The sequence below is a fragment of the Ambystoma mexicanum genome, chromosome 10 (genome assembly GCF_040938575.1).
Source record: "Ambystoma mexicanum isolate Mex_15411 chromosome 10, UKY_AmexF1_1, whole genome shotgun sequence".
Taxonomy (NCBI): Eukaryota; Metazoa; Chordata; class Amphibia; order Caudata; family Ambystomatidae; genus Ambystoma; species Ambystoma mexicanum.
Genome location: NC_090932.1, coordinates 123,581,794 through 123,725,972, shown reverse-complemented (window position 1 = coordinate 123,725,972; position 144,179 = coordinate 123,581,794).

Here is a 144,179-nt window from a genome sequence, read left to right as displayed (position 1 = left end):
ACCCTTAAATGCGGCAGTAATAGTGCTACCACCGCATTTAATGGTTACTGCCAAACTCGTGATGAGGCCATTTGTATTTGTCTTCTGGCATCTCAGCACTTCACATGATGTGTTTCCTGCCACAGTGTGCACCATGAGTCTACGCACCAACACCACCTCTTCACACCTCCTTCCAATGGTTCTTCCAGACCCTTGACAAATGGATGGCTTGCTTGATGGCCCAGCTATACCACGCTACTATATCGTCCATTTCCAAGTGATCTATGGAACTTGCCTTGGTAAAATACCATAACTCTCGAAATACTCTTCCATTTCAATTGGGCCCCAATTCATTTACTTAGGTTCTTTATTTTTTTTGTTTTACTTGTATTTAATCACTTTGATTTTTACAAGGTCCGAAAGTAAAGCAAAATGAACTCCGAAAGATGGAGAAGGATAACACGAAGATTCTTTTCAGTGTACTGTTTTTAGATGACTTCTAACTTCTCCATCGCGTGTTTCAAAATCTTGGCTGCAGTTATGGTCCATGTAGTCTTATCTCCTGACATCAAACGGACCCACCTTAATTTTTCTTTGCCCATTATTTGGTCCCCGAGCAGCGGCGTCAAGTAGACTTCTCACACATGACTGGATTCCGAGCACGACATCAGCAAATGTCTTATGGATTCCAATTGGGCTTGATAGTTGCACAATCTGCAGTTGTTGGTGGTTGACAATGATCTTATTGCCAAAACTTCGTTTGTGTGTAGTAAATTGAGGCTAGCTCGCATGAAAGTGCTTGTAAGTGATTTATCTGGAAACTTAGTACATTACGCTTGGGGTTCCTTCATTTTTTTTTTTGAGTCCTTTGAATATGTTTCAACAATTTATTTGCTGCTACGGATTAGTTAGTCCGTATCCAGTACCATTCTACCATTTTTTTTTACTCTTTGAGGGTTGGAGATTAAATCCTCCTGGCTGCATGCAATTTGTTCTAGTTGTTGCTTCTTTGGTTCTAATTCCTTGTGCCAAATTTGCCCCAGCCCATTAAGGTAAATGGGTGATTACAACAAAGCAATAGTATAGTTATTCTGCAGAACCAAATATGTCAAATCCAACTTGTTCCCACAGTTAGTCTCCTTCTCTCTTCGCGGTCATGAAAGATGTATTCATATTTAATAACAAATGTTTTCAGGCTTAAATCAGCCATACCATTTTCATAAAATGTGGTTGACACACCGATATACTTCTCATCAAACACATTCATTACCTCATATCAAAACAAATTATAAGCTCATTTCACCTTAGCAATTATTACATTTCCTCTTGTTTCTCCAAAGGTTAGAAAATCATATGTAGTTACATCAGCATTGAGTTAATAATCATTTCTAAATGTCATTCAAAAAGTTGTACTATTGAGTCCATGCTACATTTGCTTCACCTTTATACAAAGATTTCATCTTTTTCTCTAGTGAGTTAGAACTCATTTCTCTAATTGTTTTCCCTAACCACCTTCCTTAAATATATTTAAGGAGGAGGCAAACGTAAAAAAGATGGCTTGTGTTCAACTCTCAAGTTACAGATTCAGCAAAGACAGCCTTTCCTCTCTAAACCCTTCCTTGCGTCCTGGGTTTCTAGCAGAGGGAGACGCATCAATCAACATTTCAAATAGAACATTCTACGTTTTTGACAATCTATTTCAAAACTATAGTGTTGGGGTATTCCACTGGCATAATGTAATAAAGATTTCTATGGCTTCTTACACAGCACAATTCTAAATTAAACATCTCCACTAGCCCATACAAAGGTTTTTTTTTATCAATTTTCATATGGTTTACCACAATTTCGAATTCCCCATTGTTCCCCGGGTATAGCTTCAATGTTACATCATTAAACATGTTCCCCAGCAGTTTTTCTCTCGTCTATATGTTACCGTCCAACTATTTATATAATCGATGTGTTGATGTTCCCACACCAGCATACTTCAAGGCTAACCAAAATGTATCTACTCTGACTCCAATTTTCAAAGTTACCATGATTGCCCTCAACTCCAATCTAACACTTTTGAAACTTGGCAATGTTCTCAAGTTGATTTTCCTATTTTTTGTTCTCAAAGGGGGAATTTCTGACCATTGAATTCATTGGGCCCCTGACCTCATTGTATATTTTCCTTGAAAATGTTACTTTCCTCACATATTTTCAGTGCATTGTACACAAGTAAGATGGAGATCACTAACAATACTTGGAATAACCCCAAAGGACTCAAGATAATAGAATGTATTCACTGATAACAGTATATATTTTACATTTATAGCATGCACATTTTTTCCCAACATTGTTCCAAAACATTCCAAGCTCGAGGCCCTCTTTAATGCCCTCTTTAATGTCGTGTTATAACTGGGTTTGTGGCACTTTCAAGCATTCATTAATTACGTGGACATCCTTATCAGATTGCAGTGCATTTCCCATTCTTGCATTATTGACATCCAATCCGCTGCCATAGAACAATCATAACTGCAAAATTAAAGTTTCTCCCTCACCCACTGGCTTGAAAGAATGTCTCATATCCAGTGTTGCATGGCATGGTGCCACATTGCAAGTACTTAAGCAGCACATTCATCCACTTCGCCTTCCCGACATTCTTTCTCTACAAGATACCTACGAAAATCCCTCATTCCCCCCCCCCCCTTCCATACTGTGATCTGTAGGATTATTTAGCGTGTTTTTGGAGTGAGCGCCACTGCATGGGATCAATGTATAGCGTGTTTTTGGAGTGCAGCGCAACTACATGGGATCAATATATAGCGTGTTTTTGGAGTGCAGCACCACTGCATGGGATCAATGTATTGCTATAATGCGGTACAGCAAGCCATGTGTTGCCGGTGTAACATATGGATATGTAAATGAATACAGGCTACTCAGTCAAAAACACATCATTTTTTTTCACATTTAAAAACGCACCATTTTATTTCTCACCTGATATGCCTCTGTTGCAGGAGACACATTAGAGGATTAATGAACTAATATAATTAACAGTACTAACATGATTATATCTTATTAATATCATAATGTGTTCTCCAAGTGCATGGAGTGTTAAACGGATGTTCAGAATATTTTTTTTTTCCTTTCTCTTTCTCTGTGCTTTTCATGGTCCTTGCTAAGAAAACAAAACTTGAATAAGCAGGAAATTAGTGGATACAGTTTCTTACTGAAAAGTGAGCTATTGTTTGAAGAAGGAGGGTATGACATGATAGATTTTTATTGGATGCACGTCACATTAGGGGCTGTAACAGAGGTCTCTTGGTGCATCTCGGGGAGGAAGAAAGGCAGTGGACATTTTGCACAGCTTCGGCGAGGACTTGGCGGGAGTCGCTGTGGGGCTGCCTGATAGAGGGGCGTTGTTCCAGTGTACTGCTGACCTTCACAGGCTGGAGATTCCAGTCAATTGGCACCGGCTTGAGGATCAAAGAGTGCAGATTGGAACTGCATGTCCTCGCTGGGTGCTCTAAAAGGAAGCCCCGAGCCATTTAAAGAAAGCAACCTGTCCAGAGAGTTCGCATGCTGAACTGCTACAATTTTGCTGGTAATTATCTTACACAAAGCGAGAATGCGGTGTGTGAATGAAATCTATTTCAGTCAGGCAGCGTAGCGATAGCTGCATTCTAATGTTGCCATTCATAAATTCAAGTCAACTGATGCACTGTTCTTTTTTATTGTTGCAAAGAATCTAATGAAATGCCATGTATTTTGCAATTGCTTCTCTTATGTTTATTCTAGAAAAGACTGCCTCGCAAAACTGGTAATGTATGATTTTTTAAATGAAACTGATGTAAATCACAATCCGTGTAAAGGCTTTTATTTGCTTCTGTTTTTCTCTGGTGCAGTTAGCCCATATCACCTGATAAAAGGGGAGGTTATTAGGTAATATATGCCAAGCATCCCATGTGGAAAAAGTTATGTTATGAGTAGTTATAAATAGCTGTGTGCGTGGTTCAACTCAGTGTATATGTGTGTGTGACTTCTGAGTGGAACACAATCTGATTGTCTGCTGGACGTACATGAGTCAGCAGAGAGAGAGGCCTCTGGAAATAGTTTCACTAATGTAAATAAATTAGTGATTATACCATATGTTATTGTGAATACTTTATGGAAGCATAGCTCACTGGTGTAGATAAATCAGTGATAACAGCCATACGTGGCACTTCATATGAAAATGTGGTGTTCTTGAATAATGTAGAAGCCTGAGGCCTCTAGAGATCACAAGAACAGTCTAAACAAAAGAAAGGGGTTTTGTATGTTGGGGCCACAAATAAAACAAAGAAATTATGCTCATCACTATACCACAACAAAATGCATACCAACTAAATGCATCTGTGTTCTGAAATAATGCATAGCCACGATACAACTATAATACCAAACCCAATCTGAATGCAAGGAGTGATTATTGCTAAATTACTTTTATTTTTGGTGGTAAGAAAATACCGCTACGCCCCAAATCTACACAAAATACCTTACATATTTATGGTGCGTTGCAGGCCGGGAAAGTGATCATAGAGCACCTACTGGGCATGGCAAGTGTGTCTCACACCGCCATCTGTACATTAAAGGGAACCCATTTCATAATAGCAGTGTGTCACTAAAAACAAATTTCAGAATGTCTCAAAGGGAAACCACATTCTCAGACCTAGTGCAATATTTAGAGGCAAAGTTATTCACACATGGGACGTGGTCATCAAACAATACCTCAGAAGTGCATGACCACATTCAGGGTGAGGTGCAGAAAGAAAAACTAGACAATATTTTTGCAGAAGACAGCATAATTCAGGTCTGCTTTCTAAGGTTATTAAATGCAGCCGATAAAAATGCAGAGAAAGACTGTTTGATACGGCTATGCGCCAAAATCTGGTTTATTTTAAATAAGTCCCTGCATATGCAAGAAAATGACTCCCAGCTAATTAATAGGTTAAAGACTGAATTAGATGGGGCAAGTAAAATGGAGGAAATGTTAAGAGCAGAATTGGATGTATGTCAAAAAAGACATGCAGTTAAAATGCAGAGATTTTGTTGTACAATTGTCCAAAAGCAAGAAACAATTTGAGGACAGTGAACAAGAATTGGTACACTTAAAAGCATTGGTGGACCACATTAGACAAAATAAAGATGAGGTTGTGTCAGAGATGCAGATTTTACAAAAAGAACATTATGAGAAAGAAAGTGACCTCCAAAATGCGGAACAAGAAATGGTTAAAATGCTTCAAGAAAGAGAGAAGAGGAATAAAGAATTGAATGAGTGCCAAATGCAAATGTGCGACATGCAGGAGGTAATTAATAAAATGAGTGATGAAAACAACTATTTGCAAAACGAAGCAAACAGGCTCCTTAAAAAGTGTAAGGACTTAGAACAGCAAATGTGCATTCCCATGTCCCAGGAGAGGCGGCAGGGTACGACATTCAATGGAGTTGAGGTGGATTCTATTTATACCCAAAGGGCTAGTGCCCCAGTGACTGGGCAGGTGAAGTTGGTTGCAGCGCCCTTGGGGGATTTGATACTCCCATTGGGGGCCTCCACCAATCCCATACACCTGGAACCAGGGTTGAGTCACCAAGTAGTGCAATTCCATGCATTGCAACAAGTAGCCCCATAATGATAATGAAATCCATTAAAGCCCTGATCAAACCATTTAGAAAAGGAGGGGAATGCTGCATTGAGGATCACTTCATGACATTTTTAAAGCACTCCAGATACCTAAGGAACAGTACAGGCAATATTTTCATTTAACTTTAGATGCCCCGACGGGCAGTATTATAAGAGGATTGAATGAACAGCAGAATATGACATGGGCAGAGTTCGAAAAAGAGATTAGGCGTAATTTTTCTCCTTTCCAGTCATTGCAGGAGGCAAAGAAAGTCGCTTACACAATCACTGATGGTCCTAATACATCCCCTCGCCAGTTTTTACAAGACTTAAAAAGAGCATTTTCTCGCTTTGATGTATCTTTTGACCCCAATTCCAATGAGTTTAAAACTGCCTACTTCTATGGGCTGCAGAAAGACATCATATCCCAATTGGTCCGTGAATTTGACCGTGACAATTCCCTGGAATGGATTGTACACCAAAGCACAAAACTATATGAGGTACTCTATTGTCAGGGTAGAGAAAGTGATACAATGAGAAATACTAGACCTAAATCTAAAGAACCCTCAGCAACAGTGATGGAAATCAGGTCAGCCAAAATGTCCCTTGAGTCTGCTCAAAGTATAAGTAAAAATAATTTGGCACCTGAACAGAGGGGTAATCAACAAAGGTCATCACACACTGCACCAATGTTCCAATCACATGATCCTAGTAATAGGGAGAGCTACATCAGCCCCAGGTACTTAGGAGATAGGCCCCGGGCAGGCTATCGACCTGATATGTCAGGTATGAACAATAACCAGAGACAAAATCAGGATCAAAGAAATGATCGTCCCTATCAGACATTGGGGACACAAAGCAGATTTGATCCCAATACCATGATATATGGTAATCAGGATAGACCCCGATATGTGGATCGATTTGCTGATAATGGGAATCAACATAGAGGCCAGTACCCATCACATGAGAGACAGGACATGAGACAGAATATGAACTACACGTCACGTCAGTACAATGATTCCCCACCAGGGGACTACAACCGAAGGATGGGTGCACCCCGCTCCCCTCCGCAAATGAATCAAGAGTTCAGGAACCATCCCAATATAAATCATTCTCCTGAGAGGTATCAGAATAGATCCAATCAGGGGGAAAACAGCCAATATCGATCTAGGCCTCAGAGAGAGGATTCTAGAGAGATGGAAAGATTCCAGTGCCTCGAGGCCCAAGTGAAAATGTTGGCTGAGCAAATAGGAAAGCTCTGTACAACACAAAAAACAGTCATCAAAGGAGGGGGCAGAAGGCCATAGCAATGATCGGGGGGCTTCTGAAAAGTGACTAAGTACTTATGATACCTGCAGCGCCAAAAAGACAGTTTGCGCTGATGTAATTTTGCATAATGACTCTGAGATGCCTAATGATTTAAAAGTGAAAATACCAGTACATGAACATGTAACAGAAAATGCAAATAGACAATGACAAATTGCCAAGTGATGTTGTTACACATGTTCAGTTGGAGGGTTGTAGTGTGACCTCTGATGATACCTGGATGGATGGGCGAACGGTGGCCACACTCCAAAAAACCTCTGAACATGGGGAAATGAATAAAGTCTCTCACACAGGAATGAGCAAAAAGGAGGGAAAAATGTCTTTCCATTTACCGATGTGCTTAGCCAAAAGTGAAAAAGGCCTGAGAAAGGTGAGCCCTGAAATCAGTAAGAATTTGCATTTCCTATGTGTGTTAGAGGAAGTTGAAGACAGGTATTATGCTCCCATCATTGTGGAAGAAAAATGCCATACATTTGCAATAATTGACACTGGTGCACAGGCCACAATTATGTCCAAAGAATTAGTAAAGAGTATCAATGAAGGGAGATCCCCGCAGAATCAGATCACAGTAAAGGAGAATCAAGGTCCAGTGCATAAGTTTAACGGGGAGGAGGTGCCTATTATAGGCGCCACCGAGGTTGACATAAAGATAGGTAAACACAGAATGAAACAGGAGGTATTGGTCACATCCATTTGTGAAATTCCATTTCTGATGGGAACAGATTGCCTGAAAAGATTATCTCCGCTCATAGGTGGGGTGAATGCAGTACTGTGGTCCTTAACCAAAAAACCATTGAGACCTAAGAAACTAAAATCACAAAACAGCAATATAAATGAATGTCACACCGTTGCAAAAACAAATGATGCAGTGGAGGTGTATCTCCAGAATAGTTGCATACCTAGCGTCACTGTTATATTAATGTGTCAAGACAAGATGCAGAGTGAAAATAAAAAATTACCTGTACAAATATACTTAGAACCAAGGAAAGAATGGCAAACTGACATAGATGAGCACACCTTACGTTTTTATTTAAAAGAGAAGACATGCAAACAGAATACTGCTCCTAGAGCAGGTTCAGAAAAACACATTACCACTCTTGCTGAAATACACATGGAAGATGAACAACCATGGGTTCATGTTGGGATAAATGACTATTCCAAAACAATAAAAGCCACGTTAGCGCTTGAACAGGAAAGGAGCTTCATTAATGAGAAATTGTTGCAAAAAATAATGGAAAGGGAGGAGATCCCGAAATTTAGGATTAAAAACCAGTATGTCTCTGGTTTGGATGGTCCAGACTTTGAAAACCGAATTGCAGGTAGATGCATGCTGAAAATTAGCATTGGACAAAAAACAATTTACCATAATGTTTGGATAGTGTGTGGAACACAAAATTACTTTTACATGGGCAATGACATCATGCAGAGAATGTGTATGGTGCTAGATTTCCTAAATCAAAAGATATGGTCACGCATAGGTGTCCGGCACCTGAATTTGAAGACAAAAGAAGGGCTTATAATGGTGCACAGCTGGTCCCTTATGCAATTGAATTACAAATGAGGAAAGATACTATTATCCCTGCATTCTCAAAGCAGTTTGCAATAACACTGAAATGCAAAAATGGACAGCAGATGAAAGATTCTGATGCATTTGTGTGTCTGAATGAATCCATAAAACAGCAAGGCCTGGATTATGAATACATTCCATTGGTAGATGTGGGTGAAGGGTCTGTAAAAATTATGGTGAATAATAAAGGTTGTCAGAATATTCATTTAGAGGAAAACTCCCCAGTAGGAATGGCCATACAAAAATCACATTACACAGCAGATCTAAATAACATGGTGATTGGAAATAACCCTGAAATGTATGTAGAGGCCAAGGGTGAGTTGCCAGAATACCTGGACTCGCAGCCCAAAGGAATGTTTAAAATTAATTCTGTGTACCCTTATGATTCAAGCGAGACAGTGTACTGTCATCAAGAGGATTACATAACATTTAACTTAAATGAAAATGAAACAGAAAATCAGCCCACTGAAGTGAAAGCTGATATGCTAAAACATTTAAAAGTGGCAGCTTTACAGAGAGACACAGCCACACAATTAGAGGAAAGCGCTGAGATTCCCATGCCAGAACATTTTCCAGAATTCTCCAAAATGGTAGAGGAGCAGATTTTATTAGCGGATGCATGTGACAATGAGGATAGAAATGAATTGAGGAAGATATTTATGGAGTTTAAAGATGCATTTGCAAAAGATGCTTATGATTGTGGGCTAACTAATTTACATGTGGCCACACTTCCGGAAGGGTGTAGCAGAATCCCAGTATTTGTACGCCAGTATAGACTACCGCTGGCATGTTTAGAATCATTGGCAGAGATTATTAAAAATTTGGAGTCGCGGGGAATCATCAGGCCCATTCATAGCACATCCAATACACCTATTTTAGATGTGTGAAAACCAAACGGTCAATGGCGACTGTGTGCAGATTTGAGAGAGTTAAATAAAAGAGTGCCAGTATCCAGATGGCCACTGCCATTCATTGATCAAGGATTAGCTAAGGTACATGGTTCAAAAGTGTTCACCACATTAGATCTCACCTCTGGATATTGGTGTGTGCCATTGGCAGAGGAGATAGAGAATTTATTTTCCTTTTCATTTGATAAGACTCAATACGCATGGGTTAGAACTCCATTCGGGTACGTCAATAGTGGGAGTGAATTTGGCATATTTTTGAGGAAGGCTATGCCTGATGCAGCAGAAAGAGGAACCATAATTTATGTGGATGATGTCCTGATAAAAAATGATAGCTTGAAAAGCCATTTTGATGAAATAAGACATGTTCTTGGCCAATTGCAGAAAGCAGGCGCCAAAGTATCTTTACAAAAAGCACAATGGGGCAAGAAAAAGGTGAATTTTCTAGGCCATGAAGTGACTGAACATGGACTAAATCCACAAAAGAAGAAAATAGAGGCCATACAGAAACTAAAAGATCCTAAAAATGGGAAAGGGGTGAAAAGTTTATTAGGAATGACAGGCTATAACAGAAAGTTCACTGTAAATTATGCTGAAATCACTCAACCATTGACTAAACTGCTTAAACTGAATACACCCTGGAAATGGGAAAAAGAGCAGTCTGAGGCAGTGGCTAAATTAAAGGAATGTCTTGTAAAGGCAATATTGTTTAGCATATCCTATAAAGGACAGAGATTTCTTTATAGAAATAGGTTTCTCTGAACATTGTATGTCAGCAGTGTTATCACAAAAACATGATTTGAATCACAAAACCATTGCCTATGCAAGTAAGGCGTTTTCCCAAGTTGAAATGAAATTCAATGAATGTTAAAAGGCCCTATTAACCACTGTGTGGGCGCTACAACATTTCCGCCCCATTGTTCAGGGAGAAAAGGTGATTATTGAGACAAATCATCAACCTTTGCAGTTTTTAGAGAGTAAAAGAATTAGGTCAGGTAATCTAGCACAATCCAGAATCACTTCATGGACACTGGTATTACAAGGCTTTCCTGTAGAAGTGAGATATAGCCAAAATAAAAAAAGCCCAATTGCTCAAGGTTTATCAGATTTACATGACTGTGCAGCTGAACCAGTATCACATGAAATAGAAGTGGAACCTAATTTGCAGGAATTTGAACAATCACGACACAAAGCTTTTGATGAAAAAACATGCAAGGACTTGCCAACTGTATATGTTGATGGTTGTGCCTTTCACATTGAAAATGACAGTGATAAACAATTAGTGTCAGGAATAGGAAATGTCTGGTTGAAGTGTGAAGGTATCCCGAGTATAGGGATGAGAATTGGTGCTAGGAGCAGTCAGGTAGCGGAATTGGCAGACATTTAAAAAGCAATTGCTACTGCAGTTGATAATAAATTCAGTGAAATTGTCCTGGTGACTGATTCTGATTACGCACGAAATAGCTTTGTGGAATATTTACCTGGCTGGATAGCGAGAGGCATGATTACATACAACAAAAAGCCACTTAAACATGGAAAAATGATACAAGCCATAGACAAATTGGTGTCAGAAAATGATTTAACAATATACTGGAGGAAAATTCATGGGCATTTAAAAACTCCAGGAGAGGATAAGGAAGGAACATTTACTGGGTGAAATACAAATTGATGGAGTAACACGTTCTAAAGCACCAAAGGAGACAGATCAACCAGTGATACAGTGGAGTTATGATACACCAGACCAAGATCTGACTGAGGCACAAAAGAATGATCGAATTTTGGGAATCTATTATAATCATTTGATAGATCCTGAACAAAACCCTTTAACAGAAAATGATTGTAGAGGAAAAGAAGAGTTGAGGGTGCTATTAAAGAATAAAAAACGAATAAGACTACAAGATGGACTAATGATTAGAGAGTCCATAACAAGACAGATACAGTGGGTGGTACCCCTTTCATTCAGAGGGTTAATGCTACATCATGCACATGATGCAATAACTGCAGGCCACAGAGGCTCACAGAAAACAATGGAAATAATAAAAGATTATGCTTATTGGCCACATATGTCCCAAGATGTAGAATTATATACTAGAGGATGTCTAGTATGCGCCCAATTTAAACCTGCTTCACCAATGCATAGAGCTCCATTAATGAAAAGAGGCCTAACTCTTCCATGGTCAGATTTGCAAATAGACTATGTAGGGCCTGTAAAGAGGTCGAGCAGGGGGAACCGTTATATTTTAAGTGTCGTGTGTTTGATGTCGAAGTGGATTGAGTGTATTCCTGCACCAGATTGTAGTGCGCAAACAGCAGCCACATTGCTGGTGAACCATGTGTTTTCAAGGTTTGGGTTGCCACAAAGAATAGAATCAGACAGAGGAAGTCATTTTACACATGCTCTAATGAGTAAGGTATGGCAAATACTGGGTGTGAAGAGAAAGCTACATATCGCATATCAGGTTGCTTCTTCAGGTGGAATTGAACGCAGCAATAGGTCTGTTGTGGACATTTTAAAGAAATGTGTGGCAGAAGCAGGTTCCAGCTGGGATTTACGCTTACCTTTGGTTCTGATGGCAATCAGATCAACTCCTGCCAAAGCAACAGGTATTAGCCCTCATGAAGTTTTAACAGGTAGGAAAATGGTGTTACCACAACACCTGCTGTACAGGACACATGAGCAAACACTTGTGAGCGCATCCACAGTTCATGAATACATTGATGAACTGAGGAAGCATTTACAACATGCATTTGCTTTTGTACAGAAAATTTTAGAAAGAGCTGCTGACAGTGCAAAGTCATATTATGATAAAAAGACGTCAGTAAAGGAATATTGTGTGGGCAATCAGGTGTATAAATTTATTTTGGAAAAGGTGAACAGAAAAATTCCAAATTTCTAGCAGCCTGGCAGGGGCCATTTTTCGAATTATAGATAAGGTCTCTCCTGTGGTCTATAGAATTTTGAAGACTGAAGGTGAAACAGCAACAGAACAGTTTGTTCATGTGAATCAAACTAAACCATGTCACCTTAGACATGAGATTAAACAACTTGAGCATGTAGAAACAGATAAAGTCCCTTGGACATAAAAAAGTAGAGTAAATGGGTCTGGTCAGAAGGTAGTGGCAGAGAAGTTAAATAAAGATGGTTGATTATAATAATGGCACATAAACACTGTAATATATGTTAATATATATATTTAAAAAAATGGAAGCTGAAATTTATGGAGTTGGAGTGCAAAATGAAAATGTTTAAAAACCTTGAATGCTGTTTTATGTATGTTTGTTTTTTCTTTAACCTGTGCTTAATTTCAGAAGGCGAGAGAAAAGGGGCAAAATGTTTTACAAAGAACGTTTTATTTTTGGCAAAAGGGTGAAGTTAGTATTGTGCTATATACTTAATTTGTTTCTTTTCTATTTGATTTAGAATATTAACATATTTGTAATTGGAGGACACGGGACCAGAGGACACGGGAGACGATGGAGTCTTGGAGTCCCCTGGAAGAAGATCAAATGATGCCTGCCTCCGGGTGGAGGTGAAGATAAAATGACCGGAATGCCAAAGAAAAGATGACTTCTATGGAAAAAGGATCTAAGAGTGCCAAGATGGAAGAGCACCCGAATGAACCAAATGATGTGACATCGCCGGTCGTGACATATCAGAGGCAGACAATTGTCCCGGAGTATGGAGTTCCACGTATTTATTATTTTAATTAATTATTTTAATCTGTTATTTTAATTATTTATTTTAACTATTTGTTTTATTTTATTGTTTTGTGATTAACTTCAAGTATAAAATTAAAACACTGGACTATGGACACTTCCATTGGGAAGAAAAATGTAAAATATGTTATAAGAACTGATGGACTCAAAGATGAATTTTGATATTATGATGATTGAACAGTGACTTTTCAGTTTCATTTCTTCACATATTGTGGAAATCGATATAATATTGTGACCCCAATCGCATTGTTTAAATGTATGTTGGCCTACGCCAAGCTGTCTAAAGAACACTATGTACATAGGTTCCGCGGCAAGGTCTTGACCTTAATGTATTGTGTAAGCCGCCATCTTGGATCTAGCCGCCATTTTAGGTATTCTTGCAGTGTGGAAGTCACCCCGAATCACAAAATGGAGGCCGAATGACATTGCGAGTAAGACTTCGGCCATGGTGACCTCCGCACACGTGAATGAATAATATGTCCGCAGGCTACTTGTTAGGGTCATGAACTAAGACCCTGTCCTCTGTTTAACCTAGGTGTAAATATGTAACTGTATCAGCGGAACCGATCTAATATATGGAGATTGCATGTTCGACCTGGCTACGAACCCTAGCCATGGTTCCAGAAATGGTTAACTTGTGAGAGGGCTGGCCAATACAGTACTAAATGTATAAAAACCCAAGCATCCCGATGATCGGTCTCTCCCACTTTCAGTGCGAACCTAACGTTGAAGGTTCGTGTGTTAGTCAGAGGGCCGAATAGCTATTCGCATGTCAATTGACTTTGATAACTTGGTAACTTTGTAACTTTGAAATAAAGCGCTTTATATGGTCCTTTGTAACCTGTGTTGGTGTGTTTCCATTTGGGCTTCCCGGCCTCATGTCAATTTCTCTGTTTCCACAGTTGGCGCCCGAATAGGGACCCTCAAGATTGATGCCGGATCATTGAAGGTTGACGCAGACTATCGAATCGGGATCGGACGGTGTGATTCTGCGGGCCCGACCGATCGAGACGCGATACCTCGGCAGAGCTGCACGATCCGATCCTTGGGCGATAGTCGTGCGGTCTGACACGGCATCTTGACGAGGGTCCAAATCCGAGGCGGGCAGATTTGCCGAAACCACTTAACGCAGGTAAAATTTGTTAGTTGAAGTCCTTTGAAAACCGTACGGTCCTCCTTAGGTTTGGTCAGGTGTAGTCGTGACCCGGCTCTTAATTTAACCCTGACAATTTGAATTTGGCGTATTGTATCTGCAGACACAATTATTGGACCAGGTAACACCAATTCTTTGAGAAATGCCTGGGAAATTGTCTAGCTGTTTTAGGGCTCTATTCCGCAGCGATCGACAATCTTTGGAATTTAGCCGTCCGGCACCACAGGAGGGGTCGCCGGCGTGTACTATGTACTGTAAGTATGGCATTGGTAGTATTGTATTTAATGACATTTGGCACAGACAGACCAGAAATGCCTCCGAATTTCAGTGGCCAATCAATGGTAGTTTTGAGATCCCCCGTATTGAATACTTAGAGTCGATCATGCTTAAAAAGAAGGCTAGGCCAGCAGCCTTTGATGTGTTACAAAATTGGAAAAAGGAAGCATTACAGCAGCTTAAAAGTAGGGATAAACATGCACGACGTCATAAAACGAATGCCGAAAAGGCATTGTTATATGACAAGGAAAAACGATTAGATGAAACCCAGAAAATGGACAGAGCTTTTTCGCTCGGAGTCCAGAAAATTTACCCTTCTAAAGATTTCCATGTTTCCGAGGAGTTTATTGAGAAAATATTAAACGAACGGAGGCCTGATTCTTCAGCGCCACCTCCGTATGCTCCTGTTGTGGGCGCTCTTCCCATTCCTGCTATTGCTCCTATCGTTATTCCTACTCCTCTTACACAGCCTACTACCCCTAGTTCCTTAGTTGTCGCTCCTCCGTCTATTTCGTCTGTTACATTACCTCTTTCCCCTGCACCCATGTTAGGTTCACCTACACTTTCGATTTCGGGGAGTCCTGTGTTTATTAAATCAGATCCTGGTGCAGGGTCAAGGATAGTGACTCGTAGTACTGTTCCTGCGGGCAGGAAACAGGAACTATTTGCTTGGGCTAAACATTACATGGAAAAAGGTGATCAAACTGATGTATTTTCAACATTATCTAATTTGCATGATTTTCCCGAGAAAAACGTTTTTATTGAAGGACTGGGGATTCATTTAGGTGTAATGTGGGGTAGATTGCAGACTTCGGATCTCCCACAAGGGGTGAGAGATCTAAACGCTTTGGCACTCTCAAGAGATACCGAACAGAAAGTATATGGACATGTTGATAGATTGTTTGAGTTTAGACAGGATTTTGAAAGATTACAAAATGAGGATGATAAGGACGATAGGATATATATGCAGAAACGGTTCCTTTCGTGCCGAAAATCAGCACCCGAGGAAGTACGGATCTGTACTAGAGATGCGGTTCGATGGATCTCGGATTCATCAATACCGCCGGACGAGGTATACGATACATATAGTCAATATACGGTAGAAATGCAAAGGAAGGTAATTCAAGTGATGGTACAGCACTTGCAGGAAGAATGTATAAGAAAGAAGGTTGGTTGCCCCACAGAGTTATTAGGTATTTGTAAAAGAGCTTTTTCGCCTGACACTTCCACAGCTGCTTTAGCGCTTGATTTGGCCTTATTACTCAGTAAGCGGTCGGAGGTCCCTATATCTCAGTTGCCTATGAGAGAGGTCCCTCCGACCCTTGTCCCAAAAGTAGAAATCCCCGCCAACGCGGCGACTGGTGCTCCCGCGGTGGATATCCCAGCACACTATGTATCACAGTTTGTTCACGTCCCGTTCTCTCGACAGGAAGTGAACACGATCAGACAATCAGTCCCTGATATTAGGAAGAACCCGACAGGGTTTTATAAAGAAATAGAATCCGTTTTGCAGTCTTCCGTGTTCACCTTAAGTGACATGGATTTATTGTTTCCAGTGCTTTTACCTGTTGATGTATGGAAGCAGGTACGGACAGTAGATGATGTGCCGGGGTTAGGGGATACATGGGTAAATCTAACTAGAATAGATGGGGAACGACCAGCTGGTGAGAAACCACCCCAGGTAATACTCACTTTACCTGATAGAATAGTTGCCAAATTGAAAACTATAATTCCAGAAAAAAGGATTATTTGGGACAAGCTTACGGCCTGTGTCCAAGGAAAAACTGAAGGTACCACTGAATTCTTTAATAGGTTTGAACAGGTGTTCTCCGACTTCAGTGGACAGGATTTGGGTACAGAGTCAGGGAAGAGGTTGTTTGTGGACAAATTTGTGCGTGGATTGTTGCCCGACATCCAGTCACAAATTATGTCCTCAGAAAGCGCTTGGCAGGCAAAATCTCAGTCAGAAGTTTTGCATATGGCTCAGTATTATGAGAATCGGGTTAATAACGAAAAAGAGAAAATCGAAAAAAGAAGGGGTGACCTAAAGACTAAGGTATTGTTGCAGCAAATTGTCAGGCACCCCAGAGGAGGTACGACACAAACTAGAGGTCAGTACATTCCAAGAGGAAATACTCCTCTAAATTCTATAAATATTAATCAGTGTGCTTATTGCCTCCAGGAAGGTCACTGGCGAGCACAGTGCCCTGCCCTCCGTCAGAGGTCAGGAGGCACATTCGGAGGTATGAGTAGGCGACCACGGGGCCGCCCTGGAGCAGGGGGTCCTGATAGGGGTCAGCTTCTACGAGATCCCCAGCAACCTTTTTCACAGGAAAATCAGACTTCGAGTATGGACTCAAGAAATATATTTGATCACCCTTCCGCCGTCTACCTTTCTGAGGAACTTCCCTTTGATGAAGTTCTGCCTTACTAGGATTGCCCGAAGCAGCGTTTGGAACCTTTACCTATTCCCGTTATTCAGAAGGGCCCCTATGTTGAATTATTGGTGGGGAATAGGAAACATCAGTTTTTGATCGACACTGGAGCGCAGAAGTGCTCCATTGACCATTCTCGGGTTCCAAACATTCCCCTGTCAGGGCAAACAAACGTTTCTATAGGGTTCTCTGGTATACCAACTGTTTGTCCGGTCTCTGTGCCGGTATCCGTTTCTTTGGGCCCTTTTACAGACCAGTGCCCTTTTCTTCTTACTTCAAACTGTGGAGAAAACTTGCTGGGGTTGGATTTGTTGAAGAAATTGAATGCAGTGATCCATTGTACCCGTGACGGAATAAGATTGACAGTTTCACCACAGCAACCTTTTAACTCCCAGTATTTGACCCGACCTCTACCTTCCGAGTTCGGCATTGTCCCGGAATGTTTGTGGGCAATAGACGACAATGATGTCGGAATATTGCACGTTGAGCCCGTTAAGATAGTATTGAAACATGGGGTTAAACTGCCGCGCATTCCGCAATATAAAATTTCAGTTGAGGGCGAGCGCGCTTTGAAATGCATTGTCTCCGATTTTGTACATCGTGGAGTGATCGAAGAGATTACAGGTAGCTTATGTAATAGTCCGATCTTACCGGTATATAAGAAAGGCGACAATGCAATTCCGTACCGGTTTATAATAGATCTTCGTGCTATTAACCGGGTAGTGGCCCCACAATTTCCAATCGTGCCGGATGTAACTACAATCTTAACAATGATCCCTGCTACGGCTACGCACTTCAGTGTCGTAGATTTGAAAAACGCCTTCTTTAGTATTCCGATACACAAGGAGAGCAGGTATTTGTTTGCGTTCACCTTGGGGGGACGCTCATTTACATTCACAAGGGCACCTCAAGGGTACACTGAAAGTCCTAGTATCTATAGTAGAGCCTTAAAAGAGCAGCTCGACACCCTTGAACTGCCACCTACTTGCACGCTGCTTCAATATGTAGACGATTTGCTTTTAGCTGCAGACTCTGAGAAAGCTTGTAAAGAAGGCACTATATTGTTGCTTGTTCATTTAGTTGAACATGGTCACAAAGCTTCACTTAAGAAATTTCAATATTGTTGCCAGGAGGTTGCCTATATATTGACACCTGAACGAATAAAACACATTTCTGGCATGTCTGTCCCAAAAACACAGAAGGAAGTCAGAGCCCTGATAGGGATGGCGTCCTACTGTAGACTGTGGATCCCGAACTTTGCCCTAGTGGTAAAACCGATGTTGGCTTTGACGAGGAAGGGCATTTCTTTGCCACTGCCATGGGAATCGGAACATCAACGATCATTTGAGCTTCTCAAAGCCGCGCTGTGTTCAGCACCGGTTCTGGGTACACCAAATTACGATAAGGCCTTTGTGTTGTTTGTGCATGAATGTAATGGATGTGCTTTGTCTGTGTTAACGCAGGAACATGGAGGGAAGAATAGGCCGTGCGGCTATTATTCCTCCGCCCTCGATCCTGTCGCATGCGCTTTGCCGCGATGTCTGCGCGCTGTTGCTGCTGCTGCTGCGTCTGTAAAACAGAGTGAGGGGATGGTCCTAGGCCACGATTTGATTTTGATGGTACCTCACTCTGTTGATATTCTATTGAATAAAACTCAAACACAACACCTTACTTCTGCCCGGTTGACCAGGTATGAATTAGTTCTATTTGCTCCTCATATCCAAATTAAAAGGTGTTGTGTTCTCAATCCGGCTGAACTTTTGCCTCTCCCGCAAACTTCTGCTTGCGGCGATGATGGATCACATGACTGCCTGTACGCCACTGAACAAGAAACAAAGGGCAGAATAGACCTCTCAGATACTCCTTTGGAGAATGCGGAAGGGGAGCTGTTTTGTGATGGCTCCTGCTTTAAACTTCCGAATGGCACATCTACAGCTGCTTATGCAGTTACTACTTTGAACAAGATCGTAGAAACTAAAAGGATTCCGCATAACTCTGCGCAGGCCGCAGAGATTATAGCGTTGACTCGTGCTTGTGAGCTCTCCCAAGGGCATAGAGTTAATATTTATACGGATAGTCAGTACGCCTTTGGGGTGGCTCACAACTTCGGAAAATTGTGGTCGGAAAGAGGGTTTCTGACCTCACATGGGACCAAGATTCAGCATGGTCCCTTAATAGTACAGTTACTTTCAGCACTCTCACTCCCTAAACAACTAGCGATTATGAAATGTGCAGCTCATCGTAAGGTCATAGATGATGTGGGCAAAGGAAATGCTTTTGCAGACTCGATAGCTAGACAAACAGCTACAGACCTTAGCACAGACATGTATACCGCAAGGGAAGTGAGAGATGGTTGTATAATAGATGAAGGCATCGGGTCTGTGCGAGATATACAGACTGATGCCTCTGTTGAAGAATCTAGGAAATGGGCTGAAGGCATGGGGAAATTGGATGACGAAGGGTGTTGGGTGGACGCATCTGACGGGAAATGGTTGCTTCCTGATTCTTATGTATTAGCAATGGTCACAATGGCACACGGTCCAACACATGTGTGTGCCCAGCAAATTGCGAAGATATTACAGCAGGTTTGGGTGAATGATAAAATTTTGGAAACTGCAAAAAGACATGTTAGTAATTGTATGATTTGCCTACAACACAATGTGGGTAAAGGGACAGTGACTCCAAGGGGAAGTTTCGGGCCCCCCTCTGTCCCCTTTGAAACCATTCACCTTGATTTCATTGAAATGGAACGTTGTAATAACTTGAAATATGTTCTTGTTATCATTTGTGCTTTTAGCAAGTGGGTCGAGGCTTTCCCTGCCAAAGATGCTACCGCCATGACCACCGCAAAGATTTTGGTGAAAGAATATTTTCCTCGATTTGGGCTCCCGAGGATAATCTGGTCGGATAACGACCCACATTTCATCACAGCTGTAATATTGCAAATATGTGTTGCCTTAGGGATTGAGAAACGTTTTCATTCAGCTAGGCACCCTCAAAGTGCGGGGTTGGTAGAAAGACACAACGGTATTTTGAAAAACAAACTTGCGAAAACATGTGCTGAGACTAAATTGAAATGGCCAGATGCTTTACCTATTGTATTGTTAACTATGCGCACCACACCCCAGACTAGAACTGGGCTTTCTCCATTTGAGGTAGTTATGGGAAGGCCTGCTAATATTTGGGGCCTCCCTAAACCTAAAGCCCTGAGGGATGTGGAGAATGTATTGCTTGTAGATTATTGTAATCAATTGACTAAAAATCTGTATTTTATCTACCACCAGGTGAATGCCGCCTTACCTGTACGGTTTACGGGCCCAGGACACGATATATTGCCTGGCAGCTGGATCCTGGTAAAGGCCTACGAAAGGTCTTCCTGTCTCGCGCCTCGCTGGCGGGGACCCTACCAGGTTTTATTGGTCACCAGGACGGCAGTGCGGGTGGCAGGAAAGAAGAACTGGATACATGCAACGCACATCAAGAAGATCCCTCACCCGACGCCACACGTTACAGAAGAAACAGAACCCCTTGCTGATGCTACACTCTCTGATCTCGGAGTAGCAAGCAGCGTTGTGAGTGCGTCGGAGAAGTTCTCTGAGCCTGAGGAGCTCGGGGAGCCGTCCATTTTGTCTCTGCACTCCCTTGATCAATCACTTCCGGAAACTCTTGTTTCAAGTTCTGCGACTTCCGTCGCCACCGACGTGACGCTCCCCTCAGGGAGCGACGATACTTTGCTTTTGGATTCGGAAAACTTGGGTACCATCAGGTACAACCTTCGACCACGAAAATAAAATCGCTGCACGAGTATCGTGCATCTGGAAGAAAAAAAGGAGTGATTGGAATACTATTGTCTTTCCCTTTTTTTTGGAACAAGGAAAAAGGGGGGGTTCTGTTGGCTAGGGTTGGGAAGGACTAAGAAGTCGCGCGGCCGAAGTGCCGCCAGCAACGAACATTGGGGCCGTCGATCGGGATAACCATGATGCCTGCCGCCTTCACCGCTGCTCCTCGTATTGAACTATTAGATAAGGAGGTGACCAGTTCGAACAATGGACAATGTGCCTGGGCCCTGAAAACGTACTGTTGTGTTCTTGTTTTGATTACTGTTAGTTTTGCAACTGCTGCCGTGGGACTTTGGTACTTTGAAGAGATTTATCCTTTGAAGCCTCTGTTACCGACCGAAATTGTACCAACTGTTTTGACTCCCTCTGTACACCTTCACACTCTGTCCCCTAGGGACTCTCGGCATAGACAGAAATATCATAATAACACTCTGATGATAGTGATGAATGCTACGCATGCTATTTTTAATAAGAGTAATTGTTGGATTTGCACGCATTTGCCACAACATGGGAACAAGGGACTGGGATGGTATATACATCCCTTACCTCTAACGACTTCCTGCTATGCCTCTCTTAGAGCACTCTTCTTTGGCCAATGGAATGATAGCATCTCAGGGAACTTCGATGGCACTAATTTGAATGAATTTGAGAGACGTGAATTGACTCCCCTGGGATGCTCGCTTTTTTCGCAAATAGGAGTAGACCTAATATCGCTTCTATTAGGCCGTCTGATAAACTTTCCTTTCCTTTCCAAAATCTAGTTTCTTTCAAGATGGCTCCGATAGGCAATAAGGATGCCATGCCTCCTTCTTATTCTGTAAATCACAATCCTGATTCTGTCCCTTTCTGTGTACAAAGAAATGGCACTAGGCCAATGGGAGATTTTGAGCCTTGTATACATATTGTAAATTTGACTGGGGAAAATAGGCCTTTGTATGTAGGGGGACCCGTTTATTTTGTTTGTGGTAGTTTAGCTTTTCCCTGGTTGCCCAAGGATTGGCAGGGGACTTGTTATTTAGGGATATTGTTACCAGGTGTATTTATAGCCAGTACCTTAGAGGTATCCAAGGCTCGCCCGCGACGAGATAGTGATGGAGATACCCCCGGACAAGTGTTCGGGGATATAGCCAAATCAGTAGTCCCCTTTTGGGGACAAATAGCAAATTCAGAAAACATTAGGGGATTAGCGAGGGTATTGGAGAAAACGATCAACCGGACCACGGACATACTTTACAATATGACCTTAGAGCAAAAGGCGATAAGATTGGTAGCACTGCAAAATCGAATGGCATTAGATGTCATTTTAGCCGAACGAGGTGGAGTATGTAAATTAGTGGGGTCCGCTTGTTGCGTTTTCGCACCAGATTCTTCACCAACAATATTTAAAGCAATTCAGAATTTACACACTCTTAGTTCTGAAGTCCATATCCCTGTAGGAGACTGGAGCCTTAGTACTTGGTTTTGGGATTCTCTGCGATCTTGGGGGTGGAAGGTGCTTTCTGTCATTTTAGGTATTTTAGGGACTCTGTTATTTCTTTGCTGTTGTTTTCAATGCCTCCCAAGTATATGCGGAATGATGGGGGGATGTTGTGCCCAGGTAATGAGCGCAATAGGGCGAAAGATATACACTCCGAAGACAGCATCTAAAGAGTTCATGTTGCAAGAAGTTCTTACGAACGACCTTATGGCTATTGATATTTCAGACAATGATGCGGAACCTATGGATGATAATGCCTTCAGGTATTTTCAAGAGTATTAGAAAACTATGTTTTAGCACTTGGCATAGGCCAAAAGGAGGGTCTGTGGAAATCGATATAATATTGTGACCCCAATCGCATTGTTTAAATGTATGTTGGCCTACGCCAAGCTGTCTAAAGAACACTATGTACATAGGTTCCGCGGCAAGGTCTTGACCTTAATGTATTGTGTAAGCCGCCATCTTGGATCTAGCCGCCATTTTAGGTATTCTTGCAGTGTGGAAGTCACCCCGAATCACAAAATGGAGGCCGAATGACATTGCGAGTAAGACTTCGGCCATGGTGACCTCCGCACACGTGAATGAATAATATGTCCGCAGGCTACTTGTTAGGGTCATGAACTAAGACCCTGTCCTCTGTTTAACCTAGGTGTAAATATGTAACTGTATCAGCGGAACCGATCTAATATATGGAGATTGCATGTTCGACCTGGCTACGAACCCTAGCCATGGTTCCAGAAATGGTTAACTTGTGAGAGGGCTGGCCAATACAGTACTAAATGTATAAAAACCCAAGCATCCCGATGATCGGTCTCTCCCACTTTCAGTGCGAACCTAACGTTGAAGGTTCGTGTGTTAGTCAGAGGGCCGAATAGCTATTCGCATGTCAATTGACTTTGATAACTTGGTAACTTTGTAACTTTGAAATAAAGCGCTTTATATGGTCCTTTGTAACCTGTGTTGGTGTGTTTCCATTTGGGCTTCCCGGCCTCATGTCAATTTCTCTGTTTCCACAATATGAGTATTGATTTTGGTTGGATTGCTACATGTTAAAAGAAGAAAAGGGGCAAGTTGGATTTCTTCCAATTGTGGCTTGGACCATGGCCAAAATTCTCAGAAAAAGGAGGGGATATGTAGGATTATTTAGCGTGTTTTTGGAGTGCAGCGCCACTGCATGGGATCAATTTATAGCGTGTTTTTGGAGTGCAGCGCCACTACATGGGATCAATATATAGCGTGTTTTTGGAGTGCAGCACCACTGCATGGGATCAATGTATTGCTATAATGCGGTACAGCAAGCCATGTGTTGCTGGTGTAACATATGGATATGTAGATGAAGACAGGCTACTCAGTCAAAAACACATCATTTCTTTTCACATTTAAAAACGCACCATTTTTTTTCTCACCTGAAATGCCTCTGTTGCAGGAGACACATTAGAGGATTAATGAACTAATATAATTAACAGTACTAACATGATTATAACTTATTAATATCATAATGTGTTCTCCAAGTGCAAAATGAGGCAGGCTGAAACTCATTTTAAACGGACATTCAGAATTTTTTTTTTTCCTTTCTCTTTCTCTGTGCTTTTTCACGGTCCTTGCTAAGGAAACAAAACTCGAATAAGCAGGAAATTAGTGGATACAGTTTCTTACTGAAAAGTGAGCTATTGTTTGAAGAAGGAGGGTATGACATGATAGATTTTTATTGGATGCACGTCACATTAGGGGCTGTAACAGAGGTCTTTTGGTGCATCTCGGGGAGGAAAAAAGGCAGTGGACATTTTGCACAGCTCCGGCGAGGACTTGGCGGGAGTCGCTGTGGGGCTGCCTCATTGAGGGGCGTCGTTCCAGTGTACTGCTGACCTTCACAGGCTGGAGATTCCAGTCAATTGGCTCCGGCTTGAGGAGCAAAGAGTGCAGATTGGAACTGCATGTCCTCGCCGGGTGTTCTAAAAGGAAGCCCCGAGCCATTTAAAGAAAGCGACCTGTCCAGAGAGTTTGCGTGCTGAACTGCTACAATTTTGCTCGTAATCATCTTACACAAAGTGAGAATGCGGTGTGTGAATGAAATCTATTTCAGCCATGCAGCGTAGCGATAGCTGCATTCTAATGTTGCCATTCAGAAATGCAAGTCAACTGATGCACTGTTCTTTTTTATTGTTGCAAAGAATCTAATGAAATGCCATGTATTTTGCAATTGCTTCTCTTATGTTTATTCTAGAAAAGACTGCCTCGCAAAACTGGTAATGTATGATTTTTGAAATGAAACTGATGTAAATCGCAATCCATGTAAAGGCTTCTATTTGCTTCTGTTTTTCTCTGGTGCAATTAACCCATATCACCTGATAAAAGGGGAGGTTATTAGGTAATATATGCCAAGCATCACATGTGGAAAAGTTATGTTATGAGTAGTTATAAATAGCTGTGTGCGTGGTTCCACTCAGTGTATATGTGTGTGTGACTTCTGAGTGGAACACAATCTTGATAGTCTGCTGGACGTACATGAGTCAGCAGAGAGAGAGGCCTCTGGAAATAGTTTCACTAATGTAAATAAATTAGTGATTATACCACATGTTATTGTGAATACTTTATGGAAGCATAGCTCACTGGTGTAGATAAATCAGTGATAACAGCCATAAGTGGCACTCCACATGAAAATGTGGTGTTCTTGAATACTGTGGAAGCCTGAGGCCTCTAGAAATCACAAGAACAGTCTAAACAAAAGAAAGGGATTTTGTATGTTGGGGCCACAAATAAAACAAAGAAATTATGCTCATCACTATACCACAACAAAATGCATACCAACTAAATGTATCTGTGTACTGAAATAATGCATGGCCACTATACCACTATAATACCAAACCCAATCTGAATGCAAGGAGTGATTATTGCTAAATTACTTTTATTTTTGGTGGTAAGAAAATACCGCTAGGCCCCAAATCTACACAAAATACCTTACAGATCCTTTCTAGGGTGGATGCATTTAATGAAGACATTTTAATAATGTTGTATTTCCCATATCTGACTAGTTAGTCAAAACATGTAGATTATCACTATTCCCATTTGGAAGTGGCATCAGCCTTCCATCATTTGAATTACAGGCTAAAGGCCTGATTCTGAGCTTCATGTACAATAAGAAATGGGTCCCTACATGGGCACTTCTTTCTTGCATGGTTCTCCAAATGATCCTGTCACCATAGGTATAGAGCGTGTGCACATTTCACATTGGGTGCATGACATTTGACAAATATATGTTGCCAATTCCAACAGTATACAACAGAATAAGCAGAAACAAGGCAAAGTAAAATGGCGCATCAAATGACTAAATCTAAGTTGTGCAAGCACTTTCCCATAACCACACGGTCTGGCCTGATATCAACCAACTTCAACTGCTCCTCTGTCAATTCCACCTACCTCATTGCACATTCTGAATTTCACCTCAAGAGCACATAGGTCATGCCACGCCCTTTGCTGGTTCTCACCTATGTGTACTGTGGAAATCCTTTATATTCACACACAGTTCAAACTTAAGAATAACCATAACTACCTTGAATTCAATTCCAAAGTCTTGGATATCTATCAAAATTACACCACTGAATAACAAGGGGATGTGAGCTACCTTAGTCGCTTTCCCTACTTGATTCGGTGGGCAAAGGTTTTGCAAGAGTTGTGCTTGAGCATTTGAAAACATAGGTTGTTATTGTAAATGGTTATTTATGATATATGATATGATGGGTTATTTATAACGTACTTAATACCCAGAGGTTTCTAAGCGCGGACCAGGGGATGGAACCTGTGTTGCTCCGTGCCGTCTTGTTTTCAAGGTGAGCACGTTGCCCCTGAGCTATCCTCCCGAGACACTTAATCATAAGGTGCTTAATACGCAGAGATATCTAAGCACGACCAGGGTATCAACACATGGATTGAACCTGTGTTGCTCGGTGTCATCTTGAGTCCAACACGAGCGTGTTGCCCCTGAGCTATCCTCCCGAGAGATCCTCCGGAGACGGGGTTAATGATGGAGGGCAGATAAACCATCAGCAGGCAGGATTCAGGGAAGGGACAAGTACCACTGATCAGTGTTTCGGGCTATTTCTATTTAATTGAGAAAAAGGTTACACTTAGAAAGATGCATTTATATGTGTTACTCTTTGATCTTCATACATCTTTCGATGCTGTAACCCGTATACAATTATGGGAGACACTGCATGACCAAAGTATCCCACAAGCACTACTATCAGCCATCCTATTGCTTTACAGGATTAACATGGCAGTGACAAGTTGGGGTCTTGGAGGTTAAATCATAGCGCCACTTAAGGTACAAAGAGGTGTAGGACAAGGCTGAGTCCTTGCCCCGGCGTTGTTTTCCCTGTGCATACACTGCTTAATTGACAGCATTCTGGCAGTCCCCACAGGTGCACTAACAGTAGCTGCTGAAAAGTACCCAGAGTTGCTTTTTGCTGATGGTGCTGTTCTTATATCATTAACACCTTCCAGGCTTAAGAAATAGTATCACCTCTTCCCCGAAAAGGGGTTCGATATTAATGCTGCCAAAGCAAAATCCATGCCATTTTCAAACAAAAAATAAATAAAACAATGCACCTGTGCCCCAGTATTGGATCACGGCAACATTGTACAGGTCTCAACATTTGATTACCTAGGAGTAAGAGTTGCTAGCTCAGGCAAATGGCAACATCATTTGGATAAAGCTGGCATCTTACTCTCTAAATACTGCGGGGCAATTGCGCTATTCTCCTATGAGCATGGCTATGACGCAGTGAGGCCTTCATTGGAAACTTAGAAGTTGCCATTTAGAAAAGCAGCACTATACTGGGCGGAGATATAAGGATGCATTAACTGCACGAAACTGTGTGTGACTGAGAACGGATTTGTAAAGACATTTTAAGCATTAGCCCCTAGCACACCAATAGCACTGTTTCATGAAGAGCTAGATCTGACCCACCATAACCATATAGTGGCACCCGGACCTGGACTATATTGGATTACATTTTGGGCAAGATAGTGGATTATCATTACCATAATGTGTACATATTAAAAAGATATTACATGGCACAATGACTTCTGGCTGCATCCCTCAAGCATTAATATGAATACAAAAGAGATAGTTAAGATAGACTTTTATGCTAAATCAAAGATGGGTATGCTGGTTAGGATTTCAAGCTCCTCGTTGATGATTGCGTGTTGAGAGCGTGAGCGTATAACAGGCTGTGGGCCCAATTAATGGAAAAGTACTCACAGATCCAGCAAAGGCAGCGCGCAGAGAACGCCTGCATGCAGAAGTTATTCTGCGCGCTCCACGTATTCATGTAATTGTTCGCGCAAAGTGACCGTACACGCAAGTCGTGGATGGAACACCCCCGACATGCTCCCATGCAAAGCAAAAAGTGGCAGGTACAGCTAGCATTGCATGCTCCTCGGGCGCAAATACATACACCCTTGAAACAATGCCCAGGGTCCCTCACAATCAGGTCTGTAGCTTGGGGACACTGCGGACGGTCCCCTGTAACTATTCACAGCAGCCCATCAACATGCGTAACATGTATTGTGAATGTTAACATGCTACACTACTTACGCGCACACCTAGCTTCTATCAGAACCCCAACTGGGCATCCCTAAATCCAACATTTACCTCTGTGCTATGATTCCTATGTGCAAGTGCCAGTACGCTTGCCTTCGGGTGGCGGTAACATTGAGAATTTCCCCGACGTGAGTTTGTGTGGTCAGATCCATGATACGATTTTGCCTGCGCAGTTGTTGGCATGTGATTGCCTCACGCAGGCTTCCTCTCGGAAAGCCCACATATTCCCTTGAACCGCATTTTGCAAGTTCCACCGCCTACTCTGGTTTATGCGCAGGGCACGCCCACGCTCTGCGAAGTGTCTCGCGGAAGGCACACAGCCGCTCGCAGAGACATGCTCGACCTGCATGAAGTCCACGCAGAGTACGAAAAAGTCCTGCGCAGTCGATTCCATGAATCTGACCATAAGAGTCTTATGTGAATTCAATGAGACCAAGACTAACGCATTCCTTTTACATTGAACTATGAACTGGTTCTTTACCAGTCACATACCGACCGAATAAGTGGGATAACAAGGTATAAATAAATGCCTACATTGTAAGAATAGACTCGTAGGAGAAGAACATACCATTTTAACCTGTCCATTGCACATGCATTTCAGGAGGGTGTATTGTAACCACGGTTTGTATTATATGGAATACGCTGTACGCATGACCCTCTGTAAGAACACTAGAGATGTATTTTGCTTTTCACAAGTTGCAGTTATAGCATGTTTTTTTCTGCTGTTGTCTCTGTTATGATCATCACAAGACATTCCATCTCGGTTTCCTCGGTCACTTGACAAAATCCTTGTGCCTACAAGCTTGTGTACAGTGTAGACATTTTTGACCACAGCACATCAAGTGGCCATTGGTTTCATTGTGCCACAAGTAATGTTTTGTTGTAATGTGTCTATCTTTCCCATCTCCCTGGCATGCTGTTCCGGATGTTTCTTTGCATGTATAAGGTAATGGTTGTCCAGAGTATGGGATGTTGAGTGAGTGCACTTCTTTCCCTATTTTGCCAACCTCTGAAGACTGAAAAGTAGATCCACACAGGCTTGACATGCGGCCAACTTTGCACCAGACCTGCAGATTAACTGGCCTGCTGTTAAATCTCAGTTATCAGTTTACTGGTATCCACTACACAGAGTAATTTGCTTTCTGACTTTGAGAACATTCAGACATGTAATTGCTCATTTTACTATAGCCGTTAAGATAGCTCAGTGGGTTCAGTGCTCGCTGCTGCAATGTATGTGTGTGATCTGCAGGTTCGAATCCTGGCAAGGCCAACTCAGCCTTTCATTCTTCTGAGGTTGATAAATGAGTACCAACACAGGTTGGGTGATATTGTATGTATATTTGTTCTATATAAAGCACTTAAGCGTAAGTGCGATATAAAAACACATCATTATCATTTGGCCTTGTATGTCTACTTGAATTCACAGTAATTTGGTAATATGGGCCCATTGTAGGGGAGGATAGGTCAATAGGACCCCCCCCTCCCACTGCATCTCCCACCCTTGTGAAGACTCATGACTCGTCGGCAGCCCACAGGCCCCCGGGCCCAGGCGGCAGGGCGGCTGCAGACCGACACGTGAGGCTGCACCACCATGTTATTTGGCAGAGCACAGACGCCATCTTGTACTAAGCCAACTCCGTTTTGCTAGAAACGTTCAGATCTAACCCAGGCAGAGCCAACGTGCACACTGAAAGCTGCAGCTTGACCCCCACTCGACCGCGCTCACAGAGGCCCACACTTCCCCCACCCCCCACCGCATGGCAGATCCGCTGAGGACTCGTTATCACGAGCCACCAGACACGAACAAACAACAAAATGAAACACTGTAGCTGTTAACCTTCCACAGTACATCATTGCCCCAGCCATGAACGGGAACATTAGGAAGTAACTGAAACCAGCCCAAAACCTGCATCCCCTGACCCTGTACCAAGCCCCCAGCGTTAGACTGTGTGGCGCCCTACACCCGTACCTACCCCAAAACTCTTGTAATGTGTAGAAACCATTTATGTAATATATGTCATGTTGACTAACGTTCGCTGCTAACGTGAAGAAGAATGGGTAAAGAGTAATATGCAACTGATATTGTTTATAATGTAAAGATGTACGAAGACTGGCTATCTGACAATATGCAATAACATGTGTTGCCCTCTTTATACATACACCCGCCTAACACTACCTCATGCATGGGCGTAATTATAGGGGGGGCAGGGGATTTTGTCCCCCCCAACTTCTGTGGCATGCCTTTTTTTCCCCCCACCTTTTGGAGGGGGGGCTGCAATCATCAGTTATGTAATTGGACAGCGCAAGCCCGGCTGGGGTGCCCAGCAAGGCTTGCGCTGTCTCATTACATAATGCTGAGATGCCTGGCAGCCGCACTGCAACACATTCAGGACTGGTATGCCCTGCATGGGCCAGTCCCTCACGCTGGCTGGCCTGACTCAAAGTCAGCAGCCATGGTGCTGAACTGTGTGTTGCAGGACCTGGCGCCTGTGCTGTCATGCTAGCAGCAGCACTTCCAGGGGCTGCAGTGCAGAGAATTGCTTTCCGGCTTTGTATTTGTACGACACACAGACAGGAACTAGGAAGCTCATTCAGCTTGCTGGTTTCTGTCTGGAGGTGCGTGAGTGCAAAGAGGTTAGGTCGGTGTAGCATGAGACGTGGCCCGGGCGAAAAACAGGAAATGCTATGTGTGGAATTACACATGGTCTCATTGGCGCACCTAAGCCGCCCACCCCTGCCCCAATCTACTTTTTTGGTAACATTAGTGGGAGATGGCATTTTACCACACAACAACAAAAGTAAAACCGCAGGATAATTCCAGATGCAGGAAACTCATCTATTATATCTGTCCAAGCCCTCTGAGGCAAAATACATGCAAACATCCTAATTGTAATATGTATTGCACCAAAAGAAGTGACTTCACAGAAAAGGACATTGCAAGGCGCATCATCAGTCCTTGATACTTGGGGGCACCATGGAAGTGACTTTAGAATAAGTGAACATGAATAAGCCAAGTGACAAATAACTTTGTGGTTCAAACAACCTAAATTGCACTTTTGTCATATGTGGAGCAACTCTATAGTCATTAGGCTTTTCCATTATAATACCATGATACATTAACATACACTTTGAAGTGATTCGGAGTCACTTTCAGAGCTGCAGATAAGGCACAATGTGATTAAATGATTTGCTCAGGATCACACACTTGGTTAAATGGTGACACTGGGATGTGGACAATTTGAGCGACCGCGCACATCTTTCCAGGTTTAGTTGATATAGATATTTATTAAGGTTTTGCTTTACATTTCATGCGCTTAAGTAATTATTTATAGCAATGCCTTGGAAGCAAACCACATGACATAATAAACTAGCCTTTCATAGTAAACAAACCATACACTATATACATTGTCATAGAAATATGTTGAACAATGGGAGTATGATTTTAGTTTGATTCTCCCCATACTGCATTTAATGTCACAATAGCATCATGTAGATTAATGTGAGCCTAACAAATCCCTCTTGTGTTTTAAAGCCATATTATTTCATAAAGCATGCAACAGTATGCACCCTTCTCACTTCTGATCACTCCCTCCCATTCACATTTCTGAAGGGACAAAAGTCCCTGCTAATAGTAGCCCCCACCCTCCCATCAGTGCCTAATCGCTCACATTGTAATGCTCTGTTGATACAGAGCAATGTGAGGACCCTCTGCTGCCCGGAGCTCCTTGGGACATTGTCCTGGCAGCAGGACACATCTACCATTCGGAACGGGAAAGGTATCTTGCTGTAAGGACAATGAGCATGCTGAGCAGGAATTGCTCAGGACACATTGTCCTGCCAGCGACACCTTTGCCGTTGGGCACCCTCTTTGATGTGCCGAATGGGAGAGGTGTCCCAATGACAAATGTCCCGGTCTGGCTCTTAAAGGATCCACGGGGGCAGCTTACCCCTCCCCCCTGCCTCTCCCGCTTAGTACTCCACTGCTTGGAGCCATTTGAACACAGGAAAACATACCTTAATTTTAATCTGTCAGAATTTTGTAGAAAAAATTTATCAGCACATACACATATAATGTGCTTTGCAGAACCCAAGTTTGGAGATATATGGCATTCAAAAATTGATACAAAGTATACTTGGTGACTCACTGCACTGCATTAACCGATGGCTTCTGCCTTTGAATGAAAGGAAAAATCAAGGGAATTGCTGACATTCCAATGAATCTGTTCCTTTCGGCTATGGCTTTATAGTTCAGCTAGGACAAGTCAACGTAGCCCTAAATTTCAGGGATCAGGGGGTGATAAAGTCTGGTCTGCTCAATGAACGTTGCACCACTGTTTCCATGTGTTATTGTATATGTACATTTAAAGATTGTGTGCACACAGTATATGTCAATGGAGGTCCTGGGTGCATTTGTGTGTGAGTGAGAGTACATGCAAGCATATGTGTGTTGACTTTTGTGTCTGAATGATAAATAATGCATTGTTTGTATGCTCTATTGGAATTCAGTTTGTGAATGTTATGTTGTGTCACTGGGTGCATGGCAGGCCGGCTGGAGAAGTGTGAGGGCCCAATTGATTTTTAAAGATAGGCCACCAGTCTTATGAAAGTTATAAAAGAGCATCAGCAATGGACTCTTGTGGTGTAGTAGTCTAGTGTTATCCATCAGAGATTTAGGTTGTTTGACCGAGGTAGTCATTTTCGCTGCAAATACGTTTTTACCTCGGTACAAAAAAACAAACCCATGTCCCCCCAAACCGCCAGTACACCCATAAACCCCCCTACTTACCTTTACTTCAACAGCCGCTCTCCTGGACCCTGCAGTGTCCGATCCATCCCTCTAACACGGGTCAGTTCTGACGCTGCAGGGTACCTTTTTCTTTTTTTTTGTTCGGTCCCTTGCCACCAATGCTGATGAAGCGGGAGACACCCCTGTAACCTCCAAAGACAAAATACCAAATATGAGGGGCGGGGGACACCCCCGCCAACCACAGCTCTTCATGTTCGGTATCTTTGGCTTCGAACTAACCTTGGTGACCGAATTTAGTCAAATCTATCATTCAACCAAATGTTATCGAACAATTTGGCCAAAACGATCCCTAAGAGCCAGCACCCGACCCTCCCTCCCTCCACCCTACCTCTGTCCCCTCCAACATTTTCAGCAAAGTTACTCCACTGACCTCATGTTCGTATGTCAACTGTAGATGTGAATTGTTGTGCTAAAGGGTATGGCCCCCAGTTAGTATCCCATCTAATGCAAATGCATACAAGTCCTCTTAGAGACCCCACGTGTTATTATTCGACCCTCACCCACAGTACCGCCTTGTGCAGGATGCCGCGCACAGAGCTGCAAGGCCATCTCCCCCTCCTCCCGCCCAGGCCCTCCAGAGATAGCTGGTGTTCAAACAGCACAGCCTCGCCTCCCCTCCCGACCCTACTGGACCCATTTCAAGCATCCGCCTCCCCCATGTCAGAGGCCGCCACAGCCTGACTCCATGACTTACGAGCTACCTGGTCCTAAATCCCACCGTCTCTCAGGCACTAGTCATATTCCCCCCACGGGCCAGTGGTATCTCCGCCGACCCCAAGTTAATGGCCCTCAAAAGGGGGGCGCCCACCCTTGTACCAACAGATCGTAATACCATCCTTCACCAAATCTATTAAGACAGGGTGGTCAAGTGACCCCTCCCATGCCCCTGACTATGCACATGGGACCAGATTGTTTGAACCTAAGGTATCCTCAAAACTGATGTATTGGGACACTTCAGATTGCATATCAATGTTCCTGTCTGCGTATTAATCTAAGGTCAGCGCTTACAAGAGTTGCAAACCAACGGAAGCATGAAGTGTGACGAATGGGTGTGAATGTGCGGCCAAAAGGGTAAATGTCAGTTTAGTTACCAATCATCGTTACAAGGCATGTCCAGCCCGGCACTCCACCCCGATGAGCCCAGCTGACCTTCCAACCCCACGTGGACCAGCACCAACGTCAGCCAATCCTGGAGGAGCAGCTATCTACTGTGTATACCCCCTAGACATCACCACCCAATCCCAACGATTATGTGTCCCGCACAGCTTGTGTCACCCATGACGTGTTCTGGAAATAAGTAGGCCTGTCTTTGCTATTGTCAGACAGAGCGTTCTCTGAGTTTGCAGAGTCCTTTATATGCCCTATATTGATCAATATAAAGCTCTTTTGATCTCACCCGCACTTGGTCCTGGTCTCATTCCCCTTCTGGGGTGTGTCCTTTAGTGCCTCTCACTAAGGGGGTGTAAGAGGATTCAATTCAACACTACAGCTAAGTCAATGCCTAGTCTGGGATACTGAATGGAAACCCTTATTGATATATCTTTACGTCCAGTTCATGCATTCTGGTTGACTACCCCTATATAACACCCCTCTCTTGGAATCCCCCTGACCCCACTGAGCCAAGAAGTAGTTCTGTTTTGCAAGTTTAAAGGGTTTATTTGATAATTTAAACAATAGATATATATATATCACACTTTATAATAAATTAATAATTGAATATCACACTTAATCTGAGCAGTAATCAATAATGGATAGTCCGGCACTAGCACACTTCTTTATAATCAATGATGAGTGGTTATAGGATGGATAAGATAGCAACAATACTTTTATGGTTTCAAATGGATGCAGGGTGGACTGAAATTGCAGTACAGAAATACTCAATATGATTTCAACAAAACAATGTAATCACTTTTCTCTGGCAATCCACTCCCCCCTTTATGCAATGCAAGGAAATGGAAGAAAAGCACACAGTTCTCAGAAATGCAATCAAATGTAATTCAGTTCACCCCAGCAAGCTTAGACTACAGAAATTTGAAACACAGGCCCAAAATGCTTTTATATGTGCTGGCAATGAAGTGAAAAATATGCTAAAATGCTTTTATATGTGCTGGCAATGAAGTGAAAAATATGCTAAAATGCTTTTAATTCCCTCTAGAGGTTCAGGGTGAGTGGTATCTAGTTAATATTAGTCCAGGCTCACTCTAGCAATGATTCAGGGATGGTTCTTAAGAGGCAAACGAATTTTTAGCAAGGAAAGCAAGGAAGCTGCTGTTTTCACACGTGGCTGGATTTTTAACCAAATCGCAAATCGCGGTAAAATTCGCGAGTGCGAGAATCGTGATTACGGCAAAAGTATGAGGAGTAGGAAGTCAGTTCTAGGCTTGTTGAAAAGGTGAGATTCTAAGCTTTCAGAGGAAAGTTAAACCAAAGTTCAAAGCGACAGGTTACTGCTTGCAGATAGAAAATGACAGGTGACAGCTTTGCAAATGACAAGTGACAACTAGGAGGCAGTTCTGGTTAGATTAAAATAGATTGAATTATATTATTTTAACTAAGAGATTGGTTCTGCACAGTTCTGCTAGGTACTCACAATATATTTTAAAATAGGCCTCGCCACGGATCTGGTCAGGTTTTGGACTGGACTCCGGTTCAGCTCTCTGGTTCTGCGAACAGCGGTCTGGGCCAGCTCTGCTCTGCTGGTCTAGCCTCTCTGGATTCTGGATACTGCTCTGCTTTCTAGGTACTGCTACAGGTTCTGGAGATTGATGGATTTGAAGTCTGGATCTCTGGATGTTGTATGGTCCGGCAGCATGCTCCGCAGCAAATGGAATTGAATGTCTCTGTCTGTCCTGACTGTCTGCTTTTATGTGTTTTGAAAGTCGGTGTGTGTGCAGCATCACTAGCCAGCCCCTCTTTCAACTTGTCATTGGCCCAATTCTCCCCTCTCCCATGATTGGGGAAGGAACTGTGAGTCAGAGTGATGCTGTAGGTTTTATGGGTCAGAGGATCCTCCCCTGGTCAGTTTGCCCACAAATCTATATTTGATTCAAAATGCACATTTCTCAAATACATAGTGGTTTGTCATTGCATGTACATATTACCTATCACATGAGGTAGTCTCTGTCCCAAATCTGCTCTTCCTAGGAGCTTGGGTTCAAAAATGGCAACATATTTCACTTTTTAGTCGGGTTACCAATATTGGATTTTCCCCCGCATTTACACAGATGTGCCCATGGTGTGTGGGCATTTGGTGGTGGAGTGTCAGATTTTTAACATACATACATTTAGAGTAATATCCTCTTTTCCGCTAAAACCCCCCTGAACATACCACCGGGTCCTACCACGTCTTCAAATGTGCACAGAAAAATCACAAGAATAATGATATCACTTATAAAATGTTCACAAGTCCGCTCTATGAATGATCCATCTTTTTAGATTTATGTTCTGGCCCCAAAGGGGTGTGGTTTCCCCAGCACAAGGTTGAATTTCTGGTTTTTCCAGTTCTGCCAAGCCAGCTTGCTCTCACAGGCAGTGCTCCTCCCCTTTCCTTCCAGGAGGAAGCCACTTTTACGACCCCCATAATAAAACATTTGCCTGAGTCAGGACAGGGCTTTGTTCAATTTCCTGCAGAGCCCAGGTAATTCAATCAGAGAAGTGTCATATCCATTTTGGTGGGAACAGCAAAAGGCAGCTAGGCCTGGGAACACAGCTGTTGTGCAAGTCTCAACTCCTGTCGGGGGTAGCTGGTGGGCAGAATTCAGTTTCATTAAGCCAGGTTTCAGATAAAATGTCACTTTTTGTTCCCCAGTTTAAGTCAAGACAATTTTTACATATGCAGCTAGAATGCTGATTCTAAGTTCAAAACTATGACATTTTAACAGTGACAAACTATGTGGCAGTCACAAGTCTGTCCCTCAGTTTATTTACACATTTCGATATTTGGTAATTTTAAATCCAGTTTCAGTTTAAGCCGCTGCAGATCTGCAGAGCTCAGCCAATCTTGTTATAAACCTTCAAGTCACTTCAGAATATAACTTTACATTGTATCCACCTCTTAGTAAGTCTTTCTTTGGCCTGCTTTGGGTTCATTTATTCAGTTTTACACAAATGTCTGGTGTTGTTTTAAAACGCCGGCTTTCTGATAGTGGTGAGTACTGGTAATGCAACCATTTTTGGGATTTTTCTTGGATTAATGCATTCCAAACAGGAATGGTTCTTACATGGTAGTACATCCTTGCTTAACATTGTTTTGATGGGGCTCCTTACAGTAAAATGGTTATGTGGAACCCCACAAAAGGGTTGAATCTTTAAAGTGGTCCGGTGAGCCACGATTTCAGCAACTTTTTGACATCAATAACAGTGGATTTTGTTAACAAAGATCTTTCTTTACACTGGTGGGTGGCAAGTGAGGTAACCATTTTGGTGTGCGCACAAACTGCGTGGTTCTCCTGGATTCTGGCGCACTTGTGGGCTTTTTGGCCATCTTGGATTTTCTAAGCCCACAGCACCAAATGTTGCAGCATGATAGCTCAAACGTGGGTCAGGACACCCAACAAATCCCCCCACGTGACTGCCCTTTGAATTTGAGTCGATGGGGAGTCGGGTGCACAAGGGTTTTGACCCACGCACTGGTCTGTCCGCATAATCTTCTTCCAATTCTGCAAATGGCACAGTTCAGCATCTTTTCCTCCATCCGGTACTGATCGATCGGTTCTCCTCGCCGGTCCTGATGAGAATATTGGGCGGTACCCTGGGCCCCTTGCGTCTCTGCTCCCGGTCTCCGGATCTTCCTCCTTGGCCAGTCTCAAGGTTTTCTTTCTCCTAGGACGACAAAGGAAGAGCGGCAATACCTATTCATGGACATTTCTCCCCCACCATTGATATAGTGGGGTGGCATATATATTTTAGAACTCAACCGATATGAACATGCACATTTTTTTTTTTTTAAATTAAGAGACAGGAACACATAAACTTGAGAAACACAGAATTTGATAGGCTATATGTAGGATCTTTTAGGGTTGGAATTGAATTAATCTGAGACAGTACCCTCTAGGATTCCAGAGGATTCCTCCAGTTGTTGCAGAGTGTGCCTGGGATGGCAACACTTCAACTGGTTAATGTGGACCCACTTGTCTTCCCCCTCTGCCAAACCGCCTTTGGGGATGCGGATCTTGTAGGCCACAGGGGAGATTTTGTCTATAATCTCAAAGGGTCCCTTCCATGTAGGCAAAAAGTTTCGCTGTTTGGCCTGGTTCCTTTGGAAATTGTATAGATAGACCCGGTCCCCCACCTGATATTCCTTCCTGGCAGTTTTCAGGTCATAGTGGGTCTTCATACTCTCAGCTGATCTTTCTAGATTCCGCTGAGCATAGGCAAAAGCATGCTGAAGGTGTTTCCTTAAATTCTCCACATACTCATGAGTTGTGGAGGCATTTATCAACGTTTGCTCTTGGGTTCTGTAGAGCAAATGCTGAGGAAGCACCATCTTGCGTCCAGTCATCAACTCGAATGGTGATATTTTGGTTGCAGATGCAGGGGTAGATCTGATGGCCATTAGGACCAGAGGTAATCGGATATCCCAACTTGGCCCAGAATCTGCCACAAACTTCTTTAATATGCTCACAATGGTTCGGTTATATCTCTCTACTGCCCCAGAAGAAGCTGGCCGGTAAGCAATATGCAACTTCCTTTTGACCCCCAGTATCTCCCACATCTTTGTCATTACTTCACTGGTGAAGTGGCTACCTCTGTCTGACTCAATCCTTTGAGGTAGACCAAAACGGGAACAGATGTGGTTAATCATCAGGGCAGCTGCTGTTTCTGCCTTGCAGTTTGGTGCTGGGAGACATTCCACCCACTTGGTAAACAAGCATGTAACGGTCAACATGTACTTGTTTCCTCTAGTCGAGCGAATCACAGGGCCTACGAAGTCGATTTGTAAATCTGACCATGGCAGTGTCATCCCCCTCTTTTGGAGAGGCGCCCGGTGTGTGAGGGATGTTGGCTGAAATTGTGCACACACAAGACAACCCTTCAAGTATTGGTTGAGGTCCCGGCCCATGTGTGGCCAGTATGCAACCTCTCTTAAGATTTCCAGTGTTGTGTGAAACCCCCTATGACCGGCGGTGGCCGCATCATGGGCGTGACTTAACATCAGGCTTCGGAATGAGGTAGGAACCACCCACTGATCGTGGCCAGCTTTGGATTTCCTTATCCGGAACATTTTTGGACATTTCATCAACACTCTAAGGTCCTCTTTCCCGTTGTAATCGGTATCCGTCAGGGGAAAGTTCTCAGGGTCCTCAATGTGTTGGTAAAATTTACCAATAATTGGATCCCCCTTCTGAGCTGTAATCAAATCAGCATCAGGGGTCTCCTTACTCCATTGTGCAATTGAAAGATCATCGTGAGCATTTGTCTGGGACCTAGTGATAGCAGTGACCTGGATTTCCCCCAACAGGGACTCTATTTCTATTAGATCCCCTTGGATAGCCCCGGTTTTGGCCAGCAGATCAGCTAAGTCATTTCCAGTTTTGTCTGGTCCCTCTACTTTGGAATGACCCTTGATCTTTTTCCAGTAGATGGTCATCCCATTCGATGTGACCAGATCATCAATGTTTTGGATCAACTTCCCATGTTTCAGGGGTTTGTTATTAGCACATAACATGCCTCTGGTTTTCCAATTAACCAGGTGCTCCACGAACCCGTTCCGTACATAATCCGAATCTGTGATGATGACCAGTTCATGGAGTTGATGCTGGACAGCAGTGAGGATGGCCTGATGCACAGCCGTCAATTCTGCCACCTGACTACTTCGGGGACCAATTTTGAATCCAGCGGAGGGTTCTGGGGACTCATTCACCCATGCATTCCCTACGCCGGCCACCAGTTCTTTCTCCCCGTTGTTGTCAACATGGTAAGAGCATCCATCCACATACACAGTGGGCATTCCCTCACACTTGTCCTCTCCAAAGACTTTGTGTGGGGAATTAAGGTGTGCGTCCGTGTTGTCCTTGATCTTTAGACTTTTGTCCTCGAGACAGTTTTCTCTGGCACAATCATGCAAGTCAGCCAGACCTTGCGCGAGGGGACTGTTCTTGTTTTGGCCATATCTGACCTCCACAGGAAAGCCTTGCATTGACAGAATCCAGGAAGTAATTCGGGAATTACTCACATTTCCTGCCCGGATTCTATCACTTTGGAGATATTGCAGAGGCTGGTGTGGAGTCTCCACTATGATGTGTTCCCCCTGGATAAACGGGTGGTAATTCTTCAATGCCCACACCGTTGCCAGGAGTGCCTTCTCACAATCGTTGAATTTTTCCTCCACAGAGGATAAAGTTTTGCTCGCATAGGAGATTACTTTATTGACCTTGTCCTGCTTTTGGTATAATACTGCCGTCAAGCACGTATTAGAGAACCCTGTCTCCAGGAAGAACTCCTTGTTTCTGACAGGGTAAGCTAGGCAGGGCGCTTGTGAGAGGCTTCTTTTGAGTTGTCTTACTGCCTCGGCTTGTTCTGGACCCCATTCCCACTTGACCCCCCTTCAGGAGATGAATCAGGGGTCTGGTGATCTCTGCGTAGCCCTCAATGAACTTTCTGCTGTAATTAGTCAGTCCAAGGAGGCTCCTTAGTTCCCGCAGAGTTGTGGGGTCTTTCAGTTTCTGAAGTGCTTCCACTTTCTTTTCCTGGGGACAGAGACCCTGAGGAGTAATCTCATGCCCCAAGAAATTAACATGGGTTCTACACCACTGTGCTTTCTGAAAGGAAAGTTTTGCTCCGGCGGCCCTCAACTGCGTCAGAACATAACGGATCTCCGCTATGTGTTCCTCCACAGATGAACTTTTGATGAGGACATCATCTACATAAGCCAGGTTACCCCTTGCACCCAGGTCGGGCATGGCCTTGTGTAGGAAAATGTTGAATTCATTGCCGGAGTTGAGGTATCCGAAGGGAGTCCGGGTCCATGTGTACTGCTGGCCCCCAAAGGTAAAAGCCAGCTTGTATTGGTCCTCCCTACTGACAGGCACAGTCCAGTATCCATTGGTCAGGTCTATTGCAGTGAAAACCTGTGACCCCTGGATCTGGGCCAGCCCTTGGTCAATGTAGGGCAGAGGCCATCGGGAAGTATGGACCCGTTTGTTGAGCTCCCTGAGGTCGGGGCAGAGTCTCCACTGGCCGTTTGGCTTCAATATTCCCAGCACCGGATTATTGAAGGTGCTGTGAACTGGACGGATTATTCCCCGGGACTCAAGGTTCTTAATTATTTCAGTAAGGGACTCCATGGTTGCGAGAGGCAAACGATATTGCTTCACAAACACTGGAGTCATGCCAGGGTCCGTGGGGATTGTTGTTGTGTGGATGTCGGTGCGGCCACAGTCATATGAGTCTACCGCAAAGAGATCTTGGAAATCCAAGAAAACTTGTTTCAACTTTTGCTTTTGTTCCAGAGTCACACAGGCATCAGCTAGGTTGGCTCTCTCTTCCACCATCTGCCTGAAGCCTGGAAAGACTTCTGGTTTGGCTATCTCAGCGGCCTCCTCCAGCTGGGGGGAGAAGTCCCTGGTCAGAGTGCTGATTTGGACTGGAGGCTTCAGGTGGGAAAGGCAGCCCTCATGGACCTGGAAAATCACCTCATCCCTCCTGAAGTCACAAGTCACATCTTCCTTACCATAAGGGCAAGAAGTGTACACCAGGAAGTTCCCCCCATGCCGGGTAAAAATCCTGCCTGGTGTTGTATTGTCATCACTGTCACTGTCAAAGCAGTCCTTGGGGATTGGCCCTAACAGTTCATTACCTAAATCGATGGAAAAATGGCGGTCATCAACCGCCATTCCAATAATGGTGCCTGCGGCTAGAGTAATACTCTTTAAGTCGCTGTTATCCACCTCTATTAGAATGGTGTCATGTTCTATGTTGACTAATGGAGTTGGGTTTACCCCCAACCCTTGCTGTTGGAGAGAAGCGTTTAGATGTATGTAAGCATCAGGGTTTTTCAAATGTTGTCCTCTTTTAGCTTTCACTTCCAGGGAGAATTGTCGGGTCCTTTCTGGGATGGTGACTTCCTCTTTGATCTGAATTTCAACTGCATAAGGTAGCAATTGAGCTGACCTAAATGCTTTTTCTGGATCATCAAAGACCATGGGATTATCCGCTAATCGGGACCAAGCTTTGAAGTTTATTAGGCCCAAACTAATGGCAAAGCGATTGAGATTGTCACTGCCTAAGTAAAAAGCGGCAGTGACGTCTCGCACGACCCAACAATTGTGGACTATGCTCTTGTTGCCAATGGAGATTTTGAGCATACACCTGCTTGGCAGGAGATGTTTGGAATTGGGTGCTTCCAGGTCCATTTCCCATTTGTCTATCAGTTTGAATGTGGGAATGGCTGGATCTTTTGGGAGTTGGCGGAACATGGCTTCGCTGATGAAGCTCTTGCCGTTGTTCACACACACTCGAGCGAGAACAGAGTCCTTCCCATCATTTAACTGCTTAGGGATGAACAACTGCTCTCCAATTTGCTGAATATTAGCAAGGGTTTGAGCTGATTTCACATCTTTCTGGACTATAGGAGGGGGAGTTTCTGATTGTGGATTAGTATAGAATTTCAGAGTGTTTCCTTCCAGCGTGGAATACCACTTTAGACTGGAAGGAAGGTTGATTTTCAGAAATAGAGAGGACCCCCCATCACCAGTCTGTTGTCCTACTGCTATTACTGTCACGTCTGGAATTTGGTTATTCTGGAAGTGGAATTCTACTTGGTCAGATTTTTGTTCAACCATGTGGCATGTGCCGTTTAAACTAACATGGTTGACACTCTGTTTTAATTTTATGGGTCGGCTAGTCTGGGTCCAGAGGACCTTGTTTACGCAATCTATTAGGGGTGACAACCTTCTCAGGAGGTCATTCCCTAGTAAACAAGGGGTGCCCTCTGGAGTCACAACTATGACCGGGTGTTTCAACTTGTGTCGTCCAATTTTAATGTCCAAATCTGCCGTCCCCTTGACGGGAATTTCCTTCCCGTCAAAGTTCTGGAGTTGACCAGGAAGGGAGGTGAGAGGAATTTGGTAATTCCCTCCCCTTCCTGCATTCAGTTCATCAAAGGCCCTTCTGGACAGAAGGGTAGCTTGAGATCCCGTGTCCACCAGCGCTGAAATCGTACCCTGCCCCTGTACTTGTACAGGGGCATAATATCTTCCCTCCTTCTCCTCAAGGGGGCACAGATAATGCACATTTCTGGACAACTGGTGGGCTAACTCTCTGGTTTTGGACATTGCAAGAGAAGAAATTTGGGCAGAATTCTGTGGAGAGCCTTGGGAATCTGAAAGAAAAAGTTGGCAACTGGAGATCAGAGCCATTGTGGGTTCCCCTGGTTCCGGTTCTAGGCCGCCCCCCCTTTTTGGAGGCAGTCATCAGGATGGGTTTGAACCAGGGGATTTTGGTATTGTGGGTTCTGGGATGAGATGATGGGCGGCGGTAGCTCAGTCTCCATATCTCCCCAGTCTGAATTGGCATCCCTTGGGACCCATTTTTCCTTGGGAGGAGTTCCCCCATCTCTGAAGGAGAAGGTCCTTTCCCCAGGATCCTCTGAGGATCCCTCTCCCTCAAATTGGAAGACCTGTACCTCCTCCACAAAGTGGGTCTGTTTGGGTCCTTTGTTTCTCCTACCCCCCCCTCTGCTCCTTGGGAGGCAGGCTTTCAGGGGCAGGAGATTTTGTTTCCGGTTCATGGTTTTCCAGGGGCTGTTTACAAGTTGGGAAGGAAGCTTCCTCCAAGGCTTTACACCCCCCTTCCCCTTGTGCCTCCTCCCTAGGAACCGGTGTGTTATCGGGGTGCTGCCCCCGTCATTGTTCTGGAGTACCAGGTCCAGAGTTTGGGGCATTCTGCGGTGGCACGCTCATCTGAGGGTTCTGTTGAGCCCTCAGTATGTGACCCAGATCCCGTGCCATATTTTGGACCTGGCGCTCTAACTGGGAAACCCGCTCAGGCTGATACGGACTCTATTTTCTCCCCTGGGCTGATCCCGGGAAGGGTAGCTATCCCTTCTCTGGTAGTACCCCGGGTTGGGAAGATTTTGGTACCCCTCCACCCTTGGCCTCCCCTCTCCCGGATTAGGTTGTCTGGGCTCAGGGAATTGGGGAAAGAAGGATGGATGATTTTGGGGGTGGAAATTGGGTGGATACCTGGGGAAAAAGTTCTGCCCAGGATTTGGAGAATTTCTGCCCTCCTGGGGGAAGTTAGGAGGGAAGTTCCCTGGGTCAGGTGCTTGGCTGGATCCCCCCCCTTGGGCTGGAGGAGTCCACACATAACCCAGGATTGGTCGATTTCCCTTGTAACGGGGACTTACATAATCAGGAGAGCGAGGGACCCCATTTGTGGGGCTGCCTCCTTGGCTCCCTGTCTGTGACTGGCCCAAGGACCTTCTGGGCCTAGCATTATTAGGTGCAGGTAGGTTTTTAGGCCCCCCCATCTCCAAATCCAAAACGGGGGCAACCTTTACCTCTGCCACCTTGGCAACAGCAGGGGTGCTGTTGGTTTTGGGGTTTTTGGGCTGGTTTTTGTTTTCCACCGGTTTCTGCACCTCGTAGATGCGGGTGGCTTGTTCAATGACCCATTCTAAAGATCTTTTCTCATGAAAATCTCTCACGAGCTGGGTCATTATGTATTTGGGCAAGGCATGGAAAAAAGTATTAACAAATTCTCTGCTGTCTGTGCGCACCCTTCTGGTGGTCTGCGCAAAGGCACGTTTCAGTTCTTGCACAAATTCTTGTGGGGCCTGATCCTCCCCACATTGCAAATTGTAGGCTGCCTTGCAAGCCTCTTGAGTAATTCTGTGAACAGAAAAATGTTTCAAGATGGCCGCCTTATAGGTGGACCATCTTAAATGATTTTGGTCCTCCAGCCCCGCAAAGAAACTGGAGTATTCTGGTGAGAATGTCCATTTGACGTACTGGATGCGGCTACTGCTGTCCTTCAAATGGAAAGTCTCCATCATTTGCTCATAGAGCTCCAAGTGTTCCCATACGGAATACTTGGCGTTCTTATGATAAGGCGTGATAACACTCCTTATTGCCTTTATTTGCTTCAATGGGTCCTTAAGCAAGGCCCTTTTTGCCTTATTGGCCTTTTTGGTTCGGGTAACCCTGGTCCATTCATCCTCTGACTCAGAGGCACTGCTCTCAGAGGTTCCTGTCTGCTCTTCCAGGTTTTCCCGGATTCTGCGAGCCTGGGAGTGGCTGGCAGAATGTGGGGACCTGGTCTCCTGTGTCCTGCGCCGTTCAGAGGAGTCTTCAGATTCCTCCTTTCTGCCAGGATTTGATGGGTACCCCCCCACTGACCTAACTGGGCAGAAGTTTTCAGGATGCCCTTAATGGGCCTATTCTCCTGGGGTTCCCCACTAAATTGCACTGTGCTTGGGTGCCCATACCCGGATGCCCGCCCCTCCATTCCTGGGAGGTACTGGCCTATGAGCCCCATGCTTCTGGCTGAATAGTAATCTGCCATCCCTGTGGCCCGGTGCTCATGCGCGCCAGGGGACATGGGGGTGGCAGAGTCCAGGGACTGAGAGAGATAAAGGCCTCTGGTACTAGGACTCCTGAGGTTATGCCCAGGAGTTTCCCTTTCCCAGCGAACCTGGTCTCTATCCGCCCCTGCTCCCTGTTGCAATGCAAGAGCCTGCGCCTTCAGTTCCTCAGTTAAGGCCTTACTAGACTCTATCAGTCTCTCCTGTATCGCTACCTGTTGTTGGAGCCTATCATTGTGCTGGCAGAGAGCCGGTGTTTCCTGATTGGTCCTGGAGCACTGGGCCAGTCTTTGCTGCAGGAGGGTTACCTCCTGAGCTGTGTCCCTATTGGCCTGCTCCTGTCTTGCCAGAGCCTCCTCCACCCTCCTGGTGTGCTCTAGCAAGTCCTGGTGTTCTTTTTGGAGGTCACCCAGTCCCTGGTGGGCCAGGTGATTTTCTTCCCTTTTTCTTCTTAAGTGGCAGACTTCCTCGCCTAAGGTGTCCCTTTCCTGACCAAGAGCTTGAATTTGTGACGCCAGGTCGTCCCTTTGCCTTTGGAAGGCACCAGCTTTCTGGCGCTCCTGATCAAACTCTGCCTGGGTATCGAGGTCTTTCAGGATCAGTTTATTGCTCTCCTCTTTCTCTCTGTCTAGTTGGATTTGCAGGGTGGCTACCTGCTCTGTGCATGCCCTGTTGAAATTGATCTGTTGCTCCAGCTTTTTCTGGCTCTGCAGTAGGGAATCCAAACTGTCTTGGCGCTCCTTCTGCAAAGCCAGAATTCTGGTATCCTGGTCTGTCTTTTCCTGTTGCAATATATCCATGTCCTCTTTTATTTTAATGATATACTGCCTACTATCATTTTCTGACTCCTGGCTCCCCTGCAGCCTCTGCTCAGAAGAGACCAGGTCAGATTGGACCTTCTCTAACGCCATCTGTCACTTGTTCGCCAGATATTGGCTTTCCGTACATTTATCCTGCATGTCTCCCATATATAGGTACAGGTATGCCGTTATCCTAACCATCTTGTCTTGTTCATCCTTAGCTTTAGGAGCCAAGTATAGTTCACTCAGGGCCACATGTAGGGGACCCTGATCTCCCCATATATCTGACCCTGTTTCAGTGACCTGTTGCGTGATGGCCTGCAACCAGACCATGCGGTCCTGGTGAGTCCACTCACCTCTCACAAATAACTTATGTAAGAAGTGCTCTCTGGCTATTTTCATGTCTACTAAGGTCGTCATTCTAGAGATTGGTCTCTGTCCTGACTTACAGAAATTAGTATTTTATTTTTGCAAAACAGACCTTTTTCTTAGAGCGTTCCTTTGAGGAGTGCTTTACAGCGTAACACAGCGTGGTGATCCGACCGGATATGTGTATCTGGTCAGCTGGCACACTGTATTAATCTGCACAAGTGATAGATCTAACCCAAACGTCCGGCCCGAGCCCCCACTTTGTAAGAGGATTCAATTCAACACTACAGCTAAATCAATGCCTAGTCTGGGATACTGAATGGAAACCCTTATTGATATATCTTTACGTCCAGTTCATGAGTTCTGGATGACTACCCCTATATAACACCCCTCTCTTGGAATCCCCCTGAACCCACTGAGCCAAGAAGTAGTTCTGTTTTGCAAGTTTAAAGGGTTTATTTGATAATTTAAACAATAGATATATATATCACACTTTATAATAAATTAATAATTGAATATCACACTTAATCTGAGCAGTAATCAATAATGGATAGTCCGGCACTAGCACACTTCTTTATAATCAATGATGAGTGGTTATAGGATGGATAAGATAGCAACAATACTTTTATGGTTTCAAATGGATGCAGGGTGGACTGAAATTGCAGTACAGAAATACTCAATATGATTTCAACAAAACAATGTAATCACTTTTCTCTGGCAATCCACTCCCCCCTTTATGCAATGCAAGGAAATGGAAGGGAAGCACACAGTTCTCAGAAATGCAATCAAATGTAATTCAGTTCACCCCAGCAAGCTTAGACTACAGAAGTTTGAAACACAGGCCCAAAATGCTTTTATATGTGCTGGCAATGAAGTGAAAAATATGCTAAAATGCTTTTATATGTGCTGGCAATGAAGTGAAAAATATGCTAAAATGCTTTTAATTCCCTCTAGAGGTTCAGGGTGAGTGATATCTAGTTAATATTAGTCCAGGCTCACTCTAGCAATGATTCAGGGATGGTTCTTAAGAGGCAAACGAATTTTTAGCAAGGAAAGCAAGGAAAGCAAGGAAGCTGCTGTTTTCACACGTGGCTGGATTTTTAACCAAATCGCAAATCGCGGTAAAATTCGCGAGTGCGAGAATCGTGATTACGGCAAAAGTATGAGGAGTATGAGGAGTAGGAAGTCGGTTTTAGGCGTGTTGAAAAGGTGAGATTCTAAGCTTTCAGAGGAAAGTTAAACCAAGTTCCTAACGGTTCCAGAGATACGAACGATTAAATAAAGGTAGTTTTTCGGATTTGAAATTTTAAAAGTTCAAAGCGACAGGTTACTGCTTGCAGATAGAAAATGACAGGTGACAGCTTTGCAAATGACAAGTGACAACTAGGAGGCAGTTCTGGTTAGATTAAAATAGATTGAATTATATTATTTTAACTAAGAGATTGGTTCTGCACAGTTCTGCTAGGTACTCACAATATATTTTAAAATAGGCCTCGCCACGGATCTGGTCAGGTTTTGGACTGGACTCCGGTTCAGCTCTCTGGTTCTGCGAACAGAGGTCTGGGTCAGCTCTGCTCTGCTGGTCTAGCCTCTCTGGATTCTGGATACTGCTCTGCTTTCTAGGTACTGCTACAGGTTCTGGAGATTGATGGATTTGAAGTCTGGATCTCTGGATGTTGTATGGTCCGGCAGCATGCTCCGCAGCAAATGGAATTGAATGTCTCTGTCTGTCCTGACTGTCTGCTTTCATGTGTTTTGAAAGTGGGCGTGTGTGCAGCATCACTAGCCAACCCCTCTTTTAACTTGTCATTGGCACAGATCTCCCCTCTACCATGATTGGGGAAGGAACTGTGAGTCAGAGTGATGCTGTAGGTTTTATGGGTCAGTGGATCCTCCCCTGGTCAGTTTGCCCACAAATCTATATTTGATTCACATTTCTCAAATACATAGTGGTTTGTCATTGCATGTACATATTACCTATCACATGAGGTAGTCTCTGTCCCAAATCTGCTCTTCCTAGGATCTTGGGTTCAAAAATGGCAACATATTTCACTTTTTAGTCGGGTTACCAATATTGGATTTTTCCCCGCATTTGCACAGATGTGCCCATGGTGTGTGGGCATTAGGTGGTGGAGTGTCAGATTTTTGACATACATACATTTAGAGTAATATCCTCTTTTCCGCTAAAACCCCCCTGAACATACCACCGGGTCCTACCATGTCTTCAAATGTGCACAGAAAAATCACAAGAATAATGATATCACTTATAAAATGTTCACAAGTCCGCTCTATGAATGATCCATCTTTTTAGATTGATGTTCTGGCCCCAAAGGGGTGTGGTTTCCCCCAGCACAAGGTTGAATTTCTGGTTTTTCCAGTTCTGCCAAGCCAGCTTGCTCTCACAGGCAGTGCTCCTCCCCTTTCCTTCCAGGAGGAAGCCACTTTTACGACCAACATAATAAAACATTTGCCTGAGTCAGGACAGGGCTTTGTTCAATTTCCTGCAGAGCCCAGGTAATTCAATCAGAGAAGTGTCATATCCCTTTTGGTGGGAACAGCAAAAGGCAGCTAGGCCTGGGAACACAGCTGTTGTGCAAGTCTCAACTCTTGTCGGGGGTAGCTGGTGGGCAGAATTCAGTTTCATTAAGCCAGGTTTCAGTTAAAATGTCACTTTTTGTTCCCCAGTTTAAGTCAAGACAATTTTTACATATGCAGCTAGAATGCTGATTCTAAGTTCAAAACTATGACATTTTAACAGTGACAAACTATGTGGCAGTCACAAGTCTGTCCCTCAGTTTATTTACACATTTCGATTTTTGGTAATTTTAAATCCAGTTTCAGTTTAAGCCGCTGCAGACCTGCAGAGCTCAGCCAGTCTTGTTATAAACCTTCAAGTCACTTCAGAATATAACTTTACATTGTATCCACCTCTTAGTAAGTCTTTCTTTGGCCTGCTTTGGGTTCATTTATTCAGTTTTACACAAATGTCTGGTGTTGTTTTAAAACGCCGGCTTTCTGATAGTGGTGAGTACTGGTAATGCAACAATTTTTGGGATTTTTCTTGGATTAATGCATTCCAAACAGGAATGGTTCTTACATGGTAGTACATCCTTGCTTAACATTGTTTTGATGGGGCTCCTTACAGTAAAATGGTTATGTGGAACCCCACAAAAGGGTTGAATCTTTAAAGTGGTCCGGTGAGCCACGATTTCAGCAACTTTTTGACATCAATAACAGTGGATTTTGTTAACAAAGATCTTTCTTTACACTGGTGGGTGGCAAGTGAGGTAACCATTTTGGTGTGCGCACAAACTGCGTGGTTCTCCTGGATTCTGGCGCACTTGTGGGCTTTTTGGCCATCTTGGATTTTCTAAGCCCACAGCACCAAATGTTGCAGCATGATAGCTCAAACGTGGGTCAGGACACCCAACAGGGGGTATGTTTTTGGGGATGCTTACCTTCACCATATATACGGATATTAATGATACATATAGTGGTCCATTCTTGTGTGAAATGTATATCACATTAGTGATATCGTAACCATATTTTTCATAGTCTACTTAGGAACAATGCTGTGATTCGACTTCCTGCTTTGTCAAGGGGTGAAAGGTTGTGTTTCATCACTTCCCGTGATGTCACTTTGGAGTGGGGTCAATGATATCACTTCCTGTGATGTCATTAGGGGTCAAGGGTCATGTGATGTTACTTCCGCTAGTAATAGGTAACAAGGGGTACACTTGCGGCTAGTGGCCTGGTAATGTTGTAAAATATACAGTGGACAAGGCCAAAGACCATGGTTAGTGGCTTCGTAGTGTTGGAAAATATAGAGTGGGTACGGCCGAAAGCTGTGCCCGTTAGCCACGGCTAAAGGTCCTGGCTAGTGGGCCCAATACGCATCTATTTGTCGTGGCCACTGACAATGGGGGCGAAATCCATGGCTATTTGCCTGGTAGTATTGTAAAATATCCAGTGGGCATGGCCGAAGGCCTTGGCTAGTGTCTTGGTACTGTTGTAAAATATACAGTGGGCACGGTCAAAGGCCATGGCCAGTGGTGCAGAAAAAAAACTATAATATAACTATAATATAACAAAACCCTTGAAATACACAGAAAAACGTTAGTTAAAGTTTAGTTAAGCTGACCAAACTTATTGCAACAAATCCTCTGAATTTCAGCACATTTGTGAAATCATGACGGTCTTAACTCAGCGCGTTTCCATTGCAAAGCTCATGAGCACATACATATTAATAAGAGCAGGGATTCACAATGACATAGAAAATGGCATTATGGGGGACATCAACATTATTGCACCAAGTTAAGCCGGTCATGACTTCCCAAATTCTCTGAATATTAGGGGTTTTGTTGCAATAAATGTGGGCATCTTAACTAAACTTTAACGTTATGCAATGAGCAGTGGCCTGGTCCCGAAAAAGCAAATTTGATGTTATTCCACCAAGTAGATTTGTTAAAAATGCCCAAAATGAAGTCAAACACATTGGTGCTATCTGCTTCCGGTTCCTGGACTCACTTCCTGATTCGTTGTCCACGAACACTGCTGGACCAATCAGAGAGTTGCATGACATTCGTGGACATCGTACACGCCTGCTGAATGGTCAATTGAAAATGTGAGGTGGGTCAAAACCTTTGAAATGGACATCATGGGGATTTGCAAACTGTGCCCCTTAGTTCGCGGACATCGCAGTCAAATCATATTAAAAAACACAACATTATACTTGTCAAACAAATTAAACAATCTCTTGGAGGTGAGGGGTGATGAGGATGGGATGGAATACGTCCATAAAAAGCCAAACATCTGGAGTATTTTCTTCTCTGACATCCACGAACATCTCAGATGTTTGGGGTCATTGTTTGTGAACTCGACAAAGTTTCGAGGACATCCTTACATATTTCTGCATTAAAGGGTTGGTGAAGAGCAGTTTTTGGATGGCTTATGACTTTGGCACCATTCAATGAAAGTGATATCTGCGTCCGGTACATGTAATCACTTCCTGATTCGGTGTCCACGGACACCACGTAACCAATCAGAGCTGTGTAACGTTTGCAGAGATAGTACATGCCCGCTGATTGGTCAATTAAAAACGTGAGGTGCGTCCAAACTTTTGAAACGGACACCATGTTGGATTCGCGAACTGCTCCCGTAGTCCACGGACATTGCAGTAAAAACATATTCTAAAACACAACATTGGTGAATGTGGATGGGATGGGATATGGCCATAAAAAGCTAAACATCTGGTATTTTTTCATCTCTGATGACTGCGAACATCTCAGATGTCTGGGACATTCCTGTGATGTTCACAAACTTGACAAAAGTTTGAGGACATCCATACATATTTCTGCATTGCAGGGTCGCTGAAGAGCAGTTTTTGGATGGCTTATAACTTTGGCACCATTCAATGAAAGTGCATGAAATTATGTGATATAATTTTTGAAAAAACTATGGATGTGTTTGCAAAGTGCAGTGCCGTTTCACTAAGATGGGGCAGATTTAAACAAGGTCGCAAATTTATTGAATGGCTTATAAATTTGGTGGCGTTTGACGAATATGCACAAAAAGTTTGCAAAAAGATTTTAAACCCATCTTTGAATGGCTTTGCAAAGTTTGGTGGTATTTTGTGAAAGGGGGCAAAATTAAAGGGCAGGGCAACATTTTTAGATGGCTTATAACTTTGGTGCCGTTTGACATATCTGCAGAGAAAATAGATTATAGACCCAAAGTTAAAGGTGTGTGCAAAGTTTAAATGTAACTTTGGAAACTGAGGCAATGCCTGTGGCCATTTCCCAGATAATCCGGCCACTGCTCCGCTGCCCATGGTCACCTGGGAATGGCAATGGGCCACCAGGAACTAGATACATTTGTAAAATCAGGATAGGCTTGAATACAAAAAAATAATTCTGGGAATGGGAATAGGGTTAAAGTGGGCATAGCAGTGGTCAAAACCTCAAAATCAGGATAGGCTTGAATGAGAAAAAAATTCACGGAATGGCAAAGGGGTTAAAGTGAGCATGGTCACCAGGGACCGGCTATATGGTAACACTTTCAAAATCGGGATAGGAATGAATGGGAAAAGAAAATCTGGGAATGGTAACAGAGTTGTCTAACCTGATTTGGTTATTGGGGCCTACGGCATGGCTGAAGCCTGTGCCCCATGTATTGTGGAGACTTACTATGGTTTCAAGCCATGAGCACTGGTCATTGGTCGCATTGGGGGTATTGTGGACACTGGACGAGGATGCAGGCTAGGTGCAGTGGATACCGGGGCTGGTTTGGTGGGGCTGGGGTCATGGTCGAGCCTCATGCCCTATCCAATTCAACCATGACTTTGAGCCCCAGCATGCACTGCTGGAAATGACACACATCAGTATGCATCACAAAAAATGTTTGTTTAACGAGGGTTATAGTTGTTTCATATATGTTAATAGAGGAAAAAGTAATAGCTCATAGACAGTGCTGTAACATCATGAAACATTTCCACGTACATAAACCATTGAAAGTCAGTGAAAACACAATGTTAAAGGGACGTTATGGTTAAGTTGCACTAAAAGACCCTACGAAATTTACTGAAAACACATTGTGAAATGGATGATATAGTTAAGTTGCACCAATAAAAACCTATGAAATTCGCTGAATAAACTTTGTTAACGGGACATTATGGTTACGTTCTACTAATAAAAACCTGTGAAATTCAGTGAAAATAAATGTGTTAAACGGATGGTATGGTTACAAAGTATAAAATGAAAAACCCAAGAAATATGCAAGTTATGGTTTGCTATGCAACCATAGTTAGCGCCAACGCGGTGCACTGCTAAGACTAACACCGAGGACATCAAAGATGACATCACAAATAACATCAGCAATGACATAACTGATGACATCACATGTGATACTAATACTGTGTAACAATGCAAATGGAAGGTCTGTATATGGGGTACCGCTTAGAGTGTCATTTACAACATATCAAAGATGATCAGTAGCCCTGTAATAAACTACTCCATGTCACATAAAAGGTGCTTATTGAAAAAAAAACATTGCACTGAGGTTTTGTTGTTAATACAGCTTTCAAATAATACATACAGAGAAACAATGAATGCAATATGGATCATAGAACTAAAGTATTCTTAAGATGGTATGTTTAGGTAGTACAGTGATAAGTTGAAGCACATCACATTCTTGAGAAACTTATTATCTCCACGGGACCTGCTTCTTGTTCCATGTATGTGCATGATGACCTTGGGGTAAACCCTAGGGAAAAGAACTTCAGAATATAGCCCAAGGTCAAGCTCTACATGCTTAAATGTTAGGGCACCTGGCGATGCCCTGAAAAACCCAGGTGGGCGTACTTGAGTAAACAAAACCAACATTTCAGGGTGAGAGGTCACACTAATCCAACATTTTGACACATATAACAGTTACTAACAATACATTTTAGAACTGAATGTATTTAATAGCATCTGAATAATGATAGTGGGGATAGAGCACCCAGGAATATTTAGAAGACAATACAAGTAGGTATAATCCAGTGGAAAGAGCTGGATTTCAATGAAACAACAAAACATAAAACTGCCAATATTGGTCAATTATTTCAATTGTGCAGTTACAGAATGAACAAAAAACTCAATTTTATGGACATTTAAAAAGAACAACAACAATGCTTAAGCTGTGCACTGTTCAGATGGTATAATCGTCGACACAACGGTGTTTCGGCCTAGAAGAGAGCTGTAAGATGCAGCTTTGTGAGCAGGCCTTCATCAGGACGTGTGATGGAGTGAATGGTTGTACCGGGATCTCTATCTATAAATAACAAGTGCAGTGTGATGAGTAAAGGGGTGACCTCGAATATAAAATGGTGATTCAATAAGCTGCCTAAGGATGCTTCATTAAAAAAGGAAGGAAAACTCCATGAATGTGGAGCCTAGTTCTTACCGAAGACTTATCCAGTACAGGGGTAAGCGGAAATATCCATCAAGGGTATAGATATCTGGACAGCATTAAGTGACCCGATGAGGGAACAAGTTTATACCTGTAACGACATTAGAGGATCTATAAGGTTTCTGTACAGATCCTGGTTCCACGAATAAATAAATGGAAACATAGGTAAAGTCTTACCTCCGGCGGTAAGTGGTGTCATCTTTAGTGGTAATGGTGGAGACACCCACTGTGGATAGCGGCTGCTAACACAGACTGTCCATATGTGACAAAACCTGTGTGTGAAAAGTGCATATCAGTGAGACTACTGAGTTGTTGAGGCGCGTGTGAGATATGAGCACAAAGCAACAAATTTGGTTAAAAAGTCTGAGCCAGATAAGGGTACACAGACTAGGAAGCGTAATAAACTTCCTCTAGGTCATGGTACGAACAAATCACACTTCGTGAGACTTCGGCTTGGGCTGCACAGCGCGGCGTCTCTGAAAGGGAGAGCTGCCGAGAAAGTGAAACCGTGGCCATGGCAACCCCGGGTAAACATACCCGTGGGTAATCCTGATTGGGTGAGCCATGGCGCTCCCCTGTTGGTGCGTCATCCGACGTGTAACAAATTGAAGGCAGCCACGAAAAATGAAACAAAATGAAAAAATGCTGCAACGAGAGAGTTGTTGTGTACGTGCCATTAGCATGTATACTGTGAGAGACCAGGGAGGCCCGGCATGAACACGGAACCTGCACATGAACCATAGGTTTTTATTTGTGCAACTTAACCATATAGTGAATATATAATAATAATAATAATAATAATAATAATAATAATAATAATAATAATAATAATAATAATAATAATAATAATGAATAAGTGTGATTTACATTAAAGAAGCCTATAAACAACTAAACAATGCCAAATGTTACAAAATGATTATTTCGAATCCCATTCAAGATCTGGAGTTAAAGGTGAAAACATTCATAATGGAATGGGAGAATAAGGCATGCTTGCAGAAGAAAATTGCAGATTTGTTTTCACTACCAATTCCATCATGCCTGCCATTTATGTTCTCTCTGGTTCTCGCCTTGAAAATATGTCAAAATATAATGACAAAGTACTTTTCCCGTTTGTTTCTTCTCTGCCTTCTTATTTAAGGGATACCACTGACTTCCTCTCCCACATAGATGACCTACCATGGGGAACTAACTACATATTGGCGACCATAGATGTTGTGTCTTTATACACATCCATAGCACAATCTCGGAAAAAGGGCTTGTAAATACTATCTAAATACAAGGTCCCTCAATTACCTTCAACATACAGAAATGGTTCTTGGGATGATAGACCTTTGTCTCACCAACAATGTGCTCATGTTTAACAACAAGTACTTTAGACTGTTACAGGCTCAAGAGTCTAGTGACTGGCCACAACCACCACACCATAATATGGCCATACACCCAAGAAGCTGGCCACTGGCCACAAGCATTTTAATAAAATGTGTACAGAAATGTAATTTGGCCATTGGAAAGAAGCATTACAATATAGTATAGTCATTACACATACTGTACAGGCAGTGTAAACATTTTGGAACACAGTGACACAATACCATTGAAGAGAAAATGGTACTTTTCATTGATGTGCCACTGCAGACACAGATTGACTTTATTGTACATGGTAATGCAGGAGAAATGTTTGCTTCTTTCTCTGTGAAAAAAACATAGCATAATATGTTAGGTAAGGTACTTCACAATGTGGCATTGCACACAATCTCACATATTCATGTACTTTTTAGACCCCCCCTAATTAGTACATTACAAGTACTATGCTTCAAACAACATTACTGTGTGTTTTGCACAGTTGCTGTGTTTGGTTGCATAATCATTGGGTCTGTGGGAAAAAAATCCATGAAGGATTAAAAAAAAAACCCTGGTACATTTATTTGATGTTATGTGTCATACTATGTTTTTTTGAAGTGCACACTACTTACAGGAATGTTAAAGGTGCACAAATAAGTGCATTTGCTGTTGCAAGCACTGTTGCAGTAGGAGGAATTGAAATGGTGTATGATTCGAAAGTGGTGGTTGTATGCCTGTAGTTAGATACCAGTTGGTGTTTTCTAACTGTTTATTGTTTTGCAATTTTGAAGAATATCCTTTGATGCAGTTTGATTCCTGTTGGTTCTTTCTAAGTACTTTACTATTGAAAACAAATATTGTAGTACTGTGGGTGCAGTTAGATATCAGTTGGTGTATTCTAACTGTGGATAGTTTGACAGTTTTCAAGGGTATGTTTTGAAGCACTTTCATTCCCGATGGTGGATTTTAACTGTTTCACTTTTGGAAGTAATATTGAGTACTATGGGTATAGTCAGATAACAGTTGGAGTATTCTGACTGTTGACAGTTTAAGAGTCTTTAAGGGTATATTTTGAAGCACTTTCATTCTTGCTGGTGGATTTTAACTTTCCCACTATTGAGAGATGTTGGCATGACGTCTTTCGATAATGAAAACATTCAATTTCACAGCATCAATTGATCTTCTCATGGAGATGGAGTGCATTTTACTGATGCTGGAAATCAGCTTTTTTGTTAAATATCCTAAATGCTTTGCAGACTTTTTTGCAAATATAGCAAGTATTTCACAGTAGGTGTTGCCTACTTTACTCTAAACCTTGAAAAAAACCTTTCAAAAACAAAAAAGGCTCTTTTCAGAGCCACCACTTTCTCCCGCAAATGAGTGCAATGGTTTAGATGCTGCCACTAGCCAAATATTTTAGATGTCCGCGTACTACTGCACTCTCCGCAGACTTCGCATGCTGCGCAAGGACCTGCATCTTTTTTTGGTACCTCTATCTTTGAACTGTGAAAGCTGGCTCTGAAAAGAACCATTTTTGTGGGTGATTTCTGTTGTTTCATGATTTTTTGGGAATTTTTACACAGGACACACAAGGAAGGGAAGCAAGGGTAGGGAAGGGGCACCAACCACAGCGACAAAGGGGCACGTGGAAAGAGGAAGATGTTGGGTGGGCCTCACTTAGGTCGGGGCACTGTTTCTCGTGCTCCAAGACCATAGGCTCAAAAGCACTTTGAAACTGCTCCCGCCTGCAGAGTACTGCATCACAGTACATACAGAGTACAGTGACCCTCGAAAGGCAAAGGTCCACAGCATTATGTAAGGCCTCTGAGGCATGTTCAAGTATCCGCTGCCCCACATAAGTGTCTCTTGTGGTGACAGGAGCAGATGTCAAGGATGCAAGAGAGAAACTCAACCTGCTACTGCCTTCGAAAGGGACAACCCTCCAAACTGCTGCCTTGTGTTTCGACCTTAGGTATCGCTGCATGGATGTGGTCCCGTAGCTATACAGCCCACAGTGCTGTACCATATTGCACTCAGTGCATCGAACCTGGGCCGCACACACCTTGGGTACCCCCCAATGGTGGTAAATAGCCTCCACACCCAAGACTCATGCTGGCTGCTGGTAGTAGGGACTTCCACTAACTCATACTCTTTGTTTTCTTGATCCCCCTCTGCATCACCACGCCTTTTCCCCTCTCCATGCCCTTCAGATGAGGATCATGGTGGTGGTGGGGGGGGGTGGTGGTAGTGCTGAGGCAGCATCAGCAGCCATGAATGCCATAGCAGATGAGCAGCAGCACACCAAATGTAGCACACCGGAAACAGCAATGTAGGCAGTGCTCTGTCCTGGTCAGCCAAAAGCACAATGAGGAGCAGCAAAGGGGCGTAGCCTTTTATAGGTGTGCGCTCCACAGACAGTTGCCCGCTCTGTGGACACTGAGTCCCAGGCAGGGCTCAAAAAGTTACAAAAAGTCTCTAGATGGACATGGGCATGGTCTGGGAGCTCTGACAAGGTGGAAGTTTCAGCTTAAAAACACCCTGGATTAGGCAAAAATGCACCTTTAAACTGTCCGGGGGTAAGGCCAGTGTCCACGGGTAGGCCTGATGCTGAACTCGGGTGTGGTCACACCGTGGATAGGACGTCTGTCCATAGGACACCTATTGCGCGGAATGCAGTGTGCACATGTGCCTAGGTGTCCACAGGACAGGGGCGGACCACTGAACTAATTAAAAGTATGCCAAAACTTTACGGACATCTGCGGACAGGCGCAGTGTTCGTAGGGCACAGGGGATCGCAGGGCACAGGGGATTGGATGCGCACGCTCCTAGGTGTCCGCAGGGCAGGGGTGGGACCCCCGTACTATATAAAGGTGCATCATGACTTTGCAGACATGCCCAGACAGGTGCGCTGTTTGGGGACACCTCCATTTTGGTTACGGACAGCCCGGACAGGTTGTGCTGTCCACGGACTCCAAATGGGCCTTTAAAAAGAAAAACACCCACACACAGCAACAGTAAACACATAGAAATGTATTAACACACAGAAAAACACTCAATCAGGAAAGGGAAGGGGAAGCAGAATGGGAAACATATGTAGGGGATATGAGGGAATTGGGGTTTTCGACAGGCTGTTCATCAGGGGACGAAGGAATTGAGGTCTCATCATAACATTGTTGATTAAAGGAATTTGGTGGGGACGATTGGCTGGAACAGGGGGAAGGGGCACAGGTACAAGTGGGGCAGTGGTATCTAATATTGTCTGTAATATGCCTTTCCACCAATGTGAACATTTAGTGTTCAGCTGATCCATTTTTGCAGACAGACCTATTAGTTCATTTGCAACATTTGCATTTTGGGTCTGTCTGTGCCCATCTTCTTGCTCATTTGGTGGTAATTCTGGGCCACTTTCTTCATTTGCACTATGTACTGTTAAAAAAGAAAACCGTGTTTTAGTGACATGTAAAACAATTCACATTACTTTTCTTACTTTAATAATTGTACTGTGTACCATTAGAGTTAATTCCGTCACTCATTTCATCGTGGGGGACATTTTCCTCTAGCCACTCCAGGGTGCATGCCATTCCTGTTTAAAGAAAACAATACTTCTGTTTCTTACAACTCATGTACATACAACAAACTCTAATGTTACAGGAAGATATACAGGCCGATTCATGGAATCAACGTGCGCTGAAAAAACGGCGCACGCGTGCAAAAACGTGCGATTCGCAGTGAAATAGCGAACATCGCAGTGAAATAGCGAACATCGCAGTGCAAGTGCGATTATCGCAGTGCAAGTGCGATTATCGCACAGAAAACATGGCACATCTATTCATGGAAGTCCGTGCACGTGCGAAATGTGGGATGTGCGCTGAAAAAGTGCGCGGCGCACGCTGGCGCACAAGTCATTGAACGCCGTGCGATAAGGCCACAGCGAATTCGCACATAGCGCGGCGCACATAACAAAAGTAGGCGTAACACGGGGCGTCACACGCAGAATGGGGAACAACTCGTGAAAATGTGGGCGTCACGGGGGAAGTACAGGAGGCAAGTGCGCAGAACGCCCACACGCTCGCCTACAACACGTATTCATGGAATCGAATAGGGAGAAACAGCGCACGGCCAAAGACGCGCACAGGCCCATACATGTCCGCCACAAGAAAGCAGGCGGTAGCATCCCTGCGCAGGAAAAAAATGTGCGCCAAAGTCCTACACGCGCGAGAAGGCCCACACGCGATCGGGCCTGGGGGAGCATGTGCGTGTATTTCAGGGGTGCGCATGAAGTTCCACACGCGATTGGCCTGGGCGCGTGTATTTCAGGGGTGCGCGAGAAGCTTCTCACACGCGATTGGCCTGGGCGCGTGTATTTCAGGGGCTTGCAGGTCTTTTCATACGCGATCGGGCCTGGGGGAGCGGGGTACGTGTATTCCAGGGGCTCGCGGGTGTATTCATACGCGATCGGGCCTGGGGGAGCGGGGTACGTGTATTCCAGGGGCTTGCGGGTGTTTTTACACGCGATCGGGCCTGGGGGAGCGGGGTACGTGTAGTCCAGGGGCTCGCGGGTGTTTTTACACGCGATCGGGCCTGGGGGAGTGTGTGCGTGTATTCCAGGGGTTTGCGTGAAGTTTTTCACGCGATCGGGCCTGGGGGGGAGCGGGGTACCACTCACCATCTGCCTTGCGTGTAGAAGAACGCGTAGCCAACACCCGCTGTGAAGTAATAGCGTGTGAACCCCAACGGATGGAAAACACACGCACCGCACGAAAAGCACGTACAGAGCAGTGTAAAGGCACGCGGGATCTCCAAGCCCTGCCAGGGCAACGCCCGTGCGCGAAACGCCACAGACGCGCTTACGCTGTAAGGGCCTTTGGTCCAATGAAATCACGTACGCATGCTGACGCGCTTACGCGCTAAGCCCCTTTCCTCGAATTTCACACTGACGTGCAGGATTTTCACGTGCCAAATCACTCCGTATCAAGCTGGCCACGCGAAAACACACGGAAGACCACGCTCCTGCCCAGAAGGCCGAATCACTGCCCCCCAGTGCCCCGAGCAGCCTCCCACGTGCCATCTGCTGCTGCCTGCCTGCCTGCCTGCTGCCACCGTGCCCTGCCATTTGGTGCCTGCACATCAGCCATCTGCAGGGGTCCAGTTGCTGTGTCCACCCCTGCTGGAACAGAAGACTCGGATAACATTGCTCCACAGCCCAGCCACAGGACCCAGTTGCCCACCCACTCCTGCCCCTGGGGTTGCCATGTCGGGCACATCAACATCTGGCACCAGTGGCAACCCCCGGCCAGAGGGGCAGAGGGGCACCAGCTTCACTGCCACCGAAGTTGGTGTCCTGGTGGAGCAAGTCCTGGGGCAGTATGATGCCCTCTTCGGATCGTCCCGCGCCAAGAAGGAAGGACGGGAGAGGATTTGGGCCGACTGTGTGGTTGCCATCAACGCGGAGGGGGTGGCAACCCGCACCATCCAGAAGGTCAAGAAGCGCTGGGAGGACTTGAGGTCCAGGACCCTCATAAAGGGAGGGGGGCCGGGGCCACATGAGTTCCATCCAGATGAGGGTCCTGGAACGCGTACACCCAGCGCTCCACGCCCAGGTCCTTGAGAGGGAGACCCGTCTGGAGTTGAGTGGTAAGTGGCCAAGCATTGCTGTGTGAGACAGGGCATGTTGCAGTGTGCTGGTTGTCTGATACTTGCTTGCATGTGTGACATAGGCCATGTACGCATGTATGTGTGCAGGGACATCATGGTAATGCATGTGCGACCAGTAATGTGTGAACCGCACGGTTGTTGCATGTGTTTAAATGCAACATGGGGAGCCCTATGCAGATTGCACACATGAGAGCATGGCAGTCTCTGTTCCTGGACATGGGTGGGGGTGAGGGATGGGTGCTGATGCCAGGTACATATATGGTATCCATGTCTGTGTGCCTTACCTGCGTGTCTGTGACTTGTGAATGCCATGGATGCATGACACATGTCTGTGACAATTTACAGATTCACTGATGCAGCCTAGTCATCCTTGTATGCACTGTGATTGGGGTGTACGGGGCCAGATGGATGTGACTGAGGTGAAGTGTGTGCATGTGATAGGCATGACCCATGATGCATGTGAGTACCATTACATTGTATGTTTCGAGAGTCCATTGGACATGTATGGAAATGTCCATGGCATGCACCATGACTGTCACTGTGTGTGTTTTGCCTGGACTGACAGATGTGTTGTGGAGTGACATGATGGAAGTGTACTTTGACAGTGGCACTCATCTGCTATTGCTTCCTGTCTAGGGGACCATTGTACAGTACCCTGATGCTTGTGTTCTATGTCTCCCTTTATGCAGCGGCTAGTGAAGAAGAGGGCGGAGACGGCGCTGTGGAGCAAGGCGGCAGGGATGCCCCCACGGCTGCAGCGGAAGGGGTGGGTGAGCCCCCACAGGGGCCTGCTACGGCGGTAGACGGTGAGGAGCCATCCAGGTTGGTGGTTTCCACAGAGGAGGAGGAGGCCGCCACTGAGGCGCACATGGGGCCTGGTGGGGGCATCCCTGCTGGTGCAAGTGGTGCAGTCCAGGGGCAGGGGCAGGAGGCAGCACAGGTCACCGTGGAGGGGCCTGTGCATGTCGCTGTCCCTGACCCTGTGGGTGCACCACCATGCACCAGCAGGGATGCCCCGTCCCAGGCCCGTCCGCAGGTAGAGGGGATGTCCATGTCATCTGACTCCCCTCCACCTGCGGACGAGGGGACCCCTGGCCGTATGGAGAAGGTCCTGATTGGGGTCGCGATGTGCACGGCTGTGATTCGTGATGCCGTGCGTGCTTCCCAGGAGGAGCACGCACGTCATCACGAAGAGCACCGTGCCGACGTGGCCCAATTGGGATCGTCCATGTTCGGGGGTTTCCTGCATGTGTCGGCCAATCTGGCGGCCCTCTCCTCCTCTGTGGAGACTATACGCCAGTCGTTCTCCTTGCCGTCATCCGGCCCAGATGCCACCAGGGCCCCCTGTGGACCTGCCCTGACCAATGCAGCCAGCTCGGTGGGGATCCCATCCCTGCCACAGTCGGGAGTCAGAGGTCCAGCAGGGGTGGACACCACAGCAACTGGACCCCAGCAGATGGAGGATGTGACGGCATCATCGGGCAGGGCACGTGCACGACGGCGTCGGTGGTTTCCATCAGCCTGGAAGCCGTCATGCTGGCACAGGCAGTTGCATCGGAGGCAGCAGCAGGCTCAACGTGGGAGGCATCATGGCTCGGGGCCATCAACATTAGGGGTGCAGGCATCGGCCGGAGGGCAGGAGAACCCTGGAATGGGAGTGGCTTCCGTGTGGGAGCGGTTGTGCCAGCAGATAGGTGCGGAGCGGCAGCGGGCAGAGGAGGAACGGCTCACAATGGTCAGGGCGGAGGACTCCATGCGGAGGGCGCTGAAGCGGGCTGAGTGCCTCGAGGGTCTTCGCAGGGAGTTGGAGCTGGACACTGCATTATCCCTGCAGGACCTCGGGGCCAGGGAACATGCCCCCCTCCAAGCCATTGAACAGGAGTTCGATGATGCCCTGGCCCATGACAACAACCAGTGAGCCGTCGGACTAGCCCGCTGCCTTTGTATATAGTTATATAGTTAGTGTTAGGTTTCCTTTAATTTTTTTTTGTTATTTGGTTGCGATTGGACAATGCACCACATTTTTGTATATAGTTCAGTTTTTAGTTAGTTGTCATAGTTAGGTTTCATTTGGTTGGGCTCATGGACCCGGGATTATCTTGTTAATAGTTCTTCAATGGATTTTTTTATTTTTTGGATTTTTTTCATCGCCATGGAGCAATGGTTTTTGTTTATCATTTACACTTGGATTACTTTTCTGACTGTGACTTTGGACACCATTCATTTTGATTGTGCTGTGTGTTTTTGATTTTTTTCATGGACATTCATCTTCTTTTGGTTGTTTTGCTTTGTGGTTTTTCTCATTTCATTTCCATTCAAGTTGATTTTCAATACATTTTTATTTTCATCCTTCAATGTGTCGTATCATCTCATTGCTTTCATGCATGTCATGTTGGGTGTTTTAACATTCACTTGCAGCCATTGTGTGTGACAGACATGTGTTCATTTGCATTATTTACATTGGGTGTGTAACATGTAATTGCCTTTGATATGTGGGTGGATGTGATAGTTGGTTGGGCCTTTTGGCAGGGGAGGATGGCCATTACGGACATGATTGGGGATTGTTGGGACCCAGGTGCAGGGGGGCATGGATGGTAAATGGACAAGGGATGGTGGAGGGTGCCCCTTCACTGCTGGGGGGTAGGGGGTGGGGAACATGAGTTGGACATGGGTGGGGGCCTGCTGGCAGGTGCCCCACAGTGCTAGGGGGTGGGGGTGGTGGGGAACATGAGTTGGACATGGGTGGGGGCCTGCTGGCAGGTGCCCCGCAATGCTGGGGGTGGGGGTGGTGGGAGACATGGGTGGGGGCCTGGTGGAGGGTGCCCCTGCACTGCTGGGGGGTGGGGGTGGTGGGGAACATGAGTTGGACATGGGTGGGGGCCTGCTGGCAGGTGCCCCGCAATTCTGGGGGTGGGGGTGCAAGGGGACATGAGTTGGTGATCATTAGTGCAAGGAGACATGTGCCTTTGCTGGGGGGCATGCCCATGTTGGTTGGGCTGCCTGCGGGACATGACCAGGGATGCAGGGTAGTCCCCTGTGGTGTGGGCTGCCTGCAGGGGCTGTGGAGGGTGTACAGGGAACACCTGGGAGGACCCACACTGGCAAATCACATGTAGGACTCCCCGGCACCCCTGAAATACACGTACCCTGCTGAAATCGCGTGTAAAACTTTCCGTGCACCCCTGGTATACACGCACACGCTCCCCCAGGCCAGATCACGTGTGAAACTTTGCGCGCACCCCTGAAATACCCACACGCAGCCCAATCGCGTGTGAAACTTCCCGCGCACCCCTGGAATACCCGCACGCAGCACAATCGCGTGTGGAACTTCGCGCGCACCCCTGAAATACCCGTACCCAGGCCATTCGCGTGTAGAGCTTCTCGCGCACCCCTGGAATACACGCACCCAAGCCATTCACGTGTAGAACTTCTTGCGCACCCCTGGAATACACGCACCCAGGCCAGTCGCGTGTAGGACTTCTCGCGCACCCCTGGAATACACGCACCCAGGCCATTCGCGTGTAGGACTTCTCACGCACCCCTGAAATACACGCGCCCAGGCCAATCGCGTGTGGAACTTCTCGCGCACCCCTGAAATACACGCACACGCTCCCCCAGGCCCGATCGCGTGTGAAACCACCCGCGAGCCCCTGTAATACACGCGCCCAGCCCAATCGCGTGTGGAACTTCCCGCGCACCCCTGAAATACACGCACGCAGCCCAATCGCGTGTGGAACTTCCCGCGCACCCCTGAAATACACGCGCCCAGGGCAATCGCGTGTGAAACTTCCCGCGCACCCCTGAAATACACACACGCAGCCCAATCGCGTGTGAAACTTCCCGCGCACCCCTGAAATACACGCGCCCAGGGCAATCGCGTGTGAAACTTCCCACGCACCCCTGAAATACACGCACGCAGCCCAATCGCGTGTGAAACTTCCCACGCACCCCTGAAATACACGCACGCAGCCCAATCGCATGTGGAACTTCCCACGCACCCCTGAAATACACGCACGCAGCTCAATCGCGTGTGGAACTTCCCGCGCACCCCTGAAATACACGCGCCCAGGGCAATCGCGTGTGGAACTTCCCGTGCACCCCTGAAATACACGCACCCAGGCCATTCACGTGTAGAACTTCCTGCGCACCCCTGAAATACACGCACGCAGCCCAATCGCATGTGGAACTTCCCGCGCACCCCTGAAATACACGCGCCCAGGGCAATCGCGTGTGGAACTTCCCGTGCACCCCTGAAATACACGCACCCAGGCCATTCACGTGTAGAACTTCCTGCGCACCCCTGAAATACACGCACGCAGCCCAATCGCATGTGGAACTTCCCGCGCACCCCTGAAATACACGCGGCCAGGGCAATCGCGTGTGGAACTTTCCGCGCACCCCTGGAATACACGCACCCATGGCATTCGCGTGTAGAACTTCTCGCGCACCCCTGGAATACACGCACCCAGGCCATTCGCGTGTAGAACTTCTCGCGCACCCCTGGAATACACGCACCCAGGCCATTCGCGTGTAGGACTTCTCGCGCACCCCTGAAATACACGCACACGCTCCCCCTGGCCCGATCGCGTGTGAATCTTCTCGCGCACGCGTGTTCCTGACACCCGTAATACGCGTTCCCCGCTTTTTCCAGTCCGGTAAACTGGTACAGTGTTGGCGCGGCCCTTTGCGATGGTTTTGCGATCTTGATGGCTTTTCCTTGCGCGAGGGCATTCTTGGGGGCGTAACTGGCGCTGCTGCAGGTTCGCTGCGCCACTCTGCGCAACGTCTGCTTTTGGAGGCGAGAATCCATGAATACGCTGTGCGCAGGAATTGGTTTTATCGCACGCGGCTGGCGCAGACATTCGCACGGGCACGCTGTGCGCCAGCCGCGTGCAACACTTTTGAGAGGAATTACATGAATCGGCCTGATAAAGTGTACTTACTACTTTTTGTCTGGGTTTCTTCTTAGTAGGTTGGACTTGATTCTAAGAGTTGCTTCTGACTCTGTAAGAAAGGCTGCACTGAGGAAATATTGTTAGATGCACAGGTCACTTTTGTGCTTGGTGCATTCCATTATGTTGCGCAACCTATGTAATTGTACTTCTGTTTTCCTAAGTACAGAGTTTGCAGACATATTTAATTTTGGAATGTGCTACATATGTTTGCACTTAAAACATCTTCGGTTTGTTCGCTGCACGATATAACAAAATAAGGTAACCCCTGTGCTTTTGGGCAGTGTGAATGCTGTCTGAAGTCTGCGGACAGTCGCACTGTCTGGGGACTCTGTGGGGGCAGAAGGGTCAGTATGATGTAAGGGACATGTGGACAAATTAAGGAATCCTGGTAAAAATCCATGAAATTCAGTAAAAAAACTTTGTTTAAGGGACATTATGGTTAAATTGCACTAATAAAGACCTATCAAATTCAGTGAAAAAACTTTGTTAAAGGGACGTTATAGTTCAGTTTTACTGATACAAACCTATCAAATTCAGTGGAAAAACTTTGCTAAAGGGATATTATGGTTACAAGTAAAATCGAGAAAAAAACAAAATTCGCCAGTTATGGTAAGCTAAGCAACCATAACTTGCACCATCACTGTGCACCACTAAGACTAACACCCAGGACATCAAAGATGACATCACAAATGTCATTGATGACATAAATGATGACATCACATGTGACATTATTTAGGATGAAAAGTCCCTACAAGGGGTTGTGTTTATAATGTTGGTAACAAGATGTCAGGGGTGATTGGGAGACCTATCATGAACTACTTAATATATTAAAGAATGTACTCAATTAAACAACATTGTATTGGAGTGTTGCTGTTAATACAAGAACCTAATCATACAAAAACATATGCAATGGCTGCAGCATTCACCATAGAAGTGCAATATGTATAACCTTGTAATTTTGGATAGTAAAATAATGAATACTACCTTATCAGAGTTTTGAGTAATGTTAAACATCTAATAAATAGCTTACAATTCAAGACTTACTACACACACTTGTGCTAGTACAAACAGTACATATGAAGACCCACAACGTATACAAATCAGAGGCACATACAGGGACACTAAAGTAAGGAAAAAATAAACAACACCACTGGAAAATGTCTATAACATTCAAGTTTATCTTCATGTATACAAATGAATTGTAATTTTGAGGTCTGCTTATTGCCCTATGTATGTGCACCATGAGCTGAGACCAAACCCCAAGGAAAGTAATTTAATAACATATGACAAGGTTAACTTCTAGATACATAGCTTCTTTAGAATGTAATACTCTGCCTGTCAGTGAACAAAACCACCTGACCTAGATATGTTAGTGAACAAAAGCAAGTGTCCCAGATATGTGATGTCATCATGTCATCAGTGAGGTTTTTCTTAGTGCAACTGAACCATAATATCCCTTTAACAACGTTGTTTCACTGAATATATATATATATATATATATATATATATATATATATATATATATATATATATATATATATGTATATATATTTTCAAACGAAAATTAAGCCCGAAAGAGGGCAAATCCTGCGGAATGCACTCCCAAGAGCAGCCAAGTCCAGTGAATCCAGTCCTTAGCAAATAAAGGGCTTCACGGCAAAAATCAGGCACCACCAAATGTTCTTTATTAGTAAAAAGTGCATTTCAAAGGAGAACCTGAAGGTTACAACGACGCGTTTCGCAATCAACTGACCGCTTGTTCACGATAGTAGGGCAAACACAGACAGAGGACTCCTTTAAACACAGTTCAAACTCTATGGTTGCAATGTATAGAATGTCTCGTTCAAAACGTTACTCTAATGTGAATAGAAAGCAGGCGGCCATATTGTAGTGACCAAGTTTACCTTATGTCAACCTTAGTAGTCTCAAATAAGTACATTAAATAATGTGCTTAACATAAAGTGACAGTTTACAGATTTGATTGTTGCCGCAAGCGCCACAAAATTCATCAGGGAGGGAACAAATCAAAGAGATGGCAAATACCTCGTGGAAACCTAAATGGTCAAAATGGGAGGTAAAATAGTACTAAAAAATAATAGTAACCATAGGAAAGAAGGAAGGAACCACACAACCATAGAGTAAGGTACGCCCTGCAAATGCAAAATACAAAAGCAGTGGCGGGCTACATAGCACCTTACTATAATATATGTAAACATTAATGTGTTGGATGCAAAAGAAAGTGTGGTACGATGTCAAATACCAATCTTCCAAAACTAAAATGAAATAAAACCTGCGCCAAAAGAGTAATAAGGCACACTCACAGGTATATTGCCGTCTCCCCATTATGGACCCTATATGCAAGTTGTGCATGTGCGCGAGTAGAATGACATAAATACAAGCGCCTTGATCATCGGTAATCACAATCTTACCAATACATCGAGTGGACATTGTATATATGTTCGGGTAAAGAATGGGTCTAATCAAACACGTATAGCTGTATTAGGACAGGGGTAAAGTGCTTAGTGCGTACACAATTGTGCAAAGTGCAAAGGGCAAAGTGCAATGTGCAAAGTGCAAAATGCATAGCAGCAATAGTATGGGGGGAGGGATAGACAGGGTACGGGGAGAGGAGAAAGGGGAAAAGGGAAACGCATGGGGATCAAAATTACATTCTCTACAGCAAAGATAATACGCACAGTGCTCTACGTCCATGGGTGCACTTATCATATAGTCTCAAAATTTGAAAACCAACCAAAACTCCCTTAAAAATAAAAGGAGGATGGCAAAAGGACGTGCAGCCATGGGCAACTGGAGAATCATAAAAATATAGATCCACAATAAAGTGCAAAGTGCATAAACCCTAAAATGCCCCAATTTAGAAGGCAAACACCCTTCCTGAAAAGCCTTAGATTTCACTTAAATAATGCATACATGCTATATAGGCCCGTTCAATCATTGATTAAGAAAACCACACATAAAAATAAAAAAAGGAGGAAAAAGAATGCTATATGCATAAATATTCATAATACCCAAAACATACGATTAATGATCTTAAAATACGAGACTAAATGCAAGACTGATTGAATGCGTCTAAAGAGTCCAAAGGACACTGTGTAAAAAATAGTATACATCATAATTATCAATCTAAAAAGATAAATATACTCCCTACTAAAGTACAAGTTAAAACCAGATAATAATACAAAACAGGCCGACATAATTCATGAAGAAACAACCATAAAAAATGTGTGTCCTAGCCTAGATGGAATAATCTTGTTGACATGAGGCAAGTGAAGACTTTTTTGCCGGGGAACCCAAAAATCCAGCAATAATACATAAGAAGATTACATGAAATATGAGCTATTAGGTCCCCAAAAAAGTGTACAATTCTTCATCTAAATTGTGACCCCTAGGTTTCTTGGTCTCGAGGTCCAGAATAGATTTAGTCTCCAGTTGCCTCAGCAATAACTCTCGATGGCCTCCTCTTGGTGACTTGAGCACTGTAAGAATCACAAAGAATGAAAAACCCTCCAATTTACTGTCATGTTGGGACTGAAAATGTAAAGCCATCGGATAGTTGGAATCAGTGTTTCTAATGGCTCGAATATGCTGAAGTATCCTTAGTTTCAATTTGCCTTTGGTACTGCCCACATACCACATGTTGCAAGGACAGTTGAGAACATATACCACATGATCTGTATCGCAAGTGATTCTAGATGCGATCTTGATGTTAGTGCCCAAGATGGGATGGGTGTAATGAGTCTTATTGACAGCATGAGTACATGCTTTACATTTGGAGCATTTGTGAAAACCGCAAGATTTAATATTTAGCCAAGCATTGGTTACTGCATTGTCAATGGGCCTCATACAACTGGGAACTAAAGTGTCTTTGAATGAGGTAGACCGTCAAAAACTGATATTAATGCGGTCGCCCAAGATGGTATTCAAATGTTCATCAGATTTGAGAATATGCCAGTGACGTTGCATGACTTTGCGTATGCTATGCGCTTTAGCTCCAAATGTTAAAATGTGACGTGTCTCATTAGAGTCAGTGGTAATATGTTCAGTGCCTTCCTGCAACAGTAACTGTATGCAATCCATACTTCTCGGTTTCAAAAAAGCTCTCTCCAAAATTTTCCTAGGGTAACCCCGTTATTTAAAACTGTTAGCTATGAGAGCGCATTCGTAATCAAAGGTTTCAATCTTTGTACAATTTCTGCGTATATGAATGAACTCACCATAGGGGATACTCCATTTAAGGGCAGTGGGGTGATTACTCAAGACATGTAGTGGAATATTCGAACTGGTGGGCTTTCTGTATAAACTGGTAATCAGTTTTCCCTGAGCCACAGTAACAAGAATATCAAGGTAAGTGATAGCAGTCTTGCTGTGGCTCTCGGTGAACTGAAGATTCAAATCATTAATGTTAAGTATATTAACAAAATCCAACCAGTCAGCACTTGTGCCCTCCCAGATTATAAACAAGTCATCTATGTATCTAAGCCAAAGGGCAATTTTGGATGTATAGTGACTGTTTCTTGGATGCCAAACGACAAATTTCTCCCACCAACCCATCAACAGATTTGCATAGGCGGGAGCAAAAGTGGAGCCCATCGCAGTCCCCTGAAGTTGCATATAGAACTGTTTGTCAAAGAGGAAATAATTATTAGTAAGACAGAGTTCAATCATCTCAAGAGTCATCTGAGAATGTTGAAGATAATTCAAGGAGCGTGTATGCAAAAAATATGCACAAGCCTTCAGGCCATCACTGTGTCTTATGGACGTGTAGAGAGAAACCACGTCTAGTCTTGTGAGTAGGAAGGTAGATTCCCATGGAATGCCATCTATGCGACTCAAAAAGTCTTTGGTATCCCTCAGGTAAGAAGGCAAAGAAGTAACAAATTATACCAGAGTCTCGTCTATGAACCTTGAAGTGTGTTCTAACAAGGCCCCGCATAGTGTGACAATTGGTCTGCCAGGAGGTCTAATAAGACTCTTGTGAATTTTTGGAAAAAAATAAATAGTCGGTGTCACAGGGAATTTGGGATGTAGGTTTAAACAAATATCCTCATCTAATAAATCCTTCTCCTTACAAGTTTGTAAAAGATGACCGAGTGTGTCACTCATGTTTTCTGATGGATCACCAGGCAATATGGCATAACAGTCCTTGTTCAACAATTGTCTATGTGCTTCTTTGACATAGTCCATGGGATTCATAAGGACAATGTTCATACCTTTATCCGATGGTTTAATAATAAGGTCAGTCATCATACTCAAACGCTCCATGGTGCCTTGTTGTAATTCTGTAAGATTAGATTTATAAGTCACTCGTTGCTTCCTAATCTTTTTTAAGTCATCAATGACCAAATCCTGGAAGGCCTCGACATGACCACCAGGATTGAATACTGGATTGAAGCGTGACTTAACTTTGAGCGAAGTCTTTCCAGCCCAGGAAATATCGACATACATGGAGGCAGATTCTTGGTCCCAAGCATCATTAACCGAATTACTGTCAGAGTACAAATGTTCCAAATCTCTAAAGATAAGCGTGTCTTGAATAGAAACTTCAGTGCCGCCCTGGAGATTAGTTTTAGATTTGGGTTTCGGCGGATACATGGCGAAAAATGTCTTTAATCTGACTTTGCACATGTACTTATCAAAGTCAATCCTAGTTTCAGCATAGTTGTAACGTGATGAGGGACAGAAGTTGAGGCCCTTTTGTAATATGTTGGTTTCGTCAGCAGTGAGGGGATGTGTGGACACATTAAAAATGGACATATCCAGTGTGTTCCTTTCTTTGAGTGTTATTTCTTGGTCCCAGATCGCGTTAATCGCTCCGGCTTGTCCACTTTTGGTGTATATATATACAAAAAAAAAAACTTTGTTGAGGGGACGTTATGGTTAAGTTGCCCTAACAAAAACCTGTACACTTCACTAAAAAAAAAACTTCCCACCTCCCCTTTATGCTTCAAATTAAAACCGAAAAACCCCTGAAATTCGACAGTTGTGGAAACTAAGCCCCCAACCCTGCCACCACCCCTGTGCACTGCTAACACTAACACCCAGACCATGCAAAATGTCATCTCAAATGTCAATGATGACATCAATGACGACATCACTTGTTTGGCCACTTTCTTTTCCTTCCCTGCCATACATATATATGTACATTCAGTAAAAAAATTTCACTAAAGGAATGTTATACTTCACAGTGCAACGAAACACCACTGCACATTCCCCCATTATAGTAAGCTAAGCAACCATAACTCACACCATCTACGTGCATTGCTAACACTACCACCCAGGACATCAAAGATGACATCACAAATATCATTCATGACATCACTCATGACATCACATGTGTGCCTCAAATATTTTGGTGCATTGAAAAATGTAGGCTGGGTGGTTTTATTAACTGGAAACAAAATTGGTTGTAGAGGTGCACACTTGGTTGATTAGAATAAAGTGAGAGAATAATGTCAATAGGTATAATGTTACTTCGTAGGGCTCCCTGTTGGGATCTATGCTACTAGGCCCAAGCTATAAAGAGAAAGGGATGGTATCGCAAAGAGCAACTCACAATACAAACATGGGCACAAACAATAGCAGCCAAATAGCTGCTAAAACACTTTTGTTCGAACTCTTAATAATTTTTAATAAGACAATTAAAAAAGATAGGGTTTCAAAGTAAGGTAAGTATTAATCAAAGCAAATGACCAACAATAAACTCTTGTTGGTAATATTTCAGCAATTTCAAAATATAGTTTCACAAAATACAAATTTCATATAAAAATTCTCAGCACAAATGATCATTCCATGAGCTTTTCGAAAACACATCAGGGTTACAAATTCAATTGTTGACAATCAGTTTCGTTCGAAAATATGCACTGATATCTAGACAGAGAAGTGCTGTTGTTGTTGTGTCTTCTGTCCTATACTACGCGTTTCGGGTTCACTTTAATCCTTCTTCAGGTAATGATATCAGATAATTCTTTCTGTAAAATTAATAGGAGGTAATTATTATAATATCAAGTTGCTACGTTTCTTAAAAGAACAAGAAAAAGAAACAAGACTGGGGGCTGTGATAACCAATCACTTAACTAACCTGTACTTAAGATCAAAGATCTGGGTCAATATTCGCAAAAAGTTCACTCTGTGGACTTCCTGAACCTATAAATGACAGAAAATTGCAATTTACTGTTAGGCTAAAGGCAGATGTTAATAGTGAGTTCAATAGCGATCTGGAATGGGACCAGGGGCGCAATGAAGCGCTGGGTCCCACTCTCAGATCGCTAGGCTGAAAAACTTTCATTGCTCACCTATTCGGGTAGTCGATGCTAGGTATGGAGATCGTAGGGTACTTCAACTGTTCCAAAGCCCCATCTTGAGAAAAACTGCAAGCGGCTGTAGTGAATAGACAAAGGTATTGTTGCTGTAAATCTATGCTAAAAGTACATGACCTGGATAAACACTTTAACTTTGGCTATAAGGCGTTACCTGGAGCTGGGTATGGTGTGACTTCCTTGGTTGAATAAAGTGTTACCTTTCCACGTCGTTAATTTCAAATTCCCATAGAAAACAAGACGGATAAGGCCACAAGACAACCTTTAAATGTACGTGCGTGGAGCTTCGCGTTGGTAACTGGTGCCATATACAACGCGGTGGTAAAACCGCTGTAGAGTTCTGTTAGAAAGGGGGATACAACCGCACCCCCGTGTTAGTCTACATGAACTAGAATCACACCCTATCTCATGGGTTTGTATTAGTCGCCGGAGCGAGAGAATTACCTGCTTCAATGAGTACGAGCCTCGCACCACATTTGCCTAACCGGAGTACAGCGAACTTCCTTTTTCTCCTACAGTTTCAGCGTAGCTAGCGGCGACGTGTATGGGTAAATAGACTAGAATGTAAGGACGGCTCAAAACGGCGGCCATATTGGAAGAAAAGTCATTAACGCCTATCCGTGCGGCTATATGAATGAGAGCTGACCTAGCCGGTATTGTAGATTGATGGTTAATCTAAGGGACAAAAGGAACTGACTGCCCATTGGTGCCCAATGGTGAATGGGGAATTACCGCCCCCGCCAACCTTGTTAATAGCACCATGGTCCAGCGCCTGGGTCATAATGAGGCCCCAGGAAAGAAAAGAAGAAAGGGCAACAAACGAGACAGAAGAAGACAGGATAAAGAGGATAGAGGAGAAAATGGACATATTGAACAACAATTTTCAAAGTTTACGGGAGTTTGTGGAGGACTGTGTGAGAGGAATAGTTTATTATCATTGCCCCACCTGCACCTGCCCTGCTTCTCCATTCCCTAGTGAACCATCCCCAAACCTTGAACTGGAAAATAGACGTTTTGATGAAATATCATCCCTTCTTACCCTCACAAATCTTCTCCTCATAACCAGCCCGTGTTGAATCCCAATTCCCCCATATTTGTTTCCGTGTCCGCTTCTCCCGCTATTTCTTTAGATTGATGTGTGTGTGTGTGTTTGAAATATTTTTGTGCAGTAGTTGTAGAGAAAGAGTGTGTGTGTGTGTAGATTTTTTTTTAAAAAAGATGTAAAATGTTCGCGAACAGCGCGCCTGTTCGAGCTATCTGCAAGCTTTGGAATGTGGGTGCTGTATAATGTGAAGTAAGACGGGTGTGATGTGTGCCTGCACCATCTTTTGAAAATGTGCGTACATAAACAGAAAGGGGTGTCCAAAGGATATAGTATGTCGGCGTACCGCTTGGAAACGAGATAATACATGGTCGTAGAACACACAAGATTTCTGGAATGGGTGTAAATGAGTAAAAAGGGAGTGTGTGAAGGTCCGTATTGGGCGCAGTCAAAATGGTGCCATCCGTAGAACAGGCACGGTGGCCGGCAAGTTCGTAGACAAACAAAATTGAGTTGTTCTAAGGACACTGGAACTTTTCGTACAGTGAACATAACATGCGTGCACATGCGAAATACAAACGTAAGGATTGCGAACATCGCGCCAGTTCCTAACTGTCCGTCTCACTTGTGTCGCACTTTGAAGTAGTTTGGGAACCCGAACACTGTCTGTAGGACACTTGTGCGCATGCGCATGTTTGATTCTTCGCATTTGCTGTCCAGGGGACTTTCATTAAGGGGGCGGATGTGTTGAGGACGTCATCTTGTGACCGCACCTACGCTGAGCGTGGGGACTCATTTCTGCAGTTTGTGTGCTTCCGCAACAATAAAAATGAACTTGTAGACACAAGGCAAAGTATTGTGGAGTGTAAAAATGTAATTTCACACATCCCAAACAATAGGCTACCTCAGGAGTTGCTGTGTAAAATGTGTGTACCGCTTTGTAGGGATGAAGACGGTCATGAGGCACACCCCTCAACCCCTACAAAAGGCCACACCCCCGAGCGCATCTTCATTGTCCTTCTAGCTATAGCAGATTGAGGTGCGTTGCCTTTACTGCTGTAGTGACCAAAAGGAAACTAATCGGTATGGCTTCCATGGCTGCTGTTTGGTTATTAGCCTCTGCATCAACCCCAAACCCGCCACCATCACCACCTCACCAAGGGCCTGCAGAGAGATATATGGTTGAGGATGTAGAGATTGAGGAAGAAGAGAAGAAAGAGAATGAAGTGGAGGAACTCTGCACTCGGAGCACTCGGCAGGAGTCGTGTGTGTGGCAGTTGTTTTCCGTTTATGGAACATACCAAAAGCACGTGCGAACCTGGTCAAGTGTAACCAGTGTGATGTGGTGTTGAGCCACGGGAGATTTGGAGTGTACAGTTTTGGTACGACAACCATGAAGCGACACCTCACTTCGTTCCACACTGCGGACATTCGCAAGGTGGTGCCATGTGAAGAGCGTAGTCGTTTGAGTTCCTCCACAGCATCCTCGGAATCTGATCCTCCCACCACAAGAGACACTCCTGTGGGGGAGAGCCTCCCTCCAGCTGCTTCACAAGCCATTCGCAATGCTGTGGACCCTTACCTTTCAAAGGTGACAGTAGTGTGCACGTATTGTGACGCAGTACTCTGCAGGGGGGAGAGTTTTCAAAGTGCTTTTGAGGCTGCAGTCACCGAGCACCAGACGATTTGCTCCTTACCTAAATAAAGATCACCCTTAATATTTGTCTGTTCAGTTGTCCTTTCTTATCCCCGTGGCTGGTGTCCCTTCCTTGCCCTCCTTTCGCCTCTTCTCCTAGTGTGTCGAGTGCTGTTAATCACTGAACGTAAAAACAACAAAAATGACAGAAAAGGCTCTTTTCAGAGCCGCCTTTCTCAGTGTAACAATAGAACTATGAAGAAGGCCGTAGACCCCTGCGGAGTTCAGCAAAAGTTTGCGGACAGTCGTAGAGGGGAAAAAGGGAGGGTGCAAGCGGAGCAAATGCAATAAAGTGTACATTCGGAGTAAGTGGCGGCTCTGAAAAGAGCCTTTTGGTGGTGTGTAGTGTTAAGACGGATTTCTGAACTCTGTCCTGGTGGCGCAGAAGTTCAGAAGGCCAACCTAATTACTTGGAACAGGGTAAACCTCTGGACAAGCCAGACCAATCAAGGTAGCGATCGCGGCGGTCAAGACTAGGTCTCAAGAGGGGTGAGGGTGACTGAAAGCCCGCAGTGAGCACACAAAGCAAGAGCGCTTACAAACTACTCCAAACAGGTGTTATATCAAAAATATAAACACATTTATTTTAAGGCCTTTAAAACAACGACCGTAGCGAGAAAATCACAATATCACAATATTAAACCAACACATACCAAATCAACACAATATATATACAAATACACAGTCGCAAGCGTTTAAAGCACGAAATATGTAGTCCACCTGAAAGGGAAGGAAAACAGGCAGTGCGATAATGCTTTCGACTCAGTTCGCCTTCATAGGCACCTAACTAGATGGAAGTCCGAGCCCTGCGAAGAGTGAAGCCTTGTGCTCAAAGTACCTGCCACGCCGGTGCCGACGAGCACAAGGGGAAGCTCTTCGGAGGAAGTCAGGCGGTTCACGTTAGTGCACAGCAGAAGAAGAACAGGTTCCGCAACTCAAGCGCAGCCTCCACAGCGGGCAGAAGCAGAGCGCGAGCGCGGCAAAAGGGTGCTGTTTTTACACAGCAGGGAAAAGCAATGGGATACTGCAGGAGGGCGACCAGATCCTAGATATACTACTCACCGGTCCCCGAAGCAAGCAGACCCAGGCTTCTCCACGATAGTTTCAGCAGCTGGCAGGTTCAGAAGAGCAGGGAACGCTTTGTAGTCGTGTAGAGCAAAAAGACGTCCCAATCGACGAAACCGGCACAGTTTTGTTGCCGCACAGGACAACGGAGCGGCCGTGCGTATTCGAGCCAAATGTACACTCCTCCCTTCAGACCTGGGGACGCCAAGCGTACGAAGCGTGGGAGAGTGACAAGGACTCGCAATACAACACAACCTCGCGGCGGTTGCAGAGCCAACCTCCTTGGTAAGCTGGTCAGTCAACTGGATGGCCCAGAGACACTTCCGAAGGCTTACTTGGCAGGAGATGATGAAGTCGCCGGGAATAGCTGTTCCTGCTATTCCAAAGGTCGAAGCACCAGTACAGGCCTTCTGGTTCGATCAAAGGAGGACAGGGGCTCTCCGGACGACAGCAGTGCAAAGGAGGATTCCTTCAGCGGGTCACCAGCGATTCCTCGGTCCAGCCTCGTAGTTGCAGGATACTTGGCTCCTGTATTCCTTCGTTCGTGAGAACTCAGGAGATCGACCTGGTAGTGGTGTTTCCAGCTCCCTCTTATCCACGGTTCCCTTCGCGCCAAAACGGAGGGGAGCCAATGGGAGATCCGCTCATCAACACACATACCATACGTGGACCAATCACGGACCACAGTGGTCCCAGGCATTCACACCACCCTAGACTCTCTGGCACCCAGGATGTGTATTGGGACCAGACATCCCAGCCCACACCCTGGAGGCACACAAACGACATGTAGAAGCCCGCGAAAGCAACCACGTTTCGCGGGAAAGTACATGCCCAAATAAGGAAGGCCCCGGGTCGCTCGACCTGGGGAAGGTGAAGGGAGCAAGACGGTCAGTGGACAAGACAAAGGAGCCTCGCGGCCTGGCCATTTTGGGAGCCAGGCCACCATTTTGGGTTCAGTGCAAAAACGTGCTCAGAACGCCAAAAGGAGCTCAAAATAAACAAAACGATCGCTGCCACCATTCGAGTCCCTGAATGACTTGCACCGATCAAATACCATCCTAAAAGAGTATCTAGGGCCTGTAGAAGGCTAGAGACCCAAGAGAGCTGTAACTTAGCTTACAGTGCCCTCTTGTGTCATGTTGCACTAAAGCCGCAACACGATAAAAGAAACTACGGGAAACCACGTTCCCCGGTACTGACTGTCTTAAGGGCATGTCAGTTTCCCCGTAAGAAAGGAGCGAAAGCCCAGAGAAGTGCGGCAGAAGGCTGTACTTCTCTGGCAAAGTCAACAACAAGGTTAAAAACAATAGCAAAAAGTTTAGGGGTTGCCACATGGAAGGAAAATTCCCTACAATTACGAAATCTTTCCTAACACTCGCCCCTCCCAGACTATGGACAGGGGGAACTAATCCACCCCTGGATGAGTCTCTTGTTCAGGTCGGTTAAACATTCTGGACAACCCATCAGCATTGCTATGTTGGACACCTGGCCTATGCTCAATAGTGAAGTCGAAGCCTTGTAGACTTATGGACCACCTAAGCAACTTTGGATTCTCCCCCTTCATGTTCATTAGCCACTTTAACGGCTTATGGTCAGTCTGCACAGTGAAGTGGGTCCCATAGAGGTAGAGCCTCAGCTTCCTTAGGGCCCACACAACAGAGAAACATTCTTTCTCTACCGTGGACCATCTGAGCTCTCTGTCCTTAAGCTGGCGACTAATAAAACCGATAGGGTGTTCCTTACCCTTCTCATCTACTTGTGATAGTACAGCTCCTATCCCAGTGTCAGAGGCATCCGTCTGCACGATAAAAGGTCTTTGATAATCAGGGGCCCTGAGCACAGGGGCCTGGCACAAGGAGTCTTTTAAGCCATTGAAGGCCTTCTCACACTCGTCGGTCCAAGTTACCTTCTTGGGTTTCTTCGGAGTTGTGAGGGCAGTCAGAGGAGCAGCTATGGTGCCATAGTCTGCCACAAAATTGCGGTAATACCCCGTGAGTCCTAAAAAGGCTCTCACTTGGGTTTGCGTAGTGGGGGTAGGCCAGTCTTGTACTGCTTGTACCTTACTGGATAGAGGCTGTCTCCTCCCTCCACCTACTTCATGTCCAAGGTAAACCACTGAGCCTTGTCCATTTTGGTGAGGGGCCACTCGGACACCCTCAAAAGAGCTAACTGAAGGACTGCTTGGGAACAGGTCGGGGAGAGGTTCAGACTCCTCTTCCTCAACATCTGAAGCCAGTAGCAGTGCTGCGATTTCGACGCTTGGGCCGAAAGCCTTCAGCCTATTCATGTGAAACACTTTGGGAGCCTGTCCAGGCCTTCCAAGGTCCACTGAATAGTTAACCTCACCCAGGGGCTCCACCACTGGGTAAGGGCCTGACCATTTGTCCTGTAAAGCTCGAGGCCTTATGAGATTCATGATCAGGACTTGCTGACCAAGTGTAAAGTTGATGAGGGAAGCTTTCTGGTCGTACCAATGTTTCACCAGCGCTTGCCCTGCCTTCAATTTATCACTAGTCAAGCCCATCAGAAGTACCATCCGTTTTCTGAGCCCTAGCACATAATCAACTACATTGGTAGTAACAGGGGGAGTGGGCATCTCCCATCCCTCTTTGACGATGGCTAAGGGTCCCCGTACGGGATGACCGAACAGAAGTTCGAAGGGGCTGAAGCCAACACCCTCCTGTGGTACCTCTCGGTAGGCAAACAGTAAGCATGAAACAAGAAGATCCCATTCTCTTCTCTGAGGCTCCTCCAGAGCCCCAATCATGCTCGTTAACGTCCTGTTGAAACGCCCCCCCAGACCATCGGTCTGGGGGCGGTATGCAGAAGAGAACCTGTAGGTGACCCCACATTCTTTCCACATAGCCTGCCTATACTTCGACATAAAGTTGCTGCCATGATCCGACACAACTTCTTTAGGGAAGCCAACCCTAGTAAATCTGCCGAGTAAAGCTTCTGCAACTGACTTGGCAGTTACAGTTTTCAATGGGATGGCCTCAGGATACCTGGTTGCATGGTCGACCAGCACCAGGATAAACCTATTGCCTGAGGATGTTTGCGGGTCAAGGGGACCAACCATGTCGATCCCTACCCTTTCAAATGGTACCCCCACAACTGGGAGCGGTACCAACGGAGCTTGGATTGTCGCGCCAACCTTACCAGACAACTGGCAGGCGGCACAACTCCTGCAGTGACTTTCTACTTGCTCCCCCATCTTGGGCCAGTAGAAGTGCATGGATAACCTTTGCTTGGTCCTCCTCATACCAAGGTGACCAGCAAGGGGAACGACATGCGCCAACTGCAGGAGGAAGGGCCTAACAGCAAGGGGAACCACCAACCTCCTATGGTCTCCTCCTGTAGACTCTGTGGGCTCACTATACAGGAGTCCACCTTCCTGGTAAATCCTATGCATCCCAGGAGGTTCACCCTCAAGCTGGGAGCAGGCCTGTCTCCTTAGGCCTTCCAGAGATGGGCACTCACGTTGGCCTTTACTGAATTCGTCCCTATCAGGACCTCCTTCAACTAACAAGTCTTTTAGTTCAGGATGATCGTTGGGGTCGAATATTTCAGGCATCGCCACCTCCTCGTCAGGCCCGGGCGATTGACCAACTTCCTCCACCGCAGTGGTAGGCGAGCTCGGGGGAATATTCTCTTTCCCTCGTTTTGACTTGTAGACTCCTTTCGCCTTGGGTTTCCCCTTTGGCTGGGGCGGCGTATTGGACTTGGCCAATGCTGCCCGTGCTTGAGACCGTGTGTAGGGTCTTTCGGCAGTGTCTCCTACGAGCCCTAAAGCTCTGAGATCATTACCCAACAAGACCTTTCCCGGGACGTTTCTCTGATTGCTCACTGGAATCCTGACTGCTGTACCATTTAAAGTAAGATTTACAGGGATCACGGGAAACATACGGAGGGGGCCGTCAGCCAACTTAGTGGGCATCAGAGTCGCTCTGGCAACTTCCTCTGAGTCTACCAAGGTAGAATCCACTACAGTGCGACTGCACCCACTATCCCTAAGAGCTGGAGTATCCACTCCATTGATCAGCACACTGTCTTTAAAGTAGTGCTTGGTATTATCCGGAATCCTAGCATAAGCCTCTGCGACTTTAGGCTCCCAGGAACCCAGGGACACTAAAACTACCTCAGCCTCTATTCCGCTGGGAAATGAGTCTGAGGAGAAGGATGCTCCTGTAATCTCTTCTTCCTCGTAGGAGGAGAAGGCCAGATTAGCGGAGTGGACCCCCAAAGGTCTAACCTTACACCGGGGATCCCCCTTCACATGGTCAGTTGCTCCACAAGAAAAACAAGCCCCAGTGGGTCTGTTTACGTAGGGAGGCTTATTGTAACCAGAGTTCTGTTTCGGAGGCGAACCTCCACTACCCTGTGAGTTCTCTTGTGTCGTACCCTTGTTTTTCTTTTTGTGGCCCTTATGGGAAGGAGATATAGCAGATTCCCCACCCTCCATATCTTTGGACTTTTTCCCTTCCTCCTGCTTACCAGGATGAGTTTTGTCCTTATGGGACACTCGATGTGACACCCATAAGTCTGCTGCAATGGCCAGCTTCTTAGGATCTATCTCCTTCGAATCGGCCAAATGCTGCTTAAGCTCCGGGGAAGAAGAAGCAAAAATGTGTTCCAGCATGACCAGATTGATCATGCCTTCGAAGGTAGAAACCTTATAACCTTCGACCCAGCCAGTTAAGTTTTTCAAAGATTCAGCGACATAAGATACCCAAGTACCACCTTCCTTTTTCTTATACTCTCGAAAACGCTTTAAATATTGGGCCGGAGTCTTCCCAAACTTTAAAATGAGAGTCTGCTTTAACATTGCGAAATCAACCCGCTCAGCCTTCGACATTTCCATAATGGCACTACAGCCAGAATGGGGCAGTCTACTGAGCAACCACGCAATCTTATCAGCATTGTCAACTTCCTGGACCTCGCATGCATACTCAAACGCATTCAGCCAGTCCATAATGTCATTCCTCTCTTCATACACACTGAGCAGATCTTTTGGAAACCGTGGATGAGAGGAAGCCCCAGAACCATGTCCAGGACCCTTGGATCCATTTGCAACCTGAAGCTTGGCCAGTTCCAACTGGTGATCCCTGTCTTTTTGTTTTTCTGCCTGTTCGATTTTTAGTTTGGCCATGCTGAATTCAAGCTCCTGCTGCCTAAACCGCAGCTCTTGCTTCTTGAATTCAAGCATAGCCTCCCCATCAACACTGGCAGAGGAAACATTAGACAGCTCGTCCTCCCTGTCCTCGTGGTCGCGGTGGAACAGTGCGGCGGTAGAACCGTCGGTTCTACCAGTGAGAGCAGCCCCACCACCTTCCGCACTGTCCTCAGAAGTAATAGCGTCAAGCTGCGCTTCTTGCCACGCCACGATTCTTTGGATCATTTCCAATTTCGTGCCTTGAGAGGAAACACCTCTCTCCGCACACATCTTTTTCAGCGTTTCTGATTTGGAAGCATTTAAAGTTAACAACGTACTTGTTTCCATACTGTTTGATAGGACTATGGCCTTTTTAAAGTTATACTATAACAATTCACTACGTGTACTGTTTGGAATAACCTGAAATGCCCTAGTTCGAGCGCAACACTGGATACCTTCAGTCGTATACCACCGCTGCCACCAATTTGTTAAGACGGATTTCTGAACTCTGTCCTGGTGGCGCAGAAGTTCAGAAGGCCAACCTAATTACTTGGAACAGGGTAAACCTCTGGACAAGCCAGACCAATCAAGGTAGCGATCGCGGCGGTCAAGACTAGGTCTCAAGAGGGGTGAGGGTGACTGAAAGCCCGCAGTGAGCACACAAAGCAAGAGCGCTTACAAACTACTCCAAACAGGTGTTATATCAAAAATATAAACACATTTATTTTAAGGCCTTTAAAACAACGACCGTAGCGAGAAAATCACAATATCACAATATTAAACCAACACATACCAAATCAACACAATATATATACAAATACACAGTCGCAAGCGTTTAAAGCACGAAATATGTAGTCCACCTGAAAGGGAAGGAAAACAGGCAGTGCGATAATGCTTTCGACTCAGTTCGCCTTCATAGGCACCTAACTAGATGGAAGTCCGAGCCCTGCGAAGAGTGGAGCCTTGTGCTCAAAGTACCTGCCACGCCGGTGCCGACGAGCACAAGGGGAAGCTCTTCGGAGGAAGTCAGGCGGTTCACGTTAGTGCACAGCAGAAGAAGAACAGGTTCCGCAACTCAAGCGCAGCCTCCACAGCGGGCAGAAGCAGAGCGCGAGCGCGGCAAAAGGGTGCTGTTTTTACACAGCAGGGAAAAGCAATGGGATACTGCAGGAGGGCGACCAGATCCTAGATATACTACTCACCGGTCCCCGAAGCAAGCAGACCCAGGCTTCTCCATGATAGTTTCAGCAGCTGGCAGGTTCAGAAGAGCAGGGAACGCTTTGTAGTCGTGTAGAGCAAAAAGACGTCCCAATCGACGAAACCGGCACAGTTTTGTTGCCGCACAGGACAACGGAGCGGCCGTGCGTATTCGAGCCAAATGTACACTCCTCCCTTCAGACCTGGGGACGCCAAGCGTACGAAGCGTGGGAGAGTGACAAGGACTCGCAATACAACACAACCTCGCGGCGGTTGCAGAGCCAACCTCCTTGGTAAGCTGGTCAGTCAACTGGATGGCCCAGAGACACTTCCGAAGGCTTACTTGGCAGGAGATGATGAAGTCGCCGGGAATAGCTGTTCCTGCTATTCCAAAGGTCGAAGCACCAGTACAGGCCTTCTGGTTCGATCAAAGGAGGACAGGGGCTCTCCGGACGACAGCAGTGCAAAGGAGGATTCCTTCAGCGGGTCACCAGCGATTCCTCGGTCCAGCCTCGTAGTTGCAGGATACTTGGCTCCTGTATTCCTTCGTTCGTGAGAACTCAGGAGATCGACCTGGTAGTGGTGTTTCCAGCTCCCTCTTATCCACGGTTCCCTTCGCGCCAAAACGGAGGGGAGCCAATGGGAGATCCGCTCATCAACACACATACCATACGTGGACCAATCACGGACCACAGTGGTCCCAGGCATTCACACCACCCTAGACTCTCTGGCACCCAGGATGTGTATTGGGACCAGACATCCCAGCCCACACCCTGGAGGCACACAAACGACATGTAGAAGCCCGCGAAAGCAACCACGTTTCGCGGGAAAGTACATGCCCAAATAAGGAAGGCCCCGGGTCGCTCGACCTGGGGAAGGTGAAGGGAGCAAGACGGTCAGTGGACAAGACAAAGGAGCCTCGCGGCCTGGCCATTTTGGGAGCCAGGCCACCATTTTGGGTTCAGTGCAAAAACGTGCTCAGAACGCCAAAAGGAGCTCAAAATAAACAAAACGATCGCTGCCACCATTCGAGTCCCTGAATGACTTGCACCGATCAAATACCATCCTAAAAGAGTATCTAGGGCCTGTAGAAGGCTAGAGACCCAAGAGAGCTGTAACTTAGCTTACAGTGCCCTCTTGTGTCATGTTGCACTAAAGCCGCAACACGATAAAAGAAACTACGGGAAACCACGTTCCCCGGTACTGACTGTCTTAAGGGCATGTCAGTTTCCCCGTAAGAAAGGAGCGAAAGCCCAGAGAAGTGCGGCAGAAGGCTGTACTTCTCTGGCAAAGTCAACAACAAGGTTAAAAACAATAGCAAAAAGTTTAGGGGTTGCCACATGGAAGGAAAATTCCCTACAATTACGAAATCTTTCCTAACATGTAGTATGGGTCAAAAACAGTGGATTGGGGAAAACGGATTGTCAGATAGGTTAATGTGATTACAAAAGAGGGCGCAATGCATTTTGTAAATTGTGAAGAAACATCTGATTGCCAGCATATGTGAGGTGGACTCCATCTCTTTGGAAAATGAAACTACTATGAAACAAAATGTTTTCATTGTGGAAAGAGGACATGCCAACATCTCTTAAAAAGGCACACACAGCTTTATTCACATTGCGTCTCGCTTGCTCCATTTGTGGACCAAATGCAGAGGAACGCAACCATATTTGTCTTTGGGCAATACGGAAAAAAGAAATTGACAATTTGGAAACATGTCCATGAGCTTCGCGAGTCCTTCCTTCATGGCAAATTGTAAAGAAATTCCAGATACATTGCCTAAACTGTTTCCTTCACAATGAATGATGAGTATATCTTGAGGATGCTCTGTCTGTAAAGTAACACAAAGAGGTACCAAGTCCAGCTATCTCATGCCACGCACGCCATGCCAGTGCACTTCCACATGTGGAAATCTGAGATTTGTAGATAAACTGCAGCTTTCTGCATGCACCTTCAACCAATGTATCCATGAGTCTCCCACAATCCAGATAATCTGTTTTCGAGCATGGAAAGCCATGGCTGTGTGGTGCCCTGTGAGGGAGAAGATGGTCTTACTAAAGTACGTTGGTCAGAACACACCTACTGAACTTTATGGACCAATCCCTATCTCCGCTCATCCTCATTTACATGTGGCTCCACCCTTCAATCCCCGGTGGTGATATGTGCTGGCTGCTAACTAACGCCATGTTCGCGGACATGTACAAGATCAGAGCGTGATGACGGTACATTAAAGTACTATTCCCTTTGTTAGGGAGAATTCTCTGTTTAGGCTGAATTTCCTAACCTAGTGAGTCCCCCAGCAGCTTTGCTGGATTTCTGGAGTTTGTTTTTTCCATCCTGCCAAGAGTGAGACTCTTTTCCTCCCACTCTTGGACATGAATGTGTGTAATTCCTTTGAATGTCAATGTGTTCTCTGGGCTATGGGGTCTTTTACTCCATAGGGTCTCATGTGTTTTTCTATGTGTGTTACACCACAACCTACGTGCCGTAACACTGGGACTCCATACCCGGGGACTGACTACTGTCTCCCCGGGTATGTAAAGTCACCATTGGCTTTACTAGACCTAAATTTACTAACAGAACTAGTACCAACCATCTTATTGTGGACGTGCTAGTAGGGGTAATTCGATTACTCCTAAATCTGTTAATCGAGGGGGCACTGTCCCGTCCCCCCTCATCGAGTTTTGGCTGGTGGCAGTGGAAACTACTTGTTATGTTCGACCCCGAACATAACCCTAAGGGATTCATCCCATTGTTAGAGATTGATACTTTTCCTCGTTAATCTCTAACGTACCACCGGTCCACTTATCTTAAATAAGTTTATCGGATGGTATTTTCTGCCAGAACTCGGTTTTTAAAAATGGCGTCTGTGTTCGTCTCTGTGACTCCTAAACCAAAGGTTGAGCCCTTTGTTCCACTTTTGGCGGGCCTCTGTACAGAGACCCTCCAAAGTAGTACCATTCTGTCTGGGTTACCACAGGGGTGTGGGAGGGGGTTTAGGCACCCTGGACCGAGTTGCCTTGCCAACTCCGGTCGCACTCTGGTGTGATTGGCCCAAGTGGTGAGCCTCCCCGCTCACCACTTAGCATATGTTAATTGACAGCTAGGCTGAATGAATGGGGGTTTTCTGCATAAAAGCAGGGCTTTTGGGACTGGATCTTCAGAAGTCGCCACAGGACCTAAGAATCCAATGAGGGTAACGCTGAGCCGACCTGCACGACGACACCTCCGGTGGAGCCCTGCGGAACCGACTCACCACTTCCCGACGACAGAGGAGATCTCCCTGCCGGAGAGTATCTTCCCCTGACTGGTGGGAACAACCAGTCCCCTTTTCTTTTTCTTCGCCTCAGGACGCAGTGGTCGAATTGCCCGTGCAGAGTACCTCGGCAACCGGATAGCCACTACCCCTGTACCGCGACCAAAAGGTGGTGCCTTGTGACGGAGCACTCCGCGGCTGGTCTCTTCCGTGGTGGTGCACCGGACTTTACTTTTCTTCAACGACGAGATCATCTCTACTCTTGGCAAAGACCTGACGTGCATCCACCACCAGGAACAACTGCCCCCGCCGGAGCTGTCTCTCCACAAACAAGGTACCGTGTCCTCCTGGCTTCCCTTTCAATCGGTTCGAGTGAGTTGTCTTAATCCTCTCCTTTCCGTTGGGTCGCCTCCAAGCTTTCTCACGTATTGTTCTGAACTGGTTCAATCTGCCGATAACAATTTGCTACAAAGTGTAAGGGGATTCAATTCAACACTACAGCTAAGTCAACGCCTAGTCTATAATACTGAATGAAAACCCTTATTGATATATCTTTAGGTCCAGTTCATGCGTTCTGGATGACTACCCCTATATAACACCCCTCTCTTGGAACCCCCCTGACCCCACTGAGCCAAGAAGTAGTTCTGTTTTGCAAGTTTAAAAGGTTTATTTGATAAATTAAAATATATATATATATCACACTTTATAATAAATTAATAATTGAATAGCACACTTAATCTGATATGATAAAGATTAACAATGGAGAATCTGGCACTAACACGCTTCTCTATAATCAATAAGGAGTTGACATGAAATGGATAAGGTAGCACACTGGTAAATAGGTACAGAAGTATAATGTGGTAGAGAATGCTTTATAAGGTTCAAGGAAATGCAAGGTTGAATGAATGAAATGCAGTATAGAAAACAACTTGATATGATTTCAGCAAAACAATGTAATCACTTTTCTCTGGCAATCCCCTCCCCCCCTTGATGCAATGCAAGGAAATGGAAGGAAGCACACAGTTCTCAGAAATGCAATCAACTGTAATTCAGTTCAATCCCCCCCAAGCTTACACTACAGAAATTTGAAAACACAGGCAAAATGCTTTGATATGTGCTAGCAATGGATGAGAAATATGCTGGAAATGTTTTTAATTCCCTTTCAGAGGTTCAGGGTGAGTGGTATCTAGTTAATATTAGTCCAGGCTCACACTAGCAATGATGCAGGGATAGTTAGCAGGTTAAACGAATTTCTGGCAATGGAAGGCAAGCAGCAGCAGCTTTTTACACGTGAAGAAATTTGCAAATCGCGGTAAAATTCGCGGATGCGCCGAGCGCTATTACGGAGGAACCGCAAGGACTATCACGATTGATTTGGGGTCCTAGGAAAGCCTAGGATCTCAGCTTCCAAATAAAAGTTACTGCAAGTCTCTAGCACAAACGGTTGCAGAGATATGAGCGATTAAATAAAGGTCGTTTTTCAGATTTGAAATTTTAAAAGCTCAAAATGACAAGTGCAGCTGCAAAGAGAAAATGACAAGTGACAGCTTTACAAATGACAGGTGACAGTTAGGAGGCAGTTCTACTTAGATTAAAATAGCTTGAATTATATTATTTTAACTAACAGATTGGTTCTGCACAGTTTTCTAGGTACTCACACTATATTCTTGAGTGAAATGGGCCTCATCACGGATCTGGTCAGGGTTTTAAATTCGCCTCTGGTCTCTGCACTTCACAGTGATCTGGGTCAGCTCTCTCTGGTTCTCTGGTCTGGGTCTCTCTGGTTCTCTGGTCTGGGTCTCTAGTTCTGGATAGATTGAAGTCTCTAGTTTGGCTCTCTGGAGGTTTGATGGAGGTAAAGTATGGATTTTTCCGGCAGAGCTTCCAGCGGCAGATGGATTTGACAAGTCCCTATCTGTCCTGTCTGTCTGCTTTTATGTGTTTAGAATGTGGGTGTGTTCTAGCATCACTGACCCTACCTCTCTCTCAGCTTCTAATTGGTCAAACTTCCATTTATCATTTGATTGGGGAATGAACTGTGAGTCAGAGTGATGTCATTTTACAGCCTGCAGAAAGTCCACTCCTCCTGTCAACTTACACACAAATCTAGATTTGAAACAAATACATATTTGCAGAGGTACATATTGTTTTAAAATCATATGCACCCATCATGCATTACAGGAGGTATACCCTGTTCAAACTCTGCTCTTCCTGGGAGCTTGCATTCAGAAATGGCACATATTTCACTTTTTAACTGATTTTGCAATTTCTGACATTGACCCAACTTTACATACATGTGTGCAGGGAGTAGGGACATTAACTGATGAAGTTTCAGATTTTTAACATGCATACATTTAGAGTTATATCCACTTTTCCGCTGACACCCCCCTGAACATGCCACCGGTTCTAAAAACCTCTTAAACTGTGGGCAGAAAAATCACAAGAATTATGGTATCATTTATAAAATTTTCACATGTCCGCTCTATGAGTTATTCATCTTTTTAAAGTTATGTTCTGGCTCCAAAGGGGTGTGGTTTACCCTCAGCACAAGGTTGAATTTCTGGTTCTTTCCAGTTCTGCCAAGCCAGCTTGCTCTCACAGGCAGTGCCCCTCCCAGCTCCTGCCAAGAGGAAGCTACATTTTACGACTGCGGTAATAAAAACCTTTGCCTGAGTGAAGAGGGCTTTGTTCACTCTCCTGCAGAGCACAGGTAATTCAATTATCAGATAGATGGCATATCCTTAGTGTGGGCAGCAAAAGGAAGGTTGGCCTGGGAACACAGTGGTGACTCAAGTTTCCCTCCTGATGGGGGTAGTTGCCAGGCAGAATTCAGTTCCTTAAGCCGGGTTTCAGATAAAATGTCACTTTTTGTTCCCCAGTTTCTGCCTTCAAATAAAACTCAACATTTTCACAGATGCAGCTAGAAGGCTGATTCTAAGTGCAAAACTATGACATTTCAACAGTTACAAAGGCATGTGACACCAAACATAGGTCACTTATTTACTCTAAACATTTTCGATTTTAGTGTCTTTAAATCCAGTGCAACTTAAACTGCTGACTCCATAGCTCAGCCAGTTTTGTTGTAAGCATTGTTCTGGGCTCTTCATTTCCCAGATTTTGTAGGCACACAAAACTCCATTCTACCAAATGTCTGCTGGTGTTCAGTGAATATTTTGCACATATTGCAATGTTTGAAATAGGCACTTTGGCTTGCCTTCAGAGAAACACAGGGTGGTTTTAAACTGCCGGCTTTTGGATAGTGGTGAGTACTGGTACTGCACCCATTTTTGGGATTTAAGAAAATGAATTCCCAACAGTTATGGGTTTGCTTTTGGCAATCAGCATTGCCACTCCCAATGGTTTCAGACTACTGTGCGGGTAGTCCAATGGTGGTTTTAGGCAGTGTCCTTCTGTGCCCATAACATCGGCAAAAATGGGTGGCAGCCTATTCTTCCTGCATTTCCCTGTGCATTTTCTGGGAAGCTCTGGCCATCATGATGTTTTCATGTCAGTACTGCACAGTTTTGAGGTAGGGCTCGGATGCATGGGTAAATACATCCCACAAAAGACTCGAACGCATTTCCACTAGAGACTATTTGGGACATATCGCCTTGCCTCTCTCCGAGAGGGCCTGGCCTCTAAACTTTATGATCTATTGTGGTTCTTGCCTTCTTGCCTTGCATTTTACCCGTGAAGTATTGAACTGTGTTGATTTCATAACCTGCCTATTTTTCTCTCCCGTCCTAAGTAATATTAGAGTGCCATCTATGTTGAGGCATACACCTCTGTCAGCAAATAAGTGATGCTGGTAGAACCTAGACTTGTCGAAATATTGTTAGAGGGATTGATTGTTTCTTCTTCGTAGAGTAATTGTGATTGAAGTGTTTGCCGTGATAGTGCCATAGTGTTTTTCATAGATGTTCCGTTATAAATAAATACCTTAATATCTTTACACTGAGTCTCGTTGCGTGTTTGCTTGTCTTACTGTGAAGAATTGCCCTATCTTGTATACTCCACATACTGCTTAACTCTTCTTGAGGGAAGTCTGACTGCTGAGCCACATCTACCAAGTGAATCTGTGTGGTACAGACTGCTACCAAGTGGGTTTACTGCCAAACACCTGTAGTCCTAAATCTTTTGCAGTGGTCCCAGAGGGAACTGCACAGGTTTCCGCCTAACACTGGTGGCAGCAGTGGGATTTGTATCGAGTATACAGTTTAGAGTACTTTTCGACACTTTAGGATAACTAACCACAAAACTTAGCACTAAAAAGCAACTTTCAAAAACATGTCTACGATGGAAACTTACAGTCAAGAATCCTTGTCAGGTGAAAATACTGAGAGTTTGCGAGCTCTCTGTAGGCAAGAGAATCTTTCTGTAAGAGGCAAGAAGTTAGAATTAATAGAGAGATTGCTGGCGAACCAAAGTCTGGGTACTGGTTCAGAGGAACCAATTTCTCCAGCAACTGTAGATAACAGTGATGGTGTTAATCTGAATTGTAATTCTGATGATAGCGATGAAGAGGCTGACGAGGACGGAGAGGCTAATGAAACTGTCTCCCCTGCTCCTCTACCTGCCTTACCAGCTGTGCCTACGGGGCCCATACAAGGCCCCACAAGTAACCCTGCTTATTTTGAACTTGAAAAAATGAAGCTCGAATTAGAATACAAACGGTTCTTGGCTCAATCTGAACGAAACCAAGAGCTCGAGTTCAGACGGATGAATGCCCAGGCTGAGCAGAAGCAAGCTGAGTTAAGACTCAGGGACATAGAACTTAATCACGAGTTACAGATGAAAAAGTTGTCTATCGAAAATGCTTCTCTCTCCTCTGGTTCCTCTAGGAGCTCCAGTCCCAAAAGACCCCGAATGCCGAAGGAATTAGTGGGTATGTATGAACCGAGATTGGATGTGTTGGATTGGTTAAAACTGTTTGAGTACAATCAAGGGCTCCAGGACATCACCGGGAATGATTTACTTCCCTGGTTGTTCTCTAGGCTCCCTCCTGTTGCGACTGATGTGGTAATGGAGTTGGGGGAGGCGGATAAGACGGATTACGAAAGTGTGAAACTAGCTTTAATAGCTAGATTCGGGAAGACCCCTTCCCAGTATCTTAAGAGGTTTAGAACCCTCAAGAAGCATGATGGTACCCCTTGGGCTACCTAGGTGAGTGAAGGGTTGAAAAACTTAGAGGGATGGATTAAGGGTTACAAAGTGAACACTTATGAGGGTATGAAGAATCTTTTTATGATGGAGTCGATTTATGATGCCTGTTCTCCTGAGCTCAGACAGCACTTGGCTGATTCGAAGGAATTGGATTCCCGAACGCTAGCTAAGGCTGCTGACTTATGGGTTGCCAACAGGGCTACTCATAAGGATTCTGGGGCAACTCAGAAAAAGGATGAGGGAAAACAGCCTAAAAAAGACTCAAAAGAGAATTCAAATAACTCAAATTCCAAAGAGGGCCCCAAACAAAACCAGAAGGGTAAGCCACTGGGAAAACCACAGCAGAATAGTGTGTCTTCTGGTGCCAAACCGGAAGGAGGTCAGAACAAGCCATCATTCCAAAAAGCGTTTGGTAAATGCTTTGTTTGTGGCTCGACTGACCACGTGAAAGGAGATCCCAGATGTAAGGGTAAACCTTCAGGGGTCCAGCTTGTCTCCTTAGCCTTCGCTCCAGAGGAGGAAGTCCAAATGGCAAGTAGAAACTTTCTACTGCTAGCTGACGAACCCATTGGAGTCTCAGCCAGCGTTTCTTTAGTATCTCTGGGGTTGTGGGAACAACAGAATTTAGATGTCTATAATTCTATCCCCGATAATACTAAAGAGTATTATAAGGACAGTGTCCAGGTAAATGGTCAGGAGACTCCTGCCATTAGGGACACTGGGGCCAGCATAACTGTGGTGGATAAATCGTTTTTTCAGGCTGAGGATGTTGCTAAGGCACCCAAACGCCTCACCAAGTTAGCTGGAGGGCCTGTGCAGATGCTTCCCCAATTACCAGTTCTCATCCAGTGTAACGACATGACTGTAAAGATACCTGTCAGCATACAGAGTGAGGTACCAGGACGCGTACTGTTGGGTAACGATTTGAAAACTCTCGGAGTTGTATCGCATACTCCCAGACCTCCTAGTAAACGGTTACAGGAACTAACCAGACCCGCAAGAGAGAGGACCATGCGCGGTACTCTCCAGGAGATGATGAAGAAGGAAATCACTCCTGCTCCACTGGAATTGTCGGCAGCTGTCTCCAAGAAATCAGAAGCGAAAGGGAAACCTAAGACTTCTATCCCGAAACCAGCAGCCAGCATTTCAGTGCAGCCAACACAGACTTCCCCGCGGTTGTCCAAAGTTACACCCGTAACTCCACCTCCAGCTGAGGCTGAGAGGGAGGTACAACCCTGTGTGGTAGAATTAGACTCTGAGGAAGAGCTAATGGAAGGCCAGGAACTCATTGGAGATCTGGATCCTGTTGACCATCCTGAGCTGCAGTCTTTACTGGCAGAAGGTGGACCCAGCAGGGCAGAGTTCAGTAAGGGACAGAGAGAATGTCAAACTCTGGAAGGTCTTCGCCACCAGACAGAAGCTCAGGCTGAAGGGCAAGAGCCTGGGAAATACAGCTTGCACTGGGAAGATGGCCTCTTCTACAGTGAACCGACCGAGTCTGCACCTGGAAATTACAAACGGCTTGTAGTACCCCAAAGGAACAGACCACAGTTCTTGCAGTTAGCCCACGAGATTCCTTTGGCTGGTCACTTCAGTTTCAAGAAGACTAAGGAAAGGTTCTCTCTCTACTTCTATTGGCCAAAGATGGGGGCCGAAGTAGAAAAACACTGCAGGAGCTGCCACACCTGCCAGACCTCTGGTAAGGTTGGCTCCAAGAATGTGGCACCTTTAGTGCCTCTCCCAGTTGTGGAAGTCCGGTTTGAGAGAGTAGGGATTGACATCGCTGGTCCCCTTGATCCTCCAACCTCCTCAGGCAACAGGTTTATACTTGTTGTAGTAGACCATGCTACTAGGTATCCTGAGACAATTCCAATGAGGACTGTTACAGCTCCGGCTGTGGCTAAGGCCCTCCTTGGTATCTTTACTAGGGTCGGGTTTCCTAAGGAAGTAATCTCTGACAGGGGGTCAAACTTTATGTCCCACTACAAGAAAGCCATGTGGAAAACCTGTGGAGTTGCTTACAAGTTCTCAACAGCTTACCACCCACAAACCAATGGGTTGGTAGAACGGTTCAACCGAACCATGAAGAGCATGATAGGTGCTTTAGAAGAACCCCTTAAGCGTAAGTGGGACCTTCTACTGCCATGCCTTCTCTTTGCTTATAGAGAAGTCCCTCAGGAGGGAGTAGGTTACTCGCCCTTTGAACTTCTCTATGGTCATCCCGTCAGAGGTCCATTGGCCCTGATTAAGGAGGGGTTGGAGAGTGCTCCTTCCCCCAAGCCAGTCAGAGTGACTGACTACGTGATAGGTCTCCGGAGGAGAATGTCGCACATGATGACGGAAGCAAGCGATAACTTGAAAGCTGGACAAGCATTGATCAAGCACTGGCATGATCAAAAGGCTAACATGGTTGAGTTCACTCAAGACCAGCTCGTTCTCGTTATGATCCCAACAAGGCAGAGGGCCTTGCAAGATAAGTGGATGGGACCCTTCCGAGTTGTGGGTAAACTCGGAGAGTTTAACTATCTGGTGGACTTGGGCAATCCCATGGAGGCTCCGACAGTCTTCCACACCAACCGCCTTAAAGCGTATGTCTCACGACGTGATGTAGGAGCGTTGCTTCTAGCATCATCCGAGGAAGAAGAAGAGAGTGAAGCTCTTCCGCATCTCCTCAGTGGCTTACCTTTAGACGAACAAATTGAAGGAGTAAATCTCTCCTCCAATCTGACACCCGAGCAACAAGAAGAGTGCAAATCCATGTTGAATCAGTTTGCCTCTCTGTTCTCGCTTTCACCAGGCTTGACCCCTTGGGTCCAGCATGACATACTCACTGGTGACTGTCTGCCAGTCAAAAGCAGAGGATACCGAATGTCAGAAAACGTACAAACCCACATCAAAGGTGAGGTCAGCAAGATGCTTGATCTCGGGGTAATAGAGACCTCTACTAGTCCATGGTCTAGCCCAGTTGTGTTAGTACCAAAGGCCGGATCTAAAGAGCTTAGATTCTGCATGGATTATAGAGCTCTTAATGCAGTCACCAAGACTGATGCCCACCCTTTGCCAAGAACAGATGAGTTGGTGGATAAACTTGGCGCCGCCAAGTTCCTCAGCACATTTGACTTGACGTCAGGCTATTGGCAAATAGCCCTGACAGACCATGCCAAGGAGAAAACTGCATGTTCTACCCCCGTTGGCTTATACCAGTTTAAGGTAATGCCTTTCGGATTGAAGAATGCACCTGCTACGTTTCAACGGATGGTAAACCAGGTTCTGAATGGAATGGAGGACTTCTTCATGGCATACTTGGATGACATCGCAGTGTTCAGCAATTCCTGGGAAGAACATGTAACCCACCTGAGAGATGTTTTTCAGGCTCTTGGACGAGCCAATCTGACCATAAAGGCGAGTAAATGCCAAATTGGACAGAGTAAGGTAGTCTATCTTGGACACGAGGTAAGAGGTGGAGAAATAAGGCCTTTGCTCAGTAAGATTGAAGCTGTGCAAAATTGGACAACACCTACTACTCAAACCCAAGTGAGAGCCTTCCTAGGCCTCACTGGGTATTACAGGAATTTCATAGAGAACTATGGGACCATCGCTTCTCCACTGAATGTCATCTCCTCGCCCAAATTTCCTAAAAAGGTTAAATGGAACGAGGAGTGCAATAAGGCTTTTGAAAACCTGAAAAAGGCTCTTTGCCAAGCCCCAGTACTCAGAGCTCCTGCTTACGGCCAACACTTCATTGTGCAGACAGATGCTTCAAATGTAGGGATAGGTGCCGTACTCAGTCAACTGGATGGGAAAGGTAGGGAGCACCCCGTTTGCTTCATCAGCCGCAAGCTGAAGGATCCTGAAACAAGGTGGGCAACAATCGAAAGAGAGTGCTTTGCTATCGTGTGGGCTCTGAAGAAGTTTAGGCCGTACTTGTATGGTTCTACTTTCGTCATTCAGACTGACCATCAACCCTTGAGATGGTTAATGCAAATGAAAGGGGAAAACCCAAAACTATTGAGATGGTCGATCTGCCTGCAAGGGTTTGATTTCACCATTGAGCACAGGTCAGGATGTCACCACCAAAATGCTGATGGTCTCTCTAGGATGTATGTCATCTACTAGAGGTATGAGATTCATCCAGGAGTGGATTAAATCCCCCTGTCCCTTAGTCTGAGGGGGGGGCGAGTGTTAGGGAGAATTCTCTGTTTAGGCTGAATTTCCTAACCTAGTGAGTCCCCCAGCAGCTTTGCTGGATTTCTGGAGTTTGTTTTTTACATCCTGCCAAGAGTGAGACTCTTTTCCTCCCACTCTTGGACATGAATGTGTGTAATTCCTTTGAATGTCAATGTGTTCTCTGGGCTATGGGGTCTTTTACTTCATAGGGTCTCATATGTTTTTCTATGTGTGTTGCACCGCACCCTACGTGCCGTAACACTGGGGCGTCCTAGCGGACCTCCACCATAGACTCCATACCCGGGGACTGACTACTGTCTTCCCGGGCATGTAAAGTCACCATTGGCTTTACTAGACCTAAATTTACTAACAGAACTAGTACCAACCATCTTATTGTGGACGTGCTAGTAGGGGTAATTCGATTACTCCTAAATCTGCTAATCGAGGGGGCACTGTCCCGTCCCCCCTCATCGAGTTTTGGCTGGTGGCAGTGGATACTACTTGTTATGTTAGACCCCGAACATAACCCTATGGGATTCGTCCCATTGTTAGAGATTGATACTTTTCCTCGTTAATCTCTAACGTACCACCGGTCCACTTATCTTAAATAAGTTTATCGGATGGTATTTTCTGCCAGAACTCGGTTTTTAAAAATGGCGTCTGTGTTCGTCTCTGTGACTCCTAAACCAAAGGTTGAGCCCTTTGTTCCACTTTTGGCGGGCCTCTGTACAGAGACCCTCCAAAGTGGTGCCATTCTGTCTGGGTTACCACAGGGGTGTGGGAGGGGGTTTAGGCACCCTGGACCGAGTTGCCTTGCCAACTCCGGTCGCACTCTGGTGTGATTGGCCCAAGTGGTGAGCCTCCCCGCTCACCACTAAGCATGTGTTGATTGACAGCTAGGCTGAATGAATGGGGGTTTTCTGCATAAAAGCAGGGCTTTTGGGACTGGATCTTCAGAAGTCGCCACAGGACCTAAGAATCCGACGAGGGTAACGCTGAGCCGACCTGCACGACGACACCTCCGGTGGAGCCCTGCAGAACCGACTCACCACTTCCCGACGACAGAGGAGATCTCCCTGCCGGAGAGTCTCTTCCCCTGACTGGTGGGAACAACCATTCCCCTTTTCTTTTTCTTCGCCTCAGGACGCAGTGGTCGAATTGCCCGTGCAGAGCACCTCGGCAACTGGATAGCCACTACCCTTGTACCGCGACCAAAAGGTGGTGCCTTGTGACGGAGCACTCCGCGGCTGGTCTCTTCCCTGGTGGTGCACCAGACTTCACTTTTCTTCGACGACGAGATCATCTCTACTCTTGGCAAAGACCCGACGTGCATCCACCACCAGGAACAACTGCCCCCGCCGGAGCTGTCTCTCCACAAACAAGGTACCGTGTCCTCCTGGCTTCCCTTTCTATCGGTTCGAGTGAGGTGTCTTAATCCTCTCCTTTCCGTTGGGTCGCCTCCAAGCTTTCTCACGTATTGTTCTGAACTGGTTCAATCTGCCGATAACAATTTGCTACAAAGACTCGAACGCATTTCCACTAGAGACTATTTGGGACATATCGCCTTGCCTCTCTCCGAGTGGGCCTGGCCTCTAAACTTTATGATCTATTGTGGTTCTTGCCTTCTTGCCTTGCATTTTACCCGTGAAGTATTGAACTGTGTTGATTTCATAACCTGCCTATTTTTCTCTCCCGTCCTAACTAATATTAGAGTGCCATCTATGTTGAGGCATACACCTCTGTCAGCAAATAAGTGATGCTGGTAGAACCTAGACTTGTCGAAATATTGTTAGGGGGATTGATTGTTTCTTCTTCGTAGAGTAATTGTGATTGAAGTGTTTGCCGTGATAGTGCCATAGTGTTTTTCATAGATGTTCCGTTATAAATAAATACCTTAATATCTTTACACTGAGTCTCGTTGCGTGTTTGCTTGTCTTACTGTGAAGAATTGCCCTATCTTGTATACTCCACATACTGCTTAACTCTTCTTGAGGGAAGTCTGACTGCTGAGCCACATCTACCAAGTGAATCTGTGTGGTACAGACTGCTACCAAGTGGGTTTACTGCCAAACACCTGTAGTCCTAAATCTTTTGCAGTGGTCCCAGAGGGAACTGCACAGGTTTCCGCCTAACACTGGTGGCAGCAGTGGGATTTGTATCGAGTATACAGTTTAGAGTACTTTTCGACACTTTAGGATAACTAACCACAAAACTTAGCACTAAAAAGCAACTTTCAAAAACATGTCTACGATGGAAACTTACAGTCAAGAATCCTTGTCAGGTGAAAATACTGAGAGTTTGCGAGCTCTCTGTAGGCAAGAGAATCTTTCTGTAAGAGGCAAGAAGTTAGAATTAATAGAGAGATTGCTGGCGAACCAAAGTCTGGGTACTGGTTCAGAGGAACCAATTTCTCCAGCAACTGTAGATAACAGTGATGGTGTTAATCTGAATTGTAATTCTGATGATAGCGATGAAGAGGCTGACGAGGACGGAGAGGCTAATGAAACTGTCTCCCCTGCTCCTCTACCTGCCTTACCAGCTGTGCCTACGGGGCCCATACAAGGCCCCACAAGTAACCCTGCTTATTTTGAACTTGAAAAAATGAAGCTCGAATTAGAATACAAACGGTTCTTGGCTCAATCTGAACGAAACCAAGAGCTCGAGTTCAGACGGATGAATGCCCAGGCTGAGCAGAAGCAAGCTGAGTTAAGACTCAGGGACATAGAACTTAATCACGAGTTACAGATGAAAAAGTTGTCTATCGAAAATGCTTCTCTCTCCTCTGGTTCCTCTAGGAGCTCCAGTCCCAAAAGACCCCGAATGCCGAAGGAATTAGTGGGTATGTATGAACCGAGATTGGATGTGTTGGATTGGTTAAAACTGTTTGAGTACAATCAAGGGCTCCAGGACATCACCGGGAATGATTTACTTCCCTGGTTGTTCTCTAGGCTCCCTCCTGTTGCGACTGATGTGGTAATGGAGTTGGGGGAGGCGGATAAGACGGATTACGAAAGTGTGAAACTAGCTTTAATAGCTAGATTCGGGAAGACCCCTTCCCAGTATCTTAAGAGGTTTAGAACCCTCAAGAAGCATGATGGTACCCCTTGGGCTACCTAGGTGAGTGAAGGGTTGAAAAACTTAGAGGGATGGATTAAGGGTTACAAAGTGAACACTTATGAGGGTATGAAGAATCTTTTTATGATGGAGTCGATTTATGATGCCTGTTCTCCTGAGCTCAGACAGCACTTGGCTGATTCGAAGGAATTGGATTCCCGAACGCTAGCTAAGGCTGCTGACTTATGGGTTGCCAACAGGGCTACTCATAAGGATTCTGGGGCAACTCAGAAAAAGGATGAGGGAAAACAGCCTAAAAAAGACTCAAAAGAGAATTTGAATAACTCAAATTCCAAAGAGGGCCCCAAACAAAACCAGAAGGGTAAGCCACTGGGAAAACCACAGCAGAATAGTGTGTCTTCTGGTGCCAAACCGGAAGGAGGTCAGAACAAGCCATCATTCCAAAAAGCGTTTGGTAAATGCTTTGTTTGTGGCTCGACTGACCACGTGAAAGGAGATCCCAGATGTAAGGGTAAACCTTCAGGGGTCCAGCTTGTCTCCTTAGCCTTCGCTCCAGAGGAGGAAGTCCAAATGGCAAGTAGAAACTTTCTACTGCTAGCTGACGAACCCATTGGAGTCTCAGCCAGCATTTCTTTAGTATCTCTGGGGTTGTGGGAACAACAGAATTTAGATGTCTATAATTCTATCCCCGATAATACTAAAGAGTATTATAAGGACAGTGTCCAGGTAAATGGTCAGGAGACTCCTGCCATTAGGGACACTGGGGCCAGCATAACTGTGGTGGATAAATCGTTTTTTCAGGCTGAGGATGTTGCTAAGGCACCCAAACGCCTCACCAAGTTAGCTGGAGGGCCTGTGCAGATGCTTCCCCAATTACCAGTTCTCATCCAGTGTAACGACATGACTGTAAAGATACCTGTCAGCATACAGAGTGAGGTACCAGGACGCGTACTGTTGGGTAACGATTTGAAAACTCTCGGAGTTGTATCGCATACTCCCAGACCTCCTAGTAAACGGTTACAGGAACTAACCAGACCCGCAAGAGAGAGGACCATGCGCGGTACTCTCCAGGAGATGATGAAGAAGGAAATCACTCCTGCTCCACTGGAATTGTCGGCAGCTGTCTCCAAGAAATCAGAAGCGAAAGGGAAACCTAAGACTTCTATCCCGAAACCAGCAGCCAGCATTTCAGTGCAGCCAACACAGACTTCCCCGCGGTTGTCCAAAGTTACACCCGTAACTCCACCTCCAGCTGAGGCTGAGAGGGAGGTACAACCCTGTGTGGTAGAATTAGACTCTGAGGAAGAGCTAATGGAAGGCCAGGAACTCATTGGAGATCTGGATCCTGTTGACCATCCTGAGCTGCAGTCTTTACTGGCAGAAGGTGGACCCAGCAGGGCAGAGTTCAGTAAGGGACAGAGAGAATGTCAAACTCTGGAAGGTCTTCGCCACCAGACAGAAGCTCAGGCTGAAGGGCAAGAGCCTGGGAAATACAGCTTGCACTGGGAAGATGGCCTCTTCTACAGTGAACCGACCGAGTCTGCACCTGGAAATTACAAACGGCTTGTAGTACCCCAAAGGAACAGACCACAGTTCTTGCAGTTAGCCCACGAGATTCCTTTGGCTGGTCACTTCAGTTTCAAGAAGACTAAGGAAAGGCTCTCTCTCTACTTCTATTGGCCAAAGATGGGGGCCGAAGTAGAAAAACACTGCAGGAGCTGCCACACCTGCCAGACCTCTGGTAAGGTTGGCTCCAAGAATGTGGCACCTTTAGTGCCTCTCCCAGTTGTGGAAGTCCGGTTTGAGAGAGTAGGGATTGACATCGTTGGTCCCCTTGATCCTCCAACCTCCTCAGGCAACAGGTTTATACTTGTTGTAGTAGACCATGCTACTAGGTATCCTGAGACAATTCCAATGAGGACTGTTACAGCTCCGGCTGTGGCTAAGGCCCTCCTTGGTATCTTTACTAGGGTCGGGTTTCCTAAGGAAGTAATCTCTGACAGGGGGTCAAACTTTATGTCCCACTACATGAAAGCCATGTGGAAAACCTGTGGAGTTGCTTACAAGTTCTCAACAGCTTACCACCCACAAACCAATGGGTTGGTAGAACGGTTCAACCGAACCATGAAGAGCATGATAGGTGCTTTAGAAGAACCCCTTAAGCGTAAGTGGGACCTTCTACTGCCATGCCTTCTCTTTGCTTATAGAGAAGTCCCTCAGGAGGGAGTAGGTTACTCGCCCTTTGAACTTCTCTATGGTCATCCCGTCAGAGGTCCATTGGCCCTGATTAAGGAGGGGTTGGAAAGTGCTCCTTCCCCCAAGCCAGTCAGAGTGACTGACTACGTGATAGGTCTCCTGAGGAGAATGTCGCACATGATGACGGAAGCAAGCGATAACTTGAAAGCTGGACAAGCATTGATCAAGCACTGGCATGATCAAAAGGCTAACATGGTTGAGTTCACTCAAGACCAGCTCGTTCTCGTTATGATCCCAACAAGGCAGAGGGCCTTGCAAGATAAGTGGATGGGACCCTTCCGAGTTGTGGGTAAACTCGGAGAGTTTAACTATCTGGTGGACTTGGGCAATCCCATGGAGGCTCCGACAGTCTTCCACACCAACCGCCTTAAAGCGTATGTCTCACGACCTGATGTAGGAGCGTTGCTTCTAGCATCATCCGAGGAAGAAGAAGAGAGTGAAGCTCTTCCGGATCTCCTCAGAGGCTTACCTTTAGACGAACAAATTGAAGGAGTAAATCTCTCCTCCAATCTGACACCCGAGCAACAAGAAGAGTGCAAATCCATGTTGAATCAGTTTGCCTCTCTGTTCTCGCTTTCACCAGGCTTGACCCCTTGGGGCCAGCATGACATACTCACTGGTGACTGTCTGCCAGTCAAAAGCAGAGGATACCGAATGTCAGAAAACGTACAAACCCACATCAAAGGTGAGGTCAGCAAGATGCTTGATCTCGGGGTAATAGAGACCTCTACTAGTCCATGGTCTAGCCCAGTTGTGTTAGTACCAAAGGCCGGATCTAAAGAGCTTAGATTCTGCATGGATTATAGAGCTCTTAATGCAGTCACCAAGACTGATGCCCACCCTTTGCCAAGAACAGATGAGTTGGTGGATAAACTTGGCGCCGCCAAGTTCCTCAGCACATTTGACTTGACGTCAGGCTATTGGCAAATAGCCCTGACAGACCATGCCAAGGAGAAAACTGCATGTTCTACCCCCGTTGGCTTATACCAGTTTAAGGTAATGCCTTTCGGATTGAAGAATGCACCTGCTACGTTTCAACGGATGGTAAACCAGGTTCTGAATGGAATGGAGGACTTCTGCATGGCATACTTGGATGACATCGCAGTGTTCAGCAATTCCTGGGAAGAACATGTAACCCACCTGAGAGATGTTTTTCAGGCTCTTGGACGAGCCAATCTGACCATAAAGGCGAGTAAATGCCAAATTGGACAGAGTAAGGTAGTCTATCTTGGACACGAGGTAAGAGGTGGAGAAATAAGGCCTTTGCTCAGTAAGATTGAAGCTGTGCAAAATTGGACAACACCTACTACTCAAACCCAAGTGAGAGCCTTCCTAGGCCTCACTGGGTATTACAGGAATTTCATAGAGAACTATGGGACCATCGCTTCTCCACTGAATGTCATCTCCTCGCCCAAATTTCCTAAAAAGGTTAAATGGAACGAGGAGTGCAATAAGGCTTTTGAAAACCTGAAAAAGGCTCTTTGCCAAGCCCCAGTACTCAGAGCTCCTGCTTACGGCCAACACTTCATTGTGCAGACAGATGCTTCAAATGTAGGGATAGGTGCCGTACTCAGTCAACTGGATGGGAAAGGTAGGGAGCACCCCGTTTGCTTCATCAGCCGCAAGCTGAAGGATCCTGAAACAAGGTGGGCAACAATCGAAAGAGAGTGCTTTGCTATCGTGTGGGCTCTGAAGAAGTTTAGGCCGTACTTGTATGGTTCTACTTTCGTCATTCAGACTGACCACCAACCCTTGAGATGGTTAATGCAAATGAAAGGGGAAAACCCAAAACTATTGAGATGGTCGATCTGCCTGCAAGGGTTTGATTTCACCATTGAGCACAGGTCAGGATGTCACCACCAAAATGCTGATGGTCTCTCTAGGATGTATGTCATCTACTAGAGGTATGAGATTCATCCAGGAGTGGATTAAATCCCCCTGTCCCTTAGTCTGAGGGGGGGGCGAGTGTTAGGGAGAATTCTCTGTTTAGGCTGAATTTCCTAACCTAGTGAGTCCCCCAGCAGCTTTGCTGGATTTCTGGAGTTTGTTTTTTACATCCTGCCAAGAGTGAGACTCTTTTCCTCCCACTCTTGGACATGAATGTGTGTAATTCCTTTGAATGTCAATGTGTTCTCTGGGCTATGGGGTCTTTTACTTCATAGGGTCTCATATGTTTTTCTATGTGTGTTGCACCGCACCCTACGTGCCGTAACACTGGGGCGTCCTAGCGGACCTCCACCATAGACTCCATACCCGGGGACTGACTACTGTCTTCCCGGGCATGTAAAGTCACCATTGGCTTTACTAGACCTAAATTTACTAACAGAACTAGTACCAACCATCTTATTGTGGACGTGCTAGTAGGGGTAATTCGATTACTCCTAAATCTGCTAATCGAGGGGGCACTGTCCCGTCCCCCCTCATCGAGTTTTGGCTGGTGGCAGTGGATACTACTTGTTATGTTAGACCCCGAACATAACCCTATGGGATTCGTCCCATTGTTAGAGATTGATACTTTTCCTCGTTAATCTCTAACGTACCACCGGTCCACTTATCTTAAATAAGTTTATCGGATGGTATTTTCTGCCAGAACTCGGTTTTTAAAAATGGCGTCTGTGTTCGTCTCTGTGACTCCTAAACCAAAGGTTGAGCCCTTTGTTCCACTTTTGGCGGGCCTCTGTACAGAGACCCTCCAAAGTGGTGCCATTCTGTCTGGGTTACCACAGGGGTGTGGGAGGGGGTTTAGGCACCCTGGACCGAGTTGCCTTGCCAACTCCGGTCGCACTCTGGTGTGATTGGCCCAAGTGGTGAGCCTCCCCGCTCACCACTTAGCATGTGTTGATTGACAGCTAGGCTGAATGAATGGGGGTTTTCTGCATAAAAGCAGGGCTTTTGGGACTGGATCTTCAGAAGTCGCCACAGGACCTAAGAATCCGACGAGGGTAACGCTGAGCCGACCTGCACGACGACACCTCCGGTGGAGCCCTGCAGAACCGACTCACCACTTCCCGACGACAGAGGAGATCTCCCTGCCGGAGAGTCTCTTCCCCTGACTGGTGGGAACAACCATTCCCCTTTTCTTTTTCTTCGCCTCAGGACGCAGTGGTCGAATTGCCCGTGCAGAGCACCTCGGCAACTGGATAGCCACTACCCTTGTACCGCAACCAAAAGGTGGTGCCTTGTGACGGAGCACTCCGCGGCTGGTCTCTTCCCTGGTGGTGCACCAGACTTCACTTTTCTTCGACGACGAGATCATCTCTACTCTTGGCAAAGACCCGACGTGCATCCACCACCAGGAACAACTGCCCCCGCCGGAGCTGTCTCTCCACAAACAAGGTACCGTGTCCTCCTGGCTTCCCTTTCTATCGGTTCGAGTGAGGTGTCTTAATCCTCTCCTTTCCGTTGGGTCGCCTCCAAGCTTTCTCACGTATTGTTCTGAACTGGTTCAATCTGCCGATAACAATTTGCTACAAAGACTCAAACGCATTTCCACTAGAGACTTTTTGGGACATATCGCCTTGCCTCTCTTCGAGTGGGCCTGGCCTCTGAACTTTATGATCTATTGTGGTTCTTGCCTTCTTGCCTTGCATTTTACCCGTGAAGTATTGAACTGTGTTGATTTCGTAACCTGCCTATTTTTCTCTCCCGTCCTAACTAATATTAGAGTGCCATCTAGGTTGAGGCATACACCTCTGTCAGCAAATAAGTGATGCTGGTAGAACCTAGACTTGTCGAAATATTGTTAGGGGGATTGATTGTTTCTTCTTCGTAGAGTAATTGTGATTGAAGTGTTTGCCGTGATAGTGCCATAGTGTTTTTCATAGATGTTCCGTTATAAATAAATACCTTAATATCTTTACACTGAGTCTCGTTGCGTGTTTGCTTGTCTTACTGTGAAGAATTGCCCTATCTTGTATACTCCACATACTGCTTAACTCTTCTTGAGGGAAGTCTGACTGCTCAGCCACAGCTACCAAGTGAATCTGTGTGGTACAGACTGCTACCAAGTGAGTTTACTGCCAAACACCTGTAGTCCTAAATTTTTTGCAGTGGTCCCAGAGGGAACTGCACAGGTTTCCGCCTTACACCCCTTTTTCCCCTTTAAGGTAGGCTCTGAAAAGAGCCATTTTTTTTTGCCCACATATCGTGCAGACATGTGGTAATTTTATGTATTTTTTTGTATTGTTTGCACTTGCTTTACTCTTGCAAACATTACAGAACCTTCTCTATATCAAGCCTTATGTTCCAAAAGAACATCACATTTCCCAAAGAGGATAGCACAACACCATCTCCTTCAAAGTAATGTGCATTGCTTGGAGCAATGTTATTGTGGCTACAAAAAAACATACCAACTCATAGCATGAATGCACACATGCCACGATTGATGATGCACCTCCCCATGCATTGATCTGGACAGAAAACAGAAGTGTTGTTCCATTGTACTCTAGGGAGTAAAACAGAAAAAATAACTTTCGATATTCGGAAGATGGTCATGAGTGCTTCAAACAACTGTGTCAAATCTGCCAACAAAGTACGTGAAGTCAAGAATCCCAAGTGGCAAGCACTGTAGTGCAAAATTACCACATGAGGAGTGGTCATTCTGCGCATGTCTCTGCAAACTTGCAGAATTGCCGCAGCATTGGCATCAGTGTCAGCCCTTCACACCACCTCGCACATCGAAATGGTGTGCCACATGCCTACTCTGGGCATAGTGTTGTAAGCCTTGTACAAAAATGTCTCCAAGCAGCAAAACCATAACCCTCTGCACCTCTGCCATTTTAAGTGTGTGCACCGTCTTTCGACACAAAAGAGTAATGCTAACATCTGATTGGCTGATGCCTACAGTCGTCTTTCCATGCAGGATTTGCTGTAGAAACCCGTATGTGACACGCCCTATCAGCGGACAAGCGTTGTCTACGTGCGGTACGTAACTCTTACCCAGTCCTTCCACCCTTTCTACAGTGGTACCAAAGCGAGTCCCTCATTGGACACAACTAAGCAGGCACACAATCATCCACCAATCACATAGAACATCGCTAATTTTAACTCTGTCATCAACTTTGCGCACTTCAAAATTACTGTTGATGATTCTTAATGGAAATTGCATACCATTGCAAAGCACGTACTTCACAAGCTACTGTGCAAGGATTGCAAATTTCTACAAACAGCACCATGCATGTCCACATGCATCAGTATAGAGTACAGGTATGTACATTTTAATCAGAGTACATGTGGAAGCCTTATGATTTTAAATAAACAAAATAATGCTGGTAAATTTCCATATGGAACACATAACAACGCTCCCCCTTTTAAAGTGCAAGATTGCCGATTTGTCATTAACAAATCGCACGACTGCTTACTGTCTTCTGCATAACCCATACATACATTGCAAGCATGCCTATTTAGGCATAGCTCTCAAACATTTTTGTCTTAAAGGCGGCTGAAATCAGCCGATTTTGTTTTCGGCGGGTGAGACACCCATTGGAATGAATGGCCGTGCAGGAGGCTTGGCGGGCGAGTCTGCCCTATACAGAGCTCAATTTTGTATGTGAAAATGTCGGAGTTCTGTACTCTGTACTACAATAATGCTACTTGCAATGTGATCGTATGGGAATAGTAATCGCTCCCAATTGTGGTGCTGACATGTCCTTCGGAGGGTCTCCTGATTTTTGGACATCGTGCTTTTCATTAACAAGTACAAAATGTTTGCCCATCTAGTACTTTGCTCTATCACTTACAAACCTCTTTCCTATGCATTGTACACTTTGTAAAGAACAAGGCATTTTCAAACCCTTAAAAAATGTAGTTATTTTGAAGGATTTTCAAGTACCATATTGAAAGTAGTATGCAAAGACTGCACACACAGAAGTGAAATGTGCACGTGGACTGGGTTGAAATATGAAAGTTGAATCCTCTGAATCCGAATCCTCTGACGAAAGAAGTACAAGTAAAGCCTGCAGTATCATGACGGCTGCAAACACACAAAGTAATTGATATCATTTTTTTTAATTCACAGTGAAGACTACTCTCCTGAGAATCAACAGCATCTACACTGCATACGACATATTCGAATAAACCTGGTGATCTTGCACAAAAAAGAAAGTACAGTACAACCTTCACATTGTAACTACTCCTTAAAGAGGCTACGTGGGTTACTACTACTACTCAACAATATTGTACTAAAAACAATTATACAACAGCAACATTTGGAATTCATTTCTCTGTTTATATATGACTTGTCTATCTGAACTAGGAATTCATATATCGAAAACCCTTTCCGTGCCCCACTAGGGGGTCTGTGTGTTAACCCTCAGTGATATTATTTATGCCCTTCCTAATTTACATGGGCAAGGACAGTGTGCCAACACTGTGTTCATGTGTTTCTAGGACCAGCATAAATCTTAATTGCTACAGAAATATATATACGGAATCATCCCCAATACATATTCTGCTGGTTCTGTCTTCAGGGCACTTGTATTTTCCAGTGTGTCACGTGTAACATTGCGTGGTACCAGCCATGGTTCCAATAATTCTAAAGACACAAAAAAATAAAAACATATAAACTTTCTAAAAAAACATGGTAATGTAACTTAAAACATGACATTTCATACATTGGATCTGTATCAACTTCATCTCTATTTTCTAATACCAGTGAAAGGATATGTTACATCGTAGTATCCTTGTACACCACTCCAATTTAATTTCTTTAACATGCGGTCTCTTTGTATTTCGCATATCTATATCTTTCTCTGAACATTTGCATATATATCACTTATAGCCAATGTAATTGTTATATCAACATTTCCCAGAGTTTACATCCTTTTCTTTACCGTTATCATTGAATGTTATGAACCCCGGGTAACTCGTCATTCAAACTTCATCGTAATTTACCTAGAAATGGCTTTGTTCGCCAAAATATTGGGCGGTCTGTATGCTATATCCGCCCTCAGCGAGAGACGTTCTTCTCTGTGTCACCAAAGTGGCTATTCTTGCTGTGTGAATTTCGGCCTCAAGCCGTGTAATTCTAAGACAAAGAAAATACATTTCCCTAGGTTTAATCATTATCATTTAATGGGAATAGGACACTGCATATTTTCTTTCACCCGCCTTACCGGTTTAAAGATTTTCAAGATTTATCTGGGTGTAACTAGCTCCACGCGGGAGACTCCACTTTCTCACTGAGTTCTCGCTTAATGTGTGCCAGTAGTTTTAATGCCTGTTGGATCAGGAGGGGGAGAGGATTCAGAAACGTATGATCGTCCGTGTCTTGCGACTCCCAAGTTTCTCTTTCATAGTTCTTACCTCGTCCGGGAAAAGCGTGCTCGCACTATTCTGTCCGTCAGTGGGTACACCTCCAACGTCTCCAGTGCTGTGTGCCTGTAAGTCTCCCTATTCCGGTTTAAAGGGTAAACAGCGTCATGTCACGTGTGACGTGTACGTACGTGTGCGTGGAAGGTCACATGATTTTGCGACTCTCTGCCATTTTGGAACGGGGAGCAAAATATGCCGCTTGTGTATCGGCCTCCGCACAACCCCATGAAGGATGGCAAAAACCGATGCCCAGAAAGGTCAAATCTGGTGGTATTTACTAAATACCTAAATGGAGTCTGATTGGCACATAATGGCATAAACAACCATAACTGATTTTGAATGGCGAGAAAAAAGGTTTTTATAACCCAATCAACCAAAGTAACTATTGGCAATGGTGTGTGAGCCAAATATGCGGCCCAAACACTGTTGATTATCTTAGGTGCCCAACAAGGAAAATCATTATGTGGGTGCATATAGCCCGGCGGTCAAGGCGCATGAAATATTACCTTGGCACGGACCAATGTATATACCCATAGTCAAATTTCTACGTTTTTTTGTGTATCATACTGAGATTGGGCATCTCTTCTCCTCCATATATCCCATTGGCTATCAGCCTGTTATTTTTTAGAATGAATAAACAGAGCCCATTCAATGGAAATATTCAAACCAGCTTTGACCGTATCTAATGAATAAATCCATTTCTGTTTGGCCTGCCTGAGTTTGAGATCTCTATCTCCCCCTCTCGGTTGTGGAAGAATCACTTCAATAATGAACCCATGTATATCGTCCGCATTATGGTGACCACCTTTGAAGTGTGCCACCAAAGGTTTTTCAGGAACCTGATTTTTTACACAGGACCTGTGTTCACAGATCCTCTGTCGTATCTGCCTTTTAGTTTTCCCGATATACAAAAGACCACATGGGCACCTTATTCCATATACCACCCATTTCGAGTTGCAGTTGGTGAAATTTTACCTATAAAAAACCCAAGGAGACTGGGATGACGACACAGTCGACACTATGGCAACTACCACCAGTAGTGGGCCATTATGCCTGCGGTAATTGTTCAGTATGTAAAATTACTTCTAATATGAAACATGTAGATCTCAAAGGTAGAAAGTGGGAACTTAGAAATTTGGGAAAAACGTATAGAAGCACGTGCATTTCCACTGCTATTTCCTACTGGCAAAGGTGGGAGATACATGATAGACCCACTCAGATTGGGGCATCAGAATACTGCTCATTACGAATGTATTTGCAAGATCCCAGATTTAGACAAAATGCGGAATACATATTCCACCTACTCTATGAAAGTGAATTAGCAACACTGTTATGGAGTTGCACACATGCTTAAATCTGGAACCCCCTTTTAAAATATGTCAGCTACGCAGTTAATACAAAAAGTACAAGCAAAAGATGAGGTTTTACAATCAAGTATAACAAATTTGTTTGCAAACATGCGTGGTACAAAGTAATACTGGTTTAGACGGCACAGAGACGTGCGTTGCATGATCAGAAACCTTGGACCACCAACTTGGTTTGTTACGCTAAGTTGTGCAGAATATGCATGGGAAGATTTACATGAGTTCCTACGCATAGCAAACAGCAACAAAAACAACATAGATATATTAACACCTGAAGAACTTTGCTCTTTAGATCCAATTAATGTCTTAAGATATTTCCATCATCGTTTCATTGCAATGCTACACTTTATTTGCAATAAAACTGTTCCTCCCCTTGAAGAAGTAGAACACTTCTTTTGGAGAAAAGAATATCAAGCGAGAGGAGCACCACATATTCACATGCGGTTTTGGATCAAAGGTGCACCGAAATTTGGGCACGACAGTGATAGCACTGTTTTGCAGTTTATCCAAAAATATGTCACATGTGAAATCCTTTCAAAACAGACACATAGTGAGCTGCATGGACAGATTGTACAATTTCAAAGACACAAATGTGGCAAATATTGTCGCCGTAATTACAAATACAAAGATAAATACTACGCCACATACCGCGTACTTCATGTCTTCAGTTCAACATAGTGTTAAAGGTAAATCACCTAAAAACACTTATTACATAAAAAGAAGGGAAGAATCAAAATATATCAATGATTACAATGCAATCATTGCCCTATTATGGAATGCAAACATAGATGTGCAGTACATTGCAGACAATTCAACTGCTGTTGCACGATATGTTACAGCCTACTTAACAAAAGCAGAAAAAAACAGAGCTTCAAGATCTCTGGGATGACCTAGCATCAGACAAAACATTATCACAGAAATTGTACAGCTTAGGCATACAAATGCTCTCTCGTAGAGAAGGTGGTGCCTATGAAGCAGCAGATCAGTTAACCGGCACTGCTTTGTATGGAAAATCAGACAACATAGTATGGCTCAGTCTTGGTCCTGCAAAATCTAGAAAAAGAGTGCTAAAATCATATGAGGACATAGAAACAATTACCAGAAATGATCCCAACAGCCAAGACATTCTTATAAACAATTTACTGGACACATACTATCCGAACAGGAGTACCACTCTGGAAAGCATGTGTCTATACCACATAGCTCAAAACTTTGCATACAAAAATAATGTAAAACCCGATGAAAGCAAACGTAGATATAGAGTGACCGATTATGAAGGGAGTCTAGTGAAACTTAACAAACGAAGCTTAATTAATCATGTGAAATTGTCATTACAAACTCCTCAACAGAAAGAACTATATTACATGTCTCTGTTACAAGTTTTAAAACCATGGAGAAAAGAGGAAGACATACTAGATAATTATGAGTGCTATGAAGATGCTTTCAAAGCAAATGAAAGCATTATCACCGATGTTAACTTTATGCTGTACAAAACAATGTTACACAATGAACAGCAACAGGAAGAAGAAATTCAAGCCCAACTAGATAAAGACTCTTCCGACCTTCTGTAACAGGAAGTCAAGAACCATTAGGACAACCACTAATAACAAATGAGGCTGAAGTTGCTATGGCAGAAGTAGAAAACACCATGTATCAGTATCAAGAAGATACAGAGGACTTAACTGTACAACAAGCAAAACCTAACAACGATCAGCGCACCATTTTTGAAGAGGTAACAAAACAAATTGTGCATGGTGTAAAACATGAAAATAAAGAATGCACCTGCCAAAATTACAAACCTATACTGCTGTACGTCAGTGGTGAAGCTGGATCAGGGAAAACATTCTTAATCAAAATTATCAGCAAGTTCCTTCAACAATTGACAAACAACAAACTGTCGGCTGTTGTAACAGCCCCCACAGGTTTAGCTACCTACAACATAAGCGGTGTGACTTTACACCGATTACTACTGCTTCCAGTAGAGCATCAAAATAAATTAGACTACTACAAACTTTCTGCAGAAGCTACAATGGAATTACGTAAAGTATTGAAACAAATGAAAATGCTACTAATAGATGAAGTGAGCACGTTCTCCAATCTAATGTTGGCTTTGATTCATCTCAGATTGCAAGAAGTACTTAAAAGTAATAACAAAGAACTCTTTGCAGGGAAACACATTATCGTTTTTGGAGATCTTCTACAATGGACACCAGTAAAAGGTGAACTGATTTTTAAAAACTTAGGCCACAAACTCTGCCGGAAAACTGTTGGTAGCATAGGTAATGTTAATCTTTGGCAACATTTCCAATACAGAGAATTAAACTGAGAACATGCGGCAATCTGCAGATCTCACTTATGCCAACATCTTAAAAAGTATTAGAGTTGGTGTATTATAGCAAGAAGCACACAGTGTATTAAAAAAGCCGCATATACATGCACTTTATGGCGATAATGCATGTGCAACTGATGTTATGGAACAAATAGCGCACAAAAATGTCAATTGTATGGCCTTAATGCCAACTCTTGCAAGCTGTTTCAAATTCAATGAAACAATGTTAAAGAAAGAAATGCAAGCAATAATAGAAATTAGCGCCACAGACAAACTAGACGTACATGGTTTGACAGTTCCCATGTGTGAGCAAGCCACAACAAGACTAAATAGTTTAGAAAATTCAATCTCCAACACAGCTGGGTTGGAAAAAGTATTGAAATTATTATTAAATTGTAGAGTAATGCTTAAACGTAACCTTGACGTAGAGCAAGGACTAGTTAATGGAGCACTGGGCGCAGTTGTTGGCTTTCAATCATACCCACGTGATAGCAGCATTCAGTTTGTAAATATTTGCTTTGATAAAGTTTCGGAAGTGAAAAGGATAGGGCATTCAATGGCTCGATTTCTTCTCTTCAAAGACATGTTTGTACGTATAGAGCAATTTTCTCTAACTCTTGCATATGCAGTTACCATTCATAAATCCCAAGGTCTTACCCTAGAGAATAGCAAAACAAAAGAGTTGATGGCTGGAAGGTTTAGAATAAATCTTGACCTCTGGCATTGCTCTGGGCAACCCTCCAGACCATCGTTCTTCGCCTGCCAAGCCATTACAAAAGGGGAAAAACCATATGCAAATCAGGCTTGGTCCCACCCCCAAAGGGGTAGTCCAGCCCGAACTGCTAGGTCACATCCCTTTTGCACGAGACCACAAGCATCCCCAGACATGTTTCAGCCTTGTTGGGCGTCATCAGTGAGGAGTAGCTTGGGTCTCTAGGCCCAGCAGGCAAGGGACCCACGTCTGGGCATACCCTTCCCACTCGGGGTGACAATAGCAAAACAAAAGAGTTGATGGCTGGAAGGTTTAGAATAAATCTTGACCTCTGGCATTGCTCTGGGCAACCCTCCAGACCATCGTTCTTCGCCTGCCAAGCCATTACAAAAGGGGAAAAACCATATGCAAATCAGGCTTGGTCCCACCCCCAAAGGGGTAGTCCAGCCCGAACTGCTAGGTCACATCCCTTTTGCACGAGACCACAAGCATCCCCAGACATGTTTCAGCCTTGTTGGGCGTCATCAGTGAGGAGTAGCTTGGGTCTCTAGGCCCAGCAGGCAAGGGACCCACGTCTGGGCATACCCTTCCCACTCGGGGTGACAATAGCAAAACAAAAGAGTTGATGGCTGGAAGGTTTAGAATAAATCTTGACCTCTGGCATTGCTCTGGGCAACCCTCCAGACCATCGTTCTTCGCCTGCCAAGCCATTACAAAAGGGGAAAAACCATATGCAAATCAGGCTTGGTCCCACCCCCAAAGGGGTAGTCCAGCCCGAACTGCTAGGTCACATCCCTTTTGCACGAGACCACAAGCATCCCCAGACATGTTTCAGCCTTGTTGGGCGTCATCAGTGAGGAGTAGCTTGGGTCTCTAGGCCCAGCAGGCAAGGGACCCACGTCTGGGCATACCCTTCCCACTCGGGGTGACAATAGCAAAACAAAAGAGTTGATGGCTGGAAGGTTTAGAATAAATCTTGACCTCTGGCATTGCTCTGGGCAACCCTCCAGACCATCGTTCTTCGCCTGCCAAGCCATTACAAAAGGGGAAAAACCATATGCAAATCAGGCTTGGTCCCACCCCCAAAGGGGTAGTCCAGCCCGAACTGCTAGGTCACATCCCTTTTGCACGAGACCACAAGCATCCCCAGACATGTTTCAGCCTTGTTGGGCGTCATCAGTGAGGAGTAGCTTGGGTCTCTAGGCCCAGCAGGCAAGGGACCCACGTCTGGGCATACCCTTCCCACTCGGGGTGACAATAGCAAAACAAAAGAGTTGATGGCTGGAAGGTTTAGAATAAATCTTGACCTCTGGCATTGCTCTGGGCAACCCTCCAGACCATCGTTCTTCGCCTGCCAAGCCATTACAAAAGGGGAAAAACCATATGCAAATCAGGCTTGGTCCCACCCCCAAAGGGGTAGTCCCGCCCGAACTGCTAGGTCACATCCCTTTTGCACGAGACCACAAGCATCCCCAGACATGTTTCAGCCTTGTTGGGCGTCATCAGTGAGGAGTAGCTTGGGTCTCTAGGCCCAGCAGGCAAGGGACCCACGTCTGGGCATACCCTTCCCACTCGGGGTGACAATAGCAAAACAAAAGAGTTGATGGCTGGAAGGTTTAGAATAAATCTTGACCTCTGGCATTGCTTTGGGCAACCCTCCAGACCATCGTTCTTCGCCTGCCAAGCCATTACAAAAGGGGAAAAACCATATGCAAATCAGGCTTGGTCCCACCCCCAAAGGGGTAGTCCAGCCCGAACTGCTAGGTCACATCCCTTTTGCACGAGACCACAAGCATCCCCAGACATGTTTCAGCCTTGTTGGGCGTCATCAGTGAGGAGTAGCTTGGGTCTCTAGGCCCAGCAGGCAAGGGACCCACGTCTGGGCATACCCTTCCCACTCGGGGTGACAATAGCAAAACAAAAGAGTTGATGGCTGGAAGGTTTAGAATAAATCTTGACCTCTGGCATTGCTCTGGGCTACCCTCCAGACCATCGTTCTTCGCCTGCCAAGCCATTACAAAAGGGGAAAAACCATATGCAAATCAGGCTTGGTCCCACCCCCAAAGGGGTAGTCCAGCCCGAACTGCTAGGTCACATCCCTTTTGCACGAGACCACAAGCATCCCCAGACATGTTTCAGCCTTGTTGGGCGTCATCAGTGAGGAGTAGCTTGGGTCTCTAGGCCCAGCAGGCAAGGGACCCACGTGTGGGCATACCCTTCCCACTCGGGGTGACAATAGCAAAACAAAAGAGTTGATGGCTGGAAGGTTTAGAATAAATCTTGACCTCTGGCATTGCTCTGGGCAACCCTCCAGACCATCGTTCTTCGCCTGCCAAGCCATTACAAAAGGGGAAAAACCATATGCAAATCAGGCTTGGTCCCACCCCCAAAGGGGTAGTCCAGCCCGAACTGCTAGGTCACATCCCTTTTGCACGAGACCACAAGCATCCCCAGACATGTTTCAGCCTTGTTGGGCGTCATCAGTGAGGAGTAGCTTGGGTCTCTAGGCCCAGCAGGCAAGGGACCCACGTCTGGGCATACCCTTCCCACTCGGGGTGACAATAGCAAAACAAAAGAGTTGATGGCTGGAAGGTTTAGAATAAATCTTGACCTCTGGCATTGCTCTGGGCAACCCTCCAGACCATCGTTCTTCGCCTGCCAAGCCATTACAAAAGGGGAAAAACCATATGCAAATCAGGCTTGGTCCCACCCCCAAAGGGGTAGTCCAGCCCGAACTGCTAGGTCACATCCCTTTTGCACGAGACCACAAGCATCCCCAGACATGTTTCAGCCTTGTTGGGCGTCATCAGTGAGGAGTAGCTTGGGTCTCTAGGCCCAGCAGGCAAGGGACCCACGTCTGGGCATACCCTTCCCACTCGGGGTGACAATAGCAAAACAAAAGAGTTGATGGCTGGAAGGTTTAGAATAAATCTTGACCTCTGGCATTGCTCTGGGCAACCCTCCAGACCATCGTTCTTCGCCTGCCAAGCCATTACAAAAGGGGAAAAACCATATGCAAATCAGGCTTGGTCCCACCCCCAAAGGGGTAGTCCAGCCCGAACTGCTAGGTCACATCCCTTTTGCACGAGACCACAAGCATCCCCAGACATGTTTCAGCCTTGTTGGGCGTCATCAGTGAGGAGTAGCTTGGGTCTCTAGGCCCAGCAGGCAAGGGACCCACGTCTGGGCATAACCTTCCCACTCGGGGTGACAATAGCAAAACAAAAGAGTTGATGGCTGGAAGGTTTAGAATAAATCTTGACCTCTGGCATTGCTCTGGGCAACCCTCCAGACCATCGTTCTTCGCCTGCCAAGCTATTACAAAAGGGGAAAAACCATATGCAAATCAGGCTTGGTCCCACCCCCAAAGGGGTAGTCCAGCCCGAACTGCTAGGTCACATCCCTTTTGCACGAGACCACAAGCATCCCCAGACATGTTTCAGCCTTGTTGGGCGTCATCAGTGAGGAGTAGCTTGGGTCTCTAGGCCCAGCAGGCAAGGGACCCACGTCTGGGCATACCCTTCCCACTCGGGGTGACAATAGCAAAACAAAAGAGTTGATGGCTGGAAGGTTTAGAATAAATCTTGACCTCTGGCATTGCTCTGGGCAACCCTCCAGACCATCGTTCTTCGCCTGCCAAGCCATTACAAAAGGGGAAAAACCATATGCAAATCAGGCTTGGTCCCACCCCCAAAGGGGTAGTCCAGCCCGAACTGCTAGGTCACATCCCTTTTGCACGAGACCACAAGCATCCCCAGACATGTTTCAGCCTTGTTGGGCGTCATCAGTGAGGAGTAGCTTGGGTCTCTAGGCCCAGCAGGCAAGGGACCCACGTCTGGGCATACCCTTCCCACTCGGGGTGACAATAGCAAAACAAAAGAGTTGATGGCTGGAAGGTTTTGAATAAATCTTGACCTCTGGCATTGCTCTGGGCAACCCTCCAGACCATCGTTCTTCGCCTGCCAAGCCATTACAAAAGGGGAAAAACCATATGCAAATCAGGCTTGGTCCCACCCCCAAAGGGGTAGTCCAGCCCGAACTGCTAGGTCACATCCCTTTTGCTCGAGACCACAAGCATCCCCAGAAATGTTTCAGCCTTGTTGGGCGTCATCAGTGAGGAGTAGCTTGGGTCTCTAGGCCCAGCAGGCAAGGGACCCACGTCTGGGCATACCCTTCCCACTCGGGGTGACAATAGCAAAACAAAAGAGTTGATGGCTGGAAGGTTTAGAATAAATCTTGACCTCTGGCATTGCTCTGGGCAACCCTCCAGACCATCGTTCTAGAGAAAACATTGATAGATATAGGAAAGACAGTGTTTAAGGAAGGCATGAGCTACGTAGCATTATCACGCTTACGTACACTTGACGTCTATTGCTAATAAACTTTGATTCATGTAAAGTCAAAGCTGATATTCCTTGCATTCTAGAATATAATAGATTGCATTCACTGTACACCCCTCATCTGAAACAATACCCTGTTCCAGATAAAGTGAAACATGGTAAACGAAAAGTAAATGCAACAGAATGCAACAGGAAATTCCTCAAAAAAAAGAAAAGAAGCTAAAGTTTCATCAAATGCCGCAAACATAGAAGAACCTATTAGGGAATGTAAACCAGGCACATCGGCAAAGAAGCAACAGAAAAAACGAAAAATGCACTCAGATACAGAACTTGCTGGCCCATTCAAATTTACAAATGAAAGTGGGGTAAGTTGCTATGAAAATGTAGCAATGAATATACTATTTCAATTGCCACCAATTGTTAACAATATTTACCTGCACAGCACAGACCAATTGTGTTTGCAAATGTTAGTGCTGCATAGAAATGCAACAAGCAATCCTGACAGCACATACAGTGTTCATAGAGTAAGGCAAAAATTGGACGGCTGTGCTGGAATGGTGAGATTCACTATGAACTCACAAGTATTGGAAAACAAAAGCATACCTGTAAATTAAATCTTCCAAATTTCGTACATGTGGAAACATACATGCACTCTCTGTAACATACATGCACTCTCTGTAACAAAGTGATATAGGAAGAAATCCCAAATGAGCGATTTGTGCATATTTCCATACCAAATTGTGAGAGCATTCCATTTCAGCAACTTGTACAAAATGCAAACCATGGCAGATTATGCAGTGTTTGCAATTCAGACAATTGCTCTACCTTACTGATACAATAACATAGTGCTTACATAATACTTATGCTTCTATGTTATAATGCAAATGGCACCAAAAACAACTGCAAACTAACTGGATTTACACACGATCAAGTGTCACTTGGAAAGAAAACCTTTATAACAGTAGGAATAATCTACCATGCAGAAGCTACAACCAATGCAGGTCACTACACTGCATACATTAAAAAAAATTGTGGAGGGTTTGAATGTAATAATAGCACCATTACTCTAAAGCAGAGGTTGCCAGCTAACCTAACTAATGCGTATTTAATGTTCTTGAAGCCAAAATGTATGAAATAATGTGTACTTCAAAATTGCCAACAAAGTATGTGAAAGACTACAAACAGAATACGCCGACAGCCACAAATCTGTAGGAACAAATGCACAGTTAGAGTACGCCTACAGGTATTTAACTACCCAACAGGATGGAAGAATGACACAAATGAATGATTATCACAGATCGTTGGAATCAAATGCACAGGTAGAATATGCCTATAGGTATCTAAGTGTTGTTAAAAAATGGGAGGAAGGCACCAAAGAAAACATTAATAGGAAAGATGAAGGAAACAGGATGTAACAATGACACAAATGAATGAGAATAAAACATCTGTAGGAACAAATGCACAGTTAGAATAGGCCTACAAGTATCTAACTGTTGTGAAAAATGGGCAGGAAGGCAACAAACATAACATTGATCAGAAAAATGAAGAAAACACTGAAAGGAAAAAATGAAGTACTTAGTTGCATAAGAAATGAGGGTTTTTATTAATCCAGCAAGGATTTTTTCCCCAGACCCAAGGATTAGAAAAGCAAACACAGAAACTGAGCGCAATGCACAGTACACTGGTTTGTAAACTAAATATGAGGGTCTAAAAAAAAAAAAGTTAACTGTCTATTATGCAATGTGGTAAATGTGGAAAAACTGCAAACATTAACACACCTTTTTCTTTCATCAAAGAAATGGAAAAAGTGATACTTCCACCAAGCACGATAACCAATTTCAAAATAGTTTATGGATTCTGAACAAAGTAAGGAGTAAGTATATTGGCAGGCATTTTCTACACATGGGAATCTACTCCTCTAATCTATGGTAGTAATATGCTGCAGTGCCTGTAGGCTGGCCTTTCATCTGCGGTGAGTAACCTACCACCTACGCCTTACAACCAAGTTTAAAGGAGGGCAGGTCCTATCCACAACCATTGCTGCATATGTAAAACATGGTCCTTGTAAATTAGCAGCTTATAAATTTACTTTTTTCGGACCATCGTCTGCAGCCATGAAGTGAAGAAACTAGGGCATCAACACAACGACCACAATCCAGCACACCCATATTAACTAGTAACTCCACTGCTTATGACTTCAGGCTTGCATGCATGGGCTTTACCCATGCACCCAAGACTGCAGAATCTCCCCACAACCACCTCGGTAATGTGTGGTAGTGGGGTTATTCTATAGGTGTTTTATCCTTCAGTACCTCTGCCCAGAGGCTTCCCTCCTAGGTGTATGTCTGTAGATCTTACATGGGATGGGTGTGCAGTGTCTTCCAAGTCTAGTACTTACCACTTTGTTCTTGGTTGCATGGCCTTTGGCCATGCAACCAAGACTGCACGCACTCCCCACAACTTGCCAATGAAAATGCAACACTACGGGTGTGTGCATGGGTGGCACATGTGGCGGTGGTTGTGGCCAGGGCCTACAGTCTTGTAAGTAAGGCCTTTGGCCATTGGCCGACGGCCATGCATCCAAGACTCTAGTCCCTACCCACACCCACCGTAGCATGTGCCACCCATGGCGGCGTACTAATGAATAGAATGATAACCATTAGAAAAAATAATGCATTCATGGCATATTGTCAATTTCAATGTTCCCTAACACCACACGTGTCCTTACAAATCTAACAACTCCCCCGTGCACTGCACGGGCTGAAATACTGGCCTTATTGGACCCCTCATTTTCTGTGTGTACAAGAAGGCCACAGAACATACATCATAAAGTAGGTATAAGTGTATTATTGGGTGCATGGCCTTCAGCCCTGCACCCAAGAGTGCAGGATCTCCCCACAACCACCTCTTTGTTCTTGGGTGCATGGCCTTTGGCCATGCACCCAACACTGCACTCACTCCCCACAACTTGCCAATGAAATGCAACACAAGTGGTGTATGTATGGGTGCCACATGCGGCGGTGGTTGTGGCCAGGGCCTAGAGTCTTGGAAGTAAAGCAGTCGGCCTTTGGCCGACGGCCATGCATCCAAGACTTTAGGCCCTGGCCACAACCACCGTAGCATGTGCCAACCATGGCAGCGTACTAATGAATATAAAAATAGCCATTGGAAACAGTAATGTATTCACAGCATGTAGGCAATTTCAATGTTCCCTAACACCACACGTGTCCTTACAAATGTAACAACTCCCCCATGCAGTGCACAGGCTCAAATACTGGCCTTATTGGACCCCTCCTTTTCTGTGCGTACAAGGAGGCCATAGAACATACGTCATTAAGTAGGTACAAGTGTACTGTGCGTACAAGATTTCCATACACATTACATCATGACGACCGACCCCCCCAGAACAAGTGCATTAATCACCCCTATGTTAAGACTGTAGCCCCTGGCCACTACCACCGTAGCATGTACCACCCATGGCGGCGTACTAATGAATATAATAATAGCCATTGGGAAAAATAATGCGTTCACGGCATGTTGTCAATTTCAATGTTGCCTACCTATACCCGTGTGCTTTCAAGAGTTACAAATTTCCTGCCCAATACATGGACTGAAGTGGTATCGTTATTACCCCCCACATTTACTGTACGTGCAAGTTGTCCATAGAAATTACATCATGACGGCCGAAGAACAAATGCAAAGATCACCCATTTCTTACTGTGTGAGCCTTTCCCAATGCTCTGTGTACACAGCACAATAGGGTAATGAAAAAAGCATGTGTACGCTGTTTGTTTCTCCGCTTTCCGCTTTCCGCGGATCCAAGATGTCGGGCGCATCCAAACCATCTGACACAGAACACGTATCGCAGCTGCAAATGGACAGAGACGTTGCGTGTACGCGGTCATGACGGCAGCCCCTTATCCAATCGGTTTCTTGTTCGTCGACCAAAAAGGGAAGTGTGACCGCGGAGCGAACATAGTTATCACTAATTATTTGAGACCTACTTTTTCATAATTATAAAAAAGAAATATATATATATATATATATATATATATAAAAATATATATATATATATATATATATATATATATGTATATATATATATATATATATATATATATGGTACGCAGTAGCGTCCATGTAAGTTATGGTTAAGTTGGTGTTTCCATAGGAAGAGCATTTTTTGGGTGGTTTATAACTTCGCTCCCTCTGGACGAATCCTCACCAAACTTTTGCAAAAAAAGTATATGGCCCACTCTGCAAAGTTTGGTGAGGATTCGTCCGGGGGGAAAAGTTATAGGGGGGGTCCCAAAACTTGTGTTTTTTCCTATAGACATAATGGGAAAAAACTTTGCGCACGGCCACAGGCCAAACCGCTGGACGGATTTACACCAAATTTGCGGCAGGAGCGGGGGCTTGGTCCCGAAAGCGTGCTTTTGCAAATTTGGTGTAAATCCGTCCAGTAGTTTTTTATAAAATGACCAAAACGTAAGGCAAAAAAATTAGTGATATCTGTGTTCGCTTCGCGGACTGACTTCCCTGTTCGCTCCGCGGACAGCACCCCGATTGGCCCATGGCCTTGCGTCATGTCCAAGGACATGCAACGTGTTCGCTGATTGGACGGCGAGGGGCGTGGAGCGCATCAGATTTTCTGTGGCGCCCGCCATCTTGCATTCGCCGTCGACCGCGTGGTGAAACGTGGATAAAAAATTGTATTTAGTGCCGTGTGTTGGTGTGTAAGAGTGTTTGGGGAGGGTGGGGGGAGTATGAGATAGGTTCAATGTTTTTTTTTTTTATGTGCTAGACATTTTTGTTGCGTTCGATTTGTCCGCGGAGAACACGGCTGTTCTGCCATTTTGTAAATAAACTAAATGGTGGGGTGTTTAGAGGACGGAGTATGTGTCATTTTTGTTCGCAAGGAAGGTAAAAATGAGCTATGAACACTCGCGGTGTACTTAATTGTTCGTAAATACACAAACTGGGGGTGTCCTCAGGACGCTGTGTGTATTGTAATCTGTCTAGTTGAATGTGTTCTAAGAACACTCGCGGTGTCCCGAAATGGTTGCAATTACACAAAATGGGGGTGTTCTGAGAACGTTGTTTGTATTGTTCGTTGTCAGGGTGAAAGTGTTTTAAGACCACTCCTTTTGTCCGCTAATAGTACAATTTCCTATGGGCGTCAACTGACATTTTGTCCACTAAAACGATAAATCCGGCTGGTGTGCGCCGACATTATGTGATAATCCTATGACTGGCGCTATTGACCTGGCTGACTTGCTTTTGCGACACTAAATCATATCTCCCGCCCCTAAGCCTGATATTATCAAAGCATTCATATTCCCTGCCTCTCTCCGTGACGTTACAGGGTGCGTCATCAAACGCGCCCAGTCCTCTCCAGTGCTAAGTGACTTTACACAGAACCCAGAAGACAACACATATTATGTCACAACACAGCGCGTCACAATTCGGAATATGAAACAGTGATTTAAAAGCAAACAGCAAGATTGTAAATTTTGTAAAGTACATTTATTTCACATCAAATGTTTAGAGAATATTCAGCAATTTGCATTTGTCTTTGTTGTCGATCCGCAAAAGTTCATGTTGAGGCACACGATGTTCCTTTGCGGTACAGAGGGTGTTAGATCAGCTTACAACTCAGTGCGCCACAATTCGGAATATGAAACTGTGGTTTAAAAGTAAACAGCAGGATTGTACATTTGGTAAAGTACATTTATTTCACATGAAATGTTTAGTGAATATTCAGCGATTTGCTATTGTCTCTGCTGTCGATCAGCAAAAGTTTATTTTGAGCCACGCGTTGTTCCTTTGTGGTAGATAGGCTGTTGGTTTATGATAAAAGCAGTAAATGGTCGCTCTGATAATCGGAAGGTTGCTCCAACAACGAGCCATTAGACCACCCTATCGGTTGGTATGTTGTTTGTAGCCGCTAGTACTGCGTAAGGGCATATTGGTCCTTGGCTATTGTCCCATAAAATGGTGAGGGTCATGAAGTTGCATATTTGGACCTGCACCTGGCAGTTGAAGACCCCATCCGCTGGAGTCTGTAAATCGTGACATAGGCAAAATGGGGCCACATACCTGTTTTAAAAAACATAAATTAGTCTCACCAGCCGATCTTCATTAAAAATCATCATTTTATTTATTAGGGCGTGAAACTATTTGCTATCGAAGATAGTGCAACGGAGTATGTTAATAATAAAATAATAATATTTTCCCATTCATATAGCGCTAAGAACCGTGAGGTATCTAAGCGGTGCTTATTATTAACCACGGTGTGTGGTTCTCATTTATCGACCACGGAAGGATGAAAGGCTGAGTTTGGCCTTGCCGGGATTCGAACTTGCGTTAGCAAGCTGTACAGAGATGTCAAAGCGAGCGTTGTACTCGCTGTGCCACTTGACAGGCTACAGTGAAGTGGCACAGCGAGTAGAGCGCTTGACCACCTATAGACCGGTTAAATTATTTCTATTAACCCACCCTGTGTCGTCTGCCTTTTTCAGAGGCCTCTAAACAACAGGGGATCAATTCGGCGGTGATAGTGCGCGGTAGAAAACATTATGCCACTTTCAACGAACAAGTTCAACTTGAGCGGTCTTTAATGCTACGCTATTGTAATTATATTTGGTATAAAATAATCTAAAGGGTTACTTACAGTACAATTGCAATTTTCATTGTCTACGAGTAGTGCAGTCCCAAAATACGACTCCGCGTGTGCGAACGATCTTTCGCATAGTGATATAATATATAAAAGTGGTTTCGTTTCAGAAATTTCATCCTTATCTTCTCTTACGTTTTAGCAACACTCCTTCAAGAGAAGTCTTTCATCACAATCTCTGTCTGTCAAGGTCAAAACACAATACAACCTTATAGTCCGCTTCGTGAGCCTCTCCGGGGCCCGAGAAAAAAATGGAAGCAGCTGACCTTCACTGTGAACGAGCATAAATTCTTACTTTGCAACATTCTGTGTAAAGCCATCTGTGAGAAGTTGGTTTTTGCACGCCATGTTTGTATATTGTTTGCGTGATATTAAACAAAGTTTGTTTAAGGGACGTTATGGTTCTAAGTACAGCCGAAAGACCCCTGAAAATCGCAAGTTATGGTAAACTATGAAAAATAACTCGCGCCACCACCGTGCACTGCTAAGACTAACACCCAGGACATCAAAGATGACATCGCAAATGTCATTGATGAAATCACTGATGACATCACATGTGTATGTACTTTTCATGGAATTTGTGTACTAGGGATTTTTATTATAATGTTGCGAAAAAAGAGTCAAGGATATTGCAATAAATATCATACCGTTATTAGTTCTTTGAACGATGCATTGATATAAATAGCATTGTATTATGGGATTCTATCTAGTATACTGAGCTACTAATGGAGAAACATAGCATTGTGTGCAGAGTACAAGATGAAAGTATAATATTTGTAATGTTCATGTGTTGAATAATTAAATGATAATTGTCCTGAAATGTTCACAAAATGGGGGTGTTCTGAGGACGTTATTCGTATTGTGTGATTGCTTAGCTGTATGCAATGAGGGAATGGCACAGAGAGTAAAGTGGACGCCGTCCGCGGACACCGCGGCTGTTCGTGGACAGGGCGTGCTACATCCGGGTTTTTCCAGGAAATCCAACATGGAAAGAAGACTGTACGGATCGGCCAATCAGATGTCGAGGTTGTGGATTTGTGTTGAAAGAGACTGTGTGTGGTGAAGATGGCAGAAGTAGAGAAAGTCAGGGTGTTGGTGCTTGGAGATATGTTTGTGTATGGTTTACAACAGTACGCTCAATGCAGGCATGTTGCAAAGAACTTTGATGTGAAAGGAGTGGAGGTGGTGTGGAGCACTGTGCCTGATTGCAATGTACAGGGAATTGTACAAGTTTGTGAGGATATGGCCACGATGAACAGTCAGCATGTGGTAGTTTTGCACTATGGTGCTTTCCATTTGGGCAACGTCAGTGCCCCTACTTTGTTGGCTGATTTGGAACGCTTGGTTCAAGCCGTAATGAAGATCCTTCCAAATGCAAAAGTAATTTTTTCTGGATTACTACCTAGGGCAATATGGGACAATAGTTCAGTTTTTTGTCCTCAGCAAAACATTGCTAGGTGTGTCATCAACCGAGGCATGTGTGCCTTCATGCTTAGAGCTGGTATGTTCTTCTGTAATAATGAGAATATTGATGCCAGTAATTCTGTTAATTTTAAAGAAGATGGCATTTCTTTATCTTTTACGGGAAATGCCTTTCTATTTTGGAATGTAAGGGTTGCTTTGGAGAAGGTTATGTGAAGATTTTAGGAGTAAAGTAAGAAAAAAAAACAAATAAAATACAAAATAACAGGTGTCTGTCAAGCATCTGTAAAAAAAAACCGGCTCTTTTCAGAGACAACTTCAAAGGGGAAATGGGGCACACTATTTAAAATTACATTCACCACGCTCAGATTTTTGATATGTCCGCGGACATGGCGGTAGTCCGTGGACATGAAAATCACTACAAGGGGGTTAGTATGTTCTATGTTACATGTATATGAAGTCAGGGATATTATGGTTAAGTTGTGCTACTAAAAACCTATGAAATTCAGTGAAAAAACTTTGTTAAAGGGACGTTATGGTTAAGTTGCGCTACTAAAAACCTATGAAATTCAGTAAAAAAAACTTTGTTAAAGGGACGTTATGGTTAAGTTGCGCTAATAAAAACCTATGAAATTCAGTGAAAAAACGTTGTTAAAGGGACGTTATGGTTCAAAGTTAAACCGAAAAACCCCTGAAATTCGGCAGTTATGGTAACATAAGCAACCATAACTCGCGCCACCGTGCACTGCTAACACTAACACCCAGGACATCAAAGATGACATCACAAATGTCATTGATGACATCACTGATGACATCACATGGCTGGCTCTCCCTTTTTGTCCTTTACTGACATATCGAAGCCACATAGTTTTCTTCAGCAACAGTCAGGAAGTAAAAATTGAAAAGGTACTATATTTGTAGACTTAGGGTCAAGTCACATCATATGAAACATATACATAGCCGAAGACACAGGCTTGAAAGAGAGCAATCCTTTCTGTGCATGAAGATAATCATTAGGGTTATCAGCACTTTCTCATAGTTTTATTTTTATTACTCTACCTTCCCTGTACATGCTCATATTTGTATACATTATACTCACTCTCCTTTCCTTTGGGTGCAGTCACATCATGTGATACACATACATATGGTAAGTAGCAGCTTTGAAACAGAGCAATAGTTTCTCTGCATAAAGACAATCAGTTAGGTTATGAACTCTTTCTGCTACTACTTCTGCTTTTTTGTTTACTTCACTGTCCCTGTATATACTCATATTTGTATGTGTTGTTGTCTCTTTGTGTTTTGTCTGTAATAATTATGTATTAAGTGGGTTTTATTATCTACTTATTACATGTTTCACAGTACGCAAAACTCTAATAAGAAAGCAGTTATCATTTCAGTATTCAACATGGCAAGATTATGAATATGGCACCTTCATCATGTATGCTGCACACACTGCCTATGTTTCTGCATGAGTAGCTTAGTATACTGGATAGAACTTCGTAATAGAATTCTATTTATATCAATGCATTGCTTAATGCACTAATTAGCTCATGATATTTATCCCAATGATCTTTGACAGTTTTTGGTCAGCATTATAAGAATCCCTTGTACAGAGTTTTTATGAAAAGTAAATGCACATGTGATGTCATCAGTGATGTCATCAATGACATTTGTGATGTCATCTTTAATGTCCTGGGTGTTAGTGTTAGCAGTGCACGGTGGCGCGAGTTATGGTTGCTTATGTTACCATAACTGCTGAATTTCAGGGGTTTTTCGGTTTTACTTTGAACCATAACGTCCCTTTAACAACTTTTTTTTTTAGTCGGTACAAAAAATGTTGTGTACCCGACTAAAAGGGGTAGAGTGATAAGAAGAGAACCTGTACTTTATTCTGCACTTTTAAACAGAATCTCTCTAAATACAAAGCAGCAAATCTGGTCATTTTTTACTTTTAATTCCACACCATTCCACCAATATACACCACATTTTGCATAGTTAACTGTTAGGACCCTCTGGACATTTCTGGCTACATCACATTTGGACACCCCACCCCTTTCCTCAGGTTTCAGCCCCTTCACACATAAGGTTACCTGAAATCAGCAAAACATCAATGTGGTCATAGAAGGAAAGGACAAAGCTCATTTTAAGTGTCTCGACGCGAAGAACACAACTTGAACAGCTAAAACGACATTTCAAGGCCCTCCAACACAATGTTTAAGAGATATTTGCACTGCAATGCACTGCACCATGCCAGGGTAAGGCGACAGGAGGGAAGAGCGCACAGAAGGTCCCAGAATAGTGCAGCAAGCCAACTCTCGCCTCACCTCAACGTCTCCTACGGGGTATGTCAGCCAACCACACGCACCCATTTTCAGATCAGTGTACTTCAGAATGCAAAGCATATCAAGCAATAAGCATGTGACAAATCAACTTCCTGGGCACCAGCGGTCCAGGGTTTAATATCGGTTTCTAAACCATCAATCAGCCCCACACCTCTAGTACACCAGCAGGGATCCAAACTGGAAACTCAAGAAAATTATAAACCTCCTTGTCCAATTTTGGTAACGTGGACAGAATGGCAGGCTTATCTCCAAAGGTCTGTGGATCGTTGGTTAGGTGCAAAACAGCAAATATACAATTATTACCCAATGATACAAGGGACTGTCTAGCCACGTTGTATACACATATCTACTGTATTATTATCACGAAAGACAGTTCCAGCACCCTATGAAATACAGCCCACCCTGTAAATGAATGCAGAGGCAAGGCAGTTTCAAAGAAGGAAACGGGATGAACTGACAGGAGGGTAGACGGTATAGTAAATAATTGCAACAGTTCAAGGATACATGGTTTCAGCACAAAGGGAGCAATGGGTCATAAAATGTCTCTTAGTAGGGCCAGGGGAACAGAACCACAATATACCTTGTGCTGTAGATGTTTTTGGTGCTGGACATGGTCGAGTCAGTTTCAGAAAACTATGCAGCTTCTGTGACAGAGTTCAAGAGGGGAGAGAGATGCGGGTATCAGGCGGCAACAAATTCGGCGAGCGAGGCTGGACAGATGGCTACTGGCTGGCCTACATGGCAGCTCAGGGTTAGGAATCTTCTCAGTGCTGATTGGCTTTTCCGAAGCACTGGTAGAGGCACCTCAGACAGCTGTAAGTGACTGCAGCATAACAACAGTCAACTGTGCAATCGACTGGCTCCAAAAAGTCCTTTAAGGCAGACATTGGTACATGCTCATCAATGTGCACGTCTCCCAGCTTCTCCAATGGGCTTGTGTCATCCTTTAACAAGGACGGCCCAAAGCTGAGGAGTGTGTTGCAGTCAGCTGTCTTATGCTTGGTTTAGGGTTCAGATACTCTATGGCACTTCCCACCTACGAAGCTTGCTGCAGAGTGTAGAGAAGGAGCTAAGTGCCCCCACCTAAACCACTTACCCAGAATGCCTATATGTTGGAAACCAAAGTATGTGACATATGTGGAACAACTAAAACGACAGAGGCCAAAGGGAATCCTGGAGGCTAGGTTCCCATTGATAAAACCATACCTGCATTCAAGACAGTATGATGGATGTTTAAACGAAATCGCAGAAGAAGCAGGATGCCTGACTGACGAAGCAGAATGGTGAGAGTCAAGTTGACGTACATAGAAGAGATGCAGAGATGAGAGAATGTGAATATTTTATAAGGCATCAAGAACATATCAAAGATAAGCAACATCTTGGGCTCAAGATGAAGAGGCTTATACTGAAGAAACAATGAAGATATTAAGCCAGTTCACACGTGTACAAACGCAAAGTAACGCAAGCAGACAATGTTATCATGAGGCTAGCTTTGTAGTGAATAGATTGCGGCAAGTGCCCATGTATGGAGATACATAGGAATGAGTAAAGAATGGATGGTCCCATTATGAAATATAGGTAGAGCTGAACTAAAGGAGAAAGGCCACTTTTTTCAGCATGGCACAGTTAGAAAATAAATGGATTACAAGTGAAGTTCAGAAAGGCGAGGTTGAACGAGCCAAGAAGCAAAGGACGTATTCAGCTGAGAAGAAAAGAAATTAGTTACAATCTTGTGGAGGAATGAACCTCCTGTTCAGAAGCTTGAAGAAAACAAGGACAACGTCAGAGGCCTATTAGGAAAATAGCATTTTTAGTACACTGAAAGCTCAATTTTGTGGTCTTCAGTCAAGTGAAGAGAAGGAATTGGACGAGCAGGATGGTCACACCTAAGCACGAGGGTAGATTGTGCCTCTACTCCCCTGTATCTTCCAGAGCAAAAGAACACTCCCAAGGACCAGTCCAAAGGCCTTAATTGACAACCGACCAATGATGGATGATGTTCTAATTGGTGGGAATCGGATGTTTAAGAGTAACTCACCAGCACCTGGACGCTTGGCCTGCGTGCGGCTAGCCTGGGCTGAAGGATGCCGACGGAGGTTGGAAGCCAAACAATGATAGAGGATCACTTGATTGGGGGTCCTATAATTTTGTAGCCAATAGGACGTTGTGTATGTAGTCACATTCATAGTGACCTTCTTTGAGGGAAGGGCTTAGTTGCCCCACCTGATGTTAAGAAACCCATCTCCTTTCTCACACCCATTAGAAGAGTATGGATTATATACTTAGATATTCCATTAGAACCTATCACTCTCTTTACTAGGTTTTGTAGTTTTCTATGTAGGATGACGTTAGTAATATGCAGGTTGTACGTCACCTATGATGAGATTTTAGTATAAAAGAGCACTTTTTTTAAAGTTCGTTGAGATCATGCTGTGAGACGTCCGTTGATGTCCATTGTACTCCCTGTTTTAGATAATTGATATTAAAACAGTTATCTTTTTGCCAACTTCCTGAATCGTTTCATTTATTGATGTTTGAGTAACCTCTGCATCCCCATTCCTCTCAAATGTATTGCTGACCCATCTTTAAGGGCTGGAAGTCCTCCAGTTCACGTCGTAATAGAGAGAGGATGGTTTGATTTCCATTGAGATAAGTAAGCTTTGGGGTCCCCGGCAATATCGAACGACCTCTGCCATTCGGCTAGAAGGACGTGAAGCTCCCTGTGGATACCGGTTAGAGTAGGTTAAGGCTTGCGCAAGCGTGGGTGTGACGGGTTCCCCGCTTTGAACGATAACCCCTCCCGGCATCTACAGGAAGCTGAACGGACAGAAGGTTGGAGAGGCCACAGAAGGAGGCATTACGATTAAGAAGCCGAACGTACCAATGGTGAGTACAAACTGAGTAAAATGGCAAAAATGTATGAATGGGCAGTGGGAAAACTGAGTAATAAGGGGAAAATGAGTAACGGCGGGTTGGAAAGGGATGGTCAACTCGAGACGATGAGCGTCGAGTTTAATGGGGATAATTGACTCGAGACGATAAGAGCGTTGAGCAATTTAAAGAAGGTTGACTTCAGACGATGAGCGTCAATCAACGGACCCTGTGAGATGAGGAGTGTAACAGTGGGATACCCCCAGTTTCCTGAGTTTTAAAGAATGTCAGCAGGATCTATTCGCTAGCGCCGTATTACGGGTGACATAGAAAACAAACTTGTTTTAAAGAACAGTTTAAAGAGGGAAGATAACACTCAAAGGAATATTTTTGAATGGTGAAAAACTAATGGAGACATTGATTGATAAGGAAATTAGAACACGATTAAGTGAATTAAAACGGTTTATTTATGATATTGCATTGATGGTGCATTGTGGTAACATAGAGTAAAAAGAAAGCAAAATATAACGTAGAAAGGATTGGAGTATGCTCTGATTAGTGCAAGCTCTTATTATGTTATTTTGGAAAAATGCATTATTTGTATGAAATTGCAAAGTGTACAGGTAAGTATTGACTGTCAAGAATGACGAGTCAACAATGAGGAGCATTGATCCATTTATAAATTGCTGCAAACATACACTAGAGCTTAAATGGTCCAGTACAAAATGGGTAAAAGGGACCACAGACAGAATGATCATGCCACGAGCATAAGAGGGATCAAAAGTTATTTTTTTTTTGCAGCACATGAAGACATGGTTGCATGCTGCATATACGGGACGCAGTTAGATAAGTGACTAGTGAGCTTAGAGCTCTGGGAGAAATGAACAAAGAGGAGAGAGAAGAGCCGCCTCCCATAGATAGGATACTTAAAGCTTGCAAAGAGGGGGGTGAACAGCCTTCTGCTCCATCCGCCACACCTGATGTAGACACGATAGTAAGAAAGATGAAGGGCTGTGCCCATTGAGAAGGCTTAAGGTAGCAACAAGGTATAAGTATCCTGGCGCATGAGTCGCCTGCGTATACCAGCGATGAGAAGAACAGACAAAGTTCCTGGAAAAGATGTGATCTCCAAGATCCCAAAGGACAGGGAGAGACACGATAAGGATGTTTGAGTTCATAACCAGAGTGTTTAGCAACAGAAAAGGTAAAGGGGTGAACATATGTAATACTAAGTCCCACCCATCTTCCTGTCTGTTGTGGATCAAAGTGTATCTCTGGTTAATGGAGCTCTCTGTGGTTCCTGATTAAAGCGGAAGGTCTCCCTTGAGGCTACGGCAAGACCAGACTTTCTGGCTCCGTTAAACCTCATATTCATGCTTTCTGAATGGGATACCTCTGGGGGGACAACTGCTATAAACACGCATTCCCAGACATGGCATTTCACTGTCAATCGATACTGAGGACGGGAGCGGGCATCAGGTTGACACAGTTGCATATGAAAGGTTGTTGGGGTTTTCTGTCTCCTTTGTTAGCCTCTGCAGCCAGGCCTCATGTGGGCCTGTTTGAATTAATCTCTGATTATTATGCAAAGTGTTGCCACCAGCTACAGTGTCCAACAAAAGGACAGGTTGTATCCATGGAGCCGTTGTTAGTTAATTTGGCTGGCCATGGCATGGGGAAGTTTTGGCCCTCCCCCTTCTGGAGATGCATCATGTACTTCTTTTGTCATTTCCCAACTAAATAGGGCACGGGTGCCTGTAGGCTGTGTCCACCCAGAGTAGACGGGTCTATGCGTATGTCATGCGGTGACCATAGGAAAATGTGTGTCGACTAGCCCTACACATTTTCCTCAGGCTTATCTACTATTGTTCAATTTCATTTAAGATTTCCAAAAAGCCCAGGCGAGCGCACACCCACCGTGCGGATGGTCTAATGCTTCGCAAAGTGACTCGGAACAGCGACCTACAGGATAACTGATTTTCAACAATTGATGAGTGTATTATTATGTCTGTCCACAGCACCCATGTGGAGTAGGGGTACTTTTTGCTAGTGATATATATACATCACTATTATTGTTTCACCGTTATATATTAAAGTGTACTGTGCTAAATTGTCAGGATCGATCTCACAGTCATAATCAAATTCTTTCATTATTTTATTTTTATTTTTTATTTTTACATTTATATAGCGCACAGACAGCCCACGGGCATTGTGGCGCTGTTACTTGCAATAGACTTAGTTACATTGTGCATAGGTTAGTGCATCGGAGAGCAGAGATGTAATACATGTTATGCATAAAATGAACAATGCACATTTCAAAGAATCACCTCAAGATATTCCAAATCTTGTCATGTGGGTAAAATAAGCCACAGTATTGTAAAGTGAGTTACCGGGATCTCATGGTATAGTCAGTGCTTAAAGTGGGCTGGGGCCTGCCGGGGCCGGGCCCCGTCAGTCTCCAAAAAGTGGGACTGAGCCGGGGCCCTGCCGGGGCCCCCGTCCTACCACAACATTGGCGGGATGCATTATCCCGTCGCGGCCGCAGCCGCGACGGGATGATGTGCCTGCAATGAAGACAGGCAAGCTGACAGAAGTGGCAGCCAGCCACAGCGACGCTGTGACTGGTTGCCACTTCCGTCAGTCATAGTAACTGCATCTGGTGACCCCTCGCGCGAGAGTTCACCAGAGGCAGTTACTGTCCCTTTGTTTCCCCAGGTCGCTGAGGCGTCCTTAACCCTCGGCGAACCTGGGGATTCCTCGACATATTTCGAGGTTTATAAAAGATGGCTTTGAAAGTATACATTTCAAGGCATTTTTTATAAAGCTTTGCCGACGGACAATTTTGTCCGTAGTCAAAGCTTTATCAAAGATGACTTGAATTGTGTACTTTCAAAGCCATCTTTTATAAAACTGAAATGTTTAAGAAAGATGGCCTGAAAACTAGGCAAACCGTAGGTTATGCACACAAATATATATGAATGTTATATATTTGTGTGCGTACCTTACTATGGTTTGTGTACTTTGCAAGCCATCGTTTATAAACGTAGAAATATGTTACATATTTCTATGTTTAGAAAAGAGGGCTTGCATAGTACACAAACCATAGTAAGGTACGCACACAAATATATAACATTTATATGTATTTGTGTGTATACCCTACGATTTGTGTACTTTTTAGGCCACGCCCCCCACAAGCCACGCCCCCAAATGAGGGCCCCCCCCTCGATTTCTTACCCCACTTAAAGCCCTGGGTATAGTCAAGTGGGCAGGCTGGGATTAAGTCCCTGTTTCCCAGATCCACAGCTGGAATGTTTAGACTGATTCCTGTTACCCATCCCAGCTTTAGTGCTATGCCAATCCATCCTCTGTTCTGCACAGCAGTCTTTCAAACCCTAAAGTACTTTTCTTTTCTGAGTTAATTAAAGATGACTTGCAAAGCCCCCGAGTACATTTAAAAACAACAGGAACATATAACCAACATATTTATTGAAACTTGGGAGGCGAAATAAATATCATTCTCCCTGGAATGTATATGAGAGAAAGCGTATATTCCAAGTGAGTACATGAAACTCCAGCTACGCAAGTGAACTAAACATGCATCTGTGGCCTTCTCCACAGTACAATGCCAATTGCTATGAATGGAAGCCACTACATATATGTTAAAATCAGTGAACTAAACTGATTTACCATGTGCAACCTTTCAGGAGCTTAAAAACCGCGGGTAAATCACACCTCGAGTTATCAGGGCGTCGACTGTAACATAGTTCAGTGGGTTAAGTGACAGCTGCATATTTGTGTGTGTGCGTGCGTATGAGATCTCCAAGTCACAGGTTTTAATCGTGGTAGGCATGATGTGGGCTGTCACTGCTGTGGAATAATAATTCCTATTCATGACATGCAAAGCCACTGCCATGTTGCAGTCTGGTTTTAATGGGAACACTTTGTGGCAGTCTAGTCTGGATCTTACATTCCACAATTACATACATCTTACAGACCAGCAGCTCGATGCAATCCCTCTGCTCCTGGATAAAGACAGAACGGTGGATTCAAGTCAATATACTACTGCCAGGGGCATATCTAATCCAGAAACAATGGGGTTGGCATTATGATGATCTTTCCTGACTAGTAATGTGGGGTGTCCAGTCATATTTTCGAATGCAATATTTTCGAAAGTCAAAATGTCGAAAATATTTATTTGAAAATAATAATGTCGAATTACAAAAAAGTAGAATTGTTTTCGATTTTTTTCGAATTAATGTTAATACAAGGTAAGTGTTTATATATGTTTTATTAAGCATTTTTGCACATTGATATTATTAACCTTGTTTTATTAAGTGTTTTTGAACATTAATAGTTTTTACCATGAAATAGGTAGCTTTAATATATATATATATATATATATATATATATATATATATATATATATATATATATATATATATGTTAAATAAATATATATTTATTATAAATATGAAATTTAAATAAATAAATAAATTGCAAACTGGTAACGTTGAACATTTAGTATACTTTTTCTCCAATAGATGGCGCTATAGTATAAGAAATGAGATTGTTCATTTTGTTGATATATGGTAATTGAATTCTACGTAACGTTGCGTTACTCTACGTATGCGTAGCCGCCATTTTTAAAGTTCATTCTTCCAGCGTTTCCATCGCGTTCGGGTCTCCGTGCTTTCGTGTGGTTTTCTTTTTGGATTTTCAAGGATTTTCACCGTTTTCCATGGATGCAATGTTTTTTTTTTTTTACTGGATTCGATGGATGTATTGGTTTTTCCGAGCTATGGATTTTTTTTCGGGTTGGATTGTGGATTTTTTTTTCCTGGGCTTTCTTGGATTTTTAACTTTTTTTCCTTTCCGGATTTCACTGTTATGGATCGCACATGTGGATTTTTTTTTGGATGGTATTTTTCCCTGGATTGCTTTTTGGATTTTGGGTTCCTTGGATTTTGCTGCTTGGTGTTTTTTACGGTTACTCCTTGGATTTGTCATGGTGGATTGGTGATTCTTCAAAAACATGAGTATTGTTAACATTTTAAATTATACGCTATTAAATCTAGGTAGTTGTCTTTGTCATCTTGATTAAAATTACGTACTATTTGCTCAAGGCGTTGTTCATAGTCCCTGTATTTTTTCTTTTTTAACTCTGTGTTTGCGAGTGAAATTGCTTGTGAGACTCTAAATTCCTGATGCGATTGTTCATTGTGTAATTCTTTCAAAAAATGCCACAAATTGGGGTTACTTGTGTTGAAAGTTTTATTAATACGGCTGTGCCATCCCTCAAGTGAATTGTTTGTTCTAGGTCGCCCTTCCAAGGTTGCTTTGTAGCAAATCCACAAGTTTATATTGTATTTTGGCCTTCTTCTGGTACCATTCCTAGTAAATTGTCCAATCCATGTATTTTCCATGTAATCTAACATGTCCGAATTTTCTTCCTCATGATTTTTAAAATAGTCAGTGTCAATTAAATGTTCATAGAAATTTATAACCTGATCTTCTTTCACAAATGCTAATCCGAATAGTTTTAATTTTTATGTTATGTTGGAAAGTGCTGTCATCTGTGTATTTACTACTTAGTCCAAGTTTTTGCAGTTTTTTCCATATCGACTGAGTAAAATGAAAAAAGCAGCCTTGTATGCTAGAATCAGGGTATATTGAAGAAAATGCCTTAATCTGTGCTAATTCAAAATCCATGATTATGTTTTTGGGTTTCGAATCTGGTACAGTGTCCTTGATTTTGTTCAACATGATTCTGTATGTTTCTTCATTTTTTTTGGGCATTAAAACATAAACAAGTGGAATTAGTTTGTTATTTATTGTTCCATGTATTGAATAAAATTGTTGGAAGGGGTGTGGGCATGCTTTGAAAGTTGCGTCACCTTGCCACTGGGCACTTTCACTTAGATGCTTGAAATTGGTTGCAGTTGAAAATATCAATATTTTATTCGTCTCTTACTTCAACGGTCGAATGGAGGAAATTTTCTCCATTAGCTGTCACTCTAAACACTTCTGGCATGGTGATGTCATTGTGTTGTAGGTGCTGGTGGCAGATTTTCCTTTTGCTGTTTCTTGCGGTTTACTGTTCGTTGCATATGTTTTTCACTAGGCATCTGCGCAGATATGTGTGAAGGTAACGTGTCACATACCGTTGATATTACCAAACCGCTTGCCTGACCGGGGTTTTCTATTGCCTTTCTTTTTAGCTCTTGGAGAGTTTGTTTTATTACTATATTTGTCTTGTCCGGCAGATGGTTGTGTTCTCCCTTTATTTTTGTATTGGAACATTCAACTATAACTCGTGCGGCACATTTTGATCGTCCATATTCAATGCATTTCCAGTACGAGCGTTCATTTTTTTCCAATTCCTTATTATAAATGTATCCTTTCAAAACCAGCTGTTTTCCTCCTTTTTGCGAGGTTATGTATTCAACCCTTTCTGTCATTTTCAATCTAAAATAACGGAAAAAAATGTTTTACTATGTTTGCCATACACTAATAATAATATTTTTTTCGATTTAAATATCTAGTTACATATTTTTTATGTTATATTACCTGATTGTTTGCCTGACGTAGCCGAATCGAATCCACTGTAGTTCGCTTTGACTGTGGTTCTGTCAGGTAATGACAGTTGTCCAAAACCGTCATCTGTTTCTTTTGTGTTTAGGCAAGGTTCTTTATCCGTGGGTGTCACCTATTGGCTTAACCCTTACTGCTCTTGATTCTATGGGGTTTTCGTTAGTCATAATGTATTTTATTTACAGATTGGCAAATGGTTATGTGTTGGTTGTCGAGAGGGGGGTGGGTGAGTTTCGGCGTAGAGGTAAGGGGGGTTTGGGGGGGTAACCCCCCCCATAAAAACGGACGATTACCAATACTTCACATCGGTATGTTAGTACTATTGTTCGACTTTTTCTTCGACATTTTTGTTTCGACTAATTGTCTTTTCCTATTATACGTATATATTTTCGACATATTTGTTTTTGACATTTTTTTTTCGACATTTTTGTATTTCGGCATTATATTTTCGACATTATGACTATAAACCGTAATGTGGGGCAGTCATATTACTTAGATGCTACTGCCATATGGGGTCACATCACATCATTCCTTCTCACATACATGCAGAAGAGGAACTTCTGTATTGTCTTATGACAGATTTGAGAAGTTGTGTTGGTCTTGAAAGTTTGTCTCACAAGGTTTTATATATTTATATATATATTCAATGAAAATGCTTTGTTAAAGGGACGTTATGGTTAAGCTGCACTAATAGAAACCTATGAAATTCAATGAAAAAACGTTGTTAAAGGGACGTTATGGTTACAAGTAAAACCGAAAAACCCCAGAAATTCGCCAGTTATGGTAAGCTAAGCAACCATAACTCGCGCCACCACCGTGCACTGCTTAGACTAACAGCCAGGACATCAAAGATGACATCACAAATTTCGTAGGTTTTTATTAGTGCAACTTAACCATAATGTCCCTTTAACAAAGTTGTTTCATTGAATTTCATAGGTTTTTATTAGTGCAACTTAACCATAACGTCCCTTTAACAATGTTTTTTCAGTGAAATGTATACGTTTTTATTAGTGCAATTTAACCATAATGTCCCTTTAACAACTTTTTGTCAGTGAATGTCATGGGTTTTTACCAGTGCATGCTATTTTCCTACAATTTACTAATTTCATACTTACCCAATATAGCAATATTTGTATCCAATTTACAAAGTGTCACCTTTAAACACCTTCTAGAATCATTTTTAACACTTCTATACACCTTTTGCAACTATTTCAACTGGTTTTGCATCTGTAGACATCTACAAACATCTGACTTAATTGCGGACCTTCCGGACAGTGCCACATGACCATAAGCTGGCGCGCGGCATGATGACGTGTCCGAGTACCCGTCCACACTACATGATAAGATCCGTGCTTTGCGGACAGTTCTGAACTGCATTTTCTACTGATCTAGGAACTTTTCACTTCAATATTTCCATTGCACAGCTCCTACACCTATTCCTACCCATTATCCATTAACAATCTAGTACACAGTACATACTTTTAGCAAAACTGTTATTTATCTTAAAATGGCATCAGCTAATGCCATGTCTCCTCCCCTAAGAGCCACCACCCCACTGCTGTCATCAAGGAGCATGAGACACACTGCCCACTACCTTAGAAATAACACGCACAACATTTTCCCCTGTCCACCTGCCCCTCCATATTAGTGTTTGGTGCCTCTTCCCTCATTTCCTTCCCCACCTTTCGTTCTAAGCTCTCCTGCCAAAAAAATACATCCTAAAACAACAAAAGAAATTTTGATTTAGGAACCACCTTTCACAGTTAAACAATAGAACTAAAAAAAACGTATAGACTCCATCTACTTTACATTTCTCAGTAAAGTAGATAGACTCAATAAGATTTTCCAACATTGCCATTTGCATTTTGTGTTATGCTAATGGGAATATTGTGGCGTTCATCCCCATTCCAGGCACTGGAACGGTGGATACCGGCCCAGCAGGCCCAGCTATCAGCCCAAGCAAAGCAAGGGTGGATAACGAGGTCTCCGGACCATTATCCCCCCATTCCAGCCCCTGTAATGGGGATGAAGGCCATTAGCAGCCTTTGTTCCCAAAAAGGGAACCTGGGGTGATAAAACGATTTGTCTTCCTACAGCGGGATGCCGCAGGAAGGAAAATCCTTTTCCAAGATGGCCACCATGGAAAGGGAATGCAGGGTTCCATACAGGGCCCCTCTTCGCTTTCCATGGCAGCCTGCAGAAGGCAAAAAGAGAACCTCATGACCGTATTACCATGAGAACATTTTTTATTCCCTTTCAAACCTATCCCAATTTCGAATAACTTTACCACAAAGCCAGTCCCAGGTGGACATGGCCACTTTAACCCCATGTGTTGTCCCTCGTGGTCATGGCCAGTAGCCAGATTGTCAGGATCATGACCTTATTCCATGACCCAGACAATGTGGCCACTGCCCATGGCCACAGGCTAGACCTCAGTCATCAAAGGTTTATAACTATTTTTTGTACCTACATTATGACACTTGTCAAAAAATAAAACACGGACACATTTGCAAAACCATGCTTTCAGGTCCTTGCCAATGCTCCTTAGACAAGTTTCCAGGCAAGCCACCCATATTTTATTTTTTCAAAAGTGTCAAAAGTATGCACATAACTTAGCCCCCACTTGACAAAACCCATTCAGACTTTACAAAAACGTTTACATCTAGATTTAAAATCTTTTTGCAAACTTTTGTGTAGATTTGTCAAATTGCACCACATTTATAAGCCTTTACAATATTTTCAGATCCCCCCTCTAATTTTGCCCCCTCTTGACAGAATCCTACCAGACTTTGCAAAAACATTTATATCTAGATTTATAATCTTTTTGCAAACCTTTGTGTAGATTCGTCAAATGGCACCACATTTATAATCCTTTACAATATTTTGGGACCTCCCCTCTAATTTTGCCCCCTCTTGACAAAATACCACCAAACTTTGCAAAAACATTTATATCTAGAACTATAATCACTTTACAAATCGTTGTGTTGATTCATCAAATGGCACCACATTTATAAGCTTTTACAATATTTTGGGACCCCTCTCTAATTTTGCCCCCTCTCGACAAAATCCCACCAAACTTCGCAAGACCATTTATATCTAGATCTATTATAAGTTTGCAAACCTTTGTGTAGATTCGTCAAATGCCACCACATTTATAAGCCTTTACAATATTTTGGGACCCCCCATGTAATTTTGCCCCCTCTTGACAGAATCCCACCAAACTTTGCAAACTCATTTGGAATCAGGTCAAGACTATAAATGCAAAAATTCATGCAGTTTCATTAAGTGGCGCCTATGTTATAAGCCATCCAAGAACTGCTTTTCACCCTGTAATGCAGAGGTGTCTGCAAACTTCACAGGACTGCTTGTGAACATTCCGGGCTGTTTACGGACTTTCGCAGGAAAAAACACCTGTCAAGTTTGACAAGTGCAATGTTGTGTTTTTATATATTTTTACCGTGATGTCCGGGGACACCGGCTGGTCCGCGATTCCAAGATGGCGGGTGTTTCCAAAAATCAGACACTTTTCAAGCTTTATTCCATCCAATCAGTGCGCGTCCAATGTCCGCGGACACCACGTTGCCTTGTAAGCCAATCGGAGTCCTGTCAGCGGACCGAACAGGGAAGGTAGTCTGCCGACCGAACCCAGATATCACTGATTTGGACCTACTTTTTGGTAGTTTTAAAAAATAACTACTGGACGGATTTCCACCAAATTTACAAAAAGCACGCTTTCGGGACCAAGCTGCCACTCCTGCCGCAAATTTGGTGAAAGTCCGTCCCCTATAACTTTTCCCCCCCTGGACAAAACCTCAACAAACTTTGCAAAAAAATTCAGAGCGGGCCATATACCATTTAGTTTGGTGAGGATTCGTCCAGAGGGAGCGAAGTTATAAGCCACCCAAAAAGTGCTCTTGCTATGGGTTTAGCAACTTAACCCTAACTAGACGCCTGCTACTGCGGGCCGTTAATAAAATAATTAGAAAAAAGGAAATAGTATTACATAGGGTATCCTTTTGACAGTAAAGATTTTGAGCACACCATATAGTATTCATTAAATAGCGAATGGAAAAAGCCACATATAGTTCTCAATTCTCTAAAAAATCACAATAATACAATCTTAAAAGATGTCTCTCGCAGTACAGAACATTTCACGAATGATCAATTGATCAAGTGTTAAATACCAACGAGGGCACATCTAGTCCAAAAAGCTTAATCTGTCTTAAAAACGTATAGCGGCCAAGGATAGGGAAGTGGAGGTCGCAGAAAAAATACGACTCCAGAAAAGAGTTGGATCTAGGAGAGCATAATTAGGAAGAATTTTCTCTAAAGGAATAATCGATGGGTTTTTTCGATAAAAAATTTACCGTAAAAGAACCCACGAAAAAACATCCTGTGATGAAATGACATGGAACCATTTCTTCAAACCATGTCAGGCAAGGGTGGCTAATCCTGGCTTCCATGTTTTTTTTCTTGCAGTTTGTATTCTAAATGCAAAACTATGGGCGGCTGGATACAAAGAAAAACAAGTAAATATGGGTTGTTCACTGGTGACTTTGGACAACCTGAGCTGTATGTATATCACTTGCAGGCTATGATGCAGATTAACATGTAAATGATGGCCCCTGCAGCAGTGTGATCACCCAGAATATCTAACTATAGCCAATGACAGGTGACAGGTAGAAAATAGTATGTTGTTTCTCTTTTTGTGTTTTGAAATGTGTGATTTGGCATTTTCATTGCGAACGAGAGCCTGTAATTGAGAAAGTGCAAACGAAGTAGGGGGGCTGGATGTTCTCTTCTTCACATGTGACATGGAACACATGTAATCTGGCCACTGGGATATGTGGTCAAGAAAATGCCACCTGCTTTTGACATAGTTCGAAGCGGCATGCAGCTTGTTGTGCATTTTGTGAACTAAATATGATGTTAAAAGAAAAAACGAACCATTTCGTTTTTCTTGGCAAACATGCTAATAGATTTGTAATGTTCTCGAATGACTTAGCTTGCCTGTTGTGCCCCAAATTAATCAGCTCTATGATATTACGATGACTCGTGCTTCAAATACACATGGCCCTTCGCAGTGAGAATGTGAGCTTTCATGAAGAATTGGGGCTTTTATGCAAAAAAAAGTCACTGAAGTTGAAATTGTCCTCACTTTCGTTGCTGATCAATTGCTGGCAATTGGGCGGTCGTTAGTGTCGTAAATCAAAGCACAGCGCTAAACCAAAGCAATGCAAACGTTTTTAAGAGCACAGGAGGAGAGAACTGGGACCACACAATCATGACAGGTTGCCAGGTCAGCCAATCACACCCAAACTGTCATCCAACCATGCACACACCCCTAATCCCGACACATCTCCACTCTGGTGAGGATGTCACACCCCCACTCACCCACCCACATGACTGTAGGCACCTGGATGCACAAATACAATGGTTTATATCCTGCAACAGTCTTTCAAAATCGTGGTCGGACGCAGGGACTACAAAGTTAATCCCCAATGCTCTCTTAGGGAAGCTTCCCACCAAAGACCTTGTAAACTAATTCCTTTCCGAATCCGTCTTTTTAGCTGTCGCAAAATGAGTCACATTTTTAGTGAGATGCTTTGTAATGGCGGCCATTTTACTTTGATATTTGTATTAGATATTCTTAGCAGGCACATATTGTGGGCCAGGATCTACTTATCAGATCAGGTGAGCTGAGCAGGTTGATGGACCCAGAGATTCATTTGGAAGCAGGGTGACCAGATTTTAAAAAAAGAAAAGAAAACGGACCAGGTCACAGATATAGGGGTAGGACTACATTAAACATAAATAGGACTCTGATAAAAACGTAGTCCCACTTTTATGTCACCGGCCTGAGTGCACAGGCACATGCACCCTCCTCTGATTGAAGGAGAGTGGCCGGAGTTGGAATCACTTTATCCACCCACCCATATAATCCCGGGACAGGGTTTAACAAATTAAAACACTCCTAAGACCCGAGGACGGAGGGCGATTTCCTGTGACTGTCCTGGGAAAACTGGGACGTCTCGTCACCCTATTTGGAAGGCACCAGAGGATGGACGTAGTTTTTCAGTGGCTGCTGGCAAAAAGAATATCCCTACCAGCGTGGCTTCAAGGCTTGAAAAAGCACTGTATCTTCAGATCTCAGTGGACATTGCACATTATCTCGTTAGGTTCCGCTGTTGGGCATTCTATTTCTGTGGCCATTTGACATGTAGCGGCATCCAAAACAACCATTGACAGAGCAAATCGTTTTTGCGATTGTAAAGGATCTGTATCGTCATTTGCCAGACATTCAACGTTGGCCAGCTCTGGCATCAGATCTCTAACCGGATCTCGGGTTCCGACTTGCCTCTGCCTCAGTCCTGGCCAACAACCAATCCGAAACCCAGATTTTTCGGTTCACCCCGTCCCTCGGGAGGAAGGGTGAGGGCGCACTGAAAACAATTTTCTCAGTGTCCCTGGGTTCACTAATTTATTGTCAATTAGTGAATAGTGGGGCAG